Source organism: Gymnodraco acuticeps, unplaced genomic scaffold (genome assembly GCF_902827175.1).
Source record: "Gymnodraco acuticeps unplaced genomic scaffold, fGymAcu1.1, whole genome shotgun sequence".
Classification (NCBI taxonomy): Eukaryota; Metazoa; Chordata; class Actinopteri; order Perciformes; family Bathydraconidae; genus Gymnodraco; species Gymnodraco acuticeps.
In genome coordinates this window covers 402,514-528,605 of record NW_022992037.1, presented here as the reverse complement: position 1 = coordinate 528,605, position 126,092 = coordinate 402,514, and the positions used below count along the sequence as shown (strand labels likewise).

The 126,092-nt window shown below is 39.8% G+C and overlaps 7 protein-coding genes across 16 annotated transcripts; 2 read left to right on the top strand and 5 right to left on the bottom strand.

Annotated features, from left to right (window-relative positions):
- Nucleotides 1-23,009: 23,009 nt before the first annotated feature.
- Nucleotides 23,010-47,904, bottom strand: LOC117536695 (DNA repair protein XRCC4-like). Of its 8 annotated transcripts, none has more exons than XR_004567609.1 (10): nt 47,804-47,890; nt 47,063-47,112; nt 42,748-42,883; nt 41,812-42,014; nt 30,271-30,437; nt 29,495-29,659; nt 28,725-28,825; nt 27,310-27,388; nt 25,652-25,778; nt 23,010-23,781 (listed from the first exon to the last, which is right to left on the bottom strand). XR_004567609.1 is itself a non-coding variant. In XM_034201660.1 (9 exons), the coding sequence occupies exons 1-8, from the start codon at nt 47,844-47,846 to the stop codon at nt 25,654-25,656; spliced, it is 990 nt and encodes a 329-aa protein (XP_034057551.1). In that variant the 5' UTR covers nt 47,847-47,890; the 3' UTR covers nt 23,010-23,781; nt 25,648-25,653. The 8 variants fall into 8 exon arrangements, 5 of the variants coding, with proteins under 5 accessions (XP_034057551.1, XP_034057552.1, XP_034057554.1 ...); XR_004567610.1 differs by having other exon boundaries at nt 25,648-25,778; nt 27,351-27,388; XR_004567611.1 differs by having other exon boundaries at nt 23,764-23,781; nt 27,351-27,388.
- A 42-nt stretch (nt 47,905-47,946) lies between these two features.
- Nucleotides 47,947-52,054, top strand: tmem167a (transmembrane protein 167A). The gene is made up of 4 exons (XM_034201715.1): nt 47,947-48,022; nt 49,521-49,630; nt 51,023-51,057; nt 51,171-52,054. The coding sequence occupies exons 1-4, from the start codon at nt 48,020-48,022 to the stop codon at nt 51,239-51,241; spliced, it is 219 nt and encodes a 72-aa protein (XP_034057606.1). The 5' UTR covers nt 47,947-48,019; the 3' UTR covers nt 51,242-52,054.
- Nucleotides 52,055-67,149: 15,095 nt separating this feature from the next.
- On the top strand, nt 67,150-69,174 carry LOC117536723 (piggyBac transposable element-derived protein 4-like). Its single transcript, XM_034201713.1, has one exon. It carries the CDS (start codon nt 67,150-67,152, stop codon nt 69,172-69,174), a length of 2,025 nt encoding a protein of 674 aa, XP_034057604.1.
- Nucleotides 69,175-75,715: 6,541 nt separating this feature from the next.
- LOC117536717 (arrestin domain-containing protein 3-like) lies at nt 75,716-83,179 on the bottom strand. Of its 3 annotated transcripts, none has more exons than XR_004567613.1 (7): nt 82,846-83,089; nt 82,664-82,724; nt 82,419-82,566; nt 82,238-82,334; nt 81,065-81,321; nt 79,741-80,091; nt 75,716-76,318 (listed from the first exon to the last, which is right to left on the bottom strand). XR_004567613.1 is itself a non-coding variant. In XM_034201706.1 (7 exons), the coding sequence occupies exons 1-7, from the start codon at nt 83,087-83,089 to the stop codon at nt 76,309-76,311; spliced, it is 1,113 nt and encodes a 370-aa protein (XP_034057597.1). In that variant the 5' UTR covers nt 83,090-83,179; the 3' UTR covers nt 75,716-76,308. The 3 variants fall into 3 exon arrangements, 2 of the variants coding, with proteins under 2 accessions (XP_034057597.1, XP_034057598.1); XM_034201706.1 differs by having other exon boundaries at nt 79,796-80,091; nt 82,846-83,179; XM_034201707.1 differs by having other exon boundaries at nt 75,716-76,236; nt 79,962-80,091.
- A 556-nt stretch (nt 83,180-83,735) lies between these two features.
- LOC117536722 (arrestin domain-containing protein 3-like) lies at nt 83,736-88,149 on the bottom strand. The gene is made up of 8 exons (XM_034201712.1): nt 88,037-88,149; nt 87,583-87,728; nt 85,704-85,748; nt 85,521-85,581; nt 85,172-85,322; nt 84,833-84,929; nt 84,498-84,754; nt 83,736-84,058 (listed from the first exon to the last, which is right to left on the bottom strand). The coding sequence occupies exons 1-8, from the start codon at nt 88,147-88,149 to the stop codon at nt 83,780-83,782; spliced, it is 1,149 nt and encodes a 382-aa protein (XP_034057603.1). The 3' UTR covers nt 83,736-83,779.
- Nucleotides 88,150-91,816: 3,667 nt separating this feature from the next.
- On the bottom strand, nt 91,817-97,877 carry LOC117536719 (arrestin domain-containing protein 3-like). The gene is given in 8 exon segments (XM_034201708.1): nt 91,817-91,919; nt 91,921-92,150; nt 92,590-92,846; nt 94,831-94,927; nt 95,243-95,393; nt 95,544-95,604; nt 95,688-95,732; nt 97,228-97,877. Coding segments are annotated over 8 exon segments (1,299 nt in total). The 5' UTR covers nt 97,598-97,877; the 3' UTR covers nt 91,817-91,831.
- A 13,052-nt stretch (nt 97,878-110,929) lies between these two features.
- On the bottom strand, nt 110,930-115,909 carry LOC117536696 (arrestin domain-containing protein 3-like). The gene is made up of 6 exons (XM_034201666.1): nt 115,458-115,909; nt 115,293-115,362; nt 114,878-115,025; nt 114,190-114,292; nt 113,820-114,085; nt 110,930-112,482 (listed from the first exon to the last, which is right to left on the bottom strand). The coding sequence occupies exons 1-6, from the start codon at nt 115,720-115,722 to the stop codon at nt 112,384-112,386; spliced, it is 951 nt and encodes a 316-aa protein (XP_034057557.1). The 5' UTR covers nt 115,723-115,909; the 3' UTR covers nt 110,930-112,383.
- Between the last annotated feature and the right edge of the window lie 10,183 nt (nt 115,910-126,092).

Here is a 126,092-nt window from a genome sequence, read left to right as displayed (position 1 = left end):
ATTTCAATAGCACTGTATAAAGTCGAAGCAGTGGTTGCAATGGATTTATGTGAGGAAGGAGTTGTTGTCTCATCCTGTTTCAACTCTTCATGCATAGTGGTAGGTGTTGACATTTTCTTTAACTCACCAGTGGAATAAACAGATGTTATATCTTTGCCTGCTGTTTTTGTTTGTGATGTTACTTCACTCTCCCCTGTAGCTTGATCTCTATGTGTAATGCCTGATATTGCTGTCCCTGCAGATGTTTCTGATGGCGAGCCAGTTGTCAACTGCACTGTTTGAACCCCCGAACCCTCCTCCTCTGGTGTAGACATTACATCAGTTGTAGCTTTCTCTGCTGATGAGACTGAAGACATTTGGCTGGCTGTACTTCCTCCCTGACTCGTGACTGTACGCTCTACATTTTCAGCCAGGGTAGATGGTAGAGATGCTGATGACTCAGTGCTGCGTACATCTATAGCTGGTGTTATCTCAGTCTTGGCTGTCTGTTTATGAGTGGTTAAACTACTTGATACTAAAGGAGCTGTTGTGCTGAAGGCAAATTCTTTTGGGGTTTGGGTCTCTTTCTGTCCTTCCACATCTTGAGTGGAGCTCTGTGGGTCACTAGTTGTTGATGTTAGTGTTGTGTCATCAGCGTCATCCGAGAAGGGAGTGTACACAGTCTGTAATGTAGACTGAGTGCTGTCTTCAGCAGCTGGAGGGGCAGATGTGCTCTTTGTCTCCTCTGTGGTTTCTGCTTTATCTCTGACTGTGTAAAGTTCAGTTGAAGAAGTAACAGGGGATTGGTCCTTAGGGTTCTCTGTCTGAGTCACGTATGAGTCACTTTTCACATACTGCGGAGTCCTCCCTGACTCGCCTACCTCTTCTTGTGCAGATGTGGTGACGACAGACGTGGTTCTCATATCAGCCTTCGTGGTTTGGGTTTCTTTAGTTACTGTGGTGATGTGTGGTGCAGCTGGTGTTACTGTAGGAACAAAGTCAGCAGAGGTAGCTGTGACATTATACATCCTCTCTGTGTCGTATGTGACAGCTGGGCCAGCTTCAACTTTTAGTGCACTTTTCGATTCTGTGTTCTCCATTGTTGAGGCTGGAACAGAGGTTGTGTCATTCTGTGTTGGGCCTTTTGTAGTGAGTTCATCTACCCCAGGGAGTATCTGAGGAGGTGTCGATTCTACTATTGGGATTATATCAGTTTCATACTCATTTAGGATCTCTGTAGAAGTCAGCATTGTCGTCTGCAACTCTATAGATTCATTGGAGCTATCAACAGGGAGATCGGTATAATCAAACACTGTGGTTATTTCATCACTTGCTCCCATAGTTGTCACATTTGTCATAATCTGGGTACCTTTGGCCTCTTCTTCTATCTGCCTGTGTGGCTCCAGAGTGATTTCATGTCTACCATTTATAAAGCTAACCGTTGGAGTGATGGTTACTGCTGCTTGGGAGGCAAAATCTGGGTCTCCACTCTGCAGGATGGGCTCACCATCGGCTATGGAGGGGGTGGGATGGTCAGCTACAACTGGTATGGCAGGAGACTGAGTATCTTGTGGTAGTATAGCCAGGTCAACTGCAAAGAAAATAAATGAAAAGGGGCAAATTGTGACAATTTCTTTGCCAATCATCTGAAAGTAAAGGTCATGGTTTGAACAAAAACTACAAAAGACAACATTTTACTTATAAAATTCCAGAAGTAGTAGGTTTGATATTGTATCAAAGAGTGTCGCACTGTTACACACATCACATAAAAGAGATGTTTTTTTAATTGTGAGTGGAAGAACACCCAACAAATTAAAAAACTAATTTATTGGGGGAACTCATTTTTTAAATTAAATTAAATTATCAGTCAGGGTAATCGCGGATTAGCCTTTGAGACAAACATTTAAAAGAGAGAGTCTAACAATTGTATCATTTGTGACTAAAACCATTGTGATTTAAAATGATAAATATATGGTTAGCACAGCAAGTATTCTCACAGAAACATTATTTATTATTCTCACAGAAACATTATTTTAAAAAGAAATTGAAATAAACAAACATTGCGAAACACTGCACATAAATCTTTCTCGAACATATTAATGTCTGAGCTTCATCCAAACCACTATTCAAAGATTTATATTCTAAATTGATGTGAAAACCAAATATGAAGAGGCCTTTTGAACATAGACATTGCCAAGTCATTCAACAATGTTAACAGCTTTGACCTGTCCTTTTTTAACCACTCACAGGGCTTTTAAAACACAACTCAGCACTCCTCAATTCATACATACATCCATACACTGGTGGCAGGGGATGCAATACAAAGTGCCACCTGCCCATCATGAGCTATAAACATTCACACAAACAGCCATCTGAAGCTTATTTGAGATTCATCATGCCAACAGCATTTATGGCACATATCATACTGTAGTTGTATGCCCATGCATGTAGGATATCAAATATGAATCCAAACATCATCCTCACAATCTACTACTTAAAATATAAGAGGAGAATTAAATCAAAACATGTATAGAATGATTCATGTTACAACATCCACTAGAGGTCCACAGACTCAAAGATAAAGTGATTTCAGTTGTCGGCAGTTGTCTGCTATTCATTTGAACACTAACACAGAAGCAGTGTTCAATTCCCTTTATACAGTAGCAGACAATATCATCGCCGCATGCAGCCAGGCGACACACTTATCCCTGTGCCACAATATTTTCCACAAGCCTTTTCACACACAAACTGAGAGGGCAAAGTCCTTTAGTCCCTCAGCTGAAGCACATCACATGATGTGGCAGTAAAAGTTTGCAGAATCACAAGCTTTGCTCAGCCAGCCTCAGCTGCCCTCACAGGGCAGACTTTGTGTTAATGATGACATCACCTTGTGAGGTGGTGTCCGGTCACTGCCGAAGACAGGCATCTGTGCTTACTCAGGTAGACTGCCAACACAGCTCAGTTATTGCCAGGCTCGCTGTCAGTAAGCTGGTGCACACACACACAAGGATAGAAACGCTGAAAATACATAGTGATTTGCAATACAAATACACACACGCTTGAAGACGCAGACAGATTGTGTATCTCTTTCATATTCAGTACTGCACGTGGACACAAACAAACAAGTTTGGTAATGGGTACTCTTGGCCAACTAACTGACCCCTCTGCAGATACACAGTGCTCATGACCACACTGGCAGCTTGGAGTTTGTATAACCTGGAGAACAGATTGCTGCTCTCTCAGTCATCTACCACAACTCCAGACAAAGATCCAAAAACTGCTTGATTACCAACGCTTTCCCTTTTGAGCTTTCAAATATAACAGATCTCTTCCCACCAACAAGTGTGGCTCTTCAGGGAAAAGGCAACATGGCAATGATTGCAGCTCTGATGGAGTGCAAATAAAATGAGAACAAAAGCATCCTCTGTTAACATCTGACTTCAGGAGCTTTTGAGCAGAAAGTCATGGCTTTGTTTAAGTATTTCCAATATCCTAATTTGCTGAAACAATTATCTCCAAGTCATGTCTTCAATATCATAATTGACAACTCAACAATATTTGAGTCATTTATCCCCGACATCGTTCCCATCTTTTTTCTTGTTGTCTCTGTCACAATAATTTTCAGACCATCTTCTCAGCAGGAGGTTCTGAGGCTAACAGTCTTCTTTATCAGACATAAGTCATACAGAAAAAATATCAGTATCAGTATTGGCTTGAGCTTTGGTTTGAGCTGGCTGCGTTAAATAACCAACATCCATGTGCCAAATACCTAAGGGCCTATACATTGCCTATGCTGGGTATACATTTACAGTTACAGTCAGTTTAATCTAGCCACTATACATTTCACTGGCTGTCTCCAGCAAACAATCTCTCTACTTCAGCACCCTGGACAGCAGAGCCTCCTACAGCACAACTCCCAGCTTCATACCATTAAATGTATGTTGAAGAATACAAAACGACTGTCCCATGAACGTTGCTACAGTTTTGCACTTGATGGGCGGACAGCCAGACAGAGTGTAGGACTCCAGTGGTAAAAATGTGATGTTTAATTTTTTTGAAAAGATGCTGGCCACATAATCTGCCCAGATAATTCACTGTTATTTGTTGTATGTTATCATACTGTTGCACATTTTAAAAATGCATTTCCAAAATGCACTACTACTTCTGTTTTGTTGTGCAACACTGTGCTGCATAATGACAATAAATGATCCTTGCAGTCCTATATCACCACAACAACAACTGGTAACAAGCAGCAAAACACATTAGAGCAACACATACAAAGTATCATCTCCCTTCAACAAAGTGGACACAGTATATGAGTATACCAGATTGCAGAGATCATTTGACAACAGTAAATTACAGGCCAGCTTATGACAATGTTTAACTATCTCCCACATGTTTGTTATTAAGAAGGCCCTCCTCCGATTACTTACTATTTCATTACTGTTCTGAATAATCATAATATATTTCCTATTCGCACAACCAAATCTGAACCACAATTTAATGATTAGAACCATTTCAATTGAAAACAATGTAATAAAACCCCAAAAATCAAATTAATTGTTGGTATGTCTTACCTGATACATTTTGAATGCCGGTGGTCACTTGGATGGACTGTGTACCTGCAGTGGTGGTCTTGTCAGCCACCGTTGAAGCCATGGGTAAGGAAGTAAAGAACTCTATGTGCAGGGACTCACCGCTGTGCTCTGGCACCAGAGTGATGGACTCATCAAATACTTGTACACTTGTGGTCACATCTTCAGCCGAGGTTCCTACATCAATACTGGCGGATGTCGCAGCTGTAGATGTGGTCTCGTCCTTGTAGATGTCAGAAGGTGTGTCTACATCCTTGGTTTGAGGAGTGGTTTCTGTAGCAGTGTTAGTAGTCTCTGGCAGTCCTGTTGTGGTGGTGATCTCCTCCTCACTGCCAGGTCTGGTGTTACGCATAAAGGGGGTCTCAGTGAGAATGTCTGAGGGGAAAGTTGTACCATCAGTGCTCTCTGTTGCGCTGGATGAGAGGTCTTGTTGGGGTGGTCGAGTTGGTGGTAGTGCCTCTACATGAAACTGTGTCACAATCTCATCAAAGTAGTCTGGGAATGGTGTTGTCGAATGAAGCTCAGTGGTCAAGGGTGATTCTGATGGGATAAACACTTCCTCACTGGTCAGTTCTGTTGATTCGGTTGGAGTGTCGGTGAGGTCAGAGGTGATCCCAGGATCTACAATGGTTTCCTCAGTGCTCCCCTTTGCAAACATGGGCTCTGTGCTGAGAGAGGCGTCTAGTATGGGGACATCAGGTTGGATTGTTCTGATCTCAATAACGATCTCATCGTCCGGCTCTTCGTAGGATCTTGCTGTTGACTCTGTGGTATCAGTGCTCTCTGTTGTATGTTCGTAGGGATCATATTCCACAGTGGTTACATTTTCACTTTCTAAGTCATCGTCTGGTGTGGCTGATACATCATCAGGGTCTTCAAGTTCCTCTTTGATTGTGGGGGCAACTGTGATGAATAACTCTTCTTCCTGGTCTGCAGGAGTGGTGAGAGGTGGAGACATGCTAGTAGAGAACATAGATGGAATGTGTGTAGGAACTGCAGAGTCGGGAGACCCTTCTGCCTCTGACGCTGTTTCAGCTTTTGGGGTTAGTGTAGTTGTGCTACTCTCCAGCAAAGGGGCGGTGGTGGGAGAGGTGATGGTGGTGGTGAGGATTTCCACCACAGACATATCCACAAAGTATGTCTGGTTGATCACCTTAGTCCTTCCTGAGAACACACAAGTAGATACAATAAAAAAGCAGTAAAGATAATTGTTAACAACACTTTAAGGATCCACAGGCCCTGCTGATTTGCAGAAAGATGCAAAGATGAAATCAACAAATGGCAATCCCCTCACTTAAATCAAATGTTACACATACAATTATGATAAAAAATGTACATCTTTATACCTTATTGTAAGGCCGACAGTTTGTGAGACAAGTCTTGAGTCAAATAGCAGTCAAAGAGCAATATGCCACAGCTGCAATAGCAATGTGACACTTCACATTTAAGTACCCAAAGTTTAAAGTTTCCTAGAAACTGTAGTGTAGAGGGCTTCCTCTCTTAACTCCTAATGTTAACCTATACTAACATTAATTTTTGTCCTGTTTTTATAATGTTTTTAACAATGGAAACAATACTTAGTTATGCAACTTAGTTGTATCTTTATTCTAGATGATGGTTGGGAAATAATTATGCTAAGGTATCAGAGAGACCAAAACTATCATGATAATTTTCCTGAAGAAATATTATCTCACGGCAGACAAGGTTATTGTCAAAGTGTACTATTTTCTGTTAAACGAACCTGTTAAGCACTGAGCCTGTTTTTCAGGTCTCAGGCTCGAAAATGACATTCCCAGAACAAATGACCATATCTTCCCTTCTAAAAGGGTTACATTAATAATCTTTTTTCTCAAAGTAATGATAAACCTGTGAGTTGGATGTAGAAAAGTCAGAATCCATATAGATGTTTTTTATTTTAAAGAAAATTCAGATTGAACATAGTAAAAAATTGTAAAGTATAGTGTCCGTCCAAAGATTATTTTTTACTTGTAGTGAAAACTACCCTTGGATGATGGTAAGGTAGACTAAAAGCTTTAGGAATCCAAATTAAAACATATAATAAGTACGCTGTATCAAGATTGATGCAAAACAAGTGACATTTGACCTTTTTAGAGAGGTTTAGCAAAAAAAAAACACTTCTGGGGTAATTTGGGTGGATTTTCCATATCTCTGGCCCCCCTTGGTCGATTTTGCTGATTGACATCTCTTTCTAACCGTCAGAGCCAATGGAATCAAGGGAAAGTCCCCCATACACACAAAGCTTACCAAATAAGGAGTGAGAGAGAGACGCGTAGAAAACCGGAAGCTGCGCTAACCTCTGGTGGCTACCATTAGCAGCTAATTATTCTTCTCCGATTTTTGCATAAAAATGGATTATGGATTATCAATAATTGTTTAAAAAGTGACAGACACATTGCTATAACCTATGGATAACCCCCACGCTGTTTCCTGCAGATGACGCGTTTTTCCCCCGGTGTAGAAGAGGTTCACTTTCAGTACTACTTTAAACATTTCCGGATCTGCTTGAACAGGATTCACATTACTGTAGCAGGGTAGCATTTAAACCTTGGGTTATCTAGTGTTTTGGTTTTGCTAGAGGTGCCTTGATTATTTTAGTCATTCCTGTACCCTGTGCCTCTCCTACACATGAAAACTTGCATGTAGCCCTGTCATTGAGCAGCAGCCATGATTTAATCGTTCCTCCGTTTTGGTCTTTGAATGCTTCTAATGAACTTGTCTACTTTATAATAAGTAAATCCCTTTAACTCCTTTACTGTATGTTTGCCCCTGCCTCTATGTCCTCCCGTGCTCTCTCAATTACTCACACCCACTAAATGAAACTTAGAAAGCTTTCCTTGCTGGCCCAGACAGACAGTGTAAAGCCAGCTGTTGACCATTACGTACTAGCCCTCTTTTTTCATGAAACTATCTCTGATGTAAGGGGTGAGACATGTTTTTCCTAACAAGAAAAAAAGGGCCTGCTCTCAGAGAGTTCATTATCTCACCAAAGCTGTTACTGGGGCTTTTGTTTTCCCAGTCCAATGCATAGACCAATCAGACATCAAATATCCCGATTTGTCCTCTGCAACAACCCCTGTCTTTCTGTGTAGTCTAACTGAAGTAGGTTTACATACTTTTTTTTGAGAGTGGGAAAGCAGGAAATGATAGAGTGGGTCCAACCAAACAAGGGTACTTGAAAAGCACTTAGACAGGGGCGTAAATACAACAGGACTGAGAGAGTTGACATGGAATACACAGAGCAGGAGGTGAGGGTGGCCTGTTTGTGTGCCCTCTGAACTCCATGGGGACTTATCACCACGAGAGCTAGCATAGCTCAGGGGCAGTAAATGGCCAGGCAGGGGACAGCTTATCTGTCCAACCTCTCATTTGTAAAGATGGAAAGGCCAGGTCAGGGGTCGCCAAGGATGACTGGATTTAGAAGTCCAGCAGTAGCTGTGTCCATTATCCAAACGTCTGCTCTGATAAGTACAAGTGAGAGTGACAGGGGGCAAACTCTGACAGCGCAAACAAGATGAGAAAGGCGTAAAGGGAGTTAGATAGTGAGACTAAAAAGGCTGAGGCATTATTTACTTTGCTGCATATCTAGATGGTGGCCATCATCTTTCATTTGGTTTTCACCCTGGGGATACTGATTAGTTAAGAACACTCTTATTTTGAGAAGGGATTACCATTATTGTGCTAACCTCCAGTGAACCATGAAGTGTCACTATTAATAAGGACTCATAGCTATTATCCTGACTTCCTTTGGTCACAATGGTTTGAAAAAAAGATAAATTCCCATGCAAATGAAAATGTTTCCAAGAGTTTACAGAAATGTACTGACTATAAATGTGTTAAAATTATCTAAAATGAAAGCTGTGATAATCTTGAACAGGAAAAAAAGTTGTAGTCTGTTTCACATCAGAAGTGAGGTCAATTATGAAGAAAGCAGTATGGATTAGCCCAGCTTGAATTAATTAAGGTTTCAGACAGATACTGACTGCTCACAAACTCGTACTCACTGTTGGTCATTAATCCCGCATTGGAATAAGAACTGCTATGTCCATTGCTTCTAAAGTAAAGAGATTTGACTCCCATCTTGACAAATGTTATTGCCTGGACTCTTCAATCTGTAACTAGTGTGGCATGTGACACACAATGCTCATAAGTCATACATTATTCCTTTTAGAACAATAGAGAAAAAATGAGACAGGTTGTAAACATTTCAAAATGTGGGAAGGCGGTGCAAAGGAGCAGAAATCAAAGTGGGGAGCAGACGCAAATAGAGACATGAGATCATAACTCCTCTTAGTCCAGGCCTGGTTTTAACAGTGAATGGTTTGTGCCTTCAATCTCTTTGTCAGTGTCTATACGAAGGAATAAACCTATACGGAGGCAGATATCACTTTGTTCCATGACATACTGTAGGGTAAATAAACGAAATACTAACAACCACACACTGCGAGTAATTGTACCTTTAAAACAGTAAGCCCCAAGCTTCCTGGTTGGTTCTGGGAAGCCAGTCTGGTTTCTGTAGCGGTACATGGTCCGTACTCCGAGCAGGCCTCCCCCGCACTGCAGTCTTGGTACTGCCACAGGGTGTCGTACACTGCCATCGGAGAGCCAGCCATAGTCACATCTGTCCAGGCCTTGTCGCCATGCAGCGTGGAGCTGGCCCGGGGATGCCAGGACAGCTTTCCTGTTCCTACACTCTGCACTAGCTTCCTTAAGAGTCATCTTAAGGGTCACAGGAGCATAGAACACTTCACCTGAAACAAAGACAGCAAAATGCAAAGAACAGTTAACAAAAGCACTAACTCAAAAGGAACATGACAACAAATTCTCAGTGATCATGGCAACATAATATAACACCCAGAGCATTCATACAGTATTCAAATAATTCCACAAACATTGCCATGAATCAGTTCTGTATCAAACATATTCCATATTTCAATATTTTGCTTAATAAAAAAAAAACCTTAAAAGGCATATTAGTTCAAGTTAACTCAAACTCCAGACTTTTTAATCAGTTTGATATTTCAGTACAGACGCAGCCTAAAAGACTGCTGACGAAGTCACCGATTTGCAGGACACAGACACAAACATCCCCCACCAATCACATTTAGGACAACAATAGTTCTTTCATTAAATAAATCGGAGGTGGGATAGCAATGCAGACAATGTGCTAGCCTGTCAATGATTTGATAGTTTACGTCATAAGGTTTCCCACCGGAGTGATAAAGTTCACACCTTCAATGTTTCCTTCCCTCTAGCTGTTCATGGAAAAGTCTTCACTTTGAAAACTGACTGCACAACTATGAATATGTGTCTTTGTCTGTAGGATAATCTAAACAAACTTCAAAACTTCAAAGAATTTCAAACCACATTAACACAACATGCAGCTTTCCCATAATATATAAAGGGTAGGTCACTGAGAAGATATTAAAAAAGATTATTAAACTAATGAATATCCTGAGTATTGTGTTGTGTCTACAGTTTAAGACCAATGAAACCACGTCCCAAGTTCAGTTCCAGTGTAAGACATATGGTATGTTAACTGCCTCCTCTAAACTGAAGGCAAATATGCCAGACAGAAGTGTTACAGTTTACTTCATACATAAAACAAATGTAAAGGTTGACGCGCCCTGGCTGACACCATTGTCTACATCTGTTCATGTTTGTTTGTAGCCTTTATTTAACCAGGTGAAAGCCCCTTGAGATCAAAAGATCTATTTTTCAAGGGTGACCTTCATAAAATGTAAAATACAAATCACAATGCTGACTAATGGCTTCAAATTAGAAACTAATTGATTTGCAACTGTGCTGTAGCAGGGCTGTGTTTTATAGATCCCAGATAACAAGAACAACTACATAATGGAGTTAAAGTATCAAGAGGCATGTTAGTACTCATAAAACGCTGTGAGTGAAAATGAGTCCAACAACAGTTAGAGGCTGGATAATGAACACACACTCAAAGACTCGCTGAGATGTGAGGACTTCCCTTAAGCATTGCCAAGTGCAATCAAAAACCCCATTATCGCATTTTGGTTTCCAACTTTTTCAACACCATTGTAGGAATAAATTGTGAGTCCTGCGTAAGAATTAGATCAATAAGTGCTTCTCTCCAACTCCTTTTCTGCAACATGAGAAATTGTATGGTGTAACACAATGTATACAAATCAAATTGTCACCAATGCCATATTCAAAGAACTAAATTAGGCGTGTTTCCACATCGGTTTTATAAGCAGTAAAAGTAATTTGCTTTGGCACTGTGATAATTTGGAGGTTTCCTCATCTCAGAGGGTGTGGCACTGCCTCTGAACGACACCTCCTTGCTATAGGATTAGAAAAGCCACATTTATGGCTGACTTACCATCAAGTTTGTCCACAAAACAGAATACATCGAAGGTGTCTGTGGCTTTCCTGGTCCCATATGACCTGACACCAGGTTTAGTTTTCAGGTGGCCAAAGCAGCCCTTCCTTGGCCTTGTAATTGGGTATCTGAACGGATAGAAACACAAATAAATGATCATAGGTTATATCATCTTGTCTATGAACAAAGAATTTCACACATCAGAGTACGATAAAATATACAGTATATCATATATCATATATCTAGCAGTGTTGTTTAAAGTAAATGAGTTCATAGCAGATGATTAAAACTCCGCTAACCTCACTGTCTGGTCAGCAATCCAGCCGGCATCACATTGATCAAAGCCATCCTCATACGCTGCTTTCAGTTGCTCATATGTAGCAATGGATGCTCCAATATTTTGGCAAGTTTCGACAGCCTTCTGGTAGTCCAAGGTGTACCTGCTGGTGCTTTCCCGGTAGTGAAACACAACACCTGGCAAGAAATAGGATCAAAATTGACCATCCAAAAGTGAAACTAAATGTTTTGTGTATAAAAACATGAATGTACAAATCTGGAATTCATCAGTGTAATTCCAGTGCCATAAATAATGTCAAATGTCTTATTAAGCACACACCATGGGTGAAATAATTGAGTCTCCCAACTTCTCTGGAAAGGGGAACACTTTGCAATAAACCAAGAGGATAAACCAAATACTGTTAGAGTTTACCACAAATGAACAAGATAACTGCAGATGATGCCATGTCCCTGAAATTCCCATATTTGTGAACAGTAAACAAACCCAGAGGATATGATTGATAGACCTAATTAACATTGCAGACTGAAAACTAGTGAAAACCAAAACTATCCCAGCATCCCATGTTTTCTGCATCCCGAAACATAAGTCATATCTCACAGAATACTTATCAAGTGACACATAGTGTGCACATAATTACACTATGTAGGGATCCCCCACAAGGAGAGTACTGCACCAATGTCGCATCATCATATATATATATATAAAATGTATGGGGAGGGGTACTAAGGAATACTGTATTATTCAATAAAAGCGTGCCCCACAGAGAGGAACATCTCCACTGACAAGGTGGCACCAAAGATGACAGGGATTGGTGAGATTATAACATAGCTTTTATTCTGTCAACTTGTGGAATACCATCCATATATGGGTAATTACTTATAGGCTTAGATTTCAGAACACTGGAATTTAAACACTCAAGTACTTTGTATGGACAGGGACCACAAGACTCATCGCTTTTAAGAAGGCATCGCCTCTAAAAAAAAAGCTGAAAACTGTGGTTATTCTCAGTAACTAGTGGGTAGCGGCTGCTATCAAAGTAAGCACAAGGGCGCCCATGGTTCTCTCATATTGTTTACATATCTATCACCACTTGTATTGCATTTCACTATAATAAAACCCTTGCAGCTAACCCCTCTACTTTTATAGAACATCTTGGGGGAGATAATTTAGAGAATTTGATATAACCCAGGAAGGATATTATGAATTTCTTACCATTAACATCAAGGTTAACTGTATCCTGGGTGTCCTCAATGCCGTATATGACTTCACATCGATAAGTGCCGGCATCACTGGCACGCAGCTTTACCATGGTCAGCGAGGCATCACCTACATCCTCAGGGTGACTGGGCACTGACACACGGTTCCTGTAGATGGTGCCTATTTTGATGACACCATTTTGTGCCACCAGCACTGTGGATTCCACGTCTCCAACTATTTTGGTCCATTTGATCCGTAAGTAATCTCTGCTAGAAACGGCAATTTCATCGGCACTGATCAATGGTGCTGAGGTTGGGATGATGGAGAAGAAGCAGGGAAGATTTACCTTCCCTGAGAGGGACCCAGTGACTGGTGCGATGATCGATAATGCGTTGGGGGCTGAAAGACAAAAAGCAAAAGGGTTAAAAATGCATTTACAAATCATATACATTTACTTATTTATGTATTATCTTTTGCTTTTTTCTATGATAAAACATGTCTTTCTTCTGTTTACTTTAATGTTAACTGTTGCAAGTATAGACATTAACAACTGCCCGACTCATTTACATTGATGGGGTGTGACGCCTACACCCAGCCTAATAAAAGAAAACATGCATCATAGCCTTTAAATGGCTCTTGGAAAGTCAAACCTCATCCTTAAAATGCTGGGTGTAGGAACACATTCAACACTGACTGCAGCGTCTTTACAGCATGTTTGGATGAAGTTAAAGATAATTGGTTAAACAGTGGAGTCATGATTGCATCAGTTCAGGTTAGGCCACAGCTGAGTTCTGTTTATGTTAGTTTTCCTTCTAAAAAAATCCCTCCTTCACCAACATGATGATGACAGGTAGACCCACACAGAAAGAAGTGAAATATGTCATCAGTGTGCTGCACACTAGATAATCATATGTATCTTCCTTTTCATGACCTCCTACTCTATTCTCAGCTGAAAACCTGCTACTGATGTTGCACACCCACATGTCAGCACAGGATAAGGATATTTACTGTTATATAATCCCACAGCAAACACAATATATTTCACTACTTAGAAGACAGACAGGGTTAAATGTTATTGTGCTTAAGCCCCAACACAGTTAGTGTAACTCAATTTGACTTCTATATGATGAATCTAAGGGGATGTGAAATGACAACAGGCTCTACTTTGTGAAGAGGAAGAAGATTCACCTTTTTTTCCTTTCTTCACAGGAGGGTTACAGCAAACAATGTGGGGAATGCTCTGGACACAGTGGTGGGACAGCCCTGGAGGCATGACTGTGTGAGCTTTACCTGAGGGCCTTATTATGATGAGGGGTGAAACCAGCTGTTATCTCCAGACTGCGAGCAGAGTCTAATTGAAAGGTGTCCATCTGTACGGGGCCAGGGGAGCCAGGGGGGCCAACGCGGCCTGGGAGGCAAACCTCAGCGGCCAACACACCTTCATCATTGAGTAAAGTCTCGCAGGTTTCACAGAAAAGACTGGAGGGGGCTTTTCACAGTCTGCTACTTTAAGAACAGTGACGCTTTTAAGCAACACTGACAACCGTCTACAGTGACTTTAAGTTTGGTGAAACAAGGAAGACAAAAAAAGTGATAGTAGGGGGGAGAAAGGGGAAGATAAAGTGAAAAAAGAGAGAGGGGGAGATTTGGGGAAAAGGAGGGAGGTACAAAAGTTGTTGTTGAGAAAGAGTTACGGCGCATGTAACTTACTTGTTGCAGATGCAGCTTCGCAGAGACAATATAGCCACAGGATAAACTTTATATAGAGCAACATCTGTTGGAAAAATGAAAAATATGCATTAGGAAACAATGCATACATGGTCTTTATGTTGTTTCTCACAGTGTTTTAAGTGCATTCATGTTCAATTTTGTTATAATAGATAAGTCTGCTAAAGATGATATCATGCATGGACTTCAGAGGAATTAAATCGTGTAAACACATGTCAAAAATCAATACAATATACAAACATAATAGCAGCCTCAAATCTTTTTTAACAAAATGAATATTCAACCTAGATAACATGATCTAAACTTAAATTGCTGAAGCATTTTTATTGACATAATAATGAATTGATCTCCTCATCAAAAACAGGACACAGACACTTTGAAATGCGATGGAAACAAGGGACATCACATTTATCTGACACATCACATTAGCTGGCATATTGTGTCCATTTGTTCCTATATAAATAAAAATCAAAGCTTCTTGTGGGGTCGAACTACAGAGATGTTGTAGTCAGGAGGACAGACGCAGTGAGACCCCTGTCCTCATTTCAACCCCACTGTATAAACACAAGTGGTGGGTCGCAAAGGGAGCTGCAGACTGTTTTACTCTATAAAAACGAGACACTCAGATCTTATAATGACAGTTGGCCAAGGCAAAAGATCATCATCTCAAATATTTCTGGGTGGGAAAAAGGCAGTGATTGTATAGTCTATCCCAAGTCAACGGACCCATTCTAATGGAAAATAAATTAAATGAGACTTTGAAGAGACAATAACAGAGAGAGAACATCTCTAACGGCATTCTCCCCCTGTTTTAATTAAAATAATACTCATTTACATTTGGAGAATGATGTGCGTAAACTACAGGCAGTGGCAGAAGGGTTTCTTTGAAAACGAAAAAAAAGAGTAATTCAACGAAAGATCATCACTTTTAACACGGGGCTGTAATAGATCGCAAATGTTTAGACCCATCGAGATGATCCCGCAATGACACAAAAGTTTCTTCTTCTATGATATAAAATACAGATTATGTTAACCTGTAGTAAGTTAATTAAAACTTGATATCTGCTCTCTTTTGCTGCCGTTTCTATTTTAGTTTTTTTCTCCACAAAAACAACATGTTACTTTTTCAACTAGCCTGAATAGAATATTATAATAATGATATTCATTATTAACTTTTTTAATTCAGGATCTACTCTTCTAACTGGTAAATTGTCGCCAATCCGCAGGGCTGACTTGTGAACTCCAGTTGCCTCACTCAGTAGCGGGAGACACCGTTTAGGTTATCTGAGGACAACACAGCATCACTGGGTGCGTCCGTGTTAAACAGTGTGTGGAGTGAGAAGTTAACTGTAATATATGTTTGTTTTTTATGTATTTCAATATGTGCTCCATATCAACAAGCAAACAGAATACAAGAGCAAATAATGCATACATTGTCAATTATCTAGTTTAAAGCAAAATTCTCAATTGATTTATTTCAAACTGAAGAATACTTACGGTTAAAGGTGTTTTATTCCATAAAATACACAACTTTCGAAAGATATGTCCTTAAATCCAGTTAGTCCCAGGTGCGTAAAATGTGTCCAAGTATGTCCACTCCAAACCGGCGCAACACTTATCTCCCCGGTGCACCTTTCTGTTCTCCTTGATTCTCCGGAGCTGCAGGTTCCCACTCCGGGATGATCCTGGTTCTGGTCGGAGGGACAGAAACCGTGAAGTCCTGGCAAGAAACAAGTTCAATTTTGCTTAACGCACGCTCTTATTTGGTAAGTGCTGGAGAGGAGGGGCAGAGTGCCCATCTGAAAAGTGAATGAGACACCTTTGAGAGGAGGGGGAACAAACTTAATTTGGCCCCGTGCCTGAGAGGTGCATTGTCATCCAATCAGACTGCTCCGTATCCCGCAAATCGATCATTTGTGCAGGTGACATTACTTTAGAGATATGACATCTTTATTTCAGAATGGTTTACAAATCTGATGTTTTGATGGCATTAAAGTAATTAAATGAAGAATGAATTATGCCAAAATTGAACTTTTATATTCGGGAAGTCACGTTTATATCGCTTTCTTTCTCAACAGCCTTCGATGATTCAATATCAAGTTGATGCCATTACGAGCGCACCAGCAATATCCAAGGGTGCGCAATGGAAACGGGGTGGTGCAGACATGTCTCTGATTGGATTTGAGTCACAGTCTACTGTTTGTTCCAAAAACACATTTCTGTCAATATTATGAAGGAGAAAGTCCCATCAACAACTGTTAGCAACTTAGGACAGTTGTAGGTCTCGTCCACGCACATAAAAAAAACCTACCTGGAGAATAGTTTGCACACGTTTTATTTTAAATGTGTTAGTGTTTTTAAAGTATCATGTTTGGATTCCATTATAAAGTTTGAAGACCATCTAAATACATTTATAATCTCAAATGGAAATGGGTTATCTCAGAATACACGACAACCCAACAGGAGAGTCATCTACTTGCTCACTGTTAACCCTTGTGCTTGTCTTTTCCACACGGGGGAGAGGATGGACCACAGTTTATCAACTCTTGCCTAATAATCACCACGATTGGCTACTGCTGTGTGTGTGTGTGTGTGTGTGTGTGTGTGTGTGTGTGTGTGTGTGTGTGTGTGTGTGTGTGTGTGTGTGTGTGTGTGTGTGTGTGTGTCGTGTGTGTGTGTGTGTGTGTGTGTGTGTCAGGCAAATAAGTGAATAGTCTTATATAGAGTGAGATTAGAGTAACAACCAAATTAAATAATTGTTTGCATCCAATGACAATCCATGTTGGTGTTGCGATGTATGTGACCCCTCTTGACTAAGCCAATGACACTATACTGCATATAACTTAAATTACATTTCAAGTAAACTTTACTTAATTTGAGAGCAAAGCTAGTGTGCAATTGTTCCATTGTTTTACAGCACACAATACAGAATGTGGGTATATGCAAAATATCAGGCCCAGCATTTGTGACTGTTCTCTATCAATGTGATCAGTATCTTCATGTGCTCATGCATTTAAGCTTAGTTAGGCCAATTGTAGGGATGCAGAAAGAAATGTAATATTTGATATAGTAGCCTTTTTATCTTAACAGTTCAACATCATGAATGACTTTGGTAAAAGGTTACATGTATCATGAGTATAGTGTGACATCCTGAAACATAGGCTGCATGTGAATCAAACTGATGGGAAAGTCTGGTTATGACTCAATGAGGGCGGAGTAATTGTTCAAAAATATTGGTGTCCCCTTCTGAAGGCGCTCACACCATGAGAGCTGGAGCAGAGGTGATAAGCGTCTGACACAGAAGATTGCCCTTGTAGCCCGAAGCCCTTTTGAAAAGTCATGAGTGCCTTTTCCATACCTGCGTGCATTGTAATCTTCACAGGGCTCTGCACCACTTACCCACAGTATCTCTCCTCTGCAAGGCTGGACTGGTCTGGACAGCCAGACTCTGAGAACGTGAAATGAGTGCCGGCTGAGACAGAAAGGGAAGGCTGGAGTTAACAGGTTTTAACATTTTAACGAATGACCCATGTCATGTGAACAGCCTGCCTCTTACTGTGGCATTAAGTCTTCATTCGAAAATAACAAATAAGGTGCAGTTCACAAAAAAAACGTGTTTTACTATTTAGACTGTTTTAGTGTGGGAAGCCAAGTGATATAGTTATCTCCTATGTCTCTTTTTTCAAGTAATCATGACCCGTTTTTTCAATATATTCCGGGGTCCTTATTGTGAGCAGTCTCAAACAAGAACTTTTTTCTTTCTACCAAAACAGATCCGCCAACCCTAAGACTACACAGAAGGCGGCGTGCATCCAGGAACATAAGGCTTATGCTTGTGATATAAAAGTGAATGGGCTCCTCTTCTGAGTAGATGCATGCTGAGATACATGCTTTCTTCTATGTTGTTACCCAGTTTGGAGATGTAGTTTGGTAAAAACAAAACAGGTCTTACATGAAAAAATTCACAACAAGGTCTTTGGATTATCCTGAGATGGGATATTATTGTTTAGTTTCTCAAATGTATTCTTTATGCACCACCTACCTAGTTCCATCAGGTTGTGTTATAGTCAAGAGAAGGCAGACATCTCTACAACCAATATCACCGGAATCTCCCAGTGCTTCTCAAAGTGTGGTCCGCGGACCACTGGTGGTCCGTGACCGCCCCCTAGTGGTCCGTGAGTATATTGGTAACATTTCACATTTTAAATAAATAAGTTAATTTAAGTTTTCCGCACTCTCACAGGAATATCTCCGCAATGGAGCAAGCTGAAGTTTCACTTTCGATTGCATGATATAGCCCAGCGCAACATCTTCGTCGCATATGTTGCCACATGTTTGTACCATTTTCAGGCGATTTGTAATCTGTTCTAGAAAAACGATGTGTTTTTGGATATTTGTGGAGTTAGGTGGTCCGCGAGTGTTTTTTTATTGGTTAAGTGGTCCTTGGTATGAAAACGTTTGAGAAACACTGATCTAGATGATAAATAGCACAACAGGTAAGAGGAAAACATATATTGTATTGATTTTAAGATAAAGTGTCCATAATATATCTTCAACACAGCAGTTTGAGACAGGCCTGAACTCCTTGTATGCAGAAGATGGTTTCTGCACAGCAATCAATAACATGCTCTGACAAAGACTGATGCGTTGCCGTCAAAGCTCCAGCAAACAGGTTTCATACTGAGACCAACAACTTGAAAAGGAGCTCAGACTGACCGGAACTCAGTGGAATTTGCCACCTGACCCCAGCATAATTAACAACTACTCAGTTTTAGAGTTATGGGTATCATTTTTCACCTTCTTAACTGACTCATCATTAAGTTAAAAGTTGCAAGTCACTAACTGCCATGTAAAACGTCTCTACTGTATGTGTAACTGTAGAACTCCTGTTGCCTTTCAGTTCCCATAAATCAATGAGTCAAAGAGTGTTTGATCCTGAGGATCCGCTGTGCGGGCCCCAAGATGACCCACATATCACATGACCTATAAAAGTGGTCTACCTCCGGCACCATGCCTCCTCAGACAGCATAAAATGGGCTTAAAATGTCTCCGACCCCGCGGGATCTGTCCTACAGAAACTTTTGAAGGCCAAAGCTTCTCTGATTGTAATGCCTTTTCATTAGTTACATGACCATAGATGTTCTGGGATTCTGTTAAAGGAAATCACCAGATATCTTCATATAAGCAGAAAAGAGAAAATCAGGAATACCTGTCAAGTCAACTGATATGTTTGACAATATGTTTGCCTCTGTATAAATGAAACTAAAACTGAATAAACAGTGTTAAAGATGCACACTTTAAGTATAAAACAATAGCCAAAGTGTGTGTGTGTGTGTGTGTGTGTGTGTGTGTGTGTGTGTGTGTGTGTGTGTGTGTGTGTGTGTGTGTGTGTGTGTGTGTGTGTGTGTGTGTGTGTGTGTGCGCGTGCTCTGTGAGTGAACCCGTTTAGAGCAGAACATGAGGGAAAGTGAAGTTGCCTCATGAACCTTGATCCTTTGGAGCCAAGTGTGGAGGCCCAGACCACCAGAATCGGATCCCTTCAGCTTTACGGAGAGGCCGAGCAAGGTAACCTACAGCACAGGAGCTGATTTTAATCACATTTCTTCAGACCAAAATCAAGTTTTGTTTGCTTTTTTGTGATACCGTCTAAGGAAAAGCTACCATGAAGAAAGATGGATGAAAAAGTAATTATGAATACGGGCCCGGGTCTGACTAATATGAGATTTTTGAAGCAGATGCTAATATGTGGTATTAAGAGTCACAGAGATAACAATTTATATTACAATATTAATTTCTGTCTGCATTTATGGAATTGAGCCCTTAAATATGGTTCTTATAGAATTGTGAAAAAGACTTGAAACATTTAACTCTAATCAAAATTACATGAGCAAGAAGACGAGTGTCCATTTTCGAGAGTAAACCAATAATCATGAGTGAAAACACAAATAATTAGACAAACATTTTAGATATTTAACTTGAATTGGAAAAACAAAAGAGTCAAATACCTAGTTTGAATGTCTCTACTATACTTTCTATTAAGACATGTGCCAACATCAGATGTCATATCATATTGTAATGTAATTGGTGAGGTTACAGTACAGGCTTTTACTATCCCTGTCGTCTGTCTCGTATTTAAGAATTTCCAATTCATATTTCAAAAGAAAATGTTGGACACAACATCTGCACAAACAAGTATGTTAGATATTAGTATTTTAGAGTTGGCAAAGGTACAGTAAACTATGAACTGTGTTTAAGCATAACCAGACAGCAGCAACTGAATGCCACACCGACTCGTTTCCACGACTTCCGAACGACGTAAAAATAATGAAAAGGACAAAAAGGCTGCACACTGCCATTCTGAGGACAACTGCACCAAAACTGTCTGGAGTCCTCTGCACCAGGTGCCAATCAACAGGTAGTTGTCAGTCATGGGGGTGACAGCTGGTGGACTGTCAGTCAGTCTGACGGGCGTTACAAAGACACGATGGTTTGCCTCGCTGTCCCCTAATTGGTGCCTTTAGTGAGAGCCATCAACATGCTTTAGCTTTCTTTTTTTATATGTATCTGGTGCTTAATTGTTCTCCCTCCACACTTCACCTTTACAATGCACACTTTTAGATGTAGGGTTTCACAACTTAACACCTCTAGTCTTTAGTCATGTCAACAAACTCCAGATGCAAAAAAAAAACACCTCCATGTGACACACATCTTTTTAACCTATGTCATAAACATAAACACATTTTTCTGTGAAACTCAAATGCGTTTTATTGATTACAAGTTTTAATTAAATTGTGATTTAACCCCTACCAAAAAAAACACAGCGTCGAATCGCTTGCGAAAACATCAAGTTCTGATGGAGACTGTTTGAGATGCGCAGCAGGCTCAGACTATGAATCACTGCGTATACCACCTTCTAGCAAACCACTTTAATCTAAGAGGATGGCAGAGGAACAAAGACAGAGGAAGTGAGTAAAAGGGAGAGAGAGAGAGAGAGAGAGTGGGAGAGGGAGAGAGAGAGAGTGGGAGTGGGAGAGAGAGGCGGGTGGATTGATAACAAGAACCAGACCATTTCCACATCAGACATCTTTGCCAATTGCAGTTAACATATTGCAGCATTGTGGGAACCATTTAATTATCTAACCTCATTCCTTCTGCCGTTATCACCCTTTACATGAACTCTAGGGACTCAGGATTACAATATTTCAAATGAAGTTTGTGTCATATTTGACAACTTAGAACCAATGTGTTTAAACGTGTGTGATCTATGACATGTATGGGAGTCCCTATGGTAAAACCTCCCACAGGAGTCATGCTTCTCCCTGCACTTCAGCCACAGAAAAAAATTGTTGTGTGAGTCAGTTATTAAGCCAGGCAGCAATTAGGCCTACACGAGAGAAGTCAAGGTGGAAAGCCTGTCGATCCTTTGGTCTCTGACCAAGAGGAAGTCAAGATAATAACACAATGCATTCCTAGCCATGTGAGAAAATCCAGTCAACTGTAGAAAGTAATTGTGGTTTCTTTGGTTCCAATTACCATTTTAAAGGTTGTTTCGGTAAAACTGCAATAAAAATCTGTTTTGGTGACCCATTAAAATACTTGGGTAGCATACATGACATAATGGTAGCACTAACTATATATTTATGTTCCTTTCTAAGTAGCACTCTCACATGCAAAGACATGAAATAACACAACTCACTAAGAAACTTAAAAATGTATCTTATCAAGCAAACATCTGAGACATATCTCAAGCTTCTCATATTTAAAGGGATATAAAATAAGCGGTGAGCATTATCTGACTAAAGAAAACAAAACTCTATATTTATTACAACTCCTTCACAATGAGAACAAATAGAAAGTCTCCCTCGGGCACACTGCAGCGGGTTGTCATTATCACAGTTAAAGTTCAACTACCAACCTGCAGGACATTCTGGTTTAATTCAAATAATGAGACCAATCAGTTCACACCAGAATCTAAAAGAGAAAACCACTGTTATTTGCAATGATCAAAAGGCTGTTTTAATGACTGGGTTGAAACACAGCAGAAAGTTGTTTCCACTGACAAAACTTGTAGACTAAGGCAGAAAAAGACCAGAGTGAAAGTCAGAAGTAAGTAAGATTTCTGTTCTGTTTGTAGCCTATTTGGGCAATGATAGCTTGTTGGTCTCAAAAATACAATAAACACACAAAACAAACCTCACAAATTCAACTCAAATTGGTCCAGCAGACAGGCTAACGGCTGGTTTTGTGTTGCACTAAAATCTATTCCCCTTTAAACAGAAAGCCCATGTGTCCATGTGTGCTGCCCCAAGCAGAAGCAGTGGCACTCCCCACTGTGAGAAAAAAAGGAATAAAAGAAAATGCAGCCTCACACAACTGGTACAATAAACCGTATTACATTTCACTGGATTGCTCATAAAGTGCAATAAGGAAAAGTGGAAGCATTCAACAATTGATCCAACATGTAAACGGTTAGTCATAACAGAGTATTTCTTAATATATTTTCAAATGAGTCGTCCTCTTCAGTATTCAAACTTTACTGGTGTAATGTGAAGTTCCTTCAGACATTACGGTGTAAGGCAGTGAGCGATGAGCGCAGCCATGAGACAAAGAGCGCTCTGTCTCACTGCAGCGGGACAGCAGGACAACTCCTGTCGTTTCCCTGGATGATGGGAATCCTACAGGTGCACGCAGTAAGTGAATGACGATGATAAGCATGTGACTGAACGTTTAATTTCAGACTGGCACAGCCTTCATCGCTCTCTCACAAACAGCGTTGACCCTTTCAGCTGCGTGCTGTATAGCCCCGTTGACCTATACTGACCTAATGTAAAAGCCATGCTGTTGTACATTTACGGCTTTATTACAAACAATTATTCATGTTTTTTGTCTGTTAGGCAGTGACTTCATATTTCAAAAATACAGAAAAGACAAAAATATGTTTGAATGTGTATTGAAGTCAAGTTCAAATGAACATGCCTTGCCACGTAAAACATTAAAACATATTGCAAAACATTTACAACTTTTCATTTTTTTCCCAATTAAAATATTTTTTATTTAAATACATTTCTAGAACATGAAATAAATACAGATTATATGATATAGATTGAATCAGCTGAGAAACATTTAAATGTATTTTACACAAGGAAAACACATCATTAGGTTTTTTAAAAAAGAATTTAAGAAAAATAAGCCTTTTTTCTTCTTTGCTATTCTGTAGTCATGTAAGCATGCTCTAATATTTTAAATAAAACCAGTGAGTGAAATATTAACAGAGTTTCATAATCTTTGTCTTATTCTCGATCAAACCTTCATGCATTCATCTGTAAATCATCCTCAGAAACTGATCTGGGCCTCTGCTCACAAAATGCCTTTGGGATGTATAGAGGAGACAGTGTGACATTCCTGTGGGGATTACTAAACCTTCAAGCGCGTGTTGTGGGATTATCCAGGCGGCCACCCGTGGTCTTCAGCTGACGTTTAGGTATCATCAAAATCATAAAGACAGCAGGAAGGTCGAGAAGTCAAAGGTAGAATGGTCAGATGAAGACCCGAGTAAATCTCCAGAGGTTCATTACTGTCAGTGTGAAGACACACTGTGATGACCTTAGGACCTAAAGATGGAAGTAAAGGTAGAGGTTAGGATGAGAATACAGAGAGACAACATACGCTCATTAACCCTCTGCAAAACACCACACAGTGAGTTTGGTCCACAAAACATCTACAGAATAAAAGGGCAGATGAAAAGGAGGTAAAATGATTGTACGCAAAATGCTAGTTTATAAAGAGGAAATGAAAGAGATGGCACATGGTTTATTTTCATAATGAAAAGAGCAGGGAAAACACCAGCAAACATGATGAAAAAGCAGCAACAAGGCAGCTTCGTCTCGATGTTGATGACACCCTTTTTTCTGGGTGTAGCCTGTTGTCCCTCAGTAGTTGTTACTCTTGTTTCAGTCTCACAGAGACAAGGTTGAGGGGCTTGGAAGCCAAATTCAAGCTCAGGGCGAAGTCAAGCTCTTGAGATATTACTTCCATACTCTTGGTCCAGATTCTCTGCCTTGTTCTCCAAGTCATTAGCAACAGCAGCAGTTCCTGAGGAAGCACTGGAGGACGTTAAGTGGCTGTTATCTCATGATTATTAACGTATCTGGGCAAAGTATTGACGACAGCTCACAATGGAGCACACAGTCTGAAGTGTCTGGAAAATGATAGCGTCATTAGTTGTTCGTCTTTTGATTTATTGAAGACAAGAGACAAGCAGTTAGGCTCTCATGAGAGCTGTAGCAGGTAATTGTCACAGTTAAAGCAAACCAGATGACGGTGACATGCTCTGGCTTTCTCAATCTGGGTCCAAATCTGGGAACAAATCTGGGGACACCTCCAGGACTCTGTTGCCTGGTTGTCACTGTTATGGTTGTGTGTATCGAGGTGAGGGTTGACTAGCCACAAGTATATTGCCACATAGCTGGAGAGGCTTTAAGAAAACTTGTTTATCAGAAAAAGCTTCGATTTAGGCTTTTCGTTCCTAAATGGTATCTATTTATTGAGGAGGATGGAGAAGACAGAAGGGAAGAAAGAAATATGTGGTTCATTATTTTCACTTAATAAACAAACATTCCATTTCAAATGCAATATTTCATTCGCGTACTTTGGAAATGCAGTTCAATATATTGATACAAGGCTGAATGAAATGAAAAATGATAGAATGCAAATGTAAGGGTCCAAATAAGAAAATAAGTTCAGGTTTTAAGTAACATTCAATAGCTACTGCTGTCATTGTTTGGACTAAGCTCTTAGCCTGTGTCTAGTCAGAGATGCAGCAGTCCAAAAACCTCTGGTCGTCATTGTATTGCAGAGCGTCAGTATTAGAAAACATGCAGCTGGTGAATGTAGTGAGAGACCGCACAACATTGTATGCATGAGCCGGATGTTCAGGAGAAACCTCCGTAAACCCAAACATTAATAGAAGCTGATAAATATCTCAAACCCGGCCAGGCCCACCAGTGAGTCAAACTTTCTAAAGTTGAATTCTTAAAATGTTCCCACCCATAGAAATGTATTCGTAATTGTTCTCACGATATGTAGTGAACATCTGAGATGGAATATTACAAATATATTATATTGGTGTGGTCTAGTTATTAAGAAGAGGTGGCCGTTTTAACATTTGTGAAATGTTTAACAGGGTTAAAAAAAACTAAGATGTAAATAAATTCCTTGTATTGTGGTTGAAAGTAGCGTGGAGATATTATAAAATGATATGTTATTGTGTCTTGTTGATAAATGTTTTGTATTTGAGCTACTTTAAAATCTGCAAAATATAATCTTGTTCTCCCACCTCCAATGAAAAGCCATGTCATTGTACTGCTACTGTGATTTAAGAGAGGCTCCACAAAACAGCTATGCTCTAAAATAAAATGATTGTACTGGTTATCTGAATCAAAAAACAACTATAAGAAATTATTTGTTATCTGACTAACCTGCCTTTATTCCTGCTCAGAAGGTTCAGGGCTCAGGGTGTGAAGTAATCTTCGCTTTCGCCGCGGTTGTTCATCCTCTTCATCAGAAAAAGTCTGGTCCATAGAGATGCCCTGGCTCACCAGATTACAACCTGCATACAATACAGCACACACAGACACATACAGTAGAGGCACACACAAACTGTTTAGAAAACACACTCTTACTGAATCATGTTTTAATGTGATAAAAAGATAACTGTCCTGCCTCGTCTGGAAAATAAAGTTGAATCATTTCTAGTATGTTACTTTGCATTTTGTATGCATCTTTGATTAATAATGTCACTTATATAAGCAAATTATCAATCAGTTGATACAAAAAAGCATGTTTACTGTTAATCAAAAAGGTACTAGATTCTATTCACATTCTTTCACAATGACCTCTGATGGACTGCAAGTTCCTCCAATGAGTCTGAATTCCTGCACTCGGATGTCTCGATCAACATTTTTTGGGGGGACGTTGGTTGTCATTCTCATAGTCCAAATTCTCCCGTTTCACTGCTTAAACCCAATTCTCCATTTGTGTCAATTGTGTAACATTTGAGGGAGTCTCTGGGCTTCATATAACCTCTGTTAACCCTGGACAACTCCACACTTGAAGTAATGGGACCTTTATCTGGAACAGAGATCTGACATTCCAACGAGGCCCATCATAAAATGGTTTACATCCAGACAGGCTCAAAAACACACCTGTTTGCCCTTTAACGTTTCTGCTAGCACATTCAGACTCAAAGATTGACAGATTAAGCAGTTGTGTTAGATAAAAAGAAATACTTAAGAGAATTGATTTGCTGTCAGATTGAGAGATTGAAGGATGATGCTGATGCTGAAATGATTGCTACTGTTGATATTTGGGGTTAAATGAACTAAGTCTGACATTACAGAACATCTGATGGATGATTGTTTTCCAATTCTCTCTTCCCCTGTGTCAAGCTCCTATTCTTTCATCTTCTGTCACCTCATTGTGAGTGATATGCTTCCTCTGCTGTCACTATCAGATGCTGGAGGGAACAGGTCAAAGAGAGAGTTTCTTTTTTTGTCTCCAAATCTGCCCTGTCATTACTCTCTTAAGAGGCCTCTGCAATATGAAACACACCCCGAGGCACGAAGGTTAACTGGGGCCGTGCATGTCAAAGTGTAATTGTGTAGCCAACTATGTCGGGAAAGTTTGTGTTTTTACTTTTTAATGCAAATAAAACTGCTGTCATGCAAGCGGTTTCTGATGTGGGTTTACCTGAAGACAGCCAAATGGGGGGGGGGGGGGGGCCTGAAACTAAACAAATGTCAGTGAGGTCTAAAATGTACTAAAGTTTACCTTATGTAGTTACTGTATGTGTTTACTGAATTTGTAAATACAAAACTTTGTCCTGGATCTTGTCCTCAGATTATCGGGAAGGTGGGTGTGAATTGATTTGATTGCTAGGGTTACCAGAGTAAAGCTGCACAATATAAGCAAGAAGAATTAATAATGCATTAGGCATGAATCAGCATATTGTAACAAATTTGACATTAAGTTGTGGCGTGTTTTCTACGATGGTCTAGTGATGGCCAAAAGAGAAACGCCTAGAGACAGATTTGCCGGACAGCTGAATTAGTGTAAATACTAAAATTATTTTGGAAACACACCCATAATGCAGAAAATGGAGAGAATATAAAAGCAAATTCACAATGCATGAAGATGAAGATGGCACAGGTGACGGACGAGCTGAGAACACAAGAAAGCATTGTAAAACACTTCAAACAACAAAGTGTGTAAACCAAGACCCATACTGCGCAATCTACAACCGTCATCCCTCTGCACTGAAGGGGGAGAGTGTGTGCATGTTTGTGTTAGTGAGTGAAAGTGAAGAAAATGAGAGCCAAACAACAGGACCTGCTAAAGTCACTGCATCATTAATATGTTTCGCAACTCGGGGGAACTTGAGTTTGGCTCTGAACACAAACGCAGCCATTCAGCGAGCGATCAGTAGGTTACCCCGGCAGATTGCAACTCGTAGTACAGGGGGTATGACTCAGATATTGTGACATCACGCCGCCTCTGCATGATGCAGAGGAAGAGGAAAGACCACCTCCTGGCCGGCTGTGTTGAAGCAATAACAGCAGACTGGGTGGGTTTATGACTCAAAGAAAAGAGTTTCCCAGAACCTGGCTTCCCGAGGGTATGCTCTCTGCTCGCTGTGCTTTTAAGTTTACGTTAAAACCCCCTGCTTACATGATCAATTACATTCAACTGTCAAGTTTATTAGACAATAACAAATCAGTTCAAGGAAAGCTTAAACTCTTTTTAAGTCTGCATCAATACTGACTCACATTTTGTCCTATGACATAACAAGGAGTAACGGGAATGGGCGAAGCGTTGCCGTGTTAAATTCTTACACCCTGCCCCACCAAACATGGCGCATGCATAAGTAATGGGGACATTGGAACACAATGCAGTGAGGGTCACTGTGACAGTACATTTGTATAAAGGTGACCTATGAGAGTCCCAAATTGAGACAGCTATTGATAAATGTATGTCAGTATGTGTATGATTATATCATAATTATTTATATATGTATTTTTACTAACAATCTTTTCCTTCTTTTTTAAGTTATTTTCTTTTCCTCTAATCTGCATGTTTCACTATGAGAAAAATAAGCAGTGATTTAAGTATGAGCAACATTGCCACCTGATCCCAAATGATGCTTCAGCCTACATTGTGATACAGTAGAGCTCACACACATTTGTGTGTGTTAACACCCACATATAAAACGTAATACCAATTCTCATCATGTTATGAATTGCATTGGTTAGGCTCTGCCCTATCCCTAGAGGAACACTCTAGTTGCTTTATTCTGAGTAATAGGAGGGCAAGGAGATGTTTCAGTCTGGTTATGTTCACTGATTATGCTGTTGCAACATATTCTTACGCAGGAAAACATGAAAACAATAGACTGTTCTAAACAGATTGTTCTGTAATTGATTATAAACTAATCATTTGTATTAGCCAATTATTCACAAAAATAATATAAAAAGCAGTCCTCTTAACACATCACACACACCTGTGATGAGAAGAGTTTGCTCCTGAGATGGATGGATCCTCTGAACCGTCTCCTCCTTTCTGTCCTGACTGTCGTCTTCGCCATAAGTTGTGTCATTGTCACTAAAATAAATAAAATAATTTGAGAACAGAAACTTTTTCCTATAGAAAAAAGTGAGAAAGAAGAAAAAAACTAAGAAGAAAAATGTAGTTGAGTTTTGAATATTCTCTAGAAGACACTGCCTTTGGGGTAATCACCTCTCAATATTTTACAGTATTGACCACAAGCAGCTATGCCAAAAGCTAAGCAGCTATTGTGAGTAAAACCTTTCATCCATACACTGTGCACTGCAACGATAGTCTATATTAACACAGGCATGTAAAGTAACAATTTAGCAACTGTGTTCTGCAAATGCTAAAGATATGGCAAACACAAACGCGGAGCTGACAGCCCTGTGCTGGAAATAACATGTGCAGCTAAAGCAATGACCTGAATGTTGATTTACCCTTTTTACAAAATTCAACAGTAAATAAGCTAAATTGATTGCACACTAATCAAGTTTTCTTTTGAATATTTAACAAGTACAGTGTAGCTATAAAAAACATCAGTGGATCTGAAAATCAGATTAACAGAAAATCATAAATTGCAGACTCAAGCATTGACAAAATATGTGAGAAACACATTAAATAGAACTGATTTCACTGGTTCACCTGCATTTTAAGTAGAAAAGCTAGCCAGTTAAACCAGAGCATGACAGAATAATAAACGCCATGTGAAACCAGTCTGCTGACCTATGTGTACCCTCTCCATCTGCCTGCTGGTCTTCAGTGGGCTGGAGATGGCGGACAGCTTCCTGCAGGCCTCTGATCTTGGCCTTCTTCTCATTCAGCACCATGACAAAACGTGAGTACATCTTCCCCTCCAACATCTCCTTATCCTCCACTTGCTGCCCCAGCCTGGTGAGAACAATACATAAGTGTATATGCAAAAACATATATCCAAGTGATTGGACTCCCACTTGCACATGGAAACACATGTGCTCACGCAAAAACAGAAGGACAATGCATGTTTTGAAATGTTTGTTTTGTTTGTGTTTTTTGGGAGTAATTTGTTAAGGGCAGTGATGCTGATGCCTCCACCCCATGGAGACATAAGTAATATTTATCCTCCATCTCTGACAATGCTTCATTCATTGGCTAATCAACCAAAAAAACAGATAAACAATTACACAAAAAAAAGAAAATAAGTCATATTTTAACTGAAATACGCACATTAGAGGTTAGTTCCCAGAAATTACAAGCCCGGTTTGCATCACAGGGAGGAACCCTTAATTCTCTCAAATGGGCGACCAGTGATGATGTCATTCTGGACAGGCCGACTTAAAAAGCAAAAAGAATTTGCATGAAAACAAGACAACCAACAAACAAATACCAGCGCATCTTAAGAAAATAATGACATGCTGTAGGGGTACTTTCCATTTGAACTTAATATTTGCTGTCCATCACATATTCTTTAATATTTAAAACCCATTAGCTAAAAACACAGCATTGGTTTCCTTCCTCCTTACTCTCTGAGTATTCTCTGGTGCTCCTGTTTCAGTCTACGGTTCTCCTCTAACAGCTGGCAGTTCTTGGACTCCAGATCTGTACTATACTTTAGAGACTGGCCAATCATCTCCCGCTTCAGCTCCAGAGGGTCTGGAGCTGGCTGGAGCTCTACTGAACCCAAATGAACCTGAAGAAATAAATGAAAGAGAAGAATAAGAACAAAGCAATATGAGAGAGCACAAATCATAAAAGAGTGCAAATTGTATGATTAACAGTTGGGGAGCTCAGCAATGTGGGAGGACCTCAGTAATCGACTTTCCTTACTCTGCATTGACAGGTTACAGCTAAGATAGTTAATGGCACATGGTAACATGGTAGGCATAACCTCTGCAAGCCTCCCTTTGAGTATGACAGTCTGGGAGGAGACAACAGGACCGTTTTAAGACTACATGTCCAAGTTTCCCCTTTAGTACCAGGGGCTCCTCTATGAAAAACTGGGGGAAGTTACCTGGGAAAACCACATCTAGCACTCCAATCTTGAAAAAGTACTTAATTAATTTAATAATGTATTAATGCAATAATATCGCAACCAAACCAGCTTCTTCTGCTTACAGTTAAAAACGAGTAAGCATTTACACCTTAACGTCATTCCAAGAAGATGTGAGTGGGGGATTCTTTTAAAGTCGAGGTATTTCTTCGGTCTTGTTGAAATACAGGATGCATTCATTAGTCACCAGTAAACCATGCAAGATCGTTCACAGTTTCCTCTCTGTTGTATCTTGTCTGTGAATCTTTGGAATCACAGACAGGCTTCAGATGTCATAAAACATTCCTCATTCGGTTTACATGTTGGCATTAAGTCCCAAAGCAGGGCTCAGGCATTGCAGCGAGCGACCGAAAATTGCAGAAGATTCCAAATATTTAGTTAATGCTTAACATTTTCTAAATTCCACTGTGGCACTCAGATTTTTAACAGGCACAATAGGATTTAATCTACAGAAAACAGCTATGATTCAATAGAAAAAACACTGAAGCTCAGAAACAGTGGTCAACTTGAAGTGTGCACATCAAAGCTGCCACACCCACACCAATGTTCAAATAGCTTTGCTTGATTGTTGTCTTGGAGATTCTACGAATGCGCACACACACACAATAACAAGAACTCACGAGTACACGAGCACACAGGTATTGTTCAATGCACTGGGAAACCAGAAGGTGACGAGGTGCTAAATCTTCTCTGGGCTATGTCGGGGTCGCCGACCCAATGTAATAAAGCCGCCATCTTCAAAAGCTCTCATAAAATACTTTGTCCCGTGCCAGTTCTGTCCTGGCAGGCCACACAGCTGCTTTCCCCTCCATTGTTGAACCTGGACATGTTAAGTGGACCTTTGCTTCACATCGCTGCAACAGCTTCCCTACCTTTTTCTTTGGTAGTGTCTCTCTGTCCCTAACAATACAAACGTGTCTCCATTGTTTAATGCTTGAAATACCCTGCTTATATTGAATGAAACAAGAGCAAATTAGCAAGACGAATCAGCTTCAGATATCTTTTGTGTTTTGCAAAAGTAATGATAACACCATAAACTTAATTAGCAAACATGCTTAAAAGTCAGCTTTTAGCTTTGTCACTGTTAAAATGTTAGCATGCTAATGCTAGCATTTAACGCACCACTGTCCCTACAAACAGAGCCATTAGTGTGTCTGTAGACTCGTCTTTTTTACATGTGGTCTTCTTCTTGTGTTTAGGGGCTTGGATGCCATTAACCTTCAATACCTTACTGCTCTCTGCATTAAGACCAACCCAGTCTCACGGCATTTCGTGTTCACCAACACGATTTTTAATCTATTGATTCGTGTTCACCAACACGATTTGCCCCTTTTTTTCGTGTTGCACAGCACGATTTTAAAAGCAATGTATTTCTACTGCCTGCAGCACGTATTTTTCTCCGGTCAGGTCGTGGAAGACCGGAAGCTGTGTGGTTCATAAAAACATGTTCTTACTCAATATCAAGCCACAGTTATTGCTTTTATTTGAAATCGTATAATTTCGGACTTTTGTTGCCGTCTGTGAGGAAAATAAATGGGGCTCAGAGCCTCAGGATACTGAAATCTGTATTTTTAAATATTTGTTTCCTTCTAATTCGATATTCTTTTCAAAATAACACACTGTTATTTACTCACCAATAACACACAATTATCCTTGCTTTTATTTATTGGTTTAATTCCATAATCTCGGGCTTTTTTGGCGTCCGTCAGGAACTGAATTTCAAAATAAAAATAACCGGAAACAGACGTAGGCCTATAAGGGACGAGCATCATTGCGATTGTCAACATTTCTGAGTTTAGGATGGCCGAAGACACTACACTACCCATAATCCCCAGCTATCGTTTAGGACTACAGTCCCCGTAAGGTTACGCAGAGCGTCAAACAGCTGTGTGAAATGGAACGAAACAACGCCAGACTATCCAAAACTGGAATCGAACGCCCCCCCAGAACTACACATGCTGGCTATTGTGTTTCGCAAAATGTTCTATGGGACGTCTCTACTGAACGTTTTTGTTTTTCCCACAATTAGAAGTTGCCAGTATTAAACACATTGGTGTTATCAAATGTAAAACATATAATTAATAAATGGGTGAAAATCGCTTGTGTCCATAATGCGCAGCATTAATACCCACATGACAGCTCATTGTTACTTTGTAATTCTACTCCACTACAATTCAGAGGTTAACCTGGTATTTTTACTCCACTGCATTTATTTGAGTTACTTTGCAGATTCTGATTAATTATGTGAAATATAAACAACCCTTAAATCAGACTTTAGTTACACCTGAGTAAAATTCAGGTAAGGTGATTGTCAAGTGCCAACAATCAGGAGAGATATTTGATAGTTGGTGCTTGAGAAGACTAAACATGTATCTGCAATTGACATGAATGGAAACGAGTAATAAAGTATATTCATTACTCGTTATTCTCTACTAATAGTTCATTAAAGACTGTATATTATGGCTATTTTGCACATCCCTTTCAAGTTTTTCAAAGGTGTATTGACATATCATATACACAACTACGGTGTAGTTATGCAATGAATGAAACACTTGGGTCACAGGTTCCTCAACAGTGCATTACAAGACATCTATTAATATGTGTGTACCTCCACCATTAAACTGTCATATTCTGCACATTTCTTATTCTATCTACATACATAAGAGTATAATTCATATGTATAATATCAGTTAAAATAAGTGCTTCAACATAGTTAACATTGCAGGAGAGCAATATATTAGACGTTAAGTACTTTGTCAGGCTTAATATTTATCTGTAGATAGATACCCCCAAAGTTGTTTTCTTATTTAAAAGAAGACCTTAATCTGTTATTTAATGTTTAAATAAAGGTTAATTCGTTTTTCTGTTTTGCTCCTCCTCCTATTAATATATTTGTACATTCTGCACTAAACTGTTTTATTGTAGAGATCACTTATAGTATCTTCTTGATTTTTTATATTCTATATTTATACTTTCCCCCTATGAAAGTATGTACTCTTAATATTTTTAACAAATAAAACACAATAATTCAATAACGTGCTTTAACCACTAGGCGGTGCACACAAGGTACACACAGCCATAATAACTTTGTATTATTAGTGTAGGACACTTTTGTTTTCTGAAAATGTGTAGTTTTATGCATGCTTTCACATAATTTTACAGCATATTGCTATACTATTTCAGACTCAGTATTTACATTCTTACATTCAAAGAAAATCAGTAATATCTTTAAAAACTATAGTCCTTTTATATCAGCTGTGCACCGTTATGGTGTAAATATAACCTATCTTTGAATTAGATCAAATGTAAAAGTCAGCCGAATTAGTGTTGATACTGCAAGGAGACGTATTGTGTGAAGAGAAATTGAAGATGTTGTTTAATTGTTGAATATATTTATGATCCACGTCAAGTATTCAGTTTCGGCGGCATTTTCTCAGTTTTTCCAAAGGTCTTCTCATCAGGGCTCTATAAATAAAGAACTACGGCAGATCTGTAATATACAATGCAGCCGAACCGTGTATTACAATGCCGTTATGTGATGACTTTCAAAGAGAAAAGCAAGAGCGCTCGGAATTAAGTATTCTTTTATTCTTTTAAAATGTTTTCCGGATTTCATATCATATAAACACCAAATCCCAGCATGCATTGCGGCTAAAACATCCAATAAACGAGCTTAAAACCATAGCTGAGGATCTTGGGTAATCGCTCGAAATGCCTACGTCTGTTTCCGGTTATTTTTATTTTGAATTTCAGTTCCTGACGGACGCCAAAAAAGCCCGAGATTATGGAATTAAACCAATAAATAGAAGCAAGGATAATTGTGTGTTATTGGTGAGTAAATAACAGTGTGTTATTTTGAAAAGAATAATAAATTAGAAGGAAAAAAAGATTTAAAAAATACAGATTTCAGTATCCTGAGGCTCTGAGCCCCATTTATTTTCCTCACAGACGGCAACAAAAGTCCGAAATTATACGATTTAAAATAAAAGCAATAACTGTGGCTTGATATTGAGTAAGAACATGTTTTTATGAACCACACAGCTTCAGGTCTTCCTCGACCTGACCGGAGAAAAAGACGTGCTGCAGGCAGTAGAAATACATTGCTTTTAAAATCGTGCTGTGCAACACGAAAAAAAAGGGGCAAATCGTGTTGGTGAACACGAATCAATAGATTAAAAATCGTGTTGGTGAACACGAAATGCCGTGAGACTGGGTTGTTAAGACACATGTGCAATGAGCACAGAGGCTCATGTGCGTCCACGCATGTTTTTGTAGCACGAGATGAGAGAGCAGACCAGGGATCACTCGTCAAAAGAGTAATGGTCTAAAACTCTGACTACTGACAGCCTTAAAGGTAATGATTCCCTTCAGTAGCCTATAATTCCAGGATAACATCAATAAATATGAAGAAATAATTCTGTAAAAAAGTACTTTGGAATAGTGACGGAGCTTTTACAGTGTTACTGCACCCGGGCTGATCAAATAAAAATAAAATCAGTGATTTAAGTCGACCTAATAGGATCGGGACATATAGGAGACCACCCAGGAAATAAAGAGGATGAGCTTCACGAGAACTCATAAAAGATCTAGAAGAACATCAAGATGTCACTGTGATACGGTGCAGGCTCCTCGCAGGGATTTGTAGGACATCCGTGTAACACTGAGCCTCATCTGCAATTTGGCATAGTGTGTTCAGTGTTTGTGCAAGATGGTCCACTATTATTAGGAGACAGCTAGATTGGTGTAGGAAGAGGCCCAGTAAGAATGCCTCATGAGCGCCTCATAATTATTAGTTTGAATAGTTTTTCAATGTCATCACGTCAGCTTCAAAGATATACTAACTTGCACACTACTGTAGGCTACAAATTATTATATGCACACATAGGAGGCTGTGATAGCTGTGAAAGCTTTGATCTTATTTCAAAATCCCTCCTCCCCCTTTTACTACCTGTGCCTCAATCTTCACTTTGCTGCCAGAGGAAAGTCATTTGACAATAAATCAGCCACATGAGAACGTATAATGTTAAGGCTTTGGACTGAATACTCTAATATTTCCACACTTCAAAGAAACGTGTAATGTCCTACATTTACTGTACATGTTTCACTACATTAACATGTCATATGTTAAACTTTGTCATCAAATTGTTACCCACTGGCCTAGTTCAAGACCATAAATCTTCCTAACCAGCATGTTAACATGGTATTACCAGTTTAAGACACCAGATACAGAGATGTTAACTGCTGAAGACACAACCTTTATTTACTGGATTAACATTGATGAAACTGAGGCTGCTGTTTATTTCTTCTGCTCCTTCTTTGATATACCAAAGGTTGTGTGTTTAAATGTCTTTACTTTCAGGGTTTCTTAGAAGTCTTCCTGCAGTAAACATGTGAATTCCAGATTACCAAAAGTTTACCTTTATCTTACTGTGCAGGAAGCAAAGAGGAAACAAGAACTAAACAAAATATAAATCTGGAAAAGTAGGCAAGCAGCATTCTGAACTTTACATACCAGTGTCAAATAGTAATAAATGTTGTTTTTTCATTGATTAAATATATTTGTTATACAGGAAAAGGCTAAATAGCTTTGTTTTCTTGAGCCGTTGCCTCCCTCCTGAGAAACAGAGATACAGATAAAGGTCAGTCTGCTCACTGTTGGTGTGGGAGGTCAGACTGTGTGTCTCTGATCCACGACCCACTGCCACATTTGTCTACTGTTACTTAAAAACTACAACACTGTTCATTGCTGTTTTTTCAGCCTCTATCAAGATTAAACATATGACCCTTATTTGACAGGACGGGCTGATTTGTTTACATACAAAGATCAATGCTTTCTTAATATATCTGAGATGGATATCATGTCTTTGTAAAACTGTAATGTACTTTTTTGGATGAAAATATAACAAAAGAGACTACATTGTATACTTAGCAAAACATGTGAATATAAAATCTTCCAGGATTTAGGTTAAGTTTGTCCTACATTACAGCCAAGTCCAATGTGGGCGTGGTCTAACAATCTGTTTTTGTGTGCATCACCAGACAGCTAGCCAGATCATAAGGTCAAACCCGTGGAGAGGGGAGACGTAGGTGTGGAGGACAAAGCCAAAAGAACTACAGCCAAGTGAAAAAGATACCACACCACAATGTGAGCACAGAGGACACAAAGCTTTCCTTTTACACTGTCCACCACATCAATGGAGACCAAATATACGATAGGTCAGAGGACAAAGACCCCGTTAATCAATATGCAGTAATCAATAATATAAAAGTCAGTTGCCATCATTGGAATTTATAGATTAAGGTTTCAAACAGTAGCTGACAAAAAGGAAGCGGATTCAAATAATATTGTTTTTACTGTTAGCTCGTTTTATTTGATGGCATAATTATTTTGTCTAGGGAAATGAGTGGGCAGTGTGAGCGTGATGACAAAGACACAGTGTTCGAGGAAGGGCAAGGGTGCTCAGAATGGAAAGTGTGGGCATAGAGCGGAGATCAACTTGTCCCATCAGCTCCATCGCCCGCCGAGCAGAGGCGTGAGGCAGATAGAGAGCAGGAGGTGAGGGGCGACAGCACTCAGACGGTCCCAGATAACTTGCTTGTTCCCGTAAACACAGGGCAAGCGATGGCACAGTACCAGAGCAGATAGTGGCAGAAAATTGTCAAAGATCACTCGGGTATCTGCCTAGAATACTTGGCTCAATGACATTTAAAACAAGGCCTATATGCATCTCTCAACCAGCAAATTAACTGATCTAAGAGAAGAAGAAAAAAACATGTAACCATAGATAATATGTCTGAAACCACAATCAAATCTATTTGGCCGCTACATGGGATTTGCAACACCCATAATGGGTTAATTGGGCAATGTTAATTGGGCTTAGGAAAACAGCTGCAGGCAGATGGTGCTCTTTTGCTAAAGCATGCAGATGATGCATTAAACAATCACAAAGGGAAGGTCTTATGTTATAATAATATATGTCTAATATGTGTAATATGTAATTGTGAAGCGCTTTGAGCACCTGTAAAAGCGCTCTAATTAAAAATGTAATCCATTATTATTATTATTATTATTATAATGGTTTCATATTAATTATAATTATAGATTTACTAGCTGTCTAAAAGGACCTCCCTCAAAAACTTATTTCGATAAACAATTTAACGTTTGTATTTGAAAACATAACTTTAGGCTCTGGTCAATTTAGATTGATATTTAAAATTATATATGCCTGTATCACAACTGTTTCAATACCGCAATGAGTTGTGTCTCAATTTACAGAGGATCAGAGACTGGCCACCACACTGGAAGAGGAAATACCTGTTTTTTTAAATATAAAGGAAACCATGATGATCTCCAATGTCTGTAGTTCGGTGCCAGTAATATAGCTTTTTTTTTGCACAGTAGACATTCGTTTTTAAAATCCACAGAGGTATGCTATTATAAACACATGGCACTGGATGGTGTTTGGTGTAGGACACAAAAGTTGAGAGAAAGAAACATCTGCCACCAAGCATTGTAGAAAAGCTGCTAAATGAAAAAAAAAAAAAAGAGCTGAACTTCAACAATTAAAAATAATGTATACTTTCATGAAGAAAGGGAAGAGAAAAACTAAAAGTATTATCATAATTGTATATGTAAGGTTTTTGCTTTTGGCCGACACATTTAGAAATATTACTCAAATGCTGTGAAGGAACAAACACATTCAAAACAAACACATTGTAAACTTCACACTTCATCATTTGGGATAATTCAATCATAATATAAAAACATTGACTTGTGGCGTAATGCTGCACAGCTGGAATCCCCAGTGAACAATAACACAAGTGCTTTTTGAAAAACATTGACAATCAGTGTCACATGCTTTCAGCCAGACTCATCCAGAATCCTGTGGCTTTAATTGCCACAACTGTAAAGCATTAAAGCCTCTGTCTCCCTGGATCGAAAGTCAGTGTGAAGTGAGAAATGTGCAGCTCAGTATTCTCAAACACAGAGTGACAATATTCATAAAATGATAGGACGCCTCTGGATCCAACATGTGTGTGACCATCATGTTTATTGTCAAAGCGCTTGATAGCATTTTGTTCTTTAAAACTAAAAGAGAGGTAACACAGGTATTAACTGATAATGTCAAATAAAGTATGCCAGGCCTTAAACTTACATACTGTGCTCCTATTGTGTAATCAACTTGTGTAAGGGAACATCTCTAAAACTCTCTACAGACAGAGACGATCCTTTAACTCTAATAACATGTTTCAAAGTCCTTAGAAGTTCAGGTGTCTGTTTAAGCAAGTGTCAGAACTAAAATATTTAGTTCTCCATCAATGATAGATTGGTACTCAAACAGACATTAAGGAGGAGATAATGTCTGACTTGGCAATGTAAAACACCTGCTTAGTAGCAAAGGAACACCCAAATGACATTCATCATTACAACCTCTGGGGTCATATTCATAAAATATTAATGTCAGGTTAAATTTGCCACCTGTTTTGTCTCCAGCCTATTTTTTCTAATATTTTCCCGAAGGAAACTTTTGGTAATTTCTGGAACCTCAAATTACCTGGCTGGGAAAATATGTTCCACTTTTGAACCTCTAACGTGTTGAAAAAAGGAGAAAGAAGGAGAGCAGGGAAAAAATAAGCAGGTGTTAAGCAAAAGTGGTAGTTAGCACTCAATGCAAATAGTCCCGCTGTTTTCTTAGATTTGTGTCACACACACACACACACACACACACACACACACACACACACACACACACACCACACACACACACACACACACCACACACACACACACACACACACACACACACACACACACACACACACACACACACACACACACACACACACACACACACACACACACACACTACACACACACACACACAACACACACACACACACACACACACAACACACACACACACACACACACACACACACACCACACACACACACCACACCACACACACACACACACACACACACAGCACACACCACACACACACAACACACACACACACACACACACCACACGCACACACACACACACACCACACACACACACACACACACACACACACATTAATTATTACTCTCAGCAACATTATGAGCATTAAATACACATTTGAAAAGCAGACTGGGAGCTGGACAAATTTGGACAACTGTCAATTATATGTTGTGTGGTCTAGTTGCTCCTTTTGGCTTCCCCCTGCACACATGAGAGAGATTATTTATTTCATGATAAAACCTTTGAAATTGTTTAATTTGGAATACAATAGTCAAATGATGGCTGCTGTATATTTGTGAGTCGCTCTTGTGGTTGGTGATGTAATCAGAACTAAAAGTGATTTAATAAAGTGATGCAAAAAGGGTTACAAAAATCAAAGCATTACAAATCCATTGCAAACTAAAGTCAACATTGATTATCTATTATTCCATTAAGAAAGCCCTGTGTGTGTTTCTCAGTGTGAAAGAGAAGGCATAAATATGTATTGCTTAAAATGTTTGTTCTTTTGTTTCTTGATCCATTTATCATTTCATTACCAAGATGATCTTTCAAATGTCCCATAAAAAATAATTGTTTTGTCAAGAATGTCAAAGGCCAATAGCCTGGTTGTCTCACCTAAGAGACACAGTATGTCTGCACTCTGCACATGTCCAGACACGGAAACATGCACACATAGGCACACTTGTATACTCAACACTCACCGACACAAAGAAAGCCAGGGGGAGTTGGGGAAAGAAAAGAATACGACTCTAATCAACTGTTGTCTAAGATTGTTAGATGGGACTGTCCTGTTCATAAATCAGAGTTTTATGGTCTCTAGTTTTCCTAACCCCCTTGGCCTTCTCCCTCTGGTCTCTGTTGCCTTCACATCAGTCCCAGGACCCCTGGTGACCTGCCTCCCGGAGGCAAAAGCATCCTCTCAAGAAATCAATTGGAGCGCTATGACCTGTACTCCTTCAAACCTGTCACTCACTCTGAACTATGCAAGAATCCCCTTAGCACAGCATGTAATGTATGTTTCAAGACAATATAAATTCAAGAAATATGTGCTTTCATGTGGGGAACCAATTGTTTACATTAACTCAAGCTAGCTCCACCTTACAATGTAACAAACTTTCAATCAGTAAACCTTTATCCCCAAATGTTTATAAGCTGTGGCCGTTAGACAACTGCCTTATATTGTTGCTATTGGACGACTGAATGATTCCTATCTCTGGCTTTTTCCAAAGTGGCCTGAAGGCAACCAAGCCATTCTAATTCTGCTTTAATGTGGGGACAATATAAACCTCATCCTTTTAACAGCCCCCTGTAAAAAAAAAAAGACTTCCTTTCTATTTAGTTGTCGTGAGATGTGTTTAACCTGAGGGGACAGTGACACAGGGGAGTGCATGATGTGGAATTTAAGGGTGAAGTACTGATAGATTGACATCATTAAAATGCATTAGAGCTAATCTGTAGGTATAGATTCCTTAAACTAACCACCTTTAGTTAATGAGCATGCTATACGTCTTTCGGTACGACATGTGTTATCTATCACTGAACAATGAAACAAAACTGAAACAATTTCAGTCAGTGTCATCAAACTACAGATAATAAAATATAAATGAATATGTTTGAAAGTTTTTCATTCACGTTACAAAGCAATTGTTCAGAACTGCGCATAGGCGACAACAGGCCAGATAACGTTTAATTGCGTTGCAGCTAAAGTTAAGTCAGGTACACCCTTCCATTCCTTTTAAATCAACCCTACTTTATTTTTACCATTCCCCTCTGCATTGACGATACTGCTGTGCTCAAGCAGCAGCCCGATAGTAATGTAAAAAATGAGCCATGCACTTTAAGCAGTGCTGTTGTTTATCTGAAAACAGCCTTCAAGCTGCTGATCCTTGTCTCTTATATGACCTTTAAAATCTAAAAATATAAAGGTTTTGTCCCCTAGACCATATTGTTAACCTTGAAGATTTTATAACACGGTATAATATGAATCTACCCAAAGCTTTTGCTCACCGAGATGTCATTACAGATCTTCTGATATGAGAGATGACAGTGATCTGTTGTGACGTGGAATGAATACACAGCCTTGTCGCCTTTTCTCCTTCCTCCTCCTCTACTTCCTGGGCCTCCTGTTAGCGCTTGAAGAAGATCCTCAACATATCTGTCCCTTGTGGCTCCCAAGTCGTTGGCTTCTTTTGTCACCTCATCTTCTGAAACTGAACACAAATAGAAGGCATTTTTCTCATTTTTGCATCATTTTCAAGTGTTCAGTTGAAAGAAAAGCAAAGAGGTGATGGCAGACTGCAGAGCAAAACTATAAACATTAATTATGAGGCAATGCGTGAATGCATGTGAAAGCAGATTTAAAAGGAAGCGTTCAGAGAAACCGAGGGGAATGTCATCAGCTGTTGCACAGCTGCTCACACGGGGCTCAGGGTCCCAATTAACACATCAAACACAGAAACACTGACGACCCAGAAGCCCGCACATAGCTGTCACAACCCCATCTCTGCCTGTCAACTCTGCAGATGGACGGCAATAGAAAACTAGAGAGCAGTTAAGTTCCAGGTGTCCTTCCCGAGAAAAGGTACTAATGTGCATATGTTACAACACACACAAACACACACACACAGAAAATTGACTTGCACATACAAAGACTAGCCTTGTAGAGTTTAATCTACTTTCTACACCTGTAAGCTGCAGCACAGAGGTTGGAAAGGATGATGGAACAAGGTCACTGCTGTCCCTCTGTTTAAGGACTAACAGCTACAATATTGTGGGATGGGGTCAGCCAGGTGCCTCCACAGTTTGGACGGTCTGATGATGATGCTAACCTGGTGACAACCTAGTCTAATCAATGGTCAAAAGATTGAAGTCTTTGTAGAACACACAAGCCAACAATTGTAGGTTCCTCATCTGTTTTTGAGTTTGCATATCTGAAGTCTTTACCCTCTCCGATCCACGCCGAGTGTCCATCGGTGAGAGCTAATGTGAATCCAACACCCAGGTCTACGGCCCAGTCCACTCGCAGGAAGTAGGGGGTGGCTGCACCTACAGAGATCTGTTGAACTATTCCACTCATGACCTGCAGAAATCAAAGATAGGAGATGAGAAACTCTAACCATAATGAATACATTTTCCAGAAACAGGTCCGTGGCATTGTGTTCAGGTTATGACGTGGGTTTGGATCATGATTTGGACCTCTTACCAAGCCAATTTGATGTTACAAGTTTGTGTTGATCCTCCAGTTGCATCAATGAGCCTCATTGTTTACTTCTTGGATTTGGTAAGAACATGTCCCTGTGTGTCTTTAATAGGGCTCTCTGTGTTTTTGGCAGGTTTTTTGTGCGGGCTTGGGGGCTCCCTGACCTACAGCAAGTTAATTACAAGCTATTAAAGATAAATAGAACAATACCGAAAAAGGCCAAGTTGTTGTTTGAATTTAGTCAATGTGAAGAGAAGAGCTATCCAACGATCTACAGTATACATATATTGAGTCTGAATACCCTTAAATCACACAAACTACATCAGTTTGCACAACAAGATTTAAGTCTGGAAACATCCCTCGAGTATGCTCAGTAAAGCATGTAAAACTCACATTGCTTTGTAAAAATAAATCAAACTATATGATACACTGTAGAAGAAAGTTGAACCATTATTTAGGTGCAGGGATTAATATTAACCTTAAACTTGATTTGGATAGGGAGAAAATTCAACATTTCCAGAAGAACCATAATGTTTGAAAATACCAAGCAAGGGACAATCACAGCCCTGCAAGTCATGGGTCCTAGCATTCAGTGATGTTTCATCATACTTTAACTAAATCATTATTTGCCAATACTAAACTCCTCTACATGCTGAGCAAGCCTGTTTGCTAAATGTCACATTGCCCTCGGCCTTATGCGTTGACAAACGGATTCACTCCAGCAGTTAAAGTTAAGTATCCTTCCAGAAGCTGACTTTGTTCAACAGATCAGTTATTAACGATGTTGATCAAAGGGCTTCAATATGATCCATGACATTGTTCCTTACATGTACTGACTATTATTCTTCTCAGGGGTCTTGAGAACTTTTACTTTATTACGGATGTCTAGGCTAGAACACGTGATTACTGCTTCCACGTGAAGTGAGAGGTGAGTTGAACATCTCCCCTGCTTAACTACAGGGCTTAGTGTGTGGGGATACGGGGAAAAGGACAGCTAAATTGGTAGTTAGCTGGACATGTTTTCAAAAATGAAAATGAGCGCCTTCGGACTCGGTGTTATAAGTTAGGACGTGACAGCACGTCGTTTTGTTTTTTTATTCTTTCTTTGTATCCCCCATGCTATATGCTGACAGAGCAGGTGGTCAAGGTTATTTAAAATGAGACATTCAGCAGAGGCCTGGCACACACACACCAGTGCATATGCACAAAAAACCTTGCAGCAAAGTTGACCCTTTGTGCTTTGAGAAGGGGTGTGGCTGGACGAAAGGGGATGAACAAGATGAGGGGGCTGAAGGGTTCAACTTTAACCTCATAAAGTGAGCCCAGCTACTCATTAGTTACTGTAACATCTGTTGTGCAGGGACGATGACCCTGTGGTAATGACAGAAGGACACTCCAATTAAATAAACAGCACTGTATCTCAGGAATGGAGAGCCGCGCAAACCTTCAAAGTCAATCCCAAAGTCTTACTGTTCAGTAACTCAGTTGGCGGACCAAACCACAGGAATGCTTAAATCATCAACGATTGCTCCCCTACAGTTTTGACACACAGCCTTTATCCTCTTAACTTACTCCCTCTGTAATTTCTTTCCTCAACCTTTTCATTGTCATTTCTTTCACATTGCCGCATATGAAAACTGCAAGACATAACTGCAGGAAGTACTAGGTAAATGTGTCACAAAGAAAGCCTCTAATTATGCATAGTGACTTAAATGAGGAGTTCATAGAGAGTAGAAAAGCCAAGGCAGTTAACTACCTGTTTAATGGGCCTAGACAATTAGGCCAGTCTTCCTCTCATTGTCCTTCCACTGGACTTTCCCTTCATGCTTTCTACAACACTCCAAGATTTAAAGAAGAACTCTAATGATCGCTCAGGGAATAAAGCAGTGCAGCACTTCATAGCAACGGACTGTGTCATTCGCTATTGTTCATTGTTATTATCAAGCATTGGCTAATTTAAGCCACTTGACAAATAGAAACAGTATAAGCAAAGATAATACGCACCACAATAAATCAAGGCCTAAATGTTAAGGGGGTGTGTGACCAGAATTTGACCAATGCATGCTTTTACACAAACACTATGTTTAAAGAACTACTGTAATTGGACCATGGACATTTTACTACTTATATTTTTGCTGCTCGCAGAGGGGACTGTGATATAGTGTTTGTTGTTCAGGGTCCTGCTCTTTGTGTCATTGGCTCATAATTCCTGTATTGAACCCATATAGTAGAAAAAGCATTTAAGATTGTTTCAGATCTATATTTAACATCTTTGGAAATGTGTATTATGTTTCTGAGCAGCAATAGCGCTAATGGTGGCACAATAATTTAATACAAGCTGCAACGCAACCTCACCCTCGTTCACAGAAAATTAAGAGTATACAGGTAAGTGCGTTAACTCGTCTAATACATTTCAATAATATAAACTTCACTGAAACTACACAAGGAAGAAATATGCTTCAGTTATTGAAACATTTGAGAATAGAAACTGTACCACTGGTTATTCGCAAAGACATTTTAAATGTCCTGCAACAAAAGATAGGAGTGAGAAGCCAAACAGTGATCACACTAACGGAGCCTACACACGGCGGCGTGCGTTGCCGCTTCAACGCTTCTGCCCATTCACTTTGAATGGGGTGACGTCACGATTCGCCGAACTGCATTGTGGGAGCAAAGCGTAGCTTCTCTCGCGGTGCTCGCTGCAAAAGTAGAGCAATGTTCTACTTTTGCCGCCTCGACGGAGGCGTCAGCCAATCAAATCCCGCGTATGCAAATCTGACATTACAAGCGCAAGCCAATCAAACCGCGTGTATGTTGGGAGAGCCAGACCGCAGTTATTTCCCATATGTAAAAAAAATGGAGGAGAAAAAGATCGTGGCGGTACTATATGACCAGTCCCTCTTTACATACAGGGATACAAACCGGAGGAGCCAGGCATGGGGGGAGGTGGCAGAGACAGTGGGTGACACTGGTAGGTTTTCGCCTTTTTGGGGAGTTTATATCCAGTGTACTTCGTTTGAATGGACAGCTAGCAAGCATAGACAGTATATTTAGCCAGCATGGATGTAGCATGAATGCTTTGCTTTGTATGTCCGTGGCGGGACATTCATGTGATTGGTTGTTGGTCGCGTTGTTCGTAAAAAATCCCCAAGCTTCAGACACGCCCACCGCCAAGCGGTAACGCACGCCGCCGTGTGTAGGGGCCGTAACTTTAACTCTGCATTCAAAACCTTGAAGATATTACTAATTTAAACATAAGCATTCCTTTTAAACAAACATTACTAGCCCGCAAAGGGTTGTCCTCTCGTCCTCAGCTGTTCTGTATAATGTTGTATAATGTCTGGCTATCTATCCGCATAACAGGTCATTTCATATCTCAAATATTCACAAAGGAATAAGTTGCAGGTGTAAACTCCTGCTCAGTCACAAAAGCAACTCTTAGTGAAGATTGCGGTTGTGTAAAAGTAAAGAGACCAATGCATAATACGACCTCCATATTGTTTTAAAACTGACAAGAATCCATGTGACCATTTAAACTGCAGTTCAGCTTAATTAACATACAATAAAACATCTATACTTTATTAAAGAAGGTTTAACTCTGCAATGAATAAGGAATGTTATTCCAAAAGCGTTTGACCTAATCTTCTTTTCAATTCAAATATTAAAGGATTGCACATACAGAATATACATCATGCCTTGATTTGACTGCAATATTATCAGGTATGCTCTGATGAGTTCATCATCAGAATTAGCAACCCGCAATTATCAATACTGAATATCCAAAGTTTCTGCAGTATGCATAAGGAAGAGCTGCTCTCTCGACTCTCGGACAGTGATTCAACACACACTCTGATATGTTACTTTTAATAGAAATCTATAAAAATTCCCTGAATTATCAAACCGGAAGTGAATATGGATCTTTTTTGTATTGTATCAAAAGTTAGAGAAAGGCGTATTGTGACATTAACTGGGATGTAGCTTAAATAGTTAAATCCACTGTAAACTCTGAAGAGCAATGAAGAGCAATGTGAGCGTTGCTTATCTTTTGCTTTTACAAACCTGCAATCCATCGGAAGACTGTCTCTTTTTACACCAAGGTTGTGTCCACACTATTGCAGTAAAAAATGCAAAACATTATTTATGTGTGGTTAACAATCTGACAGATTTCTTCTTGCATGAGGATCTCCCTTGGAGTGTCTGTGAATGAATGTGGGGATTTATGAATCATGTTTTCAATGGAATCAAGATGCTGCCATGGCTGGTTAGAGGGAATTGGGACTATGTTGTGAAAACTCTGAGGGAAAAGTGCACCACAAACATTTCAGATGTATACGTGACCAAAAGAGTGGAAGATACTGTATATTATGTGGACCTTTAAGAAAAAGAGTCACATTTCTCTATTGGATAAAGGGATTTTTTTTTTTAGGGGTTAGGGTTGAAGCCTTCTTTTTCTTCGTTTTTTTGGAAGTGTCATTATTTACAGCCTTATAAAATAATCATAACGTTATAGCTACTTCCGGGTTCTGCAAATGCTGTCTCTGCTACGTTCCTAATATATTTCTACTACTTTAATCACCATAACGTATCTTTACACATCCATGAATGGAACAAAAAGGTAATATTTGTTGTAACGTAAGAGATAATAATGTACGCCTTGAACTGCAGAAAGGCGAGTTTTAGAGCGTGCTGCTATGTATCCGCTTCTCAAATGTAAGTGGTTTTCACTCAAATCAGACTGAATTAACAACAATTGTAGTGTTGGTAAAACATTTAACCTACATATTTCCCCAAAAGACTTACGGTATTGTATGTGCTTACTACTGCGATGTCCAAACGAAGGCATTTTTGCATGAAACTGAAATCATTGCAGCTCTCTCCCTGTTGGCAATTCTGACAGAATGTTCAAGCTATCAGCAATCGGGGTTGAGCGCGTAATTACGTCACGCAAAGTTACGTTAGTTACGTTACGTATCTTCGAGAGAGCAGGAAGTGTGATGTGGCTTTGACTTGACAAAAATGGTAAGCTTGTTTTTATTTATAACTCGCCTTGGCTCTTGTACAGCATATTTTAAGCATATTCCTTAACACACACACTACTTCTAATCAGTGTCACGAAACACTAAAGCAACTAACGGCTACAATTCGGTGCAAAGCAGGACGTATGGTAAATGCTAAACTATCTCGCTAGCATAGGTTAGCTAAAATAGGCTAAACGTGTAGCCAGTCAAGCTGTAAGATGAATGTTTCCGTGCTTAAATATCGTTACAATACATTTTAACATCACCATCTAAGATCCATTTCTGTGTCAATGAGAGGGTTTCATAAGAAAGGAACAAATGCTTGAGTTATGAATGCAGCAGCGCAATGTGCCACGTAGATGCACCATAGTTCATAGAGCATCTGTGTTTGGCTATAAGGACAAGTCTGTCGGTTTGCAGGTAACTTAAGTATTCCCCAAATAACTTATTGAATTGCAATCGTAATGAAAAGCATACTTGTATTAGCAAATGATCAACAACGTTCTACATATACAACACATGAATCAATAACAGCCTGTTCGAGGGATGATAATTAGTGCTATAGAGCAACAAGTGTGCATGAATGTACTTGTTGATTATTTAATTTGTATATGCACAATAATGTTTAATTATTGTAAAAGACAAAAATATATCACCCATTTTATAATTATTATTATTATTCAAATAAATTATTGTAGTTTTAAAACGGTAATTTCTGGATTAAATGAGCATTTGATGTGAATACTACCTAAAAGAGACTCTTGGATTAATGCACATTAATGTGATGTGTTAATGTGAGTGTAAAAAACAAACATTGCAGAGCCCCTTGGAGTACCTTCACAAGCAGATAGTTCATTGAATTAAATACATGTATGACTCATTGAGCATTCTTGGATGTGTCTGAGATGTCCTGTACTCCATTGTAGATATCAAACAGTGATGACGGATGAATGTAGTGGGTAATTAGTTTATATTATCATCATTTTGAATTACTTACCATTTTAGAAGCCTCAGCAGACACACGGCCTGTTTGACACGGTGTTTAAATACGCTTTTAATACACAAAATCATAATTACAAATCTTCAACTAACTGTGATTTCTTGTGAGTTTGACGAGGTCCTACACTTTGTTATTTTTTTTTTTTTTTTTTGTTATACCCATATACCTTTTAGGCAGGTAAGTGATCTCGTAGAAATAGCATATGTAGGATATTTTTCACTGGCACCATATAGAAAAACATGTTATTTCCTTTTCCTCAATTTGCCGTTAAGTCTTTTTGAGAGCAGTGAGTCCATTTGTGTCTGCAGAGCCAGCCCACGTCTTTGTCACACAGGAGGAACGGCTTGTACAACAACATTCCTTATAACAAGTAGCATTACATAAGTGTTGCAGAATATTAACGAAAGTGAAGTCAGTGTTTTGGATGTTATGACTTATTGATGTTAAGGTGCATTAGATCCTGTCTGTACTAAATATGTAATTCTGTGTCATCTTGCAGTCGGCCATTTTCAACTTCCAGTCACTGTTGACAGTGATTCTCCTCCTGATCTGTACCTGTGCCTACATCAGAGCACTGGCTCCCAGCCTGATAGACAAGAACAAGACCGGGTATGATCAGATACTGTTTGCGATACTTAACAATGAAGCTGCCATTGAAGTCTTTCCAGTCATTTGAACCCTCAAATACCTGCCTGCATGTCTTTGAAGGAGACCATGTTATAAAAAGCTGCATAACCAAATCATTTTTGTTACATTAAAGTCTTAGTATCAGGGTTAAAAATGAATAATTGTCTTTCACCAGTCATATCATTCAGTGCATGCTACTGTGTAGTAGTACAGCTATCACTGACAATGCAAGGCGAGGCAATCATTCAACACACACATTATTTGCCATGTAAAGCTTATGCATTAGCCTTCAAGGTCCCGTCCCCATAAACGTCTTCATTATAATAGTTGATTCCTAGGTGGTCACTTCTGTATTTCAACTGACATTAATGATATTTCTCTCTGGGGTAAAAAACAACAACAACACAAGAAATGGTCTGCGATAAAGCTTTAGCCTTGCAATTTTCCATCCCTATGTAACTGCCTTTAAAGAACACTTCTCAGCTAATAAGGCGCTCCTCGTTGATGCGAGTAAAGAGGCAGAAGGCCTAAATGTTCTTCACACTGAATCATTATTATTCTTGGATGTACTAACTCCATGATTCACTTCTAATAAGTCTGGCACAGCCCAGGAACAGCCAGACGCATTCTCTCTCTCTCACACACACACTCACACACACACACACACACGCACGCACACACACACACACTCTTCTCTCTCACCCAAGCACACACACACACCATTGGAGCAGGGAGGGACGCCCTCTTCAGACGAACACATGAGACTGAGACTGGCAGATGGATGGTTTAATAGTGTCCCTCTTGATAGATTTGTTGACTAAGGCATGAACTGTTATTTTTGTTGACCCATTTTGCAAATTATTCTGGTGTGGTAGGGATAGGCTAGAGTCTGAGGGGAAGAATGTATGTGTTGTACAGAACAGATATTAACATGATATGTTTACAAATACATTTTAAAACCAGGACTATCCTAAATCAATCAAATACAAATAAAATGCTGACCCCATCTGGTCAGTTTGAAAGTTTAAAAATGTACCTTTGCAGACACCCGCCCTCACAAAGGCCAGCAAACGCCTCAGAGAAAAGTGAAGGCCTGGAATGCCAGTTTCCCTCAGCTGTCACTGGAGATAATACGCATTGCCTGACCCCCCCCCCTTTCCCCATGTGAACACCCCTGGCTTCACATGGACACTGACATCTGATAGCTGTCTGGGTTTGTGTACCAAAGTGGTCACAGTCCTCTTGTAAAGCAGGGACAGGAGTCTGACTTGAAGTTACCGTAGCTACCTCAACATATTAAAACTGCAGCCCCAAAGCAGTCAAATCATTTGAGTCTTTTTTTGTGCTTACCATTTTTCAATGTGTTTCTTTTAGGCTTCTAGGAATTTTCTGGAAGTGTGCCCGAATAGGTAAGCCTATGATTACCCCTTATTTTACGATGCATAATGTGTTTTTATCATAGTATTACTGAAATGTTGCTAAGCAATTCTGCTTTCAACTTTACATCATTTCTTTGCTCCAGGTGAACGGAAGAGTCCGTGGGTGGCTTGCTGCTGTGTCGTCATGGCTTTTAGTATACTGTTCCTACAGTAGCAGTCCACAGAAAAGCACAAATGGAAACATTGGGGAAATGAAGAGACGACGAGGCATGGACAGTACGATCCTAAAGCACAGCAGGACCTCCAGTGATTGTCACTCAGATAAAGTAAAACCAGAGAGCAGTCATCACTCACCGTAGCCACGGAGAGAGTAAATGTGTCCTGTGTGGGGAGGGGGGAGCTGATAGCCAAGGAGTGTGTCTAGATCCCTCTGCGGACTCCCAGGTCCTCGTGTTTGCTAATGTGGAATGTTTACTCCGGATGTATGTGAGTGGGGGGGCCAACGCTTTCTGTTATCTGCCATTTAGTTTAAAGAAGAGTCGGTCACATTCTGGCATCATTGGTGGGATCAAAATGACACATTGTTTGTCCAAACATTTCACACTGATTTATTTTTCCCCTTTCAGTTTGTCACAATTGCGTCAACCAGTTGGACATTTTCCACAAAAAGGACCTTTCTAAACTGTTATGCGATTCACATGGAGGCTTATATTTGTAAACAAGAGTTCTAGAGGAGTGACTTAAAGTCATCTCGTCACCCTCTGTCTAACCTGCGCCCTGTTTGTTGTATTCAGAAATGGTGATCGTATTCAACAACAAACAAAATGATACTTTAGCTCTTCAGGTGGTTCATTGTCCCACGTGTTCGCCACAACGAGCTGCTGATGTTTTTAAAGTCAGTCATTTTGCCGCTATTTATTAAAGAACCTTTTTGGAAATCTGGTCTTAGGCTGTTTTTGTCTTTTTTGGAGTTGATGTCTGTTGTGATAATGCCACACTTTAAATAAAGTGTCATGTTGATAACATACATTGATTTTGTCAATATTTTATTTTTGAGGGTTTGATTACACATACTACATTTAAGATTGCACCTGCAAACTTGGATATCAAGTTTCTTAATACATGTTTAGGCTAAGAGGAAACAACCACGTGAAATGGGGAACTCTTCCTGTTCTCAAAATGCATACAATGTATTATTAACATATTGTAACGCATGACCAATTTTCTCCTGCATCCAAAATAGTGATTCAACTCAGATTTGGGATTTCAGTTCTGGAATTGCTCCATAAACAAATATTTTGCGAAATATATTTCACAGAGCATTTAAGGGGAATTGTTGTTTCAGAATGGTTGGATAAAATAAAGCTGATTTGAGTACAAAAAGAAACAATTCTGTATTTCCACAAAATCCGGATATCTATGGAGCAGCTCCATTATTAATATGTGATGACATCAAATGTAAGATTTTTCTAGTTTCTTGCTTTAAAAGAGTAGCAGGAAAAGTCATGAATCTTTATTTATTGAACCTATAGGCAATGGAAATCCCACATTGACTTCTTAATTTAAAGTGGTGTTCCCCTTTAGGGATCGCTGCATTAGGGAGCATGTGCAGTGTATTCCTCATGCAGTGAGATGGACATTGAAGAGGTCGCGGTAACCTCTTTTATAACCTCGCAGTCATCACTCGTCTTCACAGTGGTGACTGCAAAGAGCTGTCGTACCACATAACATGACATCGCTAGATATCTATCTAGTATTTAGTTCCAGATATATAGTGCGTTTTGAATTGAAATCTGGGTCTTTATACACACCAAGGCTTTGATGTAATGTGTTGGATGAAATTCAGGGGGCCGAAGTATACCCAAAATGTTAATGAAGAGTTAAAACAATGTGTAATTGCCTATTTACTGTGGCAGAATAAAAGCAGAGTGACATCATTTTAAATACCACATGCAAGTATTGACTTGAGAAATAGCATCTAACTATGTGTATATCTTCATCCGCAAAATGGGTCAAATGTATCTTTTCTGACACGTTCTGTTTAAAGAAACAGTTGCATGAGAAATTGAAAGGGGTAGAAAGCCAAGTAGGTGTGACTAAAACAATCCCACACACACATGTTCTCTCTTTTGTGTGGTACAGATTGAAATAAAGGAGGAGACTTGTTGACACACTTACCTTTGATAGTATGATCACCGATGAGTGTCCGGATCCCAACACCTCCCCCCACACACACAACCCCCAGTTAGGGAACGTGCATCCCATGGTGTGCATCCGTTTTGGCACACCCAGGCTGAGATAAGGCATCAAGTGAAGGCTGCCGGTAAAGACGTGATTATCAGTCAGTGACGCAGATACAGGAGACACAGAGGAGCAGCTCTCAGTCTTCTGCTTCTATCTTGGGAGGCAGAGATACTGGAGAGACATCAGTGGGTCAATGAACCAACTGATGTCTGTGGTGATGATGAAAGGAAAACGATACGGAGGACCTGAAGTCACTTAGCTTATGGCTGCAGCTCTTCTCATCGGTCCCATTCTGGATATTCACACAAAAACAACAAACGTCGGAGAATATGAATGGGTCCTTTGTAATGGGGTGGTAAAGGATAATCCTACAAAAAAAGAAAGTTAACATATACGATTGGAAACTGCAAACTCATAGTCCCGCATTAAAAGCCTTTTGAGGACTAAGTCAGAGTTGTTTTACTTCAACTTTTTGAATCAAAGTGATTATTAATATCCACTTTGACTGGAATAACATTAGGTCTGTTCCTGTTGTTTCTAAAATAACTTGATGCATGCGCTGGTTTGAGTTGGCTTATCAAAATCATATGCCTTATGCCCTATATGAAAAAATACCCCTTTTATTTTCAGTAGTTCAGAACTCTGCTTTGGTAAGTCCATACATTTAGAAGTTGCATTATTACAATACAAAACTTGTGTTACTGTAAATGTTAAATCTGTCCTTATTTGTGTTTCTGTTTAACCTCTGATAAACAAAACAAAACTTTATAGATTGGCTGATTCTAATTCCAATAGAACATTTTTCCTGGCAATGTGAAAATGGTTTAAAAACAATATTTAGATCTCAATTAAGGAAAATAACATTTGCAACCAATGTAATTAAACAGTTGACTGATGAATTGAATATGAAAACTTGATGTTTATTCAAATCCGTATGTGGCTTGGAGTCATTATGTCACTATTTATGAAATCATGAACATTATATTGTTATTTTTTATGAATTTATGCAAAGAAATCCATAAATTAGGCCCTCTTGGCACCACCACAATGCTAGGAAATCTCGCATCCTAATCCATACGATTCGTCAGTGTGGTTTTTCATACATTATTAAGTTATGGATAATTATGACAAATATCAGCTGAGTCGTAAACAGCCACATGACTGATGCAGATAGTTCAGAGTCAAGCCAACCTCACTGCGAGGTACAAAACTGAGCTCATTTGGTTACATTTCTGGATGATTCTTCTTACTATTTATAACTGCACTGACGATGGAAATGATTCTCAGGCAATAACAACATTAGGGGAGCTGAGACTAAATCAAATGCTCCTGAACCTCTCACTTAAGTTGCAGATTTGTCCTCAGCAGATAATGCTAATGTTCCTTGTGCAACTCTAAACTATATACGAAAAAATAACATCCACAGTAACTCATAAGTATTTATTCTGTATACATCATCATTCATACAGCAAGGTATCGTATTTTTCAGATTTCCCTGTCTCTTTCGTTCTTTGATCAGGAAGGACAGTTTTCTTGCAGTCGTTCTGAGACTTCAAAGGCCATCAGGCTTATAAAGTCTCTCCTGCTGGGCAGAAGAGTCCAAACTGACCTTGACCCTTTAAATGATCAGTGGAGGCTTTCTAAATCACTCCACTTTTTCTTTCTTGGAGGGAATGTAAGATAGAGATAATGACAGGGAGAGCAAAAGAAAAATACATGAATAGAGTGGATTAGTCCTCATTATAACATCCCAATAGCCCTGTATTTTGCACCTTGGTTATTTATTTATTTAAAATCCTGTGGCTTCTTAGTTTGTCGATAGCGAGTCCTCTGTTGTGGCTGCTTCTGGTTTCAACCACAACCCCAAACTCCTCTTTTGACAGAGGATTACAATAGAATAGAATTGGGAGGAATGAACCCCTCTTTAATGGTCACACATGCAGAGCACACAGCACACACAGTGACATTTGTTCTCTGCATTTAACCCATCCTAGTACCAGGAGTCTGGTACTAGGAGCAGTGGGCAGCTATTGTACAGCGAAGCAATGGGAGTGGGGGGGAAGGGAGGTGTCCGGTGCCTTGCTCAAGGGCACCACGGCAGGGCAGGAGGTGAACTGGGACCTCTCCAAGTAGCAGTCCACACTCCATATTTTAGGTCTGGTCGGGGACTTGAACCGACGACCCACAGCTCCCAGTCCAAGCCCCTACTGACTGAGCCACTGCCTGACCAAAGGCCACAGTATGATATATAAAAAAAGCTTGACATCACATTCATACTGTAAAGCCTTTGTTCTGTCCTCACTTCCTCATTAGGAAAGTGCAACCTCTGTTTCCAGCCTTTGAGGGAACAAACGACAGGAAAATGTTGCCAGCCGAAAGACAGCAATATCCTCTGAGTAGGGCAAATCTGGGTCGGCAGGCCTGATGACAATGTGTGACAATATGCGGGGTACTTTTTTATAATAGACACTGTAAAGATTAAACATGAACACTGCACATTAGCTTACAAAGTCCAACCCTGGGTCCCAGCCTTCTAGGTCACTCTAACTCCTTCCACATGTAATCTTTTACCAGATATTTTATGTTAACAAGAGAGAATTTTAAACTTCGTCCTGGCAGACAGCTCCCTGTGGCCACAAAACTGGGGCACTGCGTGTCTCCTTTGAAGGTGGCATTTGCAGTTTGTTCAGAGGACATCTCACTCCATGCTCATTAGCCTTAGGCAGGAGTTGTGACTGCGTAACAAAACAGTCCCAAAAGGCACCAGAGCCCAGGGTCTGTGCCAGCGGGGATTTTGTCTTTGGTAGTAATGGTCAAATACCCTGATCTGAATTAACGAGTGAGTTAAAATGTAGATGCTTTTAAATTGGACTTCATACCTAGGAAAATAAGGCAAAGCTTTACAGAAATGGTGTGAGCATTTGGCCTCATATTCTCTATCAAATGTTATCAGTAATGGATGAGTTCTTAATGAATGTCAGTAAAACCACATTGTGTTTTTGCAGGTTTTTGCCTGTACACATGTGTTACAATTTCTTGTAAATTGTTTGATTAAAACACCGACATTTGGCACATCATTTCATGTGAACAAATTATCTTCATAATTGGTATTAGTCATTGTTTAATCTTCTAATCGTCTGGTGACGCAGACACTTTTGCAATAAAGGTGTATTAAAAACAGGTTTAGCTTCTAGGTAAGTCTTGGTCTCACACAGAGTACATTTTATTAGTTTAATGTTGATTGTTGTATTTATAAGGGATTATTGTTGTGCGTATTACCTGGGTAATCTGAAGATAAATAGAAGAATCAATTGAATTTAAAATACATTTGCTTTAAATTAAAACGCTCTTCGAGCCTCATCATTTGGGTCCTTGTAGGAGTCCTTTGTGACAGGATTATTTTGTGTATTATCAGCAAATGTATGTCTTTACAGCAAGTTTGTCTGACTACCAGAGTTTTAAGTTCCTCTTCAGCTTCCAGGAAGACCAAGGGCTGTTTCCACTTTGGTAGATGGCCACAGGCAGGCAGGTTTCCGAACATGAGTTTTGGTTGAACGTGCACTTTCTACTTTTTCTCTCCAAGCTGCCAGTAATCCTTGCAGATGTTGGAACAACACACATACAGTAACATATTGTGCTTTCACAGCTGAGTGAAGCCTCTTAATTAAAAACAGTAATTCAAAGACTCCAATACTGAGCATGTTAAGATGATGTTCCTAAACCAAAGCTCTCAATACAATGTACAAACACATTTCAAGTATACAGGTATTTGGTCAGTACAAACACTCATGGCATAAATGCAGGAAAGTGAGGAGTACCGCAGGGAGCTTCTTAATAAAATGACTCCCAAAGACAACATTATCCAGGAAAATAACCAGCTTCTCACATATTCATGAAACTACAGGTCCTGTTTTTGTGTGTGAACATACTCACAGTTTCTTCACCTGTTTGATGACCGCACACATTTGGTGCGTCAATCCATGGGAAAGTGTTTAGTCATTGTCTTTCAAACACTTAATGATACCATTTTGCAACGAAGGTGAATTCAAAACCTCAAAACCAGTATCGGCCTAAGTCTTACACAATGGCATCACAACCATGCAGTCACATAACTTTACAGGTGGGTAGTACACATAATAGTATAGTGAAGGTAGTATAAAACTGCTTTTTAAACTACCTTTATAAGTTTGCCTCTATTAGATAGCTGGCATTACCTCATCACAGTCATGTAAACATGCTGTGTTCATCCCTTCAAACTGCAATACATGTTCAGTCTAAACTAAGGCTGTATAACCTCGAGTGGCACGAGTTTGCACAGCAGTGTCTTATGGAGAGCAGTTCAGTATGTACAGTGCAATTAGCTTTTTCCTTGTTCCTGAGAGAGTCTCTGTAAACATCTTTGATTCATCCCAACTCTCCCACATAACCATAATTCACTTCATTAGTTAATGATTCTTTTTGCAGGGACACATCTTACTGAGTCTGCTCTGACTTTAAATGGCTTGTAGCCTTTCATCTGTTTACTGGTCTCCATAAAAAGCAGAGGGAGTACAGTATTGCGTTTGGCGGTGGACTTGTGCATGTACCCACGGTTGTAGACATCACCAGGCCTGGCACAATCACACAGATGACAGCAGTGCAGATCACAGAGCCGTGTCAAGGCACATCTGGCCAACGTAAACATACCAACGAGCTTGGAGTCATTAGTTTGAGAATTCTGTCAGATGCCCATCTTAGAGTCGAACTCATGGGTGTAACCTCAAATTGAAAATAATAACAGGAAAGATCGGTTATTTTTTTAGATTTTACACAACTGCGAGACTCCAGGGATTTCAAGGAATAAACATCTTCATAAGTCAGATGAAAACTTTAACAGAAAATAAACGTTTCTAATTAGTCTACAAGTGTATCACTTGATTTTATTTATTGGCACTCCACGATTTGACACATTAGTTCAATACACACTGAATGTTATTTGGCTGAATTATGGAAAGCAGTGATGCAATAAAAACAGTGATGTTGAGTTGGGCGACAAACAGCCAATGTTCATACTCCGCTGGTTAAAGGATTTGGTTCTGTGCAAAGAAAATAACACTCCTCTCTTGAGAGTTGAGTAATAGCAGCTCTGCTTTACTTGGGCTGTTTGTTTTCTGTTTTTTATTTTGCAAAGACTTTTGAATACCACACAGTGGGTGATCTAAACACATTAGCCTTATAGTCAATTAGGTGAGTCTTTCGGGCTAATATATAATAATCACCTATAATACCGATCGTGACTATTATACCAATGCAATCCACATGGTTGCATACGAGCCAAATATCCAAATCCTTTACTGACTTTAGGGCAAAACTTACATCAGAATGTCATGTATTGGCTCTACTGATACTACTGATGAAGGTTTGTAATGGAATATAAACAGGATGTTGCAACAGATCCTGAGTTTAGTTCCTGTGAGTTATTGGTGGACATTGGACGGTATTTATGTGTCTTGCAAACACTGAAGGACTCTTCAACAAATAGAGCCTTTCTATACAGGGCTTCTATATATCACTTATTTCCAGTTAGTGCTTCAAATATACATGAAGATTTGGATAGATCCACCTCCTTACTCTAACAGAAGCCATTTGTTTAGAGAGAAGCCAAAGTTTCTCCATCACCAATGATAAAGTTGGTCATCAGAGTAGTTCTGCAAGTTTTAGTTTAGTAGCTGAAGTCCGAATCATAGCGAGTTATGAGGACCCCAGTCTCATATATCTCATGGTCTCATTGTAAGGTGTTGTCATATGTGGAAATGAGTCAGATAGTGTCGATGTAAGTGGTGTCAAAATAACCATGATGGCTGAATCCATAGAATGAAACATGGCAGGGTGTAGCAGGAGGGGAGGCGGACAGTCACTGACTCACTGTCTGTGAGTTATTGTCTGAAAATGAATACTTCACCATTGGTATTTGCTCAACTTAAGATTTATCATGAATAAGTACATTAAAAAAAGAGCTCCAGGATTGAGAAATTTATTAGTTATTGTGAGAGTCTTATAGCTTGAAAAAAGAAACAGAGCGGATCTACAATAACTTGTTGGCTACGATTTTTAATCATTAAAATATTCGAGAACAAAAAGGCACTTGGACACTGTAATCCATATCCGGCTTATAATGTTTTTCTAACTTTTCTTGGTCTCTTGGATGAAAATCAGTTGCTCTTAACGATTATTGTTTAAAGAATTAAAAAAACACTTTTGACCAAACAGTTACTAAAAGATAAACATCTGTGATTCTTTAGTGTCTTTCAGCCTTACACAGATAACATCACTCACACTTTGACAACGTATTTCCTCAAGCTGTTTATCTATGCCTAACAAATTATCCACATAATGAATCTTGTCCACACGTGCCTGTCAGCTCACACAAGCATGAGGATGAGTTATCAGCCAGGAAGTAAACTGAATTTACTTTCTATTCAATTTCACAACATGATGGTGCAGTGCAGACAATGCAGAATGGTGTCTCTTCATTACCAAAACAAACCAAGTGACTGTGCAGCTAAAGTAAAATGTTTAAATCAGTCTCAGGTCATGGCTATGATTAAGCTGAAGCTAAATGTGTTAACAGAGGCCATGCACTACTCTCTTTGTTGCTATAGTGATTGTTAAAACATTATCATACTGAGAAAAGTGGTAAGGAAATGGAGCAGTGATGTTCAGATGCTGGGAGAACAAAGCCTGGGAAAATAAAATAATGGGGTTCCTTATCGATCCATCTGAAGAGGCAGTAGTGTTAAAGCATCTAATACAGATTTCAAGTTTGTGAAGTGTGGAAAATCAAATGTTTAGGATGCACGCCGTTCTTAATCCTTGTGCAAAAACTAAACATTAAAATAGCATTGGAAAATAACTTTAAAAAAAGTCATCTTCACAAAAGTGTCATGTGTTGTACTTATAAGGAAGCACTAGATAAGACTGAAGTCACTCTAACCGTCATAATTGTTACGTAGACACCCATAGATAAGCTCATTGAGACAAATGAAGGGTTTCAAATGTAACTCCGGGATCACAGATACATCCTTTATTTGGAGATGTTGTGATCCAATACATCTCCAGTCCCTCCGATGGTCCTTTCAATGCTGTTAATGAGTTCATTTGTTTTCCTCTATTATTCCAGTTGTCTGTTGGGAACCCTAACCACCACTCATTTGTTCTGCCCATGGGTGTGACTGCTATGTGATGTAGTGACGAAAAAGAGGCTCAAATAGCTGAGCAAGGAGGAAAATCCACAGCCAAATGGTCACCGTTGTCGTTAAGATATATGGTGGTATAGCCTTTGCTAATTTTGTTTTTTACTTTCAAGATAGGATTGACTTATATAAACGTTTGATTTAGGAGTATCATTCAGCTTACACTGCATGTGCTCAAGGGAATAGGAAAATATTTACCCAGATGAGACAAGTTTTTCTGATGTGTGAAATGAGAGCGCTACAATGGCTGCTCTGTCCCCTCCTGGTCTCAGACATGACTCAGGCTGAGAGAGGAGATGATGTCTCGCAGTTACAGCTTGCCCTGCTCTCTGCTATAAAGCCATGGGAACTAACTACGTCTTTACTTTAGTCATATTGTATATTAAAATACACCTCTAATCTCCGCCCTGTTTTTTTTTTCAAATTGCAAAAAGACCAACATCAACGGGTAACAGTTATATTAAACAACCACTTGGTTACCCTCGGTTAATTGACTCACGCGTGACTTCCTGGAAACGACTTGAGCATTCAAGTGTAAGAAACATACATGAAAGGCACTGTAATTTGTCTCTCTTGGAAGTGTTGAAACAAACACGCAGATGTTTCATTCATTCTCTTAACTACTCACTCTCTTAAAACTGAGCACTAAATAATAACTGGTGAAAATAATGATGGTTTACAGAAAGCTCAGGAAATAGTTTGTGTTCAACCAAAACACTTGCAGGGAGGGTTCTAGTTCCCTCACTTTGAAATGTCTTGCATTTCTTTTTTGATTGCTGAAGTCGTGAGAATGTTTGGGTTCAGATTCCCAAGTCAGTCAGTCATTCCCATTCAAAGGCCTGTCTCTCAAAGATTGGCTAAATACAAACCTACTCATTAAAGTTCAGTTGCTATGCAGCTTTCACAATCTGCTCTTTTTGTTCCAATCCTTCTGATCGGTCTAGTTTAAGCTGCATGAAAAAGGCCCTTTTGTGATAGATATCAAATAAAGTAACTGCGGTCACAAAAGGTACTTACAAAAAGGAGGTTCCAATTATAGTGGGAAGTACCTATAAGACTGGAAGAGTGGTAGTAGTTGTGCAACATTTGAAGAGCGTCCCTCTCTCACACGCAAACGCACCCCCCCACGCACACCCCTGTTCTGTGATCTGAAGTGTGCATCAAGGGATGATAACAAGGTCCATATGTGGTCACCTCCTCCCTCCACTGCTTTGACATTAGGGGGCAGTTTTAACAGGACACCACAAACCATTGACTTACTCTCCAGAAGACACAAAACAACTTGAAACACTTCCTGGCACAATAATATTCTAGCAGCAGAATTGGAAGCTTGTTGCTTCCCATCACGGATCATAAAAGTGGCCGTTGGAATTTGGTGTGACAAATCGCCAATAAAGTCTGTAAAACTAACTTAGAAAAAAAAAGATATGACTTTGGCTGTAACTAGAACATTGCATGACCTTTGTTCAATATTGACTGTATGTTAATTTGCATCTAGTCATCTTGTTCCTGGCAAAAGTGTTTCAGAATTAAAAATAAGTTTAGTCAAGCTCCCAATAAGTCAGATTGTGTCTATGACTAGATGCAAATTAGCATTTCAAACGATAACTGCTCCTTACAAAAGATTTGAAACAAAGGCTCACGTAGCATATGTATTGCGCTATGAGGGCTCTGTGGTGGGAACATTTATTTGCCACAGAAGTGCATTTTTTGAAGTTCCAGAGAAATGTGTTTCCAAGGTATCAGGTTATGAGTTGCAACAGCTTGTTTATGACGAACTGCACAAGTCCACACATGTTGCTGAAATACAGGATCAACAGGAGGGATACATGGACCCATGGAGCTTGAACCATGTTAGTACACAGCCTGTATAGTAGGCAGTGGATCTTCCATGACAGCTGCCAACATCAGCAACTGAATGCATTGTTTGTCACTTACAGTGCTGATAAATAACTGTGCACAACGCCCACAATCCATTTGTTGATATTTTTCCCATCCAGGCCATTTGGATAATTAAAGGCAACATGTAAACAGTTCTTGTAATCTGGGAGACTCCGACGCACACAGATGATTTATTGTTAATAATAAAATCACAGCCGCGCATAAAACCTGAAAGGGATGAGCCAGTGTTATGGAGGCCACATAACTTTAATTTGTATACAAACCAATCAACTCACACAGTTTCCCATGGATGCTAACAAAGGGTGATTTATCGAGATGTTAGCGGATTAGTGAAACATTCTTAAAAACAATTGTTGTGTTTGTTTGTTACTTTCTGAATAGGGTTCCGGTCATTCTCTGCATGGTGCAGACAAAACACTTTTGCACAATCCCCAAATGTGCCATATGTTGTGGTCTTTGATTGTGGGAATCTGTCCCTGGGTGTTATGACAACAATAACAGCGCACATATGCTCCGCTAGAGGTAGATGGCAAAATGGGATTCCCATAGAAACACAGCAATACTTGGAAATTAAATGTTAGTTTATTGCATGCAGAGACAATTCAAAAGAGCCAATAATTAATAACTCGTTAAACATAATTATCAGCTGGGAAGATCAAAATTAAGAGTTTCTGTTCTGGTCTGCATTAAACGGCTGCTTCTGGTATGAACTTGCAGTTATCTTGTAATCCTACTTGCATGAAAGGCAGCAACAACAAAAAACTCCACTTAGGGCAATCTTTAGGATGTTAACTCAGGTTTGATTATGGGCTTTTAGATCTATATCCAGTTTACAAAGGATAAACAAAAGTATTAAAATGTTCAGATGGTCCGATGATCTTCCAAAACATTATCTTTATCTCTCTCAAAAGTAACCTTTTGAACTTTGTTTTTGGTTACGCATTATTCTTTCTGTATCTCTGTACTTATACCAAAGCTAATTCCTCGTATGTGTAAACCTATTTGGAAAACAAAACCGATTCTGATTCTGACTCCTTTCTAAACTTCAGAACAGAAAGCAATATCTCTGAGGCCAGAAGTCTACACATTATAGGTCACTATTCTGAGCATGAGTAGTTCAGTTTGACTGTGTTACCTTGTTAACTCTTTCACAGTTTATAACTCACTTACCTTAAGTTTCCAAGGACAGACATACACACTGTGCTACAAGTTCAATGTACTCCTTTCAAATGAAAGCCAACATGAAACATGAAAATTAGGATGTTTGAAAAATACTGAATTTAGAGACTACAAGCGATTAATTACTGTAATGAATGGGATATGTCACGCGGGTTGAATTTGGCTTTAAACCAGCAGAGGCCCTGTGAGTGTATCGAGACCTGAGCCAGGGTTTCACTGACCAGGTCCTGGACCAGCACTGCAGATAATGAGAAACACATGGTCTGACAACCAAGAGCCAAGTCAGACATCAGGTTATGGTGTGAGATACTGTTCCATACACCTTTATCAAAGCTGTCCTAATCCTCTGCTCTGTTAAACGTGTTTTGTGCACATTAAAATGATTAAACAGGATATATAGATACTATTTTTTCCTGCCTCTGTATTCTGCGTTCTACCTCCATCTAGTGGTTATAAATGAATACATACTTGCTATGTAGCATAACCTGTTGCCAATATCCATTATGGGGTAGATATAATTGTGCTGTTTGTTTTAATATAATTGTTTATGCAAGTAATAAAGTGTAAGTAAGATCATCATCACTGTAGAGGGCTTTTTGAACAAACAAAGAGAACCAAGTTTGTAATCACATTTTTTTTTAAAGGGAAGTAGTGAAATAAGAGTCCAATAGCTTGCATATAGACTCTTATTTCACTACTTCACTTTTTTTTAAACTATTTTTCTTTTTGTATTTACTTTTTAATATTTACTTGCACTATATTTTTCTGTTTTTCTGTATTATTGTGTTGCACTGTTGGAGAAGCCTGTCACCTAAGATTTTCATCAACATAACTACTCTGTAGCTATGTTCGTATGACAAATAAAGAACCTTGAACCTTGAGTCTGTTCTCTATTATCATGTAATGGATGTTTAATGGATGTTTATGGTAACACTCATTTTGATATGAGTATCATTAAAAGGAATAAACCTAGATTCTAAATAATTCAGTGCAAAGTATAACATCTATTCTTTCTGGTATCTCAACCATGGTGTTTTTTCAAGAATCAGACTCACACTTTGTGAAAATGCAATACACACTAACAAACTCTATCTTTAATCCAGCATTGGCACAGTGCTGATGAGTTGTTACTTCTCTCCAACCACCACCAGAGGGCGGTGTTCCACTGCTGCCCAACGGGAGGGGGCAACCAGGTGAGTGTTTTTCAAGGTCAGTATTAAACATCACATTGATTATTTAGGCAGGTAATAGGCTTCTATAAATGAGGCCCATTCAGGTCAAGGCTTTCCTGAACATACATTTACTTAGATAACGTCAAATTCAGTTTGCCTAATTATGTGACAGTGTGATTACCCTTCTGTTTAAATGAGTTGATGTTACTAGTAAATCCACTGCACTGCTATGGATTTGCTTTCTCTATTCCAATCACATCAACTAAGACTAAATATGCCATAGGCAGTGGAAGAAGACATCACTATTAATAAGCCCCTCACCAACACACGCACATACGCAAAGCATTCACTGTGTCAGGGAATAACAGAGTGAAGGGTTGGTGTGTCTTTAGCAGAGCTGCAGTGGTTCCACCATTTGCTCACATGCTGGCAGATGCACGAACACACAAGCACACTCACACACACACACACACACAAACCATCTCTGAACTCATCCATGAGAAAAGGATCTGAGCTTTGGAGAAGCTGAGTTAGCCGAACAGACACACACAGATACACACACACCCACACACTGAGCGCCTGAGCCCCCATTGGTCGGCGTCTCTCCACCCCACCGCGGGAGTCTCAGAGGGGTCTGCTGCAGTACTCTGCTCGAGGGGCCTGGAAACGCTGGAGTGAGACATTTTTTTTCCTTACTTCTATTTTTGGGCTGGATATCAGAGGTCCATAGCTTCCCTCATTTTCCACTGTTTTCCAACATACTGGTTCCCAGTGTACACTGCCTGCACAGCTTTAGTGCATGCAGCAGTAAGGCCTGTAGCTCAGACAGGCAATATGATACCACTGAGACAACAAGAATCTCTGCAATAAGCTAGTGAGGAAGGACGCATAAATTGTGCCTCTGCTGCAGGGCCCAGGGGCAGCAACCCAGTGCTCAGCCAGCCATGTAGGCTCAGGCAACAGCTAAAAGAATTTGGAAAGGACCCTTCCTGCAGCCCATCCCCCCATAAGTGAAGACATAACCAGTCTCCTCCCAAGTAAGCAGGAATCCATGACCTGTTTTGATGTTTTGAAGTCAAACCCAAAGGCCTTGTTAATAGTTTTCCTGCCCTCAGTTGTAATGAAAGGGGCAGACTATGCTGTTTGGTTAGAAACACTGCATCAATACAGAGTACTGTATATTACATTGTATGTCCTTTGCAATAACATTGTGATTAAAGGAGAGTATTAAAAACATCCTGGATCAGTATTTGAAGAGTACTTCACACATTACAAACGACAATAAGAGCTCGCTCTACTTATAGGAGTCTGACCTGAGGGGAGAACACTAAAGCATAATACTAGGTGGGTTGTTTATTAGTTAATAAACACAGGTATGACTATACTGCTGAAGCAGAACTGAACAACGTGCATAATAGAAGGATTAAGACAGCTAAGGTGGCCAGATGTTACAGGCACGTGACTTTAAAGTGTCTGGAAAATAAATTGATGACTTTATGGTCTACTTGCACAGCCAGAAGAGGATCAATCAATCTCATCAGGGGGAACTCTTCATCCTCAGTCCTGGAGTAAAACACAAGAGTATCTGCCCACATTCATAAAATAGAGGGAGGTCCCTAATTCTACAATAGCCTATAGGGCTTCAGATTCATGTAGGAACCTGTCAGAGGGAAGAAGCATGTTTATGAATGAACAAGCTGCTTCTCTGCCCGAGTTCAGTGTGTAGTCTGTTTAGCAAACCTATGAATAAGGAGTCCTGTGTGATGTGGAAACATCCATCATTGCATTTTAATCATGTTGTGTGGATTTTACACTTGTCCTTCTAATGTATATAAAAGACTTAATAAACTTTAAAATAACAGAGAGAAAAGAGACCATATGCAGTTTGTGAGTTTATGTACAGTGTCATTGGAAAGCTTTCACACTCCAAGTCACCAACTGTGAGGTTAGACATGTGATTGACAGTATATGATTTTTGACGTTTGGGTTTTAGGCATTACTTTGTGTATCTCCACGGCCCAGGAGATGGGTATCCAGCATATTGATAGTGGTGAATGCCAGCGGGCATTAGAACAGCAAGCGGCCATCTGCCAGCCTAGCGAACTAGCAACCCCACCAGCTGCAGTCGCAAAACGCCCTACAAAGCAGGACATGCATGCAGCTTCTGACGTCTGCGGCCACACTGCGCTACAAAGCCCAGAAAAACCAGGAGCGGAAACAATGAGAATCAAGCTTATATACGCCGCATAGTTCCACGACCAGCAAGTTTTTGAGAAGAGGCTGCCGTTAAGTACACATCAGTTCATTTCGGATGACCGGTTTGTGCGATTATTTTCCCATGTTGAGAAAATATACATAAAAAGACTCATGCAGGGGCACTTTAATACCCCGACATGGCGACGGCAAGAAAAGGGAGAGAGCTTTTTACTATTTTGGAAACTAGCGCGGACACAGAAAGTACCACGGTGTGCGACAGTCAAGAGTCTCCGCTTAATCTTTCGGCCGATGTAAAGTGGTTTGAAATTCCTTACAGAAAGCCAGACTCGGACGAGGAAGACGAAGTGCGCGAGGAAGAGGACGGCGAGGGGGAGAATGGATTCACGAGCACAGCAGCCGCGGCGGAGACTGCAGACGCGGCCAGCTTCATCGCAGGAGGAGGCTGCAACATAATTTTGGTCACTGGTAGTAGTAATGGTATCACGCACGACGAGGAGGAGTACGCAGAGGACTGTTATTATTCTACCTCCACTAACTGCTCTGATACCACCTCAAACTATTCGGATATTGATTTCTCCGATTTGGAGGAGGAGGAGCGCAGGAGTTTTTTCAGCTTTGAAGATGACTCGGACGACGACTGTACTTCTCCCGACTTCTGGGGCGAACCTGATCAGGTAATTGCAATCGAACAATTCTCTGCTGTCAGCGGCCCTCAGCACTCGCTGGGGGACGATGCTGACACCCGTGACTATTTCCGGATACTCTTCCCAGATTCTCTTTTTGAACACATGGTAGAACAAACAAACAAATACGCCCTCTATCGGCAAAGGAGGAGTGGAAAATCAGACCCCCACTGGCACCCCACTGATGTCAGGGAGATAAAAGCTTTTGTGGGTCTAAACATTCTTATGGGCATCAATCAGCTTCCAGATACTGGCATGTACTGGGCCAGTGACATTTTCATTGGAAATGCAGGTTTTAAAAAAACAATGACAGCCAGGCGCTTTGAAAAACTCACACAGTATCTCCAGCTGTGTGACCGTGAGTCTGAGCCTGTGCGTGGAGAGCGAGGGTACGATGCCCTCTTCAAAATCAGGCCTCTCCTTGATGTGGTGGAGAACACCATGTGGGACGCATACACGCCAAACCGCTGTTTGACTATAGACAAGTGTGCCATTGTCATGAAGGGACGTTTCTCCCCCACCCAGTACATGCCCCCCAAGCCCCTGAGGAAAGGGCTGACAGTGTGGATGCTGTGTGACTCGCGTACTGGCTACTGCCACCGGGCCAAGATATACGTAGGCAAGCCCAGTGAAGATGAGGAAGCGGCCTCCCTGGGCTCCAGGGTGGTGACCTCCCTGGTGCGCGGCCTGGAGGGTCAGTACCACCATCTCTTCATGGACAGCTTCTTCACCACAGTGCCCCTCCTCCAGCGGCTGCTGAGGGACGGACTGTACGCCTGCGGGCCCACCCAGCCGGAACGCAAAGGTTACCCAGAGGTCCTGCGCGCCGGTAATGTCGGAAAGCTGACACAGGGTGAGTTCTACCAGTGTCAGCGTGGCAACCTGGTGGCTACAGTGACACGAGATGTCAAGGTGGTTAGCTGCCTTTCTACCAACTCTGCCCCGGGGATTGTTGGTATCAGTCCAGGCTGGCAGCAGGGTGAGACGGACGGGGAGAGTGAGGGGGACAGCATGAACTGCTCAGGTTTGTCCTTTGGTGTGCCTCGGCCTCTGCCCTTGCTGTTGTACCAGGAGAACATGAAGGGTGTGGAGCTGTGTGACCAGCTGAGGGAATGCTACCAGGTTGGCAGGCCATGTAAGAAGTGGTGGCGCTACTTCCTGTGGTTCTACGTCAATCTGTGCATCGTCAACGCCTACATCATCCTGAGGGAGAGCAGAGGGGGCGCTCCACCGGCGGGCTTCAGCGGCAAACAGTTCACCCAGCGCCACTTCCGGGTGCGTTTGGCGCAGCAGCTGATTGGGGACTACCAAGGGGCAAGGGGCATGGAGAGGGCAGCACGCAAGAGACATGCAGACTCACCAATAGAGTACGGACACCGCCTGGAGCGCATGTCAGAGCGCTCTCGTCGCTGCAGGAACTGCACCAACAAAGGACTGCGGCATGAAAGTGTGTTCGGATGCAAGATATGCAATGTCCACCTATGCAGGGGAGGGTGCTTCTCTGAGTTTCATAAATAACGTTGACCTGCTCTTTGTTTTTATATCCTTTGTCTAATCAAGCAACTTGTGTCAATGGATTTTTTTAAACAGTAAAACCATTTCTTATTCCAAAGGTTACCACTACAAGTGCACAATATAGTCACACTTTATGTAGAGCTAGTTTTAGGATAGAAGTATTATTGCACGTATAATAAAGAAAATAAACAAAGAAACTAGATTATTTGATTTAGTATAGTATGTTTCGGCAACTTGCTTTCTGTAACATTGACAAAATTGCCTTGTGTCACATTTTTATACGTTTAAAATAATGAGAAGTTTTATATGAAAAATAAGAATTCAAACTTTTCTGCACTTACATTAGATCAGAAAATGTTTATGAGAAGTTTATCTCTCTCCTTTTCCAAAATAAAAACTTCATTATGATGTACTTAACTGAATCACCTGTTTCATTATGTGGTATTGAAGCATGTCCAACATCACCATAGATCATTTTAAAGAGGAATATCATTTTAATATAATAAAAAAAACATGACCTTTAAATTCAGTTACACTGGTTTGAAATGCCCTTCGCTTCGCCTGATCCTTCACTCACATGAAAATATGTATCTCTGGCCCTTCAAGGGGACACAGCTTGGAGCAATTAGAGAGTAGAAAAAGCCCCTCAGTACTCTCCAGCCAACGAACCTAGTAATGCCATTTCTTTCTCCAACCATACTTACACAGAGCCATCTGTGGCCCTATTCCACTGAGTCCACACTCAAAATGTGGTTCTTGTCACTGACATGATTGGAAAAAGGGAGAAAGACGACTTTTCTAATTTTCATCTCTTTTTGGTTGTAGTACGACGAAATACATTAATTTCAATCATGTAAATTAGCATTATACAGTTAGTTAAAGCTGCTATCCCAAGAGACACAAACAATGTAATTCAAACATAATATTCTGTGTTCAAATAAATGTGTTTTCTATCAAAGCTTTTCTGTTCGCTGTTATCATGCGAGCTGCTGAAGGCTGCATGTAGGCAGAGATAGGCTGCTTCTGCAGGTCAGACTAGCTGTCTCCTGTGTCTCTTTCTGAGGTTCCTATCTCTCCCACTGTAGCACACGGTCTATCTCTCCCTCCTCAGGCTCTGCTGTGCCATCGTACACACACACACGCACACACACTACGCACACACCCTCCCTTTCCTTCCACTCCTCTCTCTTGCTCGCTTTCTCAGCCGTTCCCCAGCTGGGAGAGGGTTAGTCAACTGGACGGCCATCCCGCTGATCTGCGGGAGCCCCTTTGGGGAGTTACCATGGCAACCGTGGCAGATGAAGACAGGGAGTCGCCAGCAGGCCCGCATGGTTGTCATGGTACTCGCTCTGGCTATGGAGGTGGGAGGTGCCAGAGGCCACACCTCCATAGCCCTTCTCCAAAATCAGGCAAGGCTATGGTGTGTGTGTGTGTGTGTGTGTGTGTGTGTGTGTGTGTGTGTGTGTGTGTGTGTGTGTGTGTGTGTGTGTGTGTGTGTGTGTGTGTGTGTGTGTGTGTGTGTGTGTGTGTGTGTGTGTGTGTGTGTGTGTGTGTGTGTGTGTGTGTGTGTGTGTGTGTGCGTGTGTGCGTGTGTGCGTGTGCGTGCGCCTGTGTCTATGTGTGTGTACGTGTGAAAGGGAGAGAGCTGGCTGGCTGACGGCCTGCACACTGTACACGGAGCCAGACTAGTTACCAGGCAGGCTCTGCTACAGCACGGCCAACAACACAACTGCCTCCAAAAAAAGAAGAAAATGACACAAAGATGCTGCTCTGGAGATGTCTTCATGCAGGTGTGGGATTCACACTGCATTATACCCCACCACCATAAAAGTTGATATTCTTATAATGAAGAACATGAACCATCCTGCTGCCTTGCAGAGTTCTCTACGCAGGTGTAGGAGGCAGGATTAGCTAAATCTGCACTGCGTTGGCACTCTGTAAAGCCTCGCGGACAATTTATATTCAAAATACAGCATTTAGACCCCATTGTTCCAACATTTGCTGTCAATGGCTGTCAGCTCTCCTCTACCCACAGTCATTATACGATCAAAGTTATTACAGCTACTTACAATAAGTGATACATTAAAAACAGTTTGACATAGTATTTGAATGACATTTAATGTGTTTCCACTCAAATATTACAATACAATTTAACAGGCTCAAGTAACACAAGATGACAAGTCAGCTGCAGCATCATTTTTCAATTCCGTCACAGCAGAGGACATGTACACCAGAACCATGAGATCTGAAGCTTGTTTGTTGATCACTCGTATGATTTTTTTGATTATTGATTTTGTGGGTAGAACAGTTTCAATTGTCTTCTCTGTTTTGTGGGTTTAATGTGAGATTGTAAAGACGTAATGTGCTCTCCCTGGGTAGGTTTGTGTGCGTGTGCGCAGTGCGCAGTGCGGTGCCACAATAGCCAGATGTAATGTTTTCAGGATGGATCCCAACCATAAAATGCTCAGCTCTCAACATGTTTCCCTCCTGGGCAGGGAGAGATGTCTGAGGCTCTGATGAGAACATGGGCCTGGTTTCACTTAAAGGCTGGTTTGGTAACACATGTACTGTTAGAATCATGAATGTTCCTTTGTTCGATACTTTCCTCTGTTGCTAGAATGGATGAGCGTGAGAAACCCCTACCAACTAATTCTGAGATCTTACTTAGTCATTGTTTGTCCCGGTACTGGGATGAATATTCCCAACAGTCATTGTGAGAATAAAACAATTGGCTTCTTATGTGTTAATCCTTCATATCGGTCAAATGAATTACTGCCTCACACACACGTGATGGATAGTGACTGAGTACATTTACTCAGGTGATGTTTCTACTAATTCATTATGTTTACTAGATTTTCCTTTGATGCATCTTTATATATTCTAATTTGGCAGTAGCTGTTACTACATACTTCAGAAAAGAATATTTGACTTAATTTAAAAACAGATTTTAAGGTTACACTGGAGAGACTTGAATGTTTCGACATTGTAGTATTGAACTTTATCGTAATCAGAATCAGAATCAGAATACCTTTATTAGTCCCACAGAGGGGAAATTTGCAGCTCCAGCAGGAAAGAGCCACAATGTTGCATATCTTACATGCGTTAAAAAAAGTACTAAGTTATAATATAATAAACAAACAACAACAATATGCTAAAAAAGTACTAAGTTATAATATAATAAACAATATGCTAAAAAAATATACAAACAGAAAAGTTACATCATTTTCAAAAATACAGATCAAAAACAAATCAAATCTACAAATCAAATCCTTTAGCAGTTCTTAGGATTTAGCAAAGTAAAGGATTATTTGATTTAAGGATACCACTTTACAATAAGACTATACCCTTATTAAGGATTCATAAAGGATTTATAATTAGGTTATGAATTAGGTTTTAAAACTTTATTAATCATTAAGAATCATTTATAAACCAGTTCTAACATAGTTTTCATACGTCAACACAGGCTCACTATTTGGCAAGTTGACTAAGCCTTATATTGGCTACCTAGCTTACTTCATCTTCTTCATCAGCCATCAGCCTTGGTATCTGTTGTTCACTGAGTTGATTCTCCCCCCATCCATCTTGATGTTTCTTGGCATGTCTTTATGGCCATTTATTTATGAGTTACTAACATTTATAACTGCCAAAAGGGAGCCTTATTGTAAAGTGTAAAACACATTCCCCTTTATTAATGAGTTACTACCATTTCTAATACGGCAGTACAGATAAATGTGGGCTCAGTATTTGGCAAGCAACCGGTCACAGTTGCCCTGTTTATCTCATGTCTTATAAAAGCTTATTAATGATGTATAAAGTGTTCACAACCTAATTAATAAATGAATTACAAACTATTTGTAAACCCTTTATAAGGGTATCTTATTGTAAAGTGGTACCGATTTAAGTATACTCCAACAAATCAAACACTACTGGTTAGTGACACACATCTCCATCTAGTGGACAAGAGAACATACAGGGAATTCTCAGGTACGTGAGGTATAATTTAAACTCATGTAAAAGCAGCTATTTTAAATAGTTGTTGTGTGTTGTTGTGTTAAGTCCTGTTTCTCCTTGTCATCCAGCATACTGACAACTGGCTCGTGATCGTATGCACATGTTTAACCAGGAAGCTTCCTGAACCAGATGGATCTCTTTGGTTTTTGTTGATGTGGTTTTGGGGAGCCCAACAGAATGACCAGAGGAAGTTTGATCTCTGAGTCTCTTGCCAGAGGGATGTCAAGAGTGACCTGCAACCAGAAAATTACTTTTAATTACTTTAATTTGTCTCTGTACTGTATCTTCTTCCCTTCTTTTCATTGCGCAGTGGGCATTTCTTGCTCTAGATCTCGGTCACAACATTAAAGTTTATTCTAAATACCTAAACATTTAAAGCTGATAGAAGGACAGAACAGGAAAGATGACACTGCGTCCTATACAGCATGTACCCATCATCAGTGTGTGACTGACTCCCCCTCATTCATTCCACTGTGTGGTGCTATTGACATTATGCCTTTTCTTAGCAGATGTGTATTTAGAACCACTGTAAATCCAAGTAGAGGGTTTTTTATTTTACAGATGACACAATTGAAATACCTTGAGTCTGTACTCGAGTTTCATCAGGCAGCAGTTGAAGAAGGTAGGGTGGAGCTGTGGAGGGATACTCAAAACTTTGGTTATAGTCAAAGTGCTTTCCGCTGGAACAGCGTCTCCTTTCGTAAAGAGGACCTCATTTGTGTGCACTATTCTCTTTGTCTGAGCAACAAAGGTTTGCTTTTCACTCAGGTAGAATTTGGGTGTTACCGCACGTGCAGAGTCATTGAGTACCTCTACAGAGATTCCAATTGCGTCACCTGAATTTGGGAGCAACAATACATGTTAATATTTTAGTAAAGGCCATTCAACAAATATATTCTTTAAGTCTATTTACCTTGCTTTACTCCCATTTGTTCTGAAGTTACATTCACAGTAACCTTTGAGGAGCCATAAAATGATATCCTGGTTGCATATTGTTGTTCCTACAAAGGAAGCACATACTCTGTCAGGAAATGAATCGTAAACTTAAATAGGAACTGACAGAAAACCTGAAGTCAAATGAAAAGCAATTCCAAACCTTTAGTCCGATGATTATCATATCTGATTTGGAGGCAAAGGGAAACTCAGACTTGGTCAGAAAAGGGACCTCAGTCTTAGTTTTGTAGACAAGCCAGATGGACTGAGTCAGCTTTGCTCGCAAACTGTATGTAATGGTGCCCCATTTCCCCTTGTAAGATGAAGGCATATCTCTGTAAGGGAAAACATCCAAATACATATTATAGGAGAACATTTATTTAACCAGCTGGTACAACGTTTTTACTATAGATATAAATATTCCATGCAAAGTGTTAGCTTAAATTAGCACACCCACATATTTGGAATCACAAAGGTGAATGGATAGACATTTCTCCCATGGCGGATGATTTCTGAACCTTAAAAAAAAAAGAAGGTTTTTAAGATGCAAATGCATTAATTGTTTAACAGACTCTAACAGACAGTATACATAAATTCAAAAGGTATTTTCTCAATTTTTCCCAATAGAGAGAACATACTAACCATCTCCTTTGTTTTTATCCTGAAGAATAATATGTTCAAAATAAAAGTATTTTTTCTTGTCGCTGTGCGTCCCTGTGACTTGTCCTTCTTGGTCCTGCCATGTCACCTTAGCTTTTCCTTTGGCTTTGACCAATAAGCTCTGCACTTTGGTTTCCTTGCTGGTCTCAACCGTCACCCTGCCAGAGAGGATGTCCCCGGGAGAGAAGGTGCCTCGTTCATTCACTTTTTTGTAATCCACCGAGAGTTGCTTTACAGTCATGATAGGGCTGCATCAAATAATCATCCCAAAAGTAATGGTGTTAAAGTACGACAACGATCCTCCTTTTTGAACAAAATGACTCCTGTGAATGCACTGGAAGCAGGTCTGAATTGAAGTGAGGCCTGTTGTTGATGAATAAGGATCACCTGGTGTACGCACTGTAGCAGTGGATCTCCTGAAGCTGTATCTGTGTCAGATCACGTGATCAAGAGCTGCAGGTGTCACTTTCACACAGGTAACTCTAGCCACCAGACTTGGAGCCTAAAGTTGGCCAAATTAATAAAGATGAAATTAAAGAGGACATATTATGCTTATTTTGAGGTTCATATTTGTATTTTGAGACTCTACTGTGACATGTTTTCAGTCTTTATTTTTCTCATACTGCCTGTGCTGCAGCACCTCTTTTCACCCTCTGTCTGAAACCCGAGCCCAGTCTGCTCTGATTGGTTAGCTGTCCGGCTCTGTTGTGATTAGTCAACCGCTCAGAGATGTCCCGCCCCCGCCCCTTGCTTACAATGTGTTGGAGCACTAGCCAATAGAAGGGCAAGTGTTACATAGTGATGTCACGTTACAGAAGTAAACAAAGGAGTGAAGGCGTTTCAGGCAGGGGGGGTGGGGGGGTCGTGTGTGTGAGAGAAAATCCCTCTGGCGTGAACTTTGTAGACCATTTAAATACACAAATACAAATAAACAAATACATTTGTGAGATAACATTTTATGAATCATGTTGAATTTCCCGTCTGATTGAAGACTGTCCAAAGTTGTTGTACTGTATGTTCAGTATTTACATAACACTCAAATTATGATCAATTCACAAACAAATCACAATAACATATACACACAAAATGTGGCATCAACATGAATGGAAACTGACAAATAATCCAAAGGTATGATGCTTGAGCCAATAATAAAGGTAGTAGCCTATCTGTGGTAAACAAAGACAACATCATTCATTCTTCTGTATGTAATGTTGATACTGTGTATCAGTCGTATCAGTCGATCATGACAATATTATAGAAGAGCAATGCCAAATTGTTGCCGTATTTACTTTCCAGTCCAGTATTGGTTAGCGGGGTACATTGCATATGCTGCATAGGGAGGTGGGGGATCCATAGCGCTGGCGGCTGCTGCTGGTTGGTGTGGTGCCGGGCTCCAGGGGGCTTGTTCTGGGTTCCCAAATCCATCAAACCCAAAGCCAGCATCAGAAGGTTGTTGTTGTTTAGGATTATCCTCAGAGGCAGGTAGGATCACTATAGGGAGTGTGATCTCTGGGTCTGAAGCATATTTAACATCTAGATGGACCTGTGAAAACAAATGTTGATATTATATAGTAATCATATTTTGTTTCTACTTCTGTTTCTTTACATCATGTGCCCATAACCAACTCTCTTGGCAAACACCATGAACAACGCAACAAGTCCTCCAACTCATACGACCAAGTAGGTCGTGTTCAAGCCCTTATTACGACCAAATAGGTTGATTGTTCAAGCGCTTATTACGACCTATAATCATGTTTTAAAGTTTTCGACCTCTAGTGTTCCTGTTGACTGCAAACGCTCCGGAGGGTCGTATATTCACAAATAACCCTCTCTGGAAAATCCTAAATTGTAGAATAGTTTGGCCATTCAAATTATTTTTGATTAGATTTCTAGCGAGAAGTGTATATTGTACTTTTAGAATCCACGTCCAGTGGATGTGTGGATCTATAGTTTGAAGATGATTTGAGGTCTCGCCAGGAGAACGTGTAACGGCAGCGTCCATGTAAAGTTAGCGTCAACCCTCACAGGGTGAAAACAGTATTTCCGGTCTTGAAGTTTTCATAATTAAACCATATTCCCCTCACTGTCAAATTATTTTAAAGCTATATCTGCCGTACTCATCCACTAAAAAACATCAGTTCATTCTTGTTAATTACACAACATTAATTGGTTTCAATTGTGTACACTGCTTTTGTGTTTTTCCCATAGATTTTTCCCTTTCGATTCTGAGAGACACATTTATTTTTTCAGAGGTTTTGATAAACATCGAACTACCCATAATCCTCAGCTATCGTTGAAGCTCGGTGATTGGATGTTTTAGCCGCAATGCAGGTTGGGATATGGTGTTTATGCGATGTGAAATCCGAAAACATAAAAAAAAATAATAATAATACTTTATTCCGAGTGTGCTTACTTTTCTCTTTGAAAGTCATCACATAACGGCATTGTAATACACGGTTCGGCTGCAATACATATTACACATCTGCCTTAGTTCTTTATTTATAGAGCCTTGATTAGAAGACCTTTGGACAAACTGGAAGAACTGCCGCCGAAACTGTATACGTGACGTGGATCATAAATATATCAGCAATTAAACAACATCTTCAATTTCTCTTCACACTCATACGTCTCCTTGCAGTATCAATAGTAATTCGGCTGAGTTTTACATTTGATCCAATTGGTAGATATAGGCTATATTTACACCACAATGGCGCACAGCTGATAGAAAAGGACTTGTAGTTTTTAAAGAAATTACTGATTTTCTTTGCATTAAAGAATGTGCTGAGTTGAGAGAATAGTCAGGGGTTTTGGGTGATGGGAGACACATCTATGGATTCAGAATTTAGCTTACGATTAAATGACGGATATACCTTTCTGTCTATGATGTTTTACAAATCAGATATTAATGTGTAGAACTACAATATGTGAAATATTATAGCAATATCCTGTACAATTATGTGAAAACATGAATAAAACTACACATCTTCAGATGTTATACATACATAAGTGTCCTACACTAATAATAAAAAGCTATTATGGCATTGTATGCTGTGTGTTATTTGTAACATCTTCAGAAACTACCTTTCCAACTCCTCATGCAGTTGACTGTTACAGGTCTATACAGGTTCATGGTACAATGCTTAAGCTTCAAATCGAGAGACTGAAACTGTATTTTTCTTTACCGTTCTGTTTTAATTTCACAATAAAGTTAATAGTAATATTATGTTTGATATTATTATGTTTTATTTACTAGACCACTGGGTCATGTTTGGTGTTACAAATATCAAAACAATATATGTGTGGATAACAAAATAAATCTGTCATAAACTAAACTGGAAATTATACTGGAAAGTATCATTTATTGTGTTAACACTGTAAACTTCACAGTTTTTTTAACCCGAACCACCTAGTGGTTAAAGCACGTTATTGAATTTTTGTTGTTGAATAAGTTATATTTGATGAAACATTTTAAATATTAAGAGTAGCCTACATACAAAATAGGGGGAAAGTAGGAGGTCAATGATAGAAATATAGAATAGAAAATATCAAGAAGATATTGTAAGTTATCTCTACATTAAAACAGTTTAGTGCAGGACGTCCAAAGATATTAATAGGAGGATGTGCAAAACAGACAAACTAATAAGGCTTTATGTATACATTAAAGAATACTTTAAGTTAAAGGTGTAAGTTTGAGAAACCGGCTTGAGATACACTTTGTGTTATATTCCATGGAATGCTCTTAACATCCCGATAGCAATGAAAAGTGCTTTGACAAAAAATCCATAAAAAAATGTCATCTGTGGAAGCCGTAGTACTGTAAAAAGCACGACCAATCATTTTTAGCCGGCCCGGCTAAAATAACTGGATGGCCTACCTGCCTGTCTCGGGGCACAAACTTATCTCGTGCCCTCATTGGTCATGTGCACGTTCGTGTGTGTTGGAGGAGGGGCTCTGTGAGGAAGTGGCAGATTTTTTCCGGCTGTGTATTTTCAAATTCTAATGCACTCGAGCTGGTTTCTCCAAAATTACCTACCGCACCTTTAAGGTCTTCTTTTGAATAAGAAAAAAACGTTGGGGCTATCAACAGATAAATATTAAGTCTGACAAAGTACTTAACGTCTAATACATGGCATAGTTTATTTTGGCACTTGACAATCACCTTCCCTGAATTTTACTCAGGTGTAACTAAAGTCTGATTTAAGGGTTGTTTATATTTCACATCATTAATCAGAATCTGCAAAGTAACTCAAATAAATGTAGTGGCGTAAAAGTACCAGGTTAACCTCTCAATTGTAGTGGGGTAGAATTACAAAGTAACAATAAATTGCATGTTTTACATGCTGCTGTAACAAAAACATTTCCCAACTTGGGATCAATAAGGTATATCTTATCTTATCTTAAGATGATCGATGGCTAGTGCCATATTTGCAAAATTTGCCTCTGAACCTTGACAAGTGCATGTTTCAGGCTTATCAATAAACAACAGGAGGGGTCACAGACATAAGACCAGCTGTTAAATAAAGCTCTTCTGACCTTAGCTGTCATGTGGGTATATTAATGGTGCCCATTATGGACACAAGCGATTTTCACCCATTTATGAGTCATATGTTTGAAATTTGATAACACCACTGTGTTTTCGTATCCCCTAAACCTCCAGGGCTGTACACAGTTTAATACTGGCAACTTCTAATTGTGGGAAATACGAAAACGTCTTTTAAAACTACAATTCCCAGTAGAGACGTGCCATAGACCATGTTGCGAAACACAATAGCCAGCATGTGTAGTTCTGGGGGGGTATCTACTAGTTTACAGCCAGTGAAGAAAAGGGTCCACTTTGTCCATTTGTATATTACACAGTATATCATGGGAAAGCAGACATTTTAAGTTTTTTCCTGTTGTAAATCACTGGAACTATTTAATTTGTATGTCACAGAAGGCGGAGAAAATGAAAACTCATGCGCTTACCAGAAGTTAAAAAAACAACAACAATGTAAGCACTTCATGCTGAGTAGCTATTTACTTTCCAGTCCAGTATTGGTTAGCGGGGTACATTGCATATGCTGCATAGGGAGGTGGAGGATCCATAGCGCTGGCGGCTGCTGCTGGTTGGTGTGGTGCCGGGCTCCAGGGGGCTTGCTCTGGATTCCCAAATCCATCAAACCCAAAGCCAGCATCAGAAGGTTGTTGTTGTTGTTGTTGTTGTTGTTGTTGTTGTTGTTGTTGTTGTTGTTGTTGAGGAGTATCCTCAGAGGCAGGTAGGATCACTATAGGGAGTGTGATCTCTGGGTCTGAAGCATATTGGACATCTAGATGGACCTGTGAAAACAAATGTTGATATTATATAGTAATCATATTTTGTTTCTACTGTTTCTTTACATCATGTGCCCATAACCAATTATCTTGGCAAACACCATGAACAATGGTGAGTGAGTGAGTGAAGACATTTTCATAACCGGAGCGTTTTTGTATCAATCTAGTTTATTATTATTTGTGTTTTTGTATTCGGGATTGTGGGAAACGGTATTTCGATCTCTCTGTCTGTACACACAAACTGAAAGATTGACAATAAAGTTCACCTTGACTTCAGTCAGTGGGCTTTCTATTATTTCTTACAGTATTACATTCATACAAAATAGGAGGCGTGTGGCGCAGTGGGTTAGTGCGTTGGTGTTCGGATCAGGGGGTCACAAGTTCCATCCAACCCCACTGCAGTCAGCATGTTGTTGTGTCCCTGGGCAAGCCACTTCACCCCAAATTTCTCCTGTGGGGATTGCCCACAGTATTGAGTATGTAAATCGCTTTGGATAAAAGCGTCTAACAAGTAACGTGTAATGTAATGTATTCATTTGTTTTGTAACTACATCACCTCTGTGTTAGTGTAATGTATCACTCTCTGGAGTTTGTTAAACGTATAAGCGTTCAGTGTTTCCTTTCTCTGATATATTGATGTGTGTTCTGCCTGCCATATTTATTTCAGTATCTACTAGTTTACAGCCAGTGAAGAAAAGGGTCCACTTTGTCCATTTGTATATTACACAGTATATCATGGGAAAGCAGACATTTTAAGTTTTTTCCTGTTGTAAATCACTGGAACTATTTAATTTGTATGTCACAGAGGGCGGAGAAATGAAAACTCATGCGCTTACCAAAAGTTAAAAAAACAACAACAATGTAAGCAGACACATGGAAAAGCCCTTCATGCTGAGTAGCTATTGTTACAAAGCACCATATGAACAATAGAAGTGCTCAGAAAGAGGAGATTACAACTCACAAAGTACATTTAGTTTACCTTCAGCCTGTACTCCAGTTTGATGATGCTGCAGTTTAAGATGGAGCTAGGTAACTCTCTGGGGATGTCCATCACCTTGACCACAGTCTCTTTGTTAGAGGATGCGACAGCCTCCATCTTCTCCTTAAGGATCTCCTTTGTGGAAACTCTCCTGCGACCCTGGGCGAAGAAGCTCTTCTTCTCATACAGGATGACTTTAGCCTTCACTGAACGACTTGAGTTGTTGACGATTTCAACTGAGACTTTGAGATCTCTACCTGTAAAAACGAGAAATGAAAGCTATTTTAATTATAAAACCAATTAGTAGTCAGAGAAAGGTTTAATAATGTAAGAGTAACTTACACCAGGCTTTGCAGCGATGCTATAATGTACATGCCGTGGAATATCTTTCTGCATCACATTAACAAAGTAAAGAACAACTGGAATAAAAACAAGATTTCTAGCTGCTGCTAAGTCTCTTAAAGAACAGGAAAAATAAAAAATGTTTGAACTCAATCAATAAGGAGCTTTCATTGTGAAACCATTGCTATATGATCACACATAGACCCATTCCAAGGTAACCTGCATATTACAAAAGCAAATAAATATCAAAATGGCACAAACATTACTGCTAATGTGATAAATTGCCCAGGAAATATGTATTGCAAATATTACGTTTTTGTGGACATATGAACCAGTAACAAAAACTTGAAGAAAAGCCAAACTAGCTTTGAGGTCATTTAGAAAAAAATGAAAATAAATATGCAGCTTTTAATAGTGATTCTTGTGCAAAGGGGTACATTTTCCAAGACATTCCCCAAACTGAAAATAAGACTTGTGAAAGTCAAAAGAGCCACAATCCCTTCCCATAATCCGATAGAGAGTCCCTAAAGGTCCAGCTTCATTAACATCAACTTCACTTGGCTGGAAAGGCTATAATGTTGAATGCTGGTTTAACCTTTACTTGCACAGAGGCAAAAGCTTGTAAGACCTGTTGTGTCCCTTACACACTTGACAACGTGTGTACACAGTGCACTTCCTTTATGCCATTATGAAACGGTTGCAGCATAAATTCATTTCAAAGTTGAACGAAACAACAGTTTGTATCAATAGTCAGTTAACAAATACCTACTATTCAAAACATGATGTGTAGTTAAGGAAAGGCAGTGAATTTCTACCAGACTAGATTGTTACCTTGTTTGTATCCCATTCGCTTGGTCTGAACATCCATTGAAATAATTCCAGAGCCAAATACCTTGACAGATTTGTCCTTGCTACCATACTGAGGTTCCTAAAAAATCAAACCCTCAGTTAGATCAATTTGGCTCAGACATTGTCATTAAATGTGCAGGTTTATAGACTAATGATTTCTTACCAGAAGTCCAGGAATATCCATGTCTGCTTTTGACACAAATGTGAAGTGGGTTTTGGCCTTTTTGGTCAGCTTCATTGATTGTTTGAGCTCTGCCTTCAGTTTATGATGAATGTTGCCAATGCCAGATTTGAAAGACGATGGAATTTTGCTGTCAAGTACAATAAAAGAAAATGTAATGACCTTTAAAGAAGATGACGATATAAAACATACATTTAAAACAATTAATTGAAGTAAAGATGACTCACTTGTCAGGAATCTTGAAGGAAAAAGGGAATACATGTCTCCCTTTACCGATAACTTCAGTGCCTGGAAGAGAATTACTTATTATGAGTCCTTGAACTTCATTAAAAATTGTTATTTATCTCAAAGTCTTTGCATTAGCTACAATGTACAACATATCAATGAATGTATTAATTTAACACGTTACCATCTTGTCTCGACTCTCTCAAGATATGATGTTTGATATCATAATATTTCTCATCAGCCCAGTACGTATGATGTTGATCACCCCAGCGGACCCGAGCTTTTCCTTTTGCTATAAAAATTAGAGACTGGACTGTGGTTTCCTTAGAAACCTCCATGATGATTCTCCCATTGATGGTATCTCCATTTGTAAAGGTGTTTCTGCTGTTGATGGCATCATATTCTATTGCAAAGTTGTTGATGGTCATTTTTTACAAAGAACAAACAGTAGAAAATCCAAATCTCCTGTAAAACCACGAGGAAATCCAAGGCTTGTTTACCCTGGCCAGTTGCTTTGCACTACTTGTAGGTTATCTAAAGCATGCAAATCCTGTTCAACCTGTTTAACTCAGCTGAAAGACACACATGCGCACCCAGTGACAGGGAGCATGCAGCGCTGGGAGCATACTCTCTTAATTACCATCTGCATTTATGATGCTCACATGATACACTTTCTCAATGTGTCATGACATATTGTCCAGTCATGTCAAACAAATTCCATTTTCTTAAAATAGTTCTGTGTTTTTTATTTCACTTTTATGTGATGCTGTCCAATGGGGAGCCAGGATAGAAAACAGGCGTGTCCTTGATGGGTGCCTGGATTACAGAGGATAGTGGCAGTTTCTGTCATACTGACTTGAATGCAATGCAAATATTTGAAAAGACGAATAACCTGTAGCACAAGATGAAGGTATATATTATTTATTTTTGAATTATGTAAGATCAATAAATATCATAGCACTTCAAATTTGATGTACATCCTAACAAAATGCAAAACTCAAAATATTTGATATACTATTTACATAGAGAATGTAATTACAGCAGGACCTGTCATTTTTTTGTTTTCATTTCTCATTTCATTTTCCTTTAAATGTCCACGCTTCTTCACGGTCCAATCCCTAGTATTTATTGCCTGAATCCATCAAAGAAGGGTAGGTTCCACTTGTTCCATAGGCAGGAGGGGGGTCTGAGGGTTGGGGATCTGAGAGTTGGGGTGCTGATGGTGGTTGTGGAGGGACCATTCCCCAGGCTGGTGGGTAGGTGTTTCCAAATGGTTCAAATCCAAAACCAGAAGCAGCGAGTGGGGGCGCCTCCACACCAGGAACCTTAGGGGCCGGCAGGATGACTATGGGGAATTTGATCACTGGGTCTGAAGCATATTTGACATCAAGGTAGACCTGTTGAGAAATTGTTGAAGTGTCTTTAATCATCAGAATTATTGTACCAAATTCCTTTGTACATCCTGGGTGCATAACTCTTACTCTTTTAACTCTTTCGGGCAAACACCATTAACCATGATAGAGGAGTTTAATCAAAAGCATTCAGGTTCTGCAAAGTGCAGCCATAGGAGACAATAATCCAGATAGGTTGAAATTGCCCAGTATCCATTCACTTTCCTTTTTTTATTTTTCAGTTACATAATTCAGAGATTGAATGATTGATGAGTAAGATTATCAAAGGTGTTCAAATTCTTCTTGCAGGGTATGAAAAATGTAAATGTTGATTCAATCATTAAATTCTACAATTGACAATGCACTTTTTCTCCCAGGAGACATTTTTGTACACATAAGTCACAAGAGCAAGCAGACACATCTTTGTTGACATATGGATGCTTACCCTGAGTCTGTGCTCTGCTTTGAGGATGCTGCAGTTGAGGATGGACGGCTCCACATCGAGTGGGATGGAGAGGACTCTTGTGACATTTTGGTTAGAAGACGGAGCGATGGGCTCTCCCACCTCTTTATACAAGTCTTTAGTTGAAACTCTTCTGTTTCCTTGTGCAAAGAAGCTATGCTCTCTGTATACACAGTACTTGGGCTTGATCTCGCGAGATGAGTTGTTTTGAATGCAGGCCATAACCTTTAGTCCTTCTCCTAGAAACAGATCAGAAGTGTCAAAACAACACTTAGCATGTGTGTAACAAGAGTTAATATAAGTTTTAGGACTCTCACCTTGGAAGAAACCTGTCTTTTCAAGATTCACATCCATGGCTACTGTTCCTGAGTTGAAAAACTTCATTTTCTTATCCTTAGACTCATGCTGTGGTTCCTGAAAGAAGATCAGACAGCAAATCACTTAAACAACTGACAGAAAACACTTAACCTATTAGCTTTCATTCTGGTGTATCAAATGCCCACATCCACTGCCGACAGAAGCTGTGCCAATTCAACAGGTGAACTACTGATTTGTTAAGTGGTACATTATATTGTGATGGTTTGGTAAATGCATACTCGGTCAAATTGTTTGTCCCTGTTGAAATTACAGGTACGTGGGTGTTACTCAGCACATACCATCAGCCCAGGGTCACGGTTCAGGTCTGCATTCGTAACATAGTTGATGTTGATTGAATCTGTAGTTGGAGCCCTCACTGATCTGCTCAGCTTGGCATTCAGCGAGTACAAGATTTTACCACAGGAGCCTTTGAAGGAGGAAGGCATATCCCTAAAGCACAAAAGCAAAAAGCCAGAAAAACATTATAACATTTCCTGGATCTATTAAAATGAACTACTGAAAGCTGAGGTTGATCAATAAAGATGTTTTTTAGAAGGTGTTTGCGAGGATCATACATGTATTCATCCACTGGAGAGGGTAAGGGTATTTGCAACTCATTACAGAAACATTATAGGATAGATTACTTACTGGAAAGGGATCTGAAAGGTGAATGGGTAAATATGGCATCCTGGAGCAACAACATTGACGTCTGAAAAAAGCAAAAATAAGTTTTTAAGAGGAACATGACTCTTTCACAACTGAACAACAAATAACTGCCTTTTGATGAAATGGCTCTGTCCTCATCAATGGCGTAGAGACAGAAATACTTACATGTTTTCCCAATGTTGTTTGTCAGAAGTGTTTCATTGTCCCCTCCTGTGGAAAAATCAGCACATTAACAGCAATTAAAACGTGTAACTTGAGCTATTAAACATGTAGTCTAATAAAAAACTCAGAAAATAGTGGAACATGTATATCCTAATCTCAGGGTCACACCCAAAACCCCCAAAAGTTCAGTTGGACAAATTAGAGCATTGAATCCTTACAATTGAGAGGCTGGAATGCAGATTTTATTGGCACATAAATTAGTTTAAAAGTAGTACATTAACAAAAAAAAGTTGTTGATTAATTTCCTGTTGATTGAATAACTAATAATCTCAGTTAAAATCATTTATGTATTTTATTTTGTTAATATGATCATATTGAGAATGATAACAGGAGACAGATTTAAACTCGTTCATATCTATCTGTATTGACATTCCCGTCCTTTTCTTGAAACATTATTGGACTATAATTATTTTTTGTTTATTATAGATTTGTGGGCTTCTTTTATTATATGAATGTTGCTGTGACCATTCAGCAGTTCTCTTTTATTAAAAAGGCTCGTTTCTTTTAAATAATTTCCATAGCAGGTGACCTCATGACCAATCAATGCAGATGTGTATTACTGTACTCCACTGGACAAGAAGAACACATAACTTTCCATTGGATATGGTGTTTTCTTCTATATTATATCAATACTGTTGTGAAAATAAAAATGTGTTTATTGGAGAGTCTCATTGGTTATCAATAACTTCCTTGTCATGTATTGATTTTTGATAAAAAAGTATATAATACAGAAGGTGGATTAAAATCCCCCCAAATTGGTGTGTCCTCCTCGTGCAGTGTAGCCTAACAGTGCTGCATTGATTTGGAGTCACTCGGTCATACAGTATGAGGGTATTTAAAGAAATTGAACTTTTCAAATTGAATATTGCTGAGTTTCCCACAAATATGTATACAAAATAGACTAATATCCAATAACAAGAGGTGTGATTTCTTATGCCTGTGTAGTGTGTAGTAATAATATTGTGTGTGGATTTGGACCCACTGGGTCACATGATATAGATCTATTTAAGAAAAGAAATGAGACTTTCAAATACAAATCTGCAAAACGTAATAACAATATTCATATAAAACATAAAGGGCACAAACATCAAGTAATATAGCAATGCAGTAATAATGTTGCATTGATTTGGAGTCACTGGGTCTCATGAGATGGAAGCTTTTAAAAAATATAAAACATACTGCATGGATATAAAACCCTTAAATCCAAGGTGTCTAATTTGTCCAGTGTTATAAGAATATATCGTATGCATTTGTAGTAACTGGGTCACATCACATAGAAGATATTAAAACAGATGTAATTTTCAACAAAAATATTTAAAGTAAAATCAATTCGTGACACTTCAGTAATCAAAAAGGCATAATACACATTTGCAATATTGTTTTATAGATCAGAGGACTATTGAGCCCTTGTGTTATCTGCCTGCCCTTTAACCATTCCTAGATAACATCAAGAGAACCAGCCAAAGGTACACGGTACTTGTTCAGGAGAGGTTTGTAGGGGCCTTTTGCACAAAGATGCCTATTATTATTTGAAATGTATTAAATGTTTCTTGTGTAAATGTTATAAGAGAATTATTGATTTATCCGAGTTGAATTGAGATCTGTTCTGCATAAGAAACATCATGCTTTTTGTATTGCAGAATATAAAGTGTTCTAATCCCTATATTATAAGCAACATTTTGTCGCTATCTGAAACAGTGTGGGAATGTTTAGTAGGCTACATTCCGTGAGCTTTTATTTTTGAATCTTCTGCCATGGCGCCAATCCATGTAAACTACAATTGTTATTGTTCAACAGGTTTTGTATTTATTTAAGCATTTGCCGTTATCTTTTTTTTCTCCGACGAAGAAGTGTTTGATGCTGAAGTACTTGTCCTTGGAGTGGTAGACGACAGTAGTTTGTCCGTGACGCTCGCTCCACATCACATCTGCTTTCCCCTTGAACTGAATTGATAGACACTTGGTATGTCTTAAATGTCCGGTTAGGATGTATTAGAACGAAATCTAAAATGAAAATTGTAAATAAGCAATCTGTATGTAAAAAACCACCTGTATGTAAATTGTAAATAAGCCATCTGTATGTCAAATATGTCTTATATGTCTTAAATGACATGATGAATTGGAAATGGGGGACCCTGATGTAAACAAGACGAAAGTCTTTCTCTGGTCTGCATCCCCTTAACAATTGTATGTTTTGAGCTGTACTGTACTGTACCCAATATACAAGCTGTTAATAAACTTTTCAATCAATCAATCAATAGGGAATCTATTGTGCACTCTTTGGTCACTTCTAGCGTGACCTCACCTGAAACACAGTCGCCACTAGTAAAGGTGTTTTGTTCATTATTTGCGGGGTTGTAGTTGACGGTGAGGCTCTTCACTGTTAACATGATGCGTAGCTTCTTAATAAAATACGATAACTTGTTGTTGTCCCAAGCTCAAAGCGAGGAAATATAAAGCCCACCTCTCACTTCCGCGATGGGTGTGTCGCCACGAGGAACCTTTTATAGTAAAAGATAGGGCGGAACCTTGTAGGCAATTTTCCCCTCCCCTCGTTTAATATCATTATTCCTCCAGTCCACACATGTATCTAATCAGAGTTGGGAAGTAACTAAGTAGCCTACATTAATTTCAAGTACTGTATCTAAGTACAATTTGGAGATACTTTTATTTTAGTATTCTAATTTTATGCTACTTTGTACTTCTACTCCACTACAATTCAGAGGTAAATTGTGTACTTTTAGTCCACTACATTTATTATGTACCTTTAGTTACTTTAAAGATTTGGACTAATGATGTTAAATATAATCAACACTTAAATAAGAATTGAGTTACACCTGGAGTAAATACACAAGCTACCCTGCAGTAATTATTGCTTGTTTGTAGCCTTTATTTATCAAGGTAAAAATCCCATTGAGATCAACGATCTCTTTTACAAGGGAGAGACCTGCCGCACATTGGTTACACATGTGCAGAAAACAAAAAGGACACATACAACATAATGACAGTGGTGCAATTTACAAACGTATTCACAAAGACAGGTACCAGGAGTATCAAATATCAATTCATCAACCTGTGCTTTAAAATGATGCAGGGGGACCAAAATGCTCATTTTCAATATGTTTTTGCAGTGTTCCAAGCTAGAGGAGCTGCACACATGAAAGTGTTTGTGTCTAAAACAGTGCTAGCACTTGGTACATGTAATAAAAACACATCCTGAGATTTTAGGCAATAGCTACTTGCGACTCTCTGTGATATCAGTGAGCAGATGTAAGGTGGTAGTTTACCCAGCATGGCTTTATAAATGAACATGTACCAATGACTGAGTCTCCGAACAGTAAGTGATGGCAGACTTGCCCTGGCATACAGGGTACAGTGATGAGTAAGTGCTTTACAGTTTGTAACAAATCTCAGCGCACTGTGATAAGCGGCATCTAACTTGATCAGGTAATATATCAAATCACCATAGTCCAGCACAGGTAAAAAGGTCACCTTCAACAGCTTTGATAACACATTAATCAATAATTATAATGAAAACGTATTATAAATATTATTCTAGAATGGACCAATTTGCATAATAAGTACTTTTGGTACTTACTGGTATATTTGGATTTTAATCCAATTTTGTTGGACTACTAAAGTAGGCTCCTAAAAGTGCAAAATGTTATTTCCATAAGGTAAGATGGGAATCAGGGCCAACCTTACAGTCATACAAATAACAACGTTTTCAGGTACAATAAGGAATTTCGTTTTTACCATATGATATAAAAAAAACTATCTCAAAGTCACCTCCTTTACATTATAAACATTAGCTATTAGGACATTAAGTACTGAATCTGAAATATTGCTCGAAGATATATATTTTCTATTTTATTAATACTGTATTTATATTATATCTAAGTAATCAAGGCAACACTTAACCTGGTTGATTGTAGACTAATATGACTTGATCACAGTGTTTTATTTTCTGATTTGCTTTATCCGTGTCAGTTTGCATGGACCTATTCACTGTTAGAAACAAATGTCAGTTAATGCAATATAACACAACATATTTCTCTGGCGCCTTTTTTCCATCATGAATCCAAAGTTTTGTGCTCTCCACATTTAGGAAAATTAATATTCAAAAAGCATTTCATGGTGTTTTCTGATAGAGACATCTTATGTTTGTAAATCTCCCCCTGACGCTTTGAAGACAAGCAGTAACATGAGTTTTTAAACAGTGATTGTTTTACAATTGATCACAAATGGTTAACTGTTTTTGTCTAGTTTGAACCAGTTCTGTTTATGTTTGTGGCTAACCAGATACATATCCAAGAGCCTACTTCTACACAAAGTATTGTCCTTTTTAATGATGTAAAAATAGTAAATATTGTACAGCTTAAATGTAAATGTATGTCGTAAACAAAATGCAATACTAATAAAGGGATATACTTTTTAGCTTTACAATATAATGAAAGCATTAACTCTAATTTCGTTTTGACCTCTGAAATGTCCACATACAGTGGGGCAAAAAAGTATTTAGTCAGCCACCAATTGTGCAAGTTCTCCCACTTAAAAAGATGAGGCCTGTAATTTTCATCCTAGGTACACTTCAAGTATGAGAGACAGAATGGGGGGAAAGAATCCAGGAAATCACATTGTAGGATTTTTAATGAATTCATTGTTAAATTCCTCGGTAAAATAAGTATTTGGTCACCTACAAACAAACAAGATATCTGGCTCTCACAGACCTGTAACTTCTTCTTTAAGAGCCTCCTCTGTCCTCCACTCGTTAACTGTATTAATGGCACCTGTTTTAACTCGTTATCAGTATAAAAAACACCTGTCCACAACCTCAAACAGTCACACTCCAAACTCCACTATGGCCAAGACCAAAGAGCTGTCAAAGGACACCAGAAACAAAATTGTAGACCTGCACCAGGCTGGGAAGACTGAATCTGCAATATAGCAGCTTGGTGTGAAGAAATCAACTGCGGGAGCAATTATTAGAAAATGGAAGACATACAAGACCACTGATAATCTCCCTCGATCTGGGGCTCCACGCAAGATCTCACCCCGTGGGGTCAAAATGATCACAAGAACGGTGAGCAAAAATCCCAGAACCACACGGGGGGACCTAGTCAATGACCTGCAGAGAGCTGGGACCAAAGTAACAAAGGCTACCATCAGTAACACACTACGCCGCCAGGGACCCAAATCCTGCAGTGCCAGACGTGTCCCCCTGCTTAAGCCAGTACATGTCCAGGCCCGTCTGAAGTTTGCTAGAGAGCATTTAGATGATCCAGAAGAGGATTGGGAGAATGTCATATGGTCAGATGAAACCAAAATAGAACTTTTTGGTAAAAACTCAAATAGACGTGTTTGGAGGAGAAAGAATGCTGAGTTGCATCCAAAGAACACCATACCTACTGTGAAACATGGGGGTGGAAACATCATGCTGTGGGGCTGTTTTTCTGCAAAGGGACCAGGACGACTGATCCGTGTAAAGGAAAGAATGAATGGGGCCATGTATCGTGAGATTTTGAGTGACAACCTCCTTCCATCAGCAAGGGCATTGAAGATGAAACGTGGCTGGGTATTTCAGCATGACAATGATCCCAAACACACCACCCGGGCAACGAAGGAGTGGCTTCGTAAGAAGCATTTCAAGGTCCTGGAGTGGCCTAGCCAGTCTCCAAATCTCAACCCCATAGAAAATCTTTGGAGGGAGTTGAAAGTCTGTGTTGCCCAGCGACAGCCCCAAAACATCACTGCTCTAGAGGAGATCTGCATGGAGGAATGGGCCAAAATACCAGCAACAGTGTGTGAAAACCTTGTGAAGACTTACAGAAAACGTTTGACCTCTGTCATTGCCAACAAAAGGTATATAACAAAGTATTGAGATGAACTTTTGTTATTGACCAAATACTTATTTTCCACCATAATTTGCAAATAAATTCTTTAAAAATCAGACAATGTGATTTTCTGGATTTTTTTTCTTCTCATTTTGTCTCTCATAGTTGAGGTATACCTAGGATGAAAATTACAGGCCTCATCTTTTTAAGTGGGAGAACTTGCACAATTGGTGGCTGACTAAATACTTGTTTGCCCCACTGTATCTTCACAGTCCAACCAATTATATTCATTTCCAAGATTTATCAAAGGAGGGTGTGTCCCATGTTCCATAGGCAGGAGGGGGGTCTGAGGGTTGGGGATCTGAGAGTTGGGGTGCTGATGGTGGTTGTGGAGGGACCATTCCCCAGGCTGGTGGGTAGGTGTTTCCAAATGGTTCAAATCCAAAACCAGAAGCAGCGAGTGGGGGCGCCTCCACACCAGGAACCTTAGGGGCCGGCAGGAAGACTATGGGGAATTTGATCACTGGGTCTGAAGCATATTTGACATCAAGGTAGACCTGTTGAGAAATTGTTAAAGTGTCTTTAATCATCAGAATTATTGTACCAAATTCCTTTGTACATCCTGGGTGCATAACTCTTACTCTTTTAACTCTTTCTGGCAAACACCAATAACCATGATAGAGGAGTTTAATCAAAAGCATTCAGGTTCTGCAAAGTGCAGCCATAGGAGACAATAATCCAGATAGGTTGAAATTGCCCAGTATCCATTCACTTTCCTTTTTTTATTTTTCAGTTACATAATTCAGAGATTGAATGATTGATGAGTAAGATTATCAAAGGTGTTCAAATTCTTCTTGCCGAGTATGAAAAATGTAAATGTTGATTCAATCATTAAATTCTACAATTGACAATGCACTTTTTCTCCCAGGAGACATTTTTGTACACATAAGTCACAAGAGCAAGCAGACACATCTTTGTTGACATATGGATGCTTACCCTGAGTCTGTGCTCTGCTTTGAGGATGCTGCAGTTGAGGATGGACGGCTCCACATCGAGTGGGATGGAGAGGACTCTTGTGACATTTTGGTTAGAAGACGGAGGGATGGGCTCTCCCACCTCTTTATACAAGTCGTTAGTTGAAACTCTTCTGTTTCCTTTTGCAAAGAAGCTATGCTTTCTGTACACACAGTACTTGGGCGTGATCTCGCGAGATGAGTTGTTCTGAATGCAGGCCATAACCTTTAGTCCTTCTCCTAGAAACAGATCAGAAGTGTCAAAACAACACTTAGCATGTGCAGGGTATATGCAGGAATCCTAAAGTCAAATGTAATACCTTTTAAGACCTTTTTTAAGACCCTTTCCATACATTTTAAGACCTCATCGCCACTTCGAGTTCTAACCGGTTACATTGGCAACACACTTTACCTCACATTTACTATATTGATTGTAAGATAGCACAACTAAACAGAGTGCAGACAGACTACTGAAGCCTCCTCTCCACATGAACTTCAACCTCTCTGTGAAGGTCAGGTTTAATGCAGTATGCTGCTTTGTTGCTTCTGTACTCTGTGCTCTTTCATTCCAGTAAAACTCCTCAGAAACCATTAGAAACCAGTATTTGACCAATAAACAAAACAATTGACAAAACTTTGAACTATGAAATATATTAAACTTTGGTGAGCTTCAGCGGGGTAATGCCATATAGGAGCTCCCTCACAAATACCCAGGGGCTAAATTGGGCTGGGGCTGTCCGGGGCTAAGCCCGGCACATAGGACGATGCTCTGATGTCATCACCCTCACACATTTGTCATATGTTTACAAAAAACGATATATATGTTTCAGCGACGTGCCGTCAGGGGAGGCAGAGCCTCACCTGTCATACTCAGACTGGCCATACTACAATGTAACGGAAAAACAACTAAAGAAAAACTAAATAGTAATAATAATAAAATGTCTCCACTGATCTGTGTTGTAAGTGTGATTTATGTATGATTCCAATCGCTTTTTATAGTCAAAATCAGCAAATTTGCCGAGCTCCGCTACAACTACATGGGACCGATGAGGAGTGAGGCAGAGACGAGCTCTGCCTCACGTAAACCCACAGTAACTGGCTGGAGCGCGGGCACTAATTTAGCGCGGGCACTTATTTTGTGAGCGCGCTCAAGCCAGTTACTGTGTGGTGAGGTGAGGCACAGATGAGCTCTGCCTCAACTCAGAATGCGTCACCTCACAGAAACTGGCTGGAAAGCGGGCACTAAGCGCATGCCTGTTACCATCTCACTGTATGTCACCAATGTAATGTTTGTAGATCCCTTTATTACATTACATTACATTACATTGCATTTAGCTGACGCTTTTGTCCAAAGCGACTTACAATAAGTACATTCGACCAGGAAGACACAACCTTGAACCTTATTACATTTATCCTCGCCATCCATAGTCTCTAAATAACTTATTTCACGTATATATGATATTTAGGCTCGCCGTACAACGGCAATGAAAAAAGCACCAGGGGAGGCAGCCATAACCTCTGCCGCACTGAAGGGGGCGCACGTGAGCCCAAAGGTTCTTGTTGCTACTGTTATTCTACGCAGAGATGGTATAGACGCGGACAACAAACTAGACTTTTGAAACTAGAGGAAAATAAGGAGGACTTTTACAAAAAAGTAATAGAGATTGTTGTCCAGAAGGATAGCATGGACTTCATCTTCAAGTCAAGGTAGGACCACATTGGTAATGAAAATGGGATCTTACTAAGAAAGAACAATCCAATATTTAGATTGTGGGTATCCTTTTGTTGAACGGTCTGTTTAAAATGAATCGAAACATCAGACCAAAAAAGCTTTTGAAAATAACAGAATAGTGCCTCACCAGCCATGAACCTCACCGCACGTCACTGATATGTTAAGACTTTTCTCGTTCTTAATATAGAACCCCCCCCCCCCCCCACAGAGCGGAGCAAGGCAACAAAACTTAAAATAAGAAGCAGCATTTTATGGCTCGCTATGCATGGGGCCACCTTGAGGGGGTTTCCCGACATGTTGTTTCAGTAAATTAAAGGGTGTTTCATGTTGTCGTTGCTGTGGACCTTCTTAATACCTTGGAAAATGCCATTTAATACTTTTTAATAGCCTTAATTTTCGCTAAATTGATTTATCAACTTGTAATACTTTTTAAGACCCTGCGGACACCCTGATGTGTGTAACAAGAGTTAATATAAGTGTTAGGACTCTCACCTTGGAAGAAACCTGTCTTTTCAAGATTCACATCCATGGCTACTGTTCCTGAGTTGAAAAACTTCATTTTCTTATCCTTAGACTCATGCTGTGGTTCCTGAAAGAAGATCAGACAGCAAATCACTTAAACGACTGACAGAAAACACTTAACCTATTAGCGTTCATTCTGGTGTATCAAATGCCCACATCCACTGCCAACCAGCATAACAAAATATGTGCCAATCCAACAGTTGTACTACTGAATTGTTAAGTCTTACTTTATACAGTGAGGGTGTGGTTAATGTTCAGTTAAAAATATCCAGGTATTCAGGAATGCACATTCATCAAGGGCTGGGATTTAGCCATTCACCAACACAAGCAGAGTGTTTTCCCAGTTGGTATGCCAGGAATCAGGATGTCACTGTGCACATACCATCAGCCCAGGGTCACCGATCAGGTCTGCCTTCGCGACAAAGTTGATTTTGGTAGAATCTTTCGTTGGAACCCTCATTGATCTGCTCAGCTTGGCTTTTAGCGCGTACACAATTTTACCAAAGCTACCGTCGAAGGAAGAGGGCATATCCCTAAAGCAGAGGGCCAGAAGAACATGATAAACTTACTGGATATTTATTTTATACATTGCACATGCAGGAAAGCAAGCAATCAAATTACACAGACTCTATAGCAAAACAAATTATATTTATTACAGAGACATCATAAGAATGTTAACTTACTGGGGAGGGATCTGGAAGCTGAATGGGTAAACATGGGATCCTGGGGCAACGACATTGCTGTCTGAATAGCAGAGAGTCATTTTTAAGAGAAACATTTTACAACTTCTCTTTATCCTCAGGACAGGCAGAGACATACATACTTACATGGATTTCCCAACTGGTTTGTCAATAGTGTTTCGTTGTCATCTCCTAAAGAAATATCAGCACACTTAATTAGCAGCAATTCAAATGTGTTACTGTTACTATTAAACATTTGGTCAGATCAAGTCAGAAAATAGTAAAAAAAATGATATCCCAATTCCAAGTTCACACCAAAAGGAAGCTCAGTTTACAATCACAACAGACAAATTAAAGCAACAACAAAACATATATGAAGTTGTAGGTTGGATATTCAACAGACATTCAAGTTGGATCCACCAGCGAGTCTCAATCACACGGCTAGTGTTACGTTTTATTACCTAGTATTTATCTTGACAACTTCACTTTTTCTCTGCCTGCCCTAGAGTCCCTCCGCTTAACGTGACAGCCAAAGGAATGCGTTTCAAAACAACCTTTTGAACAAAGTAGGCCTATAAGATTTAAAGACTAGTTTTTCAGATATAAAATACTGTTTGGGTCAATATCATTATAAAGTAACTTTGGTGTCCCCATCAGAATCAATCACTCAGTCATCATGAACATGTAGCAGAATAATGAAACTCTGAGGTGTTATTATAAAAGGCCAAACATTTACACACATATCAGTACTATGATAAGTCTCTTGAAATGTGTTTCCTTCATTTTATACCTTATTTTTTCATTGGATGTAAGTGATTTTGGCATGTCCCACACACTGCTCTACTAACTATAGTGTGATTAAATCATACTACATTTAAAAAATAATTATATGGTTTTATTGTCCACAACGAGTTATTTGATAAAACGAGTCATTTTGATCATTTATATTCTATTTTGATAATAATATTGAACATTTTGCATGTATCCCTGACATTTGCTGTCACTGGGTCTCATGACATGGAAGCTTTTAAAAAATATAAAACATACTGCATGGATATAAAACCCTTAAAGCCAAGGTGTCTAATTTGTCCAGTGTTATAAGAATATATCGTATGTATTTGTAGTAACTGGGTCACATCACATAGAAGCTATTAAAATAGATGTAATTTTCAACAAAAATATTTAAAGTAAAATCAATTTGTGACACTTTAGTAATCAAAAAGGCATAATACACATTTGCAATATTGTTTTATAGATCAGAGGACTATTGAGCCCTTGTGTTATCTGCCTGCCCTTTAACCATTCCTAGATAACATCAAGAGAACCAGCCAAAGGTACACGGTAGTTGTTCAGAAGAGGTTTGTAGGGGACTTTTGCACAAAGATGCCTATTATTATTTGAAATGTTTCTTGTGTAAATGTTATAAGACAATTATTGATTTATCCGAGTTTAATTTAGATCTGTTCTGCATAAGAAACATCATGCTTTTTGTATTGCAGAATATAAAGTGTTCTAATCCCTATATTATAAGCAACATTTTGTCGCTATCTGAAACAGTGTGGGAATGTTTAGTAGGCTACATTCCGTGAGCTTTTATTTGGAATCTTCTGCCATGGCGCCAATCCATGTAAGGCTTAAGCTACAATTGTTATTGTTCAACAGGTTTTGTATTTATTTCAGCACTTACCATTATCTTTTTTTTCTTCGACGAAGAAGTGTTTGATGCTGAAGTACTTGTCCTTGGAGTGGTAGATGACAGTAGTTTGTCCGTGACGCTCGCTCCACATCACATCTGCTTTCCCCTTGAACTGAATCAATAGGGAGTTTATTTTGCACTCTTTGGTAACTTCCAGCGTTACCTCACCAGAAACACAGTCGCCACTGGTAAAGGTGTTTTGCTCATTACTGGCGGGGTTATAGTTCACCGTGAGGCTTTTCACGGTGTTCGACATGATAACAAGAACATACGAGTACAAGTTGTTCTTCAAGCTAAAACCGACAAGACGAAAGACTCTAAACTCAGCGGTGGGTGTGGTGCAGTTTTGAAGAGAACCCATTGGCACAATTCCAAACCGAGCCCTACACCATCACCATCCCCCTCCTCAATTTTAATGTGTGCGCGTTCGCGTGGAGTGTCCGCCTCCGCCACATTGAGTGACGTTCAAAAACGACTACTTTATGAATGGATTCTGCATTGTTACCAGAGTGAAATCTTGTAGGCCTACTTAAAGGTGGGGTAGGTCATTTTGGAGAAACCAGCTCGAGTGCGCTAGAATTTGAAAATACACAGCCGGAAAAAATCTGCCACTTCCTTACAGAGCCCCTCCTCACACGAACGCGGACGAGGTAAATTTGTGCACATACAGTCGGCAAGCGAGGGAACGCCCACAAAACGTCACATCCGGTTTGCGCTGAGGGGGAAAACAAACCGGCTTCCACAATGCCCAGAAGCTGCAGTGTGCCCTTTTGTACAACTAACAAGCTTAAAAATCCAAATCTAAAATTTTATATTTTGCCCAACGGGAGCACAGAGCCCAGGAGAAGAACCCGGTGGCTTCAAGCGATCCGTCGGGAGGATGAGTTAGGCCACCTGTGGGATCCAAAATCCAAACATGTGTACGTCTGTAGTCAGCACTTCATTACAGGTATGACAACGTTATTCACACAATAACAGTGTTACATTGTTTCGTAGTTAACATGAATGTTCAATTACTAGTTTTAAGAGAAGTTAACTAACTACTACGTTATGCAGGCTACCTTGCTTGAGTATACAAAAACACAGCTATGCTAACAACACTGGTGGTAGCTTCCGAGCTTTCTGCAGTTAAAATGTATTTCACCCCCTTCTATCCCCTTCTCATTTCGTTTGTGAACTGTCTTGCCCTAGGCTTAAAAAACGAGGACATAGCCCACCCAGACTACACACCCTCGCTGTTCCCACATAAAAAGACAAAGTCTCCCAGGTCAGTACTTCAGAGGCTGGAGAGAAGGAGGAAGCGTGAGGGTGTTCAGTCTGCCCAACCAGAATCCCCAACATCAGAGGGCCCAGCACCAGAATCCCCAACATCAGAAGCTCCCATACCTCTTCAGGAGTTAAGAGAGAAAACAACTTTATGAAGAATTGTATAATTTAAGAAGAGAAAGAGATGAGGCCATGAAGGAGCGAGCTGAAACCATCAGAGAATTGGAGACGTTGAAAATATCGGTAAACACTGTGAGAGAAAATGACACTAAATGTAAAGTCATGACAGGCCTGTCATGGACAGTATTTGACACTCTTCATCAGTACCTGGTACAGTTTGTTAAGTCACAGAAAACATCCAAGATGTCAACACAAGACCAGCTCTTCATTACTCTGGTGAAACTGCGGCAGAACCACTCAACCGATATGATGTGTGGAATATTTGACCTGGCACATAGATATAGCACTTTCCTGGATGTATTCTCCCGATGGTTGGATTTGATGTACGCCAACATTTCTTTTTTGATTAAATGGCCTGAAAGAGTGTATCAGAAGCACAGTACCAGCAGAGGTTCTCTTCCAGTACCCTAGAGTGACTGCAATTATCGACTGCTTTGAGATCAGAATTGAACACTCAAAGAAGCTAAAAACAAGGTGAGATATTTTTCTTTTTGATAGCATGCATAAAGTGTTGGGTTTTTGTAATACTTACCTGGCTGTCTGTGTATATGTACATAATTTATAGATAAGTATTACTAACGACTGTCTCTTCTCACAGAGCTATCACCTACTCAATATACAAAAACTGGACAACAGTGAAGTATTTCATTGCATGTCACCCATCTGGCTCAATCACATATCTCTCCAAAGGCTGGGGAGGGAGGGCTTCAGATGTGCATATTGTAAGGAACTCAGACTTCTTATCTCAGAAGTTCCACCATGCAGGAGATCAGGTAACAATTGAACTGTTTTTTTTTTTTCTAATTTAAGTCTTATTTGTGAATTTATTATTTACCCATAGTTACCATTTTTGAGTTGCTGTTGAAGTAAAGTAGTGTTTTTAAGTATTTGTTATGTTTATTTCAGATTTTAGCCGACAGGGGCTTCACTTTGAAGGATGACTTTGCTGTTCTGGGTGCACAGCTCATCACACCGTCTTTCACGAGGGGCCGAAAACAACTGTCAGCCGAAGATGTTGCAAATTCTCGTGTGACTTCGAACATCAGAATTCACATTGGTAAGTATAGAGTCAGCAGTCAGATTCACACAGTATGTACATTTTAATGTTTTTGGTATTCAGAGTGCTGCATCATCAAATCACTGTTGCTACTTGCCGCTGACGTGGTTCACTTTTCCCTAACTAAATGAATTACTGTAACAGATCCGGGTTAACAAGTGCTGAGACGTTATTCAATTAATCACATCAACGAGTACATGTGTAATCCCTACTTTGTAGGGTGTCTTAAGATAACATTTTATCTTAAAAACATGTTATTCTATATTTAAATACATTGAACTGTTGTTCACATTTAGTGCAATATCAAGAGAACAGGATAACAGGAAGTTAACAGGGATCTTTCTTCACTTTAACATGAAAAAGAAACACTAATTATAGGACACAATGCACTGACGATATGATATAACGGTCAACTGTGCTACTCCTGTGAAACTCGAACATAACAATGTAGATAAACAGCATTTTAACAACAAATATGTGATCTGTGGTCTGCAGAGAGTCATTGGTGCTCTGAAGAGCTGGTACCACATTCTGGATGGCCCACTTCCTCTGCGCCTGGTGAAGAGACTGCAGGATGAGAGAGAAGAGGCCATGATGGATAGGATTGTGCATGTCTGTGCAGCACTAATGAACCTGTCTGGCAGTGTCATGTACAACCGTTACAGAATCTGAGAGTAAGAACAAAATCAATGTGCAGTCATTTAATAATGAGCATCAGAGAACAATATTTTATGCAACTTTTTTATACAACAAAGAAGTCATTATTGTTCCAATTGTGCCATTTAACAGGTTTCAGTTGAGACATAATGGATCTTTCTAATCAAAACCACCTGTTGTTTGTCTTTCCACAGGTCCCTGAACTGATCTCAGTGCTGCTCTGCTGCTGCACACCCTGACGCTCTGCCTCTGATGCCTGTCACTCTGCCTCTGATGCCTGTCGCCCTGCCTCTGATGCCTGTCACCCTGCCTCTGATGCCTGTCACCCTGCCTCTGATGCCTGTCGCCCTGCCTCTGATGCCTGTCACCCTGCCTCTGATGCCTGTCGCCCTGCCTCTGATGCCTGTCGCTCTGACGCTCTGCCTCTGATGCCTGTCGCCCTGCCTCTGATGCCTGTCGCCCTGCCTCTGATGCCTGTCGCCCTGCCTCTGATGCCTGTCACCCTGCCTCTGATGCCTGTCACCCTGCCTCTGATGCCTGTCACCCTGCCTCTGATGCCTGTCGCTCTGCCTCTGATGCCTGTCACCCTGCCTCTGATGCCTGACGCTCTGCCTCTGATGCCTGTCACCCTGCCTCTGATGCCTGTCGCCCTGCCTCTGATGCCTGTCACCCTGCCTCTGATGCCTGTCACCCTGCCTCTGATGCCTGTCGCCCTGCCTCTGATGCCTGTCGCCCTGCCTCTGATGCCTGTCGCTCTGACGCTCTGCCTCTGATGCCTGTCGCCCTGCCTCTGATGCCTGTCACCCTGCCTCTGATGCCTGTCACCCTGCCTCTGATGCCTGTCGCTCTGACGCTCTGCCTCTGATGCCTGTCACCCTGCCTCTGATGCCTGACGCTCTGCCTCTGATGCCTGTCACCCTGCCTCTGATGCCTGTCGCCCTGCCTCTGATGCCTGTCACCCTGCCTCTGATGCCTGTCACCCTGCCTCTGATGCCTGTCGCCCTGCCTCTGATGCCTGTCACCCTGCCTCTGATGCCTGTCACCCTGCCTCTGATGCCTGTCACCCTGCCTCTGATGCCTGTCGCCCTGCCTCTGATGCCTGTCGCCCTGCCTCTGTTGCCTGATGGGTCACTCCCTGTGCTGCTTTCGACTGGACTGTGTTCTGCCTACTTAGCAGAAACATATACAGTGCTTATCATAAATGAGTACACCCCCTTTGAAAAGAACACAAGAACAATTTGATCAACAATATCAACAATTATTATCTGATTAGTATCAAAGTCACAAGTATAGACAATATTGTACAGCCCATTATTCCTTCTATTTGTAGCCTATGTATGTTTTCATGTTGTAAATAAATGTATAGGCTTTGTGATATTTGATTTTGTACATATAGTCTAGTAGTCTATGTTGATACTGAATGAAATAGCTATAATGTGCTTCAAAATGAATTGGTATAAATAAATATGTAACTCTGTCACAGTGACTTATTTGTTGCCATTTTTACACTGATAGGAAATTCAACCACCTACCTGTGCATCTTTCAGCTCCCGAAGTTTGTGTAGTATGTGTTGTGACCAAAATGTTTGCATCACATTAATGGCACCACTGATGAAGTCCTCATCTCTTTGTACTGAAAACTCATCTCTTTCGACTCCACTTCGAGCGTTAGAACTATTAACAAAGCACTTATATACTAATAAAGGACTGGCTTATCTAAAGCCAGTTGAGTAGCACTTGAAATGTTTGGCTCTATGAAACCTGATGTACTTATATGATTCTGTTTTCTTCAAGGTTGTGTCTTCCTGGTCGAATGTACTTATTGTAAGTCGCTTTGGATAAAAGCGTCAGCTAAATGTAATGTAATGTAATATCAGGCAGGTCTCAGGAGTCCAAGTGATGAAGTCTGCATACATCCGTTTGGTAACAAACATCTGCATTTGGACCTGTCAAATGCAATGCAATCATCATAACACTAATATTTACATTATATATATAGACAGATGCGGAAGCCAGCCTTTGCGGCTTCTCTGTCACCCTCCAGGATGGCTTTACATCACATCGGAACAGGTAGGTATCCGATGAAGGTAGTTTATGATGGAGCACAACTCCAACAAAGCCACTTGTAAAAAAGTTGTGTGCCTCCAGGGACCGATAGTTCTTTTGGCGTGTGTGTGTAAATCCCTGCGTGATAACGTACCGAGTCGTCAATAACCAATATGTATATGCAGCTCATGATGGCTATTGTGCAATAACAACCATTGTGTGATGAACAAATTCACTAAAACGTGCTAATTTCCTTGTTAGACATATGAATTATGTGAGTTAACGTGATTTTGCCTCTTACCGGGTGATTCAACCAGGTAGCAGAAGATATCAGGGAATGAAACTTCAGGCCATTCAGTCGGATCATTCGTCCACTCTTTAATAAGATATGGACAAGAATCCGATCCTATTAAATACAAAATATTAAGGTATCTATCCCTGGAAATGGACTGCAATGAATCAATGTATGACATGTTTGTTTAACATTTAAAATCCGCGCGCTTACAGTGCTCCGGGCGAGGGGGAAAGGATTGTTTTCCCCCTCGAAATGCCCCGCCCCCAACTGTGACGCGACGCCGACTGTATGTGATAGTAGGCTTGTTTGAGACAAGCGAGACCTGCGCAGTTGCGATCAACGTCTTGCTAGTGCGTTGCATGATGGTTAGTCATTTTGTCCGACTTGCTCTGGAGGCTCGCCCACATGAGACGTTGAAATCTCGCGGGACAAAGACGCCCGCAGCCTTGAGAGCGAGGCGCGGCGAGTTGGCGCAGTTCCTCTCCACGGGCTGCGGAAGCGAAATGCTTGATGGGAAACGACTCGCTGGTATCTCGAGCTGAGCGCTCATTGGTGGTTTTCACCCCGTGCTGCTGATAAAACTCTCCAATTGGCTCTGCAAACGTTTGTTGTTGTTTTGTGTCAGTTTTACGTCGCCACTTCCATTCACATTTTTCATCATTGTTCCACAATGTTTATCATCATGAAATTAATATCTATATATGTTATACTATACTTGCACTGCTTACCGTTTTTATACTTTATATATCTTAGCATATATTCATACACACTGTTCATACTGCTCACAGGCTGATATCTAGTGTATTCATACCCCTCACTGTTTATTCATCATTCAATTCATTCTATATTTTATTCTGTAGATTTTGTACATTACTTTTCACTTTACTGCTTGTTGCACCTGGTTAGAAGCGAAACTGCATTTCGTTGTCTCAGTACCTGTAATCTGTGCAATAACAATAAAGTTGAATCTAATCTTGAGCAGGAACAAATGTATTTACTTAGTACATATCTGACATTAACGATTAAACATATGTGTGCATCAGCGACGTGCAGTCAGGCAGAGCCTCACCTGTCATACTCCAATGTAACGGAAAAACAACTAAAGAAAAACTAAATAGTAATAATAATAAAATGTCTCCACTGATCTGTTTTGTAAATGTGATTTATGTATGATTCCAATCGCTTTTTATAGTCAAAATCAGCAAATTTGCCGAGCTCCGCTACAACTACGGGGCGCGATGAGAAGTGAGACAGGGACGAGCTCTGCCTCTTGTAAACCCAAAGTAACTTGCTGGAGCGCGGGCACTAATTTAGCGCGGGCACTTATTTTGTGAGCGCGCTCAAGCCAGTTATTGTGTGGTGAGGTGAGGCACAGATGAGCTCTGCCTCACCTCAGAATGCGTCACAGAAACAGAAACACAGAAACTGTCTGGAAAGCGGGCCCCAAGCGCATGCCTGCACCATCTCACTGTATGTCACCAATGTAATGTTTGTAGATCCCTTTATTACATTTATCCTCGCCATCCATATTCTCTAAATAACTTATTTCACGTATAGGCTATATGATATTTAGGCTCGCTGGTCTCATCATACAACGGCAATGAAAAAAGCACCAGGAGAGGCAGCCATAACCTCTGCCGCACTGAAGGGGGCGCAAGTGAGCCCAAAGGTTCTTGTTGCTACTGTTATTCTACGCAGAGACGGTACACAAACAACAAACTAGACTTTTGAAACTAGAGGAAGATAAGGAGGACTTTTACAAAAAAGTAATAGAGATTGTTGTCCAGAAGGATAGCATGGACTTCATCTTCAAGTCAAGGTAAGACCACAATTGTAATGCAAATGCAATCTTACTAAGAAAGAACAATCCAATATTTAAATTGTGGGTAGGCCTATCCTTTTGTTGAACGGTCTGTTTAAAATGAATTGAAGCATCAGACTAAAAAAGCTTTTGAAAATAACCGAATATTTCGATTAAGGTCAAAATATAATATTTGTAAATCTGACTCTGAAAGAGTCAGTGCCTCACCATCCATGAACCTCACCGCACGTCACTGGTGTGCATTCTTTATAAATACAAACCGAGTCAAGCCGACTCCGGAGGTGGCAGTATGCACCTTAAAGTTGTTTGCAATCCGCCAAAAAACCGAGAGAAGAAGAAGACGAAGCCGACTCCGAGCTGTCCGACTTCAGGCGAGCTTTTTGAGACCTCCCCCGGCTGCGATCGGCTATTCTCGTCTACTTTCGAGGCGAGCCGCAACGCGTCTCAAACAAGCCTAGTGATTTTAGTCGGGTCGGCTAAAATGATTGGTCGTGCTTTTTAAAGCGCTTCGGCTTCCACAGATGACATTTGTTTATGTATTTATTGTCAAAGCATTTAATATATTCATTAAAATCGGGATGTTAAGAGCATTCCATGGAATATAACAAAAAGTGTAGTAGAAATACTAAAGTGTAGGAATACTTTAAGTAAGCCATGCATTCAAAATGTTACTCAAGTAAAAGTACAAACACATTTCTAAATATATAGAAGTACCAAAAGTAAAAGTAATAATATTGCTGATTGGCGCATTTCACATTCATATTAAAGGTTTTGATCATAACTATTGATGCATTAATCAATGTGTTTATCAAGCTGGTAAATGTGAATGTACTGCTGGGTAGCATGTGCATTTAATCCAGGTGTAACTAAAGTCTTATTTAAGTGTTGATCATATTGTTTATCATTAATCTATATCTATAACAGGGTTTCCGTTAGCCGGTAATTACCGGTTTTTAGCTGGTAAAATTTATTAAAAACCGGTAAATTCAAAACCTGCCGGTCAAAATGTCTGGTAATAATTAGGAAGGCTCCGATAGATCGGCCACCGGTCATTATCGGCCGATATTCACTCTTAATAGTTTGATCGGTGCTCTATATAAAGAACGATCAGGAGAGCTGGATCTGATCGATATGGACATAAACGCGAGTGAAGTATAACCGGACCGAGAGAGATCAGATCAGCTGCTGAGTCAGACCGAGACACGCAGCTCTGCATAATCACCTGAAGCCCCGCCCACTGTTTAGCGAGCTGCATGAGAAACTGACGGGCTGTCAGGAGAGAGAGGGAGGGAGAGGGGAAACGAGATGATCCGTTTCTCCCGTGTTATTATTCAAAGTTAATGTAAACTTTTGAATAATGTACGTTATCTAGGCTACTACAAGTAGTTTGTTTGAATGTAATAATTATGTTGTTTGTTGTTTGTGGAATCATTTATTGAAAAATGGATCTGAATTGTTCGATCTGTTACGATTATAGACTGAAGCAATATAAAAATGAGCCCCGTGAACTGAGTTTTAAACTGAAGCATATCTGCTCATAGTCCGGTAATTACCTGCTAACGGAAACTCTGCTACACAACTCTTACTATTATTATTGAAATATGACCGGTAAGTTTCAAATTTGTCCGGTAAAATAAATTCTGCCCGGACATTTGACCGGCGAGAAAAAATCCTAGCGGAAACCCTGATCTATAACTAAAGGTACTACATAAATGTAGTGGAGTAGCCTAATGGTTCAATATTAAACTCTGAATTGGAGTAAAAATAACAAAGTAAGTAAGTACTCAAGTCATGTAGCAGCCTATACAAGTACCTCAAAATTGTACTTAAGTACAGTACTTGAGTCAATCTACTTAGTTAACACCAGTGTTCATGACTTCACCACCTACCTGACCATTTGCAATGCTGTCTATTAGGGGTGTAACGGTTCACAGAAGTCACGGTTCGGTTCGTACCTCGGTTTGGGGGTCACGGTTCGGTACAACAAGAAAAAGCAAAAAAAAGTCCCAAATGCATAATTCCAGGTTTGTTGTTATTTATTTTTTAACAGTAGTGCAAGTTTCAGTTTAAAAATAAGGAACTCTGACATTTGGAATAATTAACTGTATTAAACAGTTAAAAACAAACCACAAACAGTACCACAAACACTCAGATGGCCATTATCTATAATGGCTGATGTCAAACAAAAAGGTTTCATCAAGCTGTAAAACTAAAAAGAATGTCTTGAAAATATTACATCATAAATAATAAGCCAAAAGCTTCCGTTATTTATTTTGGTCTCACTGCTTTCATGCCTATTGGCTTCTTAAATACAGCAGGGATAAGCTGCTGAACTGCTGTTGTCTTTTGCCGGGCTCCGGTGATTGGCAAATCTGGGTGATGCATTCTGATATGATTTAGCATGTTTGGCGTGTGTTTCTATTAGCATACCGCACCGCTGTCTAACAACGCCGACACACCGTCCTCGTCCGATCCACCATTCGCACACTTCATCGTTATTGTAGTCCACAGGGAACCCGAAATGTTCCCACACAGTTGATTTAAAAGAAGCAGGTGTGTTATCTGAAATCGCCATACTAACTTTTCTTCTTCTTGTATTTTGTTCGTTTTGTTGTGTTTTGTTCTTGGGCTGCTTCTCAGGTCGACTATTTTAATTTCCTCGCTCCTCGGTCCTCGGTCTCACCGGAAGTTGATTTGCCTGCGCCATCTTGAGTACCGTCCCATGGCTCTTATTTCTGCCGGAGGACCGAGGACCGAGGAGCGAGGAGCGATAATGGAGGAGCGATAATCAAGGAACCACCAGACCATCCTCCGATGAAATCCTCAGATACTCGCCCCGCCCCCTTACTGTGTATCGCTCACTGATTGGACGATGCAGTGCATGCACTGATCTCATGCTTCTTGACATGAGAGCAGAGTGAAGAAAATACATGAACCTCACGGGAGTCACTCCTCAGTTTATACCGTGTTTTGTTTCAATTCATGTTTCATTTAGTTACAAATATGTGATATATCTGAACAACAAAGTGGTCAAAAATCATTGTATTCATTTGTTGGAAACATTTTCATGATCGCTTTTTTCGTTTTACATTTACATTTATTGTCATTTCCATTCAGTCAGTCATTAAGTGCTATTAAAATGTTAATGTGCTACATATCCAAACAAACAAACAAACAAAGTGTGCAATCCAATGAATGTTAATCTAACTGGGTTTTGATAGATAACATATCTCTTTTTCTTCTCTCAATTATTTTATTTCTTTTGTGCACTCTAATCAATATTAATCAAACTATTGTTCGTTTATACATTTTAAGAATGGCGTTTATCTTTTTTGAGAATGAGTTCTTATTTTATTTTTATTTATTGGGATCTACAACAGATGATACAAATGTTTGTGTCAGTAAATGTGTACTAACAGAGTCGGGGGTGTGTGTGGAAATAACGGGGACAGAGCTGCTGTCAGACGATCAGCTGTGCAGCGTCATCACAAACGGACGTCGCTTCACGTGACGCTCCGGAGGAAAGGACGTCCCATTGCTCTTAAAACTCATTTCCCTGCTTCTCGTGGTTTCCTTGCGTCCCTCCATGCTTCCCTGGTAGGAGGGACTAAACGCAGGGAAACGACGCAAGTGAGGGAAGCAAGGATTTCATTTAATCGACCTGAGAAGCAGTCCTGTTCTTCATTTGTTGTTTAAGGGCGGCTGGCAAACAGCTTTTAGGCGCAATACCGCCCCCTGGATTATATATAGTGTAGTGGATACTGCCCTGAATGACAGACTTTTTCCCCACTCGTAAAAAAAAAAAAGGCGTATTCGCCGTGTGACTGCATGTGCCGAACCGTGACGTCCGAACCGTGACGGTACGGGACGAATACGGATACCGTTACACCCTTACTGTCTATGTATGTCATGAAACACACTGGCCCATTTCCAAACCAATTCCTTAACACAACTAGCTCTGCAAGCTATACTCTGCAATAACGTGTTGATTCATGCTGAAAGAATATTGCTGTTTGTTCTATTAACTTTAATGTAGACCTTTTCAACTCAACCGGACTTCAAGGAAATTAGGGTTCAAATGTTTTTTTCTGTTAAAATAAATTAGTGAATGAGCTCATTCTAACTGTGTGTAAGTGGTGATAGCATGATGTACTACAGGCTGCTGCTGGCTATCCTTCTGCAGGCGTGTTCGGTCAAACACATGAGCACAGATCATGTGAGTTAAATCAATTCTGGAAATAATGAGCAATGGAATCCAGACAAAGTGCAGCATGTCACGCATTTTGGCATCTATATTATTAATACTGTTAATTGCCTGATGTGTATGGGATTACATTTAACTAGCATAATGCTAGCAAAAGTGTGTATATTAGTACGTGAAGCTGTTTTATATAACTTTCTTAATAGGGTTACAAAGTGTTTCGAATAATGAAGTGAATTGAAGAATTAATACATTATGTCAACCAACATGTTATTTCCATAATATGAATAACACTTGATAATTATTTATTAAATAACCTATTACAAACTCTTATAGTACACCAAATAATTGAATGTTAAAGCCCACACAGTCATAGCCTGGTGATATCAGACTTTCCTACAATCAATCGAGGGTTGTTCAGTCCTTTTACACAACTCATAATGATGTCATTACCTGATAACATTTAACATTGATATAGTTGGCGCGTTTCCACTGCAGCGGGTAGCCCCGTTTAAGCGTCCTTAACCGTCCTCAAGCGGCCAGGCCGGTAGTGCCTGTGAGTTACTGGGGTCTAATGGCGCGTTTCCACTGCAGCGGGGTAGCCCCGTTTAAGCGTCCCTAAGCGTCCTCGCTCTGGCCTCGGGCTGCCTCGCTGGCCGGCCCAGGCCGTGGCGCATTTCCATTACAGTTTAGGACCTGGGGTAGCAACGCAGTGTAGGCGGGGCGATCGGCTTTGTTTTTGTTCACATTTCGAGTTGTTCCGTCGAGCTCCCGCTGGATTTGATCATCCCCAATGAGATGTAGGAACGTCGTCACCTCCTCGGTCGACCACGGTGTGCTTTTCTTATTAGACGTAGCCATTTTTGTAGCTCATCCGTTTACAAAATGCTGTTTATAAAAATGCTGCAAGCTTGCTTCTAAATATATATGCGACGCTAGGGATGAACTCGCGCGCGATCTTGTGACGATTCTCTCTGACCAATCAGCAGTCGAGAGTGTTGACGTCACTAGTTCAGCCCTGGCCCTGGTCTGAGGGAACCACGATTTTATGAGGCCGGAAAAAGAGGGAAAAAGTACCCGCTGGCCGGTACTAGGCTATATGGAAACGCCACCAAAAACCGGCCTGGCCGCTTGAGGACGGTTAAGGACGCTTAAACGGGGCTACCCGCTGCAGTGGAAACGCGCCATAAGGCCCGGCTCACTTTAATGCTGCGTTTCCATTACAGTTTAGGAACTGGGGCAGTTACTATAGTAACGCAGTGTAGGCGGAGCCGTGACGTCATCTTCAATGAGAGCCCCAGAAAAACAACACAGCCGTTAGCTCTTAGCACTCAGAGCTCACAGCTCTTCATATCTGTTCAGAAACTTGACAAAAGTTAAACAAGTACAAACCACAGACTGCCTGTGTCATGGCGAATACAGTCGCTGGTTTATTTATGTCTGTATAGGCCGTTGTTGTGAGTGTGGACGGTCGGAGCATATATAACGTTAGCTTAGCCAAGCTACATTTAGAAAACACGCATTTTAAAAGGGTTTTTCGCCTGCCGTCTGTCTGCAGACTTGTCAAAGCATTAATTCATGGTTTTTACTAACCGGTATCAGTATGTTGTTACTTCGGCATCATTTTGAAACGTGTATTACAATTAATTCACGGTCAAATATGTTCATCTTGTTGTAGTTGTAGCCCCCTTGCCAGCGATTCTCTCTCTAGTTTAGCATACTCAGCCCGACTCAGCCTGGTTGTTCCTGGCCCTAGAACCACGATTTAGTCGGGCCAGAAAAAAGGTGAAAAAGTAGCCCCGGGCCAAAACTAGGCCAAGTGGAAACGCAACCAAAAACGGGCCCCGCACGGCTCGGCACGCTTAAAGCGAGCTACCCGCTGCAGTGGAAACGCGCCATAATAAGGCCTAACCAAACCGAGCGAGGCCGAGCGAGGCCGAACGAGGCCTGCAGTGGAAACGCGCCATAAGAGGAAAAAACAGATATGACAGAGAGCAAGCATGGTGAGCCAAGCCTCCAAACTACTATGTCCCCACACTGTAACCCAGCAGTGCTGCCACCTTTAGGACACCAGATGAACTGCTGCACCATGGTGGCAACCAGCCTTTGCAAAGGGGCAACAACAATATGTTTTTTAAGTTATAGAGAAAAAAAATCTTGATGCAAAACATACTTATATAAAAATGTTTTATTTGACTTCATCAATACATAGTCTTTTTTTCTGCAATTGTATGACAGTCTTTAGGAAAACCTAAAAGTAACATCTTAGGACAATACATATTTTGGGAACATGACAACTGCGTGGTGCAAGCGTAGAAAAATGCAGCATAAGAGAAAAGTATTCTTTGGCAATGAGTTGTATTAGTAGTAGTATTTCAAATGACATAAATTAGTCTTAAGGCACACAGATGATAATGAATAGTCAAAACACCTTAAACTCTGAGAAACCCACTTTTAAAAAATTGCATATATGATTGTAATACAGGGAGGGTTTACATACATTTGCTTATTGAAAAAAAAGAGAAGAAAAAGGTACTGAGGTCCAGCTTTGCAGTATGCCCACAAAGAAAATATCTCTATTTCTATTTTACAATACTGTAAATACATTTAATGTATACAAAACCCACTTTATAAATGTAACTTTCACTCAGCAGCAATGTACTGTAAGAAGGAGCAGCCTGAGATGATGTTAACCCAAATTTACCACGCACCTAAAGTTGGTGAATATGAACATAATCCTGCTTTCTTATGGTTACTGCCATTTGAATAAAAATATGAGATGGCTTTTCTCCAGGAAATAAGGTTGATGATGTCCGCAATGACACATAATAAGGCTTTAAATATTGAATTTAATAAATTCTGTACTGTTTTTTTTTCTGCTAAAGGGAGCTAGAAGTAATATTGTGCACAATATTGTATCGGTTCAGTCATTTAGTGGTTTGAATGTTATCTTTGTCATCATCAGCATAAACACTTACTGCGCCCAAACTTCTGTAATAATCAGATTTAAGAGTAAAATACTTCTCTTCACACTTTTCTCACAAAACAGTATTTATATGGCAACATTTTTAAACCCATAACTTAGGTTGAGAAAAAATAAAAACATACATAACACGCTGCTAACTTACACATATATATATTACAAATCCTCATATTATATTTTATAGGACTGTCTGAAACAATCCCCTTTAAGGTTTTGGCTTTGTCTTCACACACAGTAACATATAGCGTTATCAGTTAGACAAGAGCAGAAGAATTTAATCTGAACTCTAACAGTGGCAAAACATTTAGCTTTGGCTCTATTCCTGATTGAGAATTATTTACCCAATGCTTCAACTTGAACTAAAACTACTAAATTCTACGCTGAAATATAATAGACTTTCTATAGATGTTAACAGTAATCCACTTTAATAAAATATATATCACTCTGAACACAGAGTGAAGGCAGTATGATTCCCTATGGCAGTTATCACAATGTTTAACAGTTACAATTTTCAGTTACTGAAATTGACGCCTTTTAGGATTCATAGATCTCTCGCAGTAACAAGTCCGACTGATACATTTCTGTTCACTATTAAATGTTGTCTCTCAGAAAACAATGTAATATTAAATACATTTAAAACTCACAAATAAGATGGTGGGTGAGCGTCAACAGGGGTATCACACATGATGATGGGAAACAGTACATCGAGGTCGGGGGAACCTCTCACACTGAAGCTCACCTATAGGTGACACAAGAAAACAACTTTAACAGACCGATCCGCTGAAAATCCAAAACAGATGTAAGGCAAGGCAAGTTTATTTATATAGCACCTTTCAACACAAGGCAATCCAAAGTGCTTTTCAAAAATGAAAGACATTAAGAAAATGGCATTTAAAAAGAGTCATTAAAAAGCAAAGATAATAAAATAAACATTAAAAGACAAAATACATGAATAAAAGTTACAGTGCAGTGTAAGATATGAATAGTTCAATTAAAAGCAACGGCAAAAAGAAAAGTCTTCAGCCTGGATTTAAAAGTAGTAAGAGTTGCAGCGGACCTGCAGGTTTCTGATAGTTTGTTCCAGATATTTGGAGCATAATAACTGAACGCGGCTTCTCCGTTTAGTTCTGACTCTGGGGACAGAAAGCAGACCAGTCCCTGAAGACCTGAGAGATCTGGATGGTTCATAATTTAGCAGGAGGGCAGAAATGTATTTTGGGCCTAAACCATTCAGTGCTTTATAAACCAGCAGCAGTATTTTGAAATCTATTCTTTGACACACAGGAAGCCAGTGTAAAGACTTCAGAACAGGAGTGATGTGATCCACTTTCTTAGTGTTAGTGAGGACTCGAGCAGCAGCGTTCTGAATCAGCTGCAGCTTCCTAATAGATTTTTTAGTGAGACCTGTGAAGACACCATTGCAGTAGTCGAGTCTACTGAAGATAAAAGCATGGACAACTTTTTCCAAATCCTGCTGTGACATTAGTCTTTTAATCCTAGATATGTTCTTAAAGTGATAGTAGGCTGATTTAGTGATTGTTTTAATGTGACTGTTGAAACTCAGATTTCTGGCTGTATCTGTTGTTTTGAACATTGCAGACTGAAGCTCAGCGCTAACTTTTATACGTTCTGACTTGGCTCCAAAAACCATTACCTCAGTTTTATCTTTGTTTAATTGGAGAAAGTTCTGACCCATCCAATCATTGATTTGTTCAATGCACTTACTCAGTGTTTGAATTGGAGCATAGTCTCCTGGTGAAATGGTTATGTAAATTTGTGTGTCATCTGCATAGCTATGGTAACTTATTTTGTTGTTTTTCATTATCTGAGCCAGTGGCAGCATGTAGATGTTAAAGAGAAGAGTCCCCAAGATGGAGCCTTGAGGTACCCCACATGTCATATTTGTGAACTCAGATGTGTGTTTACCTATAGAAACAATTTTAAGTAGGATTAAAACCAATTTAGAACTGTTGCCGAAAGTGCCACCCTGTAATAACTCCAGGTTTAGATGTGTGATGAATGATTCATAAAAACACATTTCTACTAACAACCTATATATCTTTCATCGTTACCAACCTCAATCAAGTATTCAACATCAATGATGCTGCAGTTAGAGATGGTGAGGGATGCAGAAGAGGGAATAGTGAGCTCAATCACAGTGCGACGGTCAGAGATGCGTTCACTGACGAGTTGTCCAGTCGAGGACATAAATTTCTTGACATACATCTTCCTGTGGTTCTTGTTGTGGGTGTAGAAAACCTGTTTCTGTTGCAGTGACACCTTTGGAGTGGCTGTTCGAGATGAACCATTAATAAACTCGCAAATGATCTTCACAGTTTCACCTGGAAGAAGAACAGACAGTGTTTGGTTGTGATGTTTTTAGCCAGCAGTTTTTATAAACGATATTGAATGTTAAATTATAATAATGTGTTGATGGAAACACTACCAGGCATGAAGCCTTTCTTCTCTATACTGGCTGTCATCTCGATAGGACCAGAGGTACACCAAAGGCAGCACATCGTCATGCTGTTGGAGCCCGAGAGAGGAGCCTGCAGAGAAACAGCATTAGCATGCATGAGCAATGAACATGATAATAAAAAGAAGAAGAAAAAAAGAAGAGGACACAGAGAAAAGGTCAATAGATATACATAGCCTTATAAGTACTATGTACAAATAAGTCAACCTGAGCAGTTCAGGCAAGCATACTTAACCCTAACACTAGCAGGAATTTATACAATAAGTGAGTTGATGGACCTCAGTCAAGTTGCAACATTAGAAGATCACCAAAAAGTGGGGTGGTAGTGGCTCAGTCTGTAGGGGATTGCCCCTGGGATCGAAGGGTAGCCGGTTCGAGTCCCGATTGACCAAAAAGATGTTGGCCCTCTCCAGATGCGTGTGTGTGTGTGCGTGTGTGTGTGTGTGTGTGTGTGAAATAAAAATATACAAGCCAGAGTGATACATTTAATCAAGGTTCGTCTTCTTAAAAGTGGGACACTGATGAGAAGGCCAGTTTGTGAAATTGTAGTTTAAGCAATATTGATAAATTATTAAAACAGTATCTCAAACCAGATATTGTTTTTTACATGTTTTTTACGGAGCCCCCGGTCAGGTTAACATGATCATGGATTACTTACATGCAGCTCTGGCTGGTTGGTATTAATCCGGTTTACAAAATTACACTCTGTCACAAAGTCTTTGGACATATGCCAGGGTCTGTGGACGGCCACTGTCAAGTTGTATGTTATGTGTCCATAAACCCCATGGAAGCTGGATGGGAAGTTCCTGCATTAATATAAAATAACAATAAAAAAGAGGAAATAATGAGAAATTATGCAATGTAGAAACATGACACATTTAAAATGAATAGTTACAATCTCAGATGTTAAAGATAACCATTCCAAATGATCTAAATCACATGGTAGACAACAATATTATTAGGTTTAGATACTAGTCATGCTTCTCAATAAATGTATTTCAATCTAAACCACCATGTGAACCCAAAGATTATCTGTAAAAAACAGAAGGTCAAAGTCACGTGATCAGACACACCCTTGCGGGACCTGGCATGTAAACGGATATACATGCGTGCCAGCCTTGAAAGTTGCAGCCCCACCGGAAGCTGCAAGGAGAAAACAAACAAGAGTGACTTTACTGAACAATGACTAGTTGTATGAAATGTTGACATGCATCCAAAAGGCGTTCATGTGCGCCTACCACTGTTTTGTTGCACGATGACACTTTTTAGGTCAAAGAAGTCCAGTTTTGCGGAATAGTGTCTCCGTCTTCGCTTTTTTCCACCTCCGGTAGACCAGTGTACATTTGCCTTTCCTGTCAGTGTCATCGTTATAGAACTGATCTTCGTTTCCTTTGTGAGGTCAAATGAGATGTGTCCTGTCATCACATCGCCACTGGAGAACGTATTCCCCTGATTTAAAGCGTTGAAATTGATTTTGAAGTTCTTCACCTTGTTCTGAAACATGGTTCAGAGTAGACCGGAGTTAAAAAAAGTCAAACAAAAACAGTCTCCTGAAAAAGGATGATCTCCAAAAGTTTCCCTGTAGTTAACGTATATGTGGTTCGTAGAAACCACCACGATTTAAGAGTTAATTCGCAAACCAAAGCCACAGACAGTTGGCATCAAGAATAACATTGCATTCAACAAACTGCGCAGGCGCACAACATGCAGAAGGGAAGCCCATCCCTGTTATGGGGGGGGGGGATACCATGGGGGAGGAGGACCATACCATGGGGGGGGGGGGGGGGGGGGACCATGGATGTGGAGGACTGAGGAAGTGACAAAAGTAAGTGATTCAGCCAAAGATGCTCTCTAACTTTCTAACCAGGGGAGTTCAAACTGCGGCCCGTTGTCCATTTTGAAATTGCCCTCAGCTAATTCTAAAAGTGTAATGGCTTTTGGCCCACGCATGAAACTTGTGCTTTTGTTATGTTGTACTTCTTAAATATATATTAAAAAATATATAACACAGTATATGTGTGTTAATAAGCGTAGTTTTCAAATAAATCAATCTCAGTTGATAAAAAAAAAGCCCAATAACCATATAGTAAGCTGGAAATATGCCCTTCCTATTTCCCCAGCAATCCGAGGCTTCTGTTTTAAGGAATGAGCTGCCAACACTGTTTGTATACAAAATAAATGAAACCCAATGGAAAGCTGTGATGATGGCTGTTTTTTTCTTAAAGCATATTCAATAATCAATCATAGTTTGCTTACATTTGATTGATTATGCTAACTTATAATTTAACTTATGAGGCAATACACCTCACCTGAGTGGCCCAGACCTATTTCTGTATGCAGCCCTCAGTGAAAAAAGTGTAGACACCCCTGGTGTAAACTAACATTTACAAGTACATCTACTCAAATACAATAGCCCTAACCCCTACCTAAAGTACATTCTACTTAACTTTAGTATGTATTTCCTGCTATTTCTATGCACCACAATTCAGAACGTAATTCAGTTAAGTGTTGTTTTAATAATGATTAATAGTAGGCTATAAACATGTCTTAAGCATGATCTGGTTAAGATCATTATGATTAGAAGAAAGAGTGTTTGCAACAATTGTAAAATATGTTAACAACTTTGACAGAACATTTTCTGATGTCAAAAGTAACGTACATTTTAAGCCAAAAACACGGTATGGCTCGAAATGATTGTGGTCTAAATGTCTTAACAAGAACTGAGGTGTATACACTGAACTCTTAAGACATTTGTTTAGTTGTTTCTGATATTGGTCTCTGAGATTTTGGCCACTACCCCAATACAAATGCATTTTATTTTGAAATAGCACTTTTATGTCTGTTGATTGAGAATGATCTATCTAGACTAAAGAAATGAATGAGGACATTGTTTTAGGATGTATTTGCCACGGCAAACAATTGCTATTCATTGAATAGATATTGGCATCTCATGGTTGAAAGAAAATATACAAATATAATAAAAGCTAGAGTAAGTGAGAAATGTGTTTTCTTTATAATTTGGGTGAACTGATCCTGTAACTGTTCAACCACCAGATGGCACTAAATACCTAATATAACACACTAATATCATTCTGATGGTCACAGTGCATCATAAACTATACAGAACTTACTGAAAACACAACTTGTCATTACAAACATAGTTGTCATGTTTCTTCAGGATGCAGATCAATTATTTCAGAACAACTCCTGGAGTCACAGCACTTTGAACTTAATGTTTTGTAATGCTGAAATAACAATAAAGTGCTTTAACTGCCCTTTCATAGGTTTATGATACACAATACAGCCATAAAATGCTGATCATGACTTATGAAAACTGACAGTACGACTGGCACAAGTTAACTTGACCGCATATCTTTTCATACCTGCTCTATTCGAGGGAATATGAGATATTGTTTGCAGTGTAGTGAGGCAAAACATATTGTTCAAATGAATTGTGCTGTTATAGATGTATGGAAGCCATGCATTGCATAGTGAATTCACCCTTTGGTGGTGCACCTCTACTAACTGTTGAAACGTATTTAACTCACAGACACAGGATCAGATGTTGTAAACCACTTTATTAAGCACGTTCAGTAGTAGTATATTTATTGTGCAGGAATTTAGGAATGTTAAGTTTTCAAGAAGCCATTTCTTTTCCAGCAAACTTCTACAAAGTTTATAAAACCTCAATCCCTTGTTGTTATAGTAATGGTTTTAACTGCCAAGTGTTTATATGTGTTTGACATGACAGCTTGTGATACGTAAATAAGAACCTTGAGCTTGATGTAGTGCTTTTTAATGCTTTGACCGTTTTGAAACGGTAAAATGTAAAAAGCAGAGGTCGCTTAAATCAACAAACTTTAATCATCACTGTCCATTACTTACTGAGACACTTAACATTTAGACTAATACACAGTAGAAAGAGTTTATTCTTGTAATAGTCCCAGCTGTTTTTGCTCTAATGTTGTTAAGGATTACTCTGAACACTCCTGGAGTTTAGCTTATTGATAAACGGTCAAAAAATAGCCCTCTCTTTTTAATTCACTTTTATTCATCAAAAAGGGCAGAGTAAGGAAAAAGAATCAATTGACAATTTGAAATAATGCATTTTGTGATTATAGTCTTGTTGTCTTAGGCCCACATGTCAGATTTTCCCACAAACTCCTGAGAGGTAATTGTGAGGCTGGTTGTACATTTTGCATTTAAATGTAGATTTGTGTTTGGCAAATTCTGCAATCTAGTAAAATTGTTTTAGCAACATATGATATTTGATGCTGGACTACAATTGGACATTATTGTATGAGTGTGTCTTTGGCCGAGTGCGCCCACACACACCGCCATTTATAATAGGCTTTGGCTTTAGCTGTCTCCGATAAAGGAACCTATCAGGTTTAGTTGAGCTCACGGTGACTTGACTCTACCTGCCAACTCGGTAAACAAACCACACACAGTAGGACAGATGCAGATGCAGATGCAAACACGCACACGCACACACACACACACACACACACACACACACACACACACACACAACACACACACACACACACACACACACACACACACACACACACACACACACACACACACACACACACACACACATCTTACCATATTTCTCTTTATCTCATAGATATCACATTGCATTGTTAATTGGATCATCCACGCGTATAGGCTGTAGGTATTTTGATCTTGTTGTGTCCATTACTGGTAGAGTTACATCAAGATGACAACTTTATTTTCTTGGGTTCAATTTTTCTTCATGTTGTTTGAATACATCCCAAACATACTAATAATAAGTTATAATACTATTATTTATTCTCTCTGAATGTCCTTAACAGCCATCATCAGCTTTAATGTATCAGCTGGTGTGTGCAACAGAGTATTTAGTTTATTTTTCATTTGTTTACCCCTAAATATTTGCCTAACAATTTATATTGTTACTATGTCCCTACTGTTTGGTGTATAGTAACAGAGTAGACGTGTCAGCTTGTCAGATCTAAATCCAAAGTGAAGTAAAAGAACCCAGAGGACAAGCTGCGTTATTGATCTGTAGTTTCTCTCTCCTCTAGTTAATCCACAGGGTCGGCTCTAATGACATTGAGGAGCTCTGCTGGCAGTTGTCACTTCTGCCATTTTCAATTTAAATAGAGGGAAAGTGTTTGGGGGTGAAAATGAGGAGAGAAGGGAGACAGGAGACAGGAGTTGGACAGAGAAAAGTCACATGGTAAGGGGGTAAAAGAGAGGACAGGGCAGGACGAAGGGAAAGATAGAAAAGACACGTGATGCTTTGAATGACAGTGAGATGGAGGGACTTTTTACGATTGTACGGATTATGTTATATTTCTTAAAACATAAAGCAATAGTTTGACATTTCTGAATAAGGCAAATGTGCTTTATTGCCAAGAGATTGATATCTGTTTGTCAAATATGAAGTTACCTCCATGCAGCCTGTTAGCTTAGCATAATCACTGGAAACAGGAAAAACGGCTAGTCTGGCTCTGTCCAAAAGAAAAACATTGTGGCTACTAAGGAGAAGTTGGCCTGTAAAGTGACCATTTATAATTATTGATGGTGTGTTACTTTGAACTCTTAAAGACAACTTTGTTTTTCTCACATGCTTCCACATTGAACCGGGGACTATTTAAAACATTTCCGCTACAACAGTCTTCTTGTATTTAAGGGTATTTCTTTGAGCTCACTAATAACATATCATATTGTTTGTTTATTTTATACCAAAAAAAGTTTGATGGTGGTTACGTGTAGAGCCATTTCCTGCTGGGAAGAAGTGACATCCTGGAGTCTCCTCTGGTGTCCAGGCAAACTCACGGTGACAACAAGACAGGATATAATCTTGCACATAATGTCGAAATGTTTTCTAGTTTTTCCATAAAACAAACAAGAAATAATGTGCTTATATATAAGTTAGCTTTACAGGTGCTGGGAGCCGGGTTTCACCTTCCAACACAACCAAGCTGGCACACTATTTTATTTTGTGTTTGATTATTTTATTCTTCCAATGATTTTGTTAAGAGGAAAGGGTTAACTGTTTCAGATGTGTTGCAGTTATGTGCTTTTTTTTCACTCACTAAAAGAATCCCAGCGGCCAAACGGGAAGCCGCAGAGGAAAGAGTTGGCTACCCTAATCTTGGGCAGATCCTCTGATAGCTTTCTTCTCCGCAAAACAATGCCGGTCAGGAGTGAGGAGGCTCAGGAGGGGTACTGAAAGACCCGACAACCAGCTAGAGCCAAGATCTTTGTCACCCTCTGACTGATCAATACTCACACATGTTAAATTACTACCAGGACAAATGTTGATCTCTTCAAAAAGCTGATGCATCCACATTTTTAACATAACTCTTTTTTCTCAGGGTCTTTAATTTCAATGGTGTTATGTTACATGTAAAGCTGTTTTCTATTTCCAGAAGCAAAAAAGCAGTTGTCCATTAGTATATCCAAGAAATGTAATTGACCTCTTTCTGCGTATATCATCTGTGGTGTGTGTCTCTGTAAATCTGAATCCATGTCTGTCTGTCTGTCTGTCCATCCATTAACTGTTATGGGAGTCAAACAATAGGGGTTGACCTGTTTGGGGTTTCCTGAAAAGTTAACCACACGATGAAGTCAGAGTAAAAGAATCCTTTTTCAAAGAGCATCACAGTTTGCTCAGCCTGCGGTAGACTTTAAAAGCTAATACTGCCACCATGATGTCATTACCACAGGACCAGCTCTGCAGCTAATGAGTCAGACACAGCATGAAGTCTCGTAATGTTGTCTACATGTGCCAATCTGTCTCTGTCAGTCAGTCTCACTGTCTCTCTCCCTGTGGTTAACACACTAACACCACAACACACTTACTCAAAATGCCAACCCACGTTTTATTCGTGTCTAAGTACATGTCTAAAGCAGTACTCTATCTCAGAGTATACAAGTTACCTTAGTAAAACAAAAGAGGAGCTTTGTTCCTTCATCAGGCTAAATCCTCCCTCAGCAATTACCGTTCACCTTCCAGAGACCTCGGCGAGGAACAGAGCAACCCTCTCTCTTTTAAAGCATGCAGTGAAGCATGAAGACACAGGCGCTCCAAAGGCAGAGCTGATCACTCTTCTTTTCAGCTGGCTGTACTGTAAGCCTTGAACAAAATGTGTTGATGCTGCTCTGTTGGTGTCTGCAGCGAGTATTCTGTCCATAGTGTAGCGTGTTTGATGCTGTCGAATTAGGATCTTTGAGAGAAATAATTTGATATCATGAGACAAGTCTGTATTTGACTATTTACCATTTTAAAGCTCGGATAGATGAAATGTTATTTGATACCTTGTGAATAGGTTGTAATTTGTACCCCTGTAATTATGTTGTATGATGTCCTTTTTGTTTTCTGTTGTTTTTATGTGTAACCAATGTGCTGCAGGTCTGCCTTGAAAAAGAGATTGTTGATCTCAATGGGATGTTACCTGGTTAAATAAAGGCTACATACAAACAAATGAGTGTTTAGCATTTGAAATGGAGCTATAATAGATGGTGTTACCTGAAAGCAGAGAGAAAGAGATTTTGATGCACAGAGGTATAATTGGATGGTGTGTGTGTGCTTTATGTGTAACTCTGAACTCTTACTTGCAATAATACACTTTTATCCCCTGATTATTGGGTATTATTGCCCACTTTATCCCACTTTAGCTGAGATATACATAAGATTATGTTCATGATACCTAATGATTTGAAGTGAAATATGGGCTTTTCAGATAAGCGCCATGTAAGCTCTTTCGATATAATTTATGGAATATTATATTCCTTTTGATTGCGTCCCTCTCACTGAAGAAGACATTATGTTTTGACTTTTGAGTCTTTTTTTTCCTCTTCTTTAATTGATATAAAATGAATTGTGGTGAGATGAATGCTTGTATGTGAGATTCCCAAATACAATAAGACTTAATGCTAATGTAACCATGCTAACATGCTATAGTGAGTTTCAATTCTTAGAATGATTCATGTGCTATAATTCAACAAAAAGAGCTGACTTTAAATATTGTCATTATATTTTGGTTGGCAGTCAATGTGAGATTTTATTTTCATCACCATTACTTTTTATCTATTTTATCTATTCTTGACTGCACTGAAAGTGTGCGTTTCTTTACATACACAGAAATACAGGTGCAAAAAGCATGCAGACTATGCTCTAAACTGCTCATGCTATAAGTCACCCATCGAAGCATCGCTACTGCTGAATTAGAGAGTTGCCCATCAAAGCACGGTCAAATATTTGCCTTGAGCTGTCCGGCCTTTTCAAAACAAATCGTCCAGCCTATGACAGAGATCCTTGAAATAAAATCCAGTTGATCTCCCCTCTAAATTCCACTTTATAACTCAGTGGAGAAAGAGAGGCCATCACTCTATAGTCCTGACTCATACTCAACTTGTTCTCATTTCCTGTTTAAGTAGAGTGCAGCTTGATCGCGTTATGAGACACTAAAACACCATAAAAGACAGTTTGTAATAAAAAAGGAAAATGCCTTTTTTTCCAGGAAAGTGTATATTTGTTGCACATGATGTATTATGATGTTTGGGACAATTTTGCTGTCTCACTACACAGTCAGTGTTGTTTAAGTTGCTTTAATTAGGGCCAACATGAGGCTTCAGTCTATCAGTGGAAGAGGGTAGCTAATATGGGCATAGACCCTCTGTCCACTCCTTGATGCAGGACCATCCATCATCCATGCTCAGAGAAGGTGTGATGTTGAGAGGTGTGTGCAGATGGATGACACTTTAACCCAGGTTAGAGCCTTTACGCCGTAGTCAGTATACAGCCTGTGTCCTGACTATTTAAACATGGGGGGAGTGAGAATTAGGGAGAATGAGTGCAAGGCACATCACTGCTGCTATTGTTATTTAACTCCACCCTTATATTTTAAAACACAAGTTTAATTTTAGTTTTTCTTTTCAGTTTACTCTGTTAATTGCAATTATGACAGATTTGAAAGTCACAAAATAAAAGATACCGTATTTGTATTCATCAAATGTTTCAGACAGAAAATGTATTAGGCCAAACATATTCAATTCAATCAAAGCTTTAAATGTTACTGTAACAGTTTCATATGTAAGCCCCAAACTGTATAATTTGAAGATTTATGATTTAGTGGCCCCAAGTGGTAGTATAGAAAATAACACTGGGCAGACTGCAATAAATGCAGATATTTTAGGGTTTGGCAGGCCGTGTACAGTGGACTTTTTGAGCTTTATCATTGAAACGGCTGCCTGCTGTTTATGGAAGCAACATGAGAGCGATGAGAGTGAACCTAAACAGTAAATCTGCGTGCCAGTAACAACCAATAAACTGAAAGATGTGGAAAATCTCTGTAGAGCTCAGGGGGATTGCAGGGTTAATAACAATTGCATGTGGGTTCATCATCAAGATAAACTCATTAGGTAGCAACTAGTCATTTGATTTAATGTAAAAAATGTTTAGTGAAAGTACATAAATAAATAATCATACACCTCCAGTTTAGCTGAAACTGACCCTTTAAGTGTAGCAAAAAAGTGTGTGTGTGTGTGTGTGTGTGTGTGTGTGTGTGTGTGTGTGTGTGTGTGTGTGTGTGTGTGTGTGTGTGTGTGTGTGTGTGTGTGTGTGTGTGTGTGTGTGTGTGTGTGTGTGTGTGGCCTAGCATTACTATACTTGACCTAAATCTGTTTACACAGCCACGTGGGGACTGGCTTCCCTTATGGGGACAAATTGGAGGTCCCCATGAGGGGAATCATTAATTTTAGGGTGAAGACTTGGTTAGGTTTAGGATTAGGGTAAGGGTTATGGTAAGGGTAAGGGTAAGGTTAAGGGTTAGGGTCAGGCATGTGTTGGTTATGGTTAAGGTTAGGATAAGTCTCCAGGAAATGCATGTAAGTCAATGTAATAATGTCCCCTGAAGTGATGTATACAGGGTATGTGTGTGTGTGTGTGTGTGTGTGTGTGTGTGTGTGTGTGTGTGTGTGTGTGTGTGTGTGTGTGTGTGTGTGTGTGTGTGTCACCTGAAGAATGCCCACAGTGCTGTCTGTTCTTTCACTTGTGCATGTTTCTTTAGAGAAGTCGGGCTCAGGGTCATCTCAGTATTGCGAATCAGAGAGGGTGCTTTTTGGCTGGAGGCATAAGAAGTGTTGTTTCTTTTGCACACACACACACACACACACACACACAACACACACACACACACACACACACACACACACCACACACACACACACACACACACACACACACACACACAACACACACACACCCACACACACACACACACACACACACACACACTACACACACACACACACACACACACACACACACACACACACACACACACACACACACACACACACACACACACCACACACACACACACACACACACACACACACACACACACACACACACACACACACACACACACACACACACACACACCAAATCACATCCAATCCCCTACTCTCCCATTTTGTTTTTGTGGTAGCTCTCATCTGCAGTCTTATTACCCAGAGTCCTCTGCAGCAGCCCGACTGGCGCTCTGTGCTGGAGTGTTCTGTTCATCACATCAGCACCCAGCGCACGCTCAGATCATCAGGAATTTCACCGATGGAAAACCTGCCCAGAATTCAGAAAAAGGCTGTGCATACATCTAATTGTGATGGAGTTTTCCTCCTCGGCTCAACTGCTCTTTTTCTCTGCTTATTCCCTGGATGAGGTGCTGTTTCATCCCAACAATATAATTAACCAGAGAAATCTACAATACATAAGAAAAGTCTATTTGCATACTCTAATCAGAAGAGTTAGGTTTTCAACCCCTTGAGGTATACTCCAATCATCATGATAAATTGTGACTATTCATTGATGATTACAATGCCCATAGGGATGTATGTATTAACATATACATTATGACCATTAACACCACATCTCATTTTGTTTTTCCCGTTGCATCACTGCATAAGTTGGTCATCAAAATAAAGTGAAATCATCTATGATTTCTGAACATCTGTTGAGTTGGAATGCCAGAGGCCCTTTTAGAAATAAACCATTTAACAGATGCCTAATTGCTGTATGAATCAGCATCAAAATCCTCTTACAAATAACGGGTATGTTGTTGTCTCTTATACAGAAGTTGTATTCCTATTGTGTCTGTCTATTAGAGAAGCTGAAAGCCTGCATGTAAGACATGTAACCAGTTTGAATGTGTCCAAGAAGCTGCATCCTGTTGCCTTATTATGAGCAATTGACAGTATCATGGCTACATGTGCACAATATATTATTTTGCAGACGTTTTCCATTATTGTTTCTTTCCTACTTTGAACTTCCAACGCAATAATAGACACTGCTGCTATTATGTCAGTATTTTTCTATCATTAAATATGTGTTGGTGGTGATAAAGACTTTCAGAAAAGCGATCAATAGGCTAGCATAGGATAACCATTGAAACAGACATACAGTACACATCATTGCATCTCTATTAAATGCTTTCTTGGTTGATTCCCTGCAAGGAACCGACAGGCTATTTTGTTAACAGGCATTAGCCAGCATCAGGAAAGAGGCGTAAGCACAGCAGGGTCCACATGTTCAGGGTAGCTTCACTTCTGATGTCTGTTAAATCAGTGAGACGTATGTTTCTTGACATGCTTAATAGGATGTTTTTTACTCTTGCTTTCCTGTTGCATCAGTGGTGGAAAACAAACGGTTTTTTATACTTGAATGCCAAGTTTATTCCACAGCCCAGCCTGGATGACCTCAAGGCTGCAGTATTTCATGTTGATTCCCGTTAGATAAACAGCGTTACCAGTTTGTAAGTTGCCTCTTGTTTACCCTGCTGATTCCCTTACGCCCGGGGGGCTAGTTGCTTAGACCA

Excerpts from the sequence above, each read along its gene's own strand:
- LOC117536696 (XM_034201666.1), bottom strand. The coding sequence starts at position 115,722 with ATGTTTCAGAACAAGGTGAAGAACTTCAAAATCAATTTCAACGCTTTA. Across the intron at positions 115,363-115,457 it reads CATCGTGCAACAAAACAGTG|CTTCCGGTGGGGCTGCAACT; the intron begins GTAGGCGCACAT and ends TTCTCCTTGCAG. Across the intron at positions 114,293-114,877 it reads CCAACCAGCCAGAGCTGCAT|GCTCCTCTCTCGGGCTCCAA; the intron begins GTAAGTAATCCA and ends GTTTCTCTGCAG.
- LOC117536695 (XM_034201660.1), bottom strand. The coding sequence starts at position 47,846 with ATGCCTTCGTTTGGACATCGCAGTAGTAAGCACATACAATACC. Across the intron at positions 47,113-47,803 it reads TAGTAAGCACATACAATACC|TGTGGACACAACCTTGGTGT; the intron begins GTAAGTCTTTTG and ends TTACTGCAATAG. Across the intron at positions 42,015-42,747 it reads CTCGGCGTGGATCGGAGAGG|TTTCAGAAGATGAGGTGACA; the intron begins GTAAAGACTTCA and ends ATTTGTGTTCAG.
- LOC117536722 (XM_034201712.1), bottom strand. The coding sequence starts at position 88,149 with ATGTTAACAGTGAAGAGCCTCACCGTCAACTACAACCCCGCAAATAAT. Across the intron at positions 85,749-87,582 it reads CGGAGAAAAAAAAGATAACG|GAGGGGACAATGAAACACTT; the intron begins GCAAATGCTTAA and ends ATTTTTCCACAG. Across the intron at positions 85,582-85,703 it reads AAACAACATTGGGAAAACAT|ACGTCAATGTTGTTGCTCCA; the intron begins GTAAGTATTTCT and ends TGCTTTTTTCAG.
- tmem167a (XM_034201715.1), top strand. Across the intron at positions 49,631-51,022 it reads ATAGACAAGAACAAGACCGG|GCTTCTAGGAATTTTCTGGA; the intron begins GTATGATCAGAT and ends TGTTTCTTTTAG. Across the intron at positions 51,058-51,170 it reads CTGGAAGTGTGCCCGAATAG|GTGAACGGAAGAGTCCGTGG; the intron begins GTAAGCCTATGA and ends TCTTTGCTCCAG.
- LOC117536717 (XM_034201706.1), bottom strand. The coding sequence starts at position 83,089 with ATGACCATCAACAACTTTGCAATAGAATATGATGCCATCAACAGCAGA. Across the intron at positions 82,335-82,418 it reads TGGATATTCCTGGACTTCTG|GAACCTCAGTATGGTAGCAA; the intron begins GTAAGAAATCAT and ends TTGATTTTTTAG. Across the intron at positions 81,322-82,237 it reads GCGAATGGGATACAAACAAG|GTAGAGATCTCAAAGTCTCA; the intron begins GTAACAATCTAG and ends TCGTTTTTACAG.
- LOC117536723 (XM_034201713.1), top strand. The coding sequence starts at position 67,150 with ATGGCGACGGCAAGAAAAGGGAGAGAGCTTTTTACTATTTTGGAAACT.